This window comes from Dreissena polymorpha, chromosome 2 (genome assembly GCF_020536995.1).
Source record: "Dreissena polymorpha isolate Duluth1 chromosome 2, UMN_Dpol_1.0, whole genome shotgun sequence".
Taxonomy (NCBI): Eukaryota; Metazoa; Mollusca; class Bivalvia; order Myida; family Dreissenidae; genus Dreissena; species Dreissena polymorpha.
In genome coordinates, this window is record NC_068356.1 from 135900644 (window position 1) to 136030889 (window position 130246).

Genomic DNA, 130246 nt, shown 5'->3' on the forward strand with positions numbered 1-130246 from the left:
GACTGCAGAGGCTTATCTGGGACGGCACTTTACGCACATGCATTAAACTCGTTTTTCACAGAGCATGGCTCAAATATACAGCTCATACCTCTTTATAAGGTAGACTAGTGTGATTTAACCCTTTGCATGCTGGGTAATTTGTCATCTGCTAAAATGTCGTCTGCTGAATTTCTAAAATTAGCATTTTCTTCGATTTTTTTCAAAGAATACTATCAGAATAGCAAACAGTTTGGATCCAGATGAGACGCCACGTTCTGTGGCGTTTCATCTGGATCCAAACTGTTTGCAAAGGCCTTCAAAATTCGGTTCCAGCACTGTAAGGGTTAAGCACCATGTTATTTGGAATGATTGTTTAATACCATATTCTTAAAGCAACATTTCATAAATTTAAAGTGTTGGGTTGATGCAATGTATTTCTAGCCTGTATTATTATGGAAATCATTGTAAGTAGGACAAAAAGTGAATTATTAGAAGTTTGAATAAAGAATAAATTATTAAATGTTTGACAATACTATCTTTTATTTAAATTTCTATAAGTATTTAAAGAAACGTTTTTGCAACTCTTGCATTCTGTCTCTACATGGTGCCTCAGAATCCATATTGGTATGTCTGCTTAGCCTCAAAGATGAAGACTTTCCAAATTCTTGGTTTCTAACCCCAAACTACGTAGGAAACAAACTCAAGATTGTTTATATGAGTTGTGTTCTGAGAAAACTGGGCATAATGCATGTGCGTAAAGTGTCGTCACAGATCAGCCTGTGCAATGCGCACTGGCTAATCAGGGATACATTCCGCTTTTATGACATTTTTCGTTAAAATGAAGTCTCTTCTTAGCAAAAATCCAATTTAGGCAGAAAGTGTCGTCCCTGATTAGCCTGTGCAGACTGCACAGGCTAATCTGGGACGACACTTTACACACATGCATTATGCCCAGTTTTCTCAAAACAAGACTCATATGTTGAAACTAATTAGTCACTGCCGGTAGCACTGTGGTTTGTTGATGCGCTTTCTAATCCCCACTCTTGACTGTAATGACATACTTAGGTTTTCTTTGGACATGACACACCCACACCCAATCCACCACTACGAAAGCCAACAGCTAAATTGCCATTTTTATTCACTTTTGTTTAAAATGTGTTCCAAATTTCATAGGAAGGAGTGTCCATGCCCACACATATTGAAGCCTCAGGCATTGAAAGACTTAAAAACACATAATAGAATGACCTTATTTGCGTGTGGTTGAATTCATCAATTAAAGCTAAAAATTGATTATAAGTGCACCCCCTGTTAGCGCAACTTATCAATGACGAAAGAACATCCTCCAGGGGACCATTCTCTGTCAATGGCACCTGAGGCTATATAGAATATTATTTATTTCCAGCACTAAGCTACATTACGTCTGTGTTGATAAGAGTAGATGGCACATTTACTTTAAGCTTTTGCGGAAAGGCTACTTGCAAAATGACATTGGGCTCGCTGCGCCCTCGGCTAAGGTTCTGACGGCTAAGCAGCATTTTCATCACATATCCTTTGATGTGTGAGCATTATTATAAGTATGCTGTAATGGATATGTGTATATATTTAAAAGTATTTGTTATAGCTGAAGGCTGCAGTATGTGAGAGAAGTAATAGTCAATTAAGCATAAGTACAACAGTTTCACAAATACAAATTTGGTGATAGAAAATTACCAACAAATACTGTCCTTTCAGCTATAATTATTATATGTATAATGGTAAAACCAGTTATAGCGCTACAATTCAAATGTATCATGGTTAAACCAGTTATAGCGCTTCAATTCAAATGTATCTTAGTTAAACCAGTTATAGCGCTACAATTCAGATGTATCATGGTTAAACCAGTTATAGCGCTACAATTCAAATGTATCATGGTTAAACCAGTTATAGCGCTACATATCAAATGTATCATGGTTAAACCAGTTATAGCGCTACAATTCAGATGTATCATGGTTAAACCAGTTATAGCGCTACAATTCAAATGTATCATGGTTAAACCAGTTATAGCGCTACAATTCAAATGTATCATGGTTAAACCAGTTATAGCGCTACAATTCAAATGTATCTTAGTTAAACCAGTTATAGCGCTACAATTCAAATGTATCTTAGTTAAACCAGTTATAGCGCTACAATTCAGATGTATCATGGTTAAACCAGTTATATATATATATAGCGCTACAATTCAAATGTATCATGGTTAAACCAGTTATAGCGCTACAATTCAAATGTATCATGGTTAAACAAGTTATAGCGCTACAATTCAAATGTATCATGGTTAAACCAGTTATAGCGCTACAATTCAAATGTATCTTAGTTAAACCAGTTATAGCGCTACAATTCAAATGTATCTTAGTTAAACCAGTTATAGCGCTACAATTCAAATGTATCATGGTAAAACCAGTTATAGCGCTACAATTCAAATGTATCATGGTAAAACCAGTTATAGCGCTACAATTCAAATGTATCATGGTAAAACCAGTTATAGCGCTACAATTCAAATGTATCTTAGTTAAACCAGTTATAGCGCTACAATTCAAATGTATCTTAGTTAAAACAGTTATAGCGCTACAATTCAAATGTATCTTAGTTAAACCAGTTATAGCGCTACAATTCAAATGTATCTTAGTTAAACCAGTTATAGCGCTACAATTTAAATGTATCATGGTTAAACCAGTTATAGCGCTACAATTCAATTATCTGTATCACTTTCAGTCACACAATTAAAATGGTCTTTGATGTAAATTGGTAGAAGGTAATTTCATTGTCCATGAGCAGAATAGTCGATCTAGAAGTTGGTCATTGGGTTTTATTTTGGTGCAACATATTCTCTTAAATTCTGCTGTCTGTTGGCTTATTTTTAAGAACAGACACTATGGCACTCAAGGGTTCTTTAAACTGTAAAAACTAAGATAAACAAGCTTGAAGGCTTAATTTAGTATTGACCGGGTAATGTAATTCATATGTCCAACTGCACAAATTCTTCGTTATATGTTACAAGATCAGCAAAATTATGGTCAATGAACGTAGTGTAGTGATTATGTTTTGATTTTGTCTACTTAGTACTTGAACAAGTTTTGTTTAACATTCAAAAGGCAAATGATTTTTAAAAACAAATTGGTTTTAATGTTTTACATTTTTTAGCTCATCTATTTTTTGAAAAAAAATTATGAGCTATTGTCATCACCTTGGCGTCGGCGTCGGCGTCTGCGTCGGCGTCGGCGTCGGCGTCGGCGTCCGGTTAAGTTTTGCGTTTAGGTCCACTTTTCTCAGAAAGTATCAATGCTATTGCATTCAAACTTGGTACACTTACTTACTATCATGAGGGGACTGGGCAGGCAAAGTTCGATTACTCTGGCGTGCATTTTGACTGAATTATGTGCCCTTTTTATACTTAGAAAATTGAAAATTTTGGTTAAGTTTTGCGTTTAGGTCCACTTTTTTCAGAAAGTATCAATGCTATTGCATTCAAACTTGGTACACTTTCTTACTATCATGAGGGGACTGGGCACGCAAAGTTAGATAACTCTGGCGTGCATTTTGACAGAATTATGTGCCCTTTTTATACTTAGAAAATTGAAAATTTTGGTTAAGTTTTGTGTTAAGGTCCATTTTTAGCTCATCTATTTTTTGAAAAAAAATTATGAGCTATTGTCATCACCTTGGCGTCGGCGTCGGCGTCGGCGTTGGCGTTGGCGTCGGCGTCCGGTTAAGTTTTGCGTTTAGGTCCACTTTTCTCAGAAAGTATCAATGCTATTGCATTCAAACTTGGTACACTTACTTACTATCATGAGGGGACTGGGCAGGCAAAGTTAGATAACTCTGGCGTGCATTTTGACAGAATTATGTGCCCTTTTTATACTTAAAAAATTGAAAATTTTGGTTAAGTTTTGCGTTTAGTTCCACTTTTCTCAGTAAGTATCAATGCTATTGCATTCAAACTTGGTACACTTACTTACTATCATGAGGGGACTGGGCAGGCAAAGTTAGATAACTCTGGCATGCATTTTGACAGAATTATGTGCCCTTTTTATACTTAGAAAATTGACAATTTTGGTTAAGTTTTGTGTTTAGGTCCATTTTATTCCTTGAGCATCAAAGCTATTGCTTTCATACTTGCAACACTTACTAACTATCATAAGGGGACTGTGCAGGCAAAGTAATGTAACTCTGACTGGCATTTTGACAGAATTATGTGCCCTTTTTATACTTAAAAATTGAAAATTTGATTAAGTTTTGTGTTTAGGTCCACTTTATTCCAACAGTATCAAAGCTATTGCTTTCATACTTGCAAGATTTATGAACTATCATAAGGGGACCGTGCAGGCAAAGTTATGTAACTCTAACTGGCATTTGGACGGAATTATGGGCCCTTTATACTTAGAAAATTGAAAATTTGGTTAAGATTTTTGTTTTGGTCCACTTTACCCCTAAAGTGTCATAGATATTGCTTTCATACTTGGAACACTCACAAACTATCATAAGGGTACAGTAAAAGGACAAGTTGCATAACTCTGGTTGTCATTGTTACGGAATTATGGCCCTTTTTTGACTTAGTAACTTTTAATATATGGTTAAATTTTGTGTTTCGATCCACTTTACTTCTTAAGTATCAAGGCTATTGCTTTCAAACTTCAAATACTTACATGCTATCATGAGGTTACTGTACCTGGCAACTTGAATTTTACTTTGACCTTTGAATGACCTTGACTCTCAAGGTCAAATTATTAAAGTTTGCTAAAATTGCCATAACTTCTTTATTTATGATTAGATTTGATTGATACTTTGATGAAACTACTCTTACCTGACATACCACAATAGACTCCACCCAAACCATCCCCCGTGCCCTCCCCCCCTCCCCCCCCTCCCCCCTCCCCCCTCCCCCCCTCTCCCCCCTCCCCCCTCCCCCCCCTATTTTTTTTTTTTTTTTTTTTTTTTTTTTTTTTAAGATCATCTCACAAATGACCACCACACCCTCACACTATACCCCCCCCCCACCCCCCCCACCCCCCCCCCAATTTTTTTTTTTTTTTTTTTATTTTTTTTAAGATCATCTCACAAATTACCACCACACCCTCACACTATACCCCCCCCCCCTCCCATTTTTTTTTTAAAACTGTTATGTTTGAAATACCGTCCAACCATCGCATCCAAACCCCCCCCCCCATCGCACCCCCAACCACCCCCCCCCCCCCCCCCCCCCCCCCCCCGATTTTTTTTTTTTTTTTTTTTTTCGCTTTTTTGGAAGATAATGTAATAAATGTCCACAACCCCACACTATACACCCCTCTTCACTCCACTCCTCCCTCCTTTGTGATTGAAAATGAGAGTCCCTTCACCTTTAAAAAGAAAATAGATGAGCGGTCTGCACCCGCAAGGCGGTGCTCTTGTTTTAAATAAGTTATTAATGTGAGTAATGTTATTTAACCCATTTATGCCTAGTGGACTCTCCCATCCTTCTTAATTGGATCAATTTATTTCCAAACTTAGGGATGTCTGGTATATTTATTTCTATATTTAGAATATTTCTAACAGAATTTCCTTTAAGCAAAGAGCGCAGACCCAGATGAGACACCACATCATGCGCAGCGTTATAGATAATTTTTGACCCATGGGGGTAAATACCCCCACTTTTCAAAGCATGGGGGTAAATGGTCAAATTGTGCCTTGCTTGAAGGGTAATTTGCTACAATTTAAACCATTGCCGACTTTTGAATGTTGATTGCTCCGTCAGTATCAGCCTTGTATTGTTGGCAGATTTTACATTTAAGACGAACTTTGTCCTAACCGTCCACCACCGTGAGCCACGGAAAACTGTTTTGCCAACTTTCAACAGTTGTTTTATAAGCGTTTTAGTGTGTTCTTTTTTATTTGAAAATAGGGGAAATTAAATCATTCAGTATTGGCAGTACAATGTTTTTACTGGAAACGCCTTTTGCCATATAAAAAGAATCAATTTTACTTTAAGAAGTAATTTGTTTTGGTTTCGAAGAAGCCATGCTGACCTTTTCGTGTAACTTAATCAACACATAAGCGCTTGAGTGTCTGTTACGAAAATCGATACTAAATTTACCATGCGTCTAGATGATACAGAGTATACATACCGACTGACTGACTATTTCTACAATCCAGCGCACACATTACCTCTAATTTTGATTATAACCAGTCTCATATTCTGGCGAAAGACAATCAGCTGTTTATATTTTTTGTTAACGTTGTACGCAGAGAATGTACATCATTTGCGTTAGTCCAGATTGGCTTGCTTAAATGTACGCACGGAAATGATAAATTGAGCGTATCTTGATATTTCTAATGCGTATATTATGCTGATACGCAGCTTATCTAGAAAGCTGCATGCGGCGTCTCATCTGAGTCTACGCTGTTTGCCAAGATCTTTTTTCTAGACGCTAGGTATAAATGGGTTAAGCAAAAGATAGCAATGAATTTAAAAATGTATGAAAAGAGTTTTTAAAAACTGACACACTCAATCAAATATTGTAAAGTCTGGTCTTTCTTATGGTAGCCTGGTAAACTTTTGATGAAGATATAAATTGTTAGACCTCTTATACTTGAGTTGGAGGTCTACTGAGGCAGCCAAACATTTGTGGTAGAGCAAAGCATAGCATGAATAGGTTAGATTCATGTATGCTTTGAAAGAGATTACTTGAGTTGTGTAAAATAAAGATAAGTTTATTTAAAGTGCGCTCTTAGGAGTTGTTCAGGTGCTTGTGCAATCAGCAAATAAGCGTATCTACATTGAACACTTGAAAAGGACATCAGCCGGTGATTGCTAATGATTGGTTTATCTGCAGGGTTCAATGAGTCTTCTTCAGAATATACAAATAGTAGTGTGCAGTGCTAGGTCCATATGTATAAATCATGAAATAAAGTGTGCAGTATTGATGATTAAAATTCAATTGGAGTGCTTAACCCTTTACCACTAAGGCCACAACAAATTGATTAAATGTTTGACGGATTTGCCGCACCTAAAAATCTTAAAACGAAATAAAAATATTTTATTTTTCGCCGCAGCAACAAATTTGCTGCACACCTATTTATTAAATAATTTAGTTTAATTTAGCCTACGTATTTTACAATATAGACTGTTATAGTGCTTTGCGTTATTAAATTGGTAAAAAAATAGCAGCGTTTGTCTGTATTGTCATGTCGGCCAAAGACACAAATGGAAATGTTGTTGTTTTCCAGGGCAATGAGTCATTGCATCACAGATGATTTTAGTAATTTTATTTTTCAACCGCATCTACATCAGGATGTGAAATGTGGCCGGTATGCGTACGATTGGTAAAAATCTGCAATAAACTTGTTGGTATTGATTAAGTTAAAATATGAAAAATTAAAATGCAAATGAGTGTAGCCGTTGAACTGGACAAACAAATGTCGAGTATAATATAAATTGTACGAGCCTGTAACCTGTCTACTAGTTCAAACTGTTGATGGCTAAGTCCAAAGTGTAAATTATTCCTTTGCACTTTATCTCCAATCAAAAAGGCACAGTCTGTAAAGTATGACGCAAAGAAAAATCACTGCTTATATGCTTTATACTTATTGTATTATTTATTGTATAATGACATTTAACCATCATTGACAGAAAGCTGAGCTTCTAATATAACTTTCATAATAAAAACTACATGCAGTGTACCATGTTAAATGTAACCTGGTGTGAGTAAGCAGAACAGCTATTGGAGATTTTTTATTTAATTTTGGATAAGACATTGGATAAGAGCTTAAACTCAATTATTACTACTAAATGATCTTGTTCTGGTATTTTGCAGATATCGTGCATTTATTTGGCAAAATATATCAATTTACATAGACAATATATGTATTTTTATTTTTCGCTTTTCGCTTGCCTGTGATTAAACAAAAAATATAATAAAAATAAATTTATTTTTATTTCGCTCGCTCGCTCCATTTTCGGGGGGCAAAAACCCGTAGAACAAATCTTCGATTTGTTGTGGTCTATTTAGATAGGTATTTTGACGCATTTGTCGTCCCATAGAAAGTTAAATTTTATTAGAGACCTTTCTTACTAAATTCTAGGCTTCATTTCCCAACCTGAGATAAAGATGAGCAGCAAACAGCATAAAACCTGAACAGACTGCGAGTGACTCGCAGGCTGTTCTGGTTTTATGCTATTTGCACATTATCTATTTTCACTTTGCTTCTGAGTGGGAAAGGGTTGATTGGTGTAGTATTTTGTCTGAAAAGAATTTACGCTTCTTATATACCTTGTTTGGCGCATTATTATACAAAATACAAATTCACACATTTTATCAATAAATACCTTGGTACTGCTAAAAAGATTCACATTTTAAGTAATGCAACAAGTTCATTCAATAGCCATACTTGTAACATGTTGAAACCTTTATTAAGTCCTGAATTCTTTTCTATATTGCAAGAATAAGAATTTGTACAATCCTGAAATACTTTGTCACACGTACAGCAGGTTAATTTGGTAAAAGCATGTAAAATGGTTAATTTGTGTTGTTAATTTGTGTTAGAACTACATTAGTCCTGTATATCAACGAGCATTCCATCATGTCATCCGCATCATCTCTGCTGTTTTAGTTGGCGCAACAAAATCGGACGACCAATAACTTTCCGCAATTTGGAATCTGAACGGTACAATGTTGTTTTTTTTAGTGATCAGAGATTTCACCTTGACCTTTTGACCTCTTAGTGTGCCTAGATTCTTGGAGAGTAGTGAATGTTCTTTCCATGTGCACACCCCTCTATTTGACCTGGAAGCTTGGTATATAGTCGTATCACACACCTCTGTTCACAAAAGGACTTTGTCTTTTCCTTGCTTCGCATTTTAGTAATAGAAGAATTTGTCTTTTACCTTCATTGTGTTCGTGCTGGAATAAGGACGGTGTCCATATTTTCCATAACTTGTGTTATTTGCTGGAAGAATTTTTTCTTATTTCAATGACATCTTGATTCGAAAGGCACATAGAGAATGTCCTGTCCGTCAGTACTTTTGTATATTTGTGAGTCACAGTTTATAGAGAATACTAGGTTAGCGTTGAATAGAGAGAAGTTTATATTGCGTGGCTTAGAACGCCGGGAGCGCGAGCCTTGGCGAGCGCTTTCGGTATTTGAGCCGATCAACATAAACTTCTCTTTATTCAACGCTAATACTAGTATTCTATTCATCTCATTGATTTTTTTACTAAACAAGAAAAATAGCAAACAAACGTGGCATGTTTGGAAACCTCAGAATCAATAAAACACAGCAAAAAATTGTTTGTTTATTAATGACGTCATTTGTCCGTGCATGCGACAGGTTTATTCAACAAGGGGGGATAGAGGCTAGTCTGTTCCATGGGGTGTTATACCGTCAATGTCGCGGTGAAGATGGGATAAAAGTAGAGTTCACCATCTCATCGAGGACCATCATCCTTTTCTACAATATAATTCCTTGATAATTGCACAGATGTGGATCACCACTCCACCATATCCACCCATCAGAGCCTTGTGTTTGGACAACCTGGCTTAATGCATGTGCGCAAAGTGTTGTCCCAGATTAGCCTGTGCAGTCCGCACAAGTTAATCAGGGACGACGCTTTCAGTCTTAACTGGATTTTGTTTACAAGAGACTTCCTTTAAACAAAAATACCATACAAGCGTAAAGTGTCGTTTCTGCACAGGCTAATCTGGGATGACACTTGACGCACATGCATTAAGCCCAATGTTCCCAGAATGAGGCCTTACTTTGACCTTGATCTTGTATTAGAGATAGGCTATTCAGCACCAAACAGGTGCACGAACATATGCTAGTAAAACACAATTTCCTGTTAACTTAAAATTAGTTCTAAACAGAATTGTTCATTTTTATTTGATAGTGACTATGATATTTGATTGGGACTAGGATATTTGATTGGGACTAGGATATATTCCCTGATTATCCAGATTTATTTCCCAAATAATGGAATTTCATCATAATAACCCTTTTTACGTCATCTTTTTTATTCGCCATATTTTACCCATTTATCACCACTTGCATCTTAATATGGTACATGTATCCCTTAAATATCCTTCAACGTTCATAAGGTCTTTCTTTGGATGTGCAAAAAAGAGTGTTTGTTCCAATTTAATGTTTAATGAAGACGTTAGCCAAAACATTGTAAAAACAAATTCGAGTCTGCCATGGTCTCCTTTGTAAACATAATGTGAAAAATAATATTCCAACCCGAGTTTCGGATTACAAATTTAAGTACTCGTGTCAATTTGTTGTTATTAATCATTTCATTTAATAGTAAGTGTTATGAAAATGTAAACATGTACATTGATCTAAATCCTCTGCCCATACACATACGAAGTGCTTACTAGGTAATTTAAATAGATGTCTAACCTAAATACAATACACAAGAAATTATTTTAATGCGACCGCAGAGAATAAAATCACAACAAATAATTATTTTTCTTGTTGGCAAGCAATGGACACAGAATGAGCCATAATAGTTCCTTGATTTTTCTCTTGAATGGCAACATTGTGTCTCAGAAATTTAGGTATGCACGTTGAATAGGACATGTGTGTCAAATAGTATCAATGCAGTATTTCAGCACATTTAACTTTGGGTTTGTTTTAGCACCATTTTCAAGCACCACTTCAGGATAAGCCAATTTTTATGAAAGTGTGTGCATTCTGTGAGAGAGTGTGGACAAAAAGTGTGTGCATTCTGTGAGAGGGTGTGGACAGTGTGTGCATTCTGTGAGAGGATGTGGACAGTGTGTGCATTCTGTGAAAGTGTGTGGACAGTGTGTGCATTCTGTGAAAGGGTGTGGACAGTGTGTGCATTCTGTGAAAGGGTGCGGACAGTGTGTGCATTCTGTGAAAGGGTGTGGACAGTGTGTGCATTCTGTGAAAGGGTGTGGACAGTGTGTGCATTCTGTGAAAGGGTGTGGACAGTGTGTGCATTCTGTGAAAGGGTGTGGACAGAGTGTGCATTCTGTGAAAGGGTGTGGACAGAGTGTGCATTCTGTGAAAGGGTGTGGACAGTGTGTGCATTCTGTGAGAGGGTGTGGACAGTGTGTGCATTCTGTGAAAGAGTGTGGACAGTGTGTGCATTCTGTGAAAGGGTGTGGACAGTGTGTGCATTCTGTGAAAGGGTGTGGACAAAACCAGCTTGTTAAACTACTTAATTGAAGTTAATAAAGTAACACAAAATTATAACTTCTAATTACTTATTAATTACTTATTAATAAGAAAAGAAGTTGGGTTTCAATTCAAATGACAATTATTTTTTGTGTTCCTATAATCAACATCTTTGGTTATGAAAAAGAAATGACAGTCACTGTGCTGTTTATTTTGGGACATTTTGTGCTTTTGTTACACTGAAGTACAAACATGTAGCACTTGAACAACACTTTCAAGTCTGGTTTTGAAGATACCCTAAATAAGGACATTGATAAAGGTAATGGCATGTATACTTACAAATTTCTAGTAAGAACTGCTTATAAATTAAAGGTCTTAGTTCTTCAATATGTTCACAAACTTTAAAATCTTTATAGTTTAAGAGTGATTAATAAGTGTATAAATGGGAGAAAGCTTGTAACATGTAAGCTTCCCTCTGGGAAAACGGGGCTCAACCCATGTGCGTAAAGTGTCGTCCCATATTAGCCTTCGCAGTATGAACAGGTTATCTGTGTGTAAAGTGTCGATCCATATTAGCCAGTGCAGTTTAGACAGGTTATCTGTGTGTAAAGTGTCGTCCCATATTATCCAGTGCAGTGTGAACAGGTTATCTGGTAAAGTGTCATCCCATATTAGCCAGTGCAGTCTGAACAGGTTATCTGGTAAAGTGTCGTCCCATATTAGCCAGTGCAGTGTGAACAGGTTATCTGGTAAAGTGTCGTCCCATATTAGCCAGTGCACTGTGAACAGGTTATCTGGTAAAGTGTCGTCCCATATTAGCCAGTGCAGTGTGAACAGGTTATCTGGTAAAGTGTCGTCCCATATTAGCCAGTGCAGTGTGAACAGGTTATCTAGTAAAGTGTCGTCCCATATTAGCCAGTGCAGTGTGAACAGGTTATCTGGTAAAGTGTCGTCCCATATTAGCCAGTGCAGTGTGAACAGGTTATCTGGTAAAGTGTCGTCCCATATTAGCCAGTGCAGTGTGAACAGGTTATCTGGTAAAGTGTCGTCCCATATTAGCCAGTGCAGTGTGAACAGGTTATCTGGTAAAGTGTCGTCCCATATTATCCAGTGCAGTGTAAACAGGTTATCTGGTAAAGTGTCGTCCCATATAAGCCAGTGCAGTGTGAACATGTTATCTGGTAAAGTGTCGTCCCATATTATCCAGTGCAGTGTGAACAGGTTATCTGGTAAAGTGTCGTCCCATATTATCCAGTGCAGTGTGAACAGGTTATCTAGTAAAGTGTCGTCCTATTTTAGCTAGTGCAGTGTGAACAGGTTATCTAGTAAAGTGTCGTCCCATATTAGCCAGTGCAGTGTGAACAGGTTATCTAGTAAAGTGTCGTCCCATTTTAGCTAGTGCAGTGTGAACAGGTTATCTAGTAAAGTGTCGTCCCATATTAGCCAGTGCAGTGTGAACAGGTTATCTAGTAAAGTGTCGTCCCATATTAGCCAGTGCAGTGTGAACAGGTTATCTGGTAAAGTGCAGTCCCATATTAGCCAGTGCAGTGTGAACAGGTTATCTGGTAAAGTGTCGTCCCATATTATCCATTGCAGTGTGAACAGGTTATCTGGTAAAGTGTCGTCCCATATTAGCAAGTGCACTGTGAACAGGTTATCTGGTAAAGTGCAGTCCCATATTAGCCAGTGCAGTGTGAACAGGTTATCTGGTAAAGTGCAGTCCCATATTAGCCAGTGCAGTGTGAACAGGTTATCTAGTAAAGTGTCGTCCCATATTAGCCAGTGCAGTGTGAACAGGTTATCTGGTAAAGTGCAGTCCCATATTAGCCAGTGCAGTGTGAACAGGTTATCTGGTAAAGTGTCGTCCCATATTATCCAGTGCAGTGTGAACAGGTTATCTGGTAAAGTGTCGTCCCATATTAGCAAGTGCACTGTGAACAGGTTATCTGGGACAAGATTCTCTGCTTTTATGGAATTTGTCATTTGAAGGAAGTCTTTTCTAAACAAATACACTGCTTGGTGAACAGTGTAGTCCCATATTAGCCTGTGCAGACTGCTTGGTGAACAGTGTAGTCCCTGATTAGCCTGTGCAGACTCCACTGCTTGGTGAACAGTGTAGTCCCATATTAGCCTGTGCAGACTCCACTGCTTGGTGAACAGTGTAGTCCCTGATTAGCCTGTGCAGACTCCACTGCTTGGTGAACAGTGTAGTCCCATATTAGCCTGTGCAGACTCCACTGCTTGGTGAACAGTGTAGTCCCTGATTAGCCTGTGCAGACTGCTTGGTGAACAGTGTAGTCCCATATTAGCCTGTGCAGACTCCACTGGATAATATATTTCAACACTACACACATGCTTTAAGCCCCATTTTCCCAGTATGAGTGGTTTGTTTCATAAAGGAGTCAACATTCAAGTACAAGAAGCTATATTTCTTCTACTGATTGTTTTTTTCTGTTTCATACTTGTAAGTATGTCAGACTTCTGCAATTATTATTATTTCATTTACAACTTGGACTAAAATAGTTTGTGATTTGTTTTGGTTTTAAATGAATTATAGGCAAAAAATAGATACATAATGGATTATTACACTAGTATGGTTTTCTTAAAACATGTGTAAGTCTTGTTGGTTGGGTCACATAGCAACCCCCTTGGCCTTGTGCAATATATCATGCTGGATAAATACAAGTTGTCAAAAAAACATATTCTAGAATAGCATTCTATACAAACCTTGTCAAAAACAAATTATATAGAATATTTGAGCTATACATTAGCAAATTTTATCCAAAAAAATCTTGATTTATTTTACCGTAAGTTATATAGAATTTTACTGTATTTGCTATTTTGTGAAACGATAGGTAAAATACTGGGTAACTTATGATGGTATTGATCTGTTTTCATTCTTTTACTCAGGAGAAAACGATTAAGGTAACTGTATAGCAACAGAAAGTGTACTCCATGTAACTTAATGGCTGACATTTCAACAAAAAATGAGTGTTGTTTTTGCAAATATTTCTGGCAACTAATGCTGGATGGTTTGGGGCGTTTTTGTCTTGGGGGCTTCACGTCGTGTCCTCTATAGCACAATATGAGCCATGTTCTGGGGAAACTGGGCTAATGCGTGTGTGGAAAGTGTTGTCCCAGATTAGCCTGTGCAGTCTACACAGGCTAATCAGGGACAACACTTTCCTCCTAGACTGGATGTTTGTTTCAACGAGACCTTTTAAACAAAAAATTATGTAAGTGCGCAAAGTGTTGTCCCTGATTACCCTGTGTAGGCTGCACAGGCTAATCTGGGAGACACTTTACCCACCAGGCTGCACAGGCTAATCCGGGAGACACTTTACCCACCAGGCTGCACAGGCTAATCTGGGAGACACTTTACCCACCAGGCTGCACAGGCTAATCTGGGAGACACTTTACCCACCAGACTGCACAGGCTAATCTGGGAGACACTTTACCCACCAGACTGCACAGGCTAATCTGGGAGACACTTTACCCACCAGACTGCACAGGCTAATCCGGGAGACACTTTACCCACCAGGCTGCACAGGCTAATCTGGGAGACACTTTACCCACCAGGCTGCACAGGCTAATCTGGGAGACACTTTACCCACCAGGCTGCACAGGCTAATCTGGGAGACACTTTACCCACCAGGCTGCACAGGCTAATCTGGGAGACACTTTACCCACCAGGCTGCACAGGCTAATCTGGGAGACACTTTACCCACCAGGCTGCACAGGCTAATCTGGGAGACACTTTACCCACCAGACTGCACAGGCTAATCTGGGAGACACTTTACCCACCAGGCTGCACAGGCTAATCTGGGAGACACTTTACCCACATGCATGAGATCAGTTTTCCCAGAGAACGGCTCATATAGTAGAAATGCACCAGTTTGTCTCTACATAATTTGCAGTGTGATTTTGGTGTAAGTTTGTGCTTTCTTTTCTCTCAATGGACTCCTAAACATTGTTTTAGATTCAGTCTTGTCTGTTTTTTTGTGCTTGTTGGATGTATTTTTATTCAATTCAAAACAAAATAAAATTCTTATAATATTTATAGATAATATAATTAAGGCTGTGTTTATATATCAAAATATTGGTGTGTTTTTTTTGTCTAGATGCATTTGAATATTTCTTCATTCTCCATTCTTCACCATCTTTGATCAGCAGATGTATTGCATAATTGCTCACATTCTTTTCTGTCAAAGGTCAAGGTCATGATTCAAGGTCACTTATTATCCAGGAAGACACTGCATTATCTGTTTTTGGTGGGGTATTTTAAGACCTGGCAGAGATAATTGATACCACACTTTTTTTATGCAAAAAAACAATCAATAATGAACCCAAATGTGAAGGTCAATGTCACACTAAATGGTCTGAGTCACATTGTCTGAGGGGTAAAGGTCAAGGTCACACTAAATGGTCTGAGTCACATTGTCTGAGGGGTAAAGGTCAAGGTCACACTTAATGGTCTGAGTCACACTGTCTGAGGGGTAAAGGTCAAGGTCACACTTAATGGTCTGAGTCACACTGTCTGATGGGCAAATATAAAAACCATAAGTTTTAGATTTCATGGTGTCCATATGAATCAGTTTTCTCAGTCAAAGGTTCAAGGTCAAGGCCAATCTTTGAAGACAGAAAAAGGTCACAATTTGCTCTTCTGCCTGTTCTGACTATAACATGGGCATACATAAATAGATTTGAATACATGCGTTGCACTGAGTGTATGTTTTGGATACATATTATGTGTCATCTTTTGATGAATCTTAATTGACAACATGCATTTTTGATCTTTTTTTTACCATGTTAGATTAATTAACTGTGTATGATACTATCTGTAGTCAGTATATAGACATTGCATATACATTTAATTTTTTTACTGGCGCATATTCTGTAATCACATAAAGTACGTACATAGCTATACAATTTATATCAATAGAACATGTAACATATTGGTACTATGGATAATATATTGCCTTATTAGTTAACCTCATTTATAAGACATTAGTGCTTCCTCTTCTAAATATTAAACATGCCACTAGAGGCATGACATGCTTTGTATCAATCTATAGCACTCTCTTCTTCTGAAAAGGAGTATCGCGCAGTAAAAAGGGGGTTTCATGCATGTGCGTAAAGTTTCGTCCCAGATTAGCCTGTGCAGTCCGCACAGGCTAATCAGTGACCACACTTAAGCCTAAACTGGATTTTCGTCAAGAACAGTCTTCTTTTAAATGAAAAATTCAATAGAGGCGGAAAGCGTCATTCCTGATTAGCCTGTGCAGACTGCAAAGGCTAATATGGGACGACATTTTACGCACATGCATTAAACCCACTTTTCACAGAGCAGGGCCCAAACATAACATTTGTCAAAATGACTTCGAAAACCCACTTTCTTTGTTTCAATGTGAGTAATGTGGTGTCCAGAATCCATTTAAGATATTTATGTTATTTCTTTAAAAAATTGAAAATTGATTAACATTTCTGAATAACAAAAGAAATTTAAAAATTAAAAGATATGATACCAAAATAACAACAAAATGCAAGCTTTAGACATTATAAATAATTTCTTTTTGTACAGTACAAAACCAATTCATGAATCATAGACATGTTCTTTGTTGGAAAATCCCCTCTATTCCCAGCATCTTCGTTCAAACAACTCCATACAATTTGTTGCTCTGCTGCCAATACATTATAGACCTGTCTGATCAGCATAGCATCAATAGTTACTTGGTTGTTAAAATTGTTATGCTCCCCATATATACATATATATATATAGGGAGCATAATAAGTTGCCAGTTTGGGGTTTCTTACTTACTTCCGTCACACTTTTGTTACCGTTTCTCATAGCGCCTTCAGTATTTTACCGATCTCTTACATATTTGGCACTTAGGTACCTTGCATGGACCTCTACCTTTTGTTATGTTTGAGGTCATGGGATCAAGGTCACTGAGGCTAATAATAGATTTTTCTGTCACAATTTTGTTACACTTTCTCATAGCACCTTCAATATTTTTCCGATCACTTACATATTTGGCATGTAGGTACCTTTCATGGACCTCTACCTTTTGATGAGGTTTGAGGTCACTGGGTTCAAGGTCACTAAGGCTAATAATAGATTTTTCTGTCACAATTTTGTTACAGTTTCTCATAGCGCCTTCCATATTTTACCATTCTCTTACATATTTGGCATGTAGGTACCTTGCATGGACCTCTACCTTTTGATGAGGTTTGAGATGACTGGGGTCAAGGTGAATCTCACCGAGGCTAAAAATAGATTGTTCCGTCACAATTTTGTTACAGTTTCTCATAGCGCCTTCAATATTTTACCAATCCCTTACATATTTGGCATGTAGGTACCTTACATGGACCTCTACCTTTTGATGAGGTTTGAGGTCACTGGGGTCAAGGTCACCGAGGCTAATAATAGATTTTCTCAAGGTCACACTTTGGTTACAGTTTCTCATAGCACCTTCAATATTTGATCAATCTCTTATATATTTGGGATGTTAGGTACCTTGCATGAACCTCTACCTTTTTGATGAGGTTTGAGGTCACTGGAGTCAAGGTCAAGGTCTCTGAGGCTAACAATAGATTTTCTCAAGGTCACACTTTTTCCACACAATTAAACCATATATATTGACAAAGCATCATTGGGGAGCATCCATCAGTTTTACTGATATCCTTGTTATTAAAGTTTCAAACATTTAATGTATGTTACCATTAAAAAAAAAAATACATGTTATCCAACTTAACTCTTCATTTTCATGAGTAGGTTCATGATTGAGAAATATACGGCAGGGGTTTTTCTAGCCGTTTTTGGAGAAGGAGTGTGGTCAGAGTGGGACTTTTTAGATCGCAAATTGGGGAAAAATTTTATCGGCAAAATGGACCAAATTGCAAATTTTTTATCAACAAAAATTGACACATCAGGCCTTTTCCTGATCATTTTGGGGAAAAAATGCTATTCGGACGAGAAGTTTTAGTTATATACTTTCTTAGATGTTTATGAAATAAAATTGAGATACATGTATCATAATCATTAGACACTTCTTAAAAAAAAAAAAAAAAAATTGGGAATTTTTTGTTCAATTTCGGTTCAGGATCAGGTCTGTTTGCTTTGGGATCAGGTAAGTTGTTTTAAATAGCAGAAAAACCCTGTATTGTTCACTTTTAAATTGTCTGTTCATGTAATCACCGTGAGCCTTGAACATTGCCATCATGAATGAAAATTTAATTTAAATAGTTTATCATTTTGATTTAAGAAAACGTAATGCCTATTTGCATTTTATTTTTGGTTTGTCTGAAAAATGCATCAGGCCCTTTTAAAATACTGAACACAACATTAGAGATATGTTAGAAAGTTAGATATCAGTTTTAGTAACAAACACCAGAGTTCTTTACAGTATTTAGTTTGGATTAAGGTGTTTTACTTTTTGCCTTAACATGTTTTAAAATTGAGAGAATTTGTATACCAGTACACAGTGTGATGTCAGTAACAATATATTATGTAAGGGGGCAGGGGTGCATTTGTTTACCCCTTTTCCAAGATGACAGCATTATAGTTTACCTGCCATAACTTTAAAAAATATTGATGGATTTTAAATAACTTTCTATAAATGTCCAACATCATAAGACAAAATGTTGTGTGTTACACCCACCTCCCTACCTCAAAGGTGAAGGTCAAACTTAGAGGTCAAAGGTGAAAGCGTGTTCAACAGGTTTAAAATTTCTGTCTAAACCATAGCTTTGCTGTATATCAATGGATTTTGAAATAATTTGGCACAAATTTAAACCATAAGACACTATCTTGAATCTAACCCCCTACCTTTATGGTCAATGTCAAACTTTTAAAACTAAGGTCAATTTTGGCCAGAAAAGAGCTTGAAAAATCCTGTCTCATCCATAACTTTTACGTATATTGATGGATTTTTAATAACTTGGCACAAATTACATTTATCTCTCTACTTCAAATGTCTAGGTCACTCTTCAAAGATCAAATTTGTTGTTTTGTAATCATTGTCTCCCTACAGAAATGTCAAGGTCACACTTAAATTTTAGAGGTCAAAGTTGGCTTAAAAAACAGTAAATTTTGTCATTCATCAGCTTTAAAAAAATGAGGTATCTCTTATGAGGAGACAGAATCTATAATTATGTTCAACTTGTCTCCCCAGGTAAGAGGTCAAGGTAACACTTAGAGGTCATGCAATTTAAAAGTAACGTACCACAAATGACGACATGAGGAGACTGAGTGTGGTGTGTATGGAACATCATGAGGAGACTGAGTGTGGTGTGTATGGAACATCTCATTACCTCAAAGGTCCAGACTTCACACTTTGAGATGAAAAGTCACATTTAGCAATGAACAGCTTGTCTGTGACAAAAGGGGAGTTTTGAGGGGAAAAAAAAGATATGCGGGGGCATCCCTGCCTTTAGGAGACGTCTTGTTTTCAACGTATATTGATGTATGCTCTATCCTCTTGAAAAGATGAAATGAAATGTGTGTGATTTGTCTGTGTTTACATTATGCGCATTCAAAGCTTTTTTTACAGCACTGCGAGGCTTTGTTTGATCTGCAGCCACAGCTTTCAATTGTTTTGTCAAACCTCCACTGTAATTTGTAAAACAATGACACAAACCTTTGACAAGTAATTTAAGTTTAAAATAATCAAAGAAAGAAACATTTTCCTTGATCATTTATATATCGTAGGACAAGATTCGGGTATTAATTATTCAATTAATATTTAATCATATCTTATTTCGGAGTACAAGATTAGAAAATAAATGATTAACTAAAAGGATTTCCATGAATTACACATTTTGGTAATATGTTTCATTGTAATTTGTCCAGGTCATAGCTATTCCTCGTTACCATAGCCATCAACTTGTCCATTAACGATGAGTGTATTATTTATATGCAAAGTTAATATTTAACTTTATTTTATTTAGGAGTACACTATTAGGTTAAACAATTTAAAATAAAGATTTTTGTTTCCAGGCAAAAAAGACGAAGGCTACGCCATGAACAAAAGCGTCAAAAGCACGAAGAAGAGACCAAAATTCACGCACAAGAGGAAGAAAAACATGGCCCCGCACAAATCGAGCGTGATGGTGTGATTCACGTTGAAACTCGCCACCCGCGCAGCAGCATTGTGATAATTAGGTCTAGTCAGGATGACTTGCCTAAGCGAATGTCGAAAGAAAGCTCTTTTGTTATTCCCGAGTCACTGAACCGTATCGGAAGACGATCCCAGGACAACGAGAATGATTTCAATCCGAGTATGATTGAAAATCTGAACTTAGAGTATGGAGAGAGGAGAAATTATGAGGACCGCCTGGAGAAAATGGAGGAAGGGTTCACTGAACATGAAAATGATACAGGTGTGTCCAGAATAAAATCAAGTCATGAAAACAGCAAAATGCTGAGCACTTTTGTAAGTGGAGAGGGGAATTATGTTAAAAGTGATGACTCTAAAAGGGAACAGAATACAAACAACAACAACAATAACAGCTTTATTCACCCCGAGAACAATTCTGATGAGGATAAAATGGATGACAGTGAACATAGTGGTGACGAGAGTGAATTGAACTTAGACTCATATGAAAGCTGCTTGAAACAAATTTATCCATCACCTTATGCAGACAGATTTGAAAAGTATGTATCATTCATGTTGCTATTTTTAGCTCGGCTGGTTTCGGACAAAACCCGAGGTATTGTCATAGCCAGCTCGTCATCCGGCGTCCACCGTGCTGAAACCTTTACATTTTGCTCTAAAATCAAAGTGATTCCATATACAACTTTGAAACTTCATATGTAGATGCACCTTGATGAGTTCTACACGCCACACCCTTTTTCGGGTCACACGGTCAGAGGTCAAGGTCAATGTGACCTCTAAAAAAAAAAAAATCTAACAAGCTTTCATTAATTCAAAACTGCGCCCGCAGCTAAGTGTTGGCACCTGTCATGCTGTGCTCTTGTTAAATTCTAGTTTTCATTTATATATTATAAGAATTTTATTTAGTATGCTGATGCAACCCAAGAACATTTCATATGTTATTCAAGCAAAAAACTTGCTGTCAAATAGCATTGTTCCCTGTAACGACTAAATTGTTATTCGAGGAAAGATATCAAGCAGCAGTATTGAATTCTTCCTCTGTACAAAAGTACATTTTTTGAATATTTATGTAAACTATTAATTATAACATATTAATTTTCAAATGTTGAATTTAATCATTAATGCTAAAAATGATATAATGTAAGCCCTCGTTAATAATTTTTTTGTTTTGGGCGCAGCAAACTTTTTGCCTGATTTACACAATCTTGTAAAAATTATAACCCTTCAAATATGAACAATAATCTTTAACAGCTTTATTGCCAGATTCTAGATAGTTGGGTAGAGTTAAATCATTATTATGTGTGGGACAATAGTTTTTGTTGATTTGGTGGGTTGACTGATCCACGAATGATGTTATAAATGATATGAGCTGTGCTCTGTGAAAAGGGGGTTTAACGCATGTGCATAAAGCGTCGTCCAATTAGGGATGACACTTTACGCTTAAACTGGATGTTTGCCAAGAAGAGACTTTCTTTTAACAGAAAATATCATAAAAGCAGAAAATGTCATCCCTGATCAGCCTGTGCAGACTGCACAGGCTAATCTGGGATGACACTTTATGCACATGCATTGAACCCCCTTTTCACAGATCATGTCTCATATCTAGATCATTATAATGTCAAAAATCAAGGGTCCACAAAATAAATCTTGAAAGAGAAGAACAAATTCACCTTCTGTACATCCACAAATTAACACAAATACACCAGAAAATGACCAGAAAATGACTAACGCAAATTCTGTAGTTTTTTTCCAAAATCAGAAATCTACAAATTATTCTGTCCATGTTTAGAAAAAACGTAAAATTTCTTGCAGATGAAAATAAATGATTTTACAGTAATGACAAAAAGTAAAAACTTGATCCCCTACATTTGTTAGGTATGTCACCCTCAACTCTGTTTTTATTTTTGTCTCAATATTATTTAGATTTTGATCAAGTTCGACTCATTTTAAGTTTTAATTATTTGTTGACATTTTTTTGCTCCAGACTGCGACTTTATGAGAAGTTAGCGGAGGTTTTCACGATCTGTCTGGGCGTACGTGCCACACAGAGGCTCGGGCCAACAGGGTTCCGTACATTCTCAAGGTACTGACAAGTATTTGTTTGTCTCAGGAACGTTAGCTGAGTCGAAGGAGCACTTAAGTTGTATTCTGAAGATTACAAGTTCAATTTCTGGATGGCCACATGGTCATTAACCCTTTACCACATAGATACGTATTTTCATGCATTTGTAGTCACTTAGATTTAAGTTAAATTTAATAAAAGACCTTTCTTACTATATTCAAGTTTTTAAGGCTTCATTTTCAACCCTTAGATACTGATGAGCAGCAAACAGCATAAAACCTGAACAGACTGGAGGTTACTTGCAGGCTGTTCTGGTTTTATACTGTTTGCACATAGTCATTTTCACTTTGCTTCTGAGTTGAATGAGCTGCGTTCTAGGAAAACTGGGCTTAATGCATGTGTGTAAAGTTCCATCCCTCATAATCGGGTGCAATCTACGCAGGCTATTCAGGGATAACACTTTCCGCCTTGACTGGATTTTTGTTTAGAATATACTTTTTTAACGACATTCCATAAAAGTGGAAAACATCACTTATTATTGTATGTCATAATAATTCATGGGCTGCATGGGCTAATCTGGGACAACTCTTCATGCTCATGTATTAAGCTTGGTTTTCCCAGAACACGACACAAATCATTCCAGAAAAGCAGTTGTCAGTTACTTACATTCCTTTACCCTTTGCATGCTGGGAAATTTTTCGTCTGCTAAAATGTCATCTGCTGAATTTCTAAAATTAACATTTTTTTCAAATTTTTTCAAAGAATACTATCAGAATAGCAAACAGTTTGGATCCTGATGAGACGCCATGTTCTGTGGCGTCTCATCTGGATCCAAACTGTTTGCAAAGGCCTTCAAAATTCGGTTCCAGCACTGAAAGGGTTAAACAATTATTTGCTTAGGGTAATTTGACCCATAGCAGGGCATGTGGGGTGGTAGACCTGTATGTAGATGAATGTTTTTTTAAAATATATTTGTTCACGTGTAGATCTATTTACCGGTATGATGAGTATAGTAAATGATTCTGTAGAATGAAACCCATTCATAGAACAACTATAACAACGACCCATATAATTGTATAACTCTATTGAGATGAAAACACTTTTTTTGATAGCTGGTTGAAGATCAGATGTCCATGAAATAGTATGTTGCAAAACAAAAGACAGATGAGTGCTAGCAATAGAATGCCTTTCTTGTGAGGTTGGAAAAAAGGAAACTTGATTCCATGCATTAAAAAAAAATTTGGTAGGGACAATTTTATTGGGTTTGTCTGATAATCCCAAACAAATATTTTAAATATAATGGAAAATGAGACACAGAAATATGTTACATATATAATACAATCAGGTTTAGAATACATCTTGTTGGCAATTTGATGGGCTATGGTCAAAGTGGTATAATAACACAAGTCAAATGAAACATATACTGACACATTTCTGCGAGTGACACCATTTTTAATATTAATTAATTTACATTTAAAGCATGGGTATTGTTGACAAGGTCACAGAGATATGCAATATCATGTTTTGTTTTATGTTTCAGAAAGTGTCGGTTGAACAAAAAAGGTCTAACGAATGCAACTATTGATATTCTCTTCATAGATATGCAGAGAAAATGGGAACATGTGAATCCTGAACGCACAACAGGTACAGGTCCAACCCTTGATTGATAATTATATAAGGATAAGAATATCCTTGATTAAAATTACTAAAGGAAAACATCATGGAATTACTTTAATTCATGAAATTATTTGAGGCGCCATCAATTTTGTGTATAGGCATTTTTAGTGTGAACACACACTGTCCGACTTCTGGGGTTGTGTTGTGCCTTGCCGTTCCGAGGCGGTAACCCCAGCTTTATTCTTCTATGTGTGTATGTTGTTTTGTATTGTGCTGTTTCATATTGTTTTAGCAATTGGTCGCTTGCCTTAAATGAAGGACCAACTAATTGTATATAAAATGAATGCAATACTGCTCCAGCAGCTGGAGTTTCACTTCTTTATACTGTCCGTCATCCACTTTTAGAATTTTTTCCCACTCTATTTTTTATCAAATATCAGGTATCGGTAAATTCTGTAGGTTGCAATGAGTAAATTTATCATTTCTATGTGTTATACTGCTGCCACATTTCACTTCGTTTAGACAATAGTTTACACATACTTTAAAAATTATTATTCATGAATTTATGAACTCATATTTTGCAGGAAACAAACTCCACAAAACTGGCTTAACCCTTTATTTTCAACACTAGCTTCAAATATAAAAAAATCACACTAGCCCCTGGCTTTGGGCTTGCTGCCAATTGCAAAGACTGTTTCCAGTAGGTGAAATAGATGCCCCTCAATTTAAAGCAATCACAAGTTTTTTCCGTATATGTTATACATATAGGATCTGGCACGAGTTGTCATATCATACCATATTTTATTAAACGAGTTCAGGAATTTTGTTAGTAAGCAAGCCTTTGGCGAGCTTACTGACGAATTTCCTGGACAAGTTTAATAAGATATGGTATGATATGACTTTGAGTGTCAGATATTTTTTATCACATGCTTTTAAATGAGTAAATTAAATAAATATTTACGCAAACAGAATGATACATCCCGAATGTTGTTTACATTTTGTGACGTCATTCAACGTTGCAACGTCATTTCAGCAAAATAACAAAATGCGATTGGTCAAGAAACGAAAACTAAGCCAATGAAAACACTTGAAAATGTTGTATTACACATGTTTAATATACAAAAATATGTAATTGTTGTTTTACATGAGAAACAGGGTATAGCATGTGATAAAATATTATAGTTGAAGATAATTGTAGAAGAAACAGGTTCATAGCTTTAAATTTCATAATAACAAGGCTGTGTTTGTAGAAAGCGATGATAGTATTGTTCAATAAGGCAGTTAAAAGCCCTGTGTTGCAAAAAGTTGTCAGATTTGAAAAAAACAACAGTCCTAGAAGTACAAACCTAGCAGACCCATTTAATCTCTTATCAAAATCATATCAGCAAACCTTATCAGCTATGATTATTTGAAAGAATCTACCATTGGAGCAAAACATCCATCATCATTGTTTTTACTTGCGTATAACATCATGACGAATGATGTAGATCGAGGTAATTAATACCAAGTTTGACTCAAAATTAAATCAATCCTTCAATATTCAAATTTAAAGAATTTGTTTTATTCTTAGACTAAAATCTATGAATTGTTTGGTTGAAAACAGACCCAGGTTTTTCCAAAATAATGCATATCTAGGTTGCAACTTCCCTCTTACAGGTTTAGGCTTCCGAGGGTTTCTGGACGCGTGTCACGAAATCGCCAAGAGAAAGTTCCAGAACGGCAGTGTGCTACAGACGATGCAAGACTTCATTGACTATTGTCTGGAGAACCTAGAAGAGGAACAGATGTTTCAGTCCCGCAGTAATCCAAGGTTGCTACCCCGCCGGGCCCGTCCCCATGGTTACCCCCAGTTGGAACCCATGGTTACGCACCTTCAGAGTCCAGTTTCGGAGGACATGAGTGGGATCCTGTTAGACAGTCGCATGCAAAGCGGCAAATACGTGAAGCCGAGTTCCACAGAGGACGTTGACCTGTTTTTGCGGCGCCATAACAGACTTGATGCCATCAAGGTCAAAAGATCAAGGTCTAGGACAAAGGATCCTGATGAGAGATAAAAAAATATTTGTTTCTCTGGACTAGTTTTGTTTTTATGTGTAACCATGGTAATTTTATTAAATAAATGTCAAATGGTCAAAAAGGTCAAGTGGCCTTAATGAATGCTAAAAATGTACTTTTTTTGCATGGCGGTGTTAATTTGTTAATATGTCACTATGGTAATTTTGATTGTTTTCTGTTGGCTTGGAATTTTGATGCAATCAAGGTTCAAAAGTCATGGACAATATATGCAGACGTAGGTTGTAGTTGTTTTGCCTTTAATTTAACATCAAATTAAACAAAATTGCCAAGAAACATCCCTTGGCAAATCTTAACAAGACTGTTTGTTAATTTCAGCAGACTTAATATAAAATTGTATGGATAGATTAGGACCAGTCTTATCGAGTGTTGGGCAGATTTTTGATGCCACTGCCAAAACATGGTGCAGATGTCATATAATTTGTTGCATGTTTCTCTCAATTGTTCAATTACATTGAATTATTTATTCTATATTACAATATACTCTTAGATTGTTAAGACATTTGATGCTGTTGTTTATTGTTTATTCTATTTACACCATTTTCAATTTTATACTTTATTTTACAATTTCAGCTTTTGATACTTGGCAAGGGTCGGGGAATCATATATTGTGTGAAGTGCTGTCTGTTGACACTTTTATTGTTGCATGTTCTTGTTATCGTTATTTATAGGTAAGAAGTGTGTTGATAGGCATAAAATGGAAGTGAATGTTTGCTTCTCTGCAAAATTGCTGAAACTATTGCCAGACTTGACTTATGCCCCTTAAAATAGAATATGGCTTGTGCAGTAAATGAAATGGAAGTGCTGTAAGAATCATTGGGAAACAAAAGGTAACTACTGTACAATTATTTACATTCCTCAGCATGAATTGTGACTGTGATTTTTTTTCAAAATTCTTAGATTTTTAATTTTAGAAATAGAAAAGAGGAATTTGGTTTGGTCATTTTCCAATGTGTTTGTGTAATATTTGAGGATTGGCCAACCACTAAATCAACAAAAATTCCTATCAGAGGAATAATAATCAACAAAAATTCCTATCAGAGGAATAATAATGATTAAATAGTTAAACCCTTTACCACATAGATACATATTTTGACGCATTTGTAGTCCTTTAAAAATTTAAATTTAATTGAAGACCTTTATTACTCTAATTTTAAGGCTTTATCTCCAAACCTTAGATACTGATGAGCAGCAAACAGCATAAAATCTGAACAGACTGTGAGTAATACTCCAAGGTTGTTCTGGTTTTATGCCGTTTGCACATAGCCTTTTTCACCTTGCCTTTGAGTGAGAACAGGTTAAGTAGCAGGGATTTCAAATGAAGCAGAATCCTGCATTTTGATGCAAGAATTTTGAAAAAAATTCACTTTTGACTCCTGCAAAAAAAACTGCCTTTCATCTTATGATGCAAATGTTACTGGAAAGCTGTATCAATAATATATTTTATTTCATAAACATGTGTTTTTTTGCATAGTATTTCTATCAAATTTATACTAAAAAAACATTTTCACTGCATTTAACAAACATGCAGAATGACAATAAATATGGACATCAGTATTTTAACCCATAAATATTTAATTTGACCACTGCACATTTAAAGGACAGCATCATTAAACTCTTGGTTTTCAAAATCTCTTGAAATCCCTGAGTAGGCATGTAATGTTTATGTGGGAATATGGTTTCGCTTTCTTTCAATTGTAAAAAGTTGTCTTCTGATTAACATTTTGCCTTAGAGTCAAGAGAATATCTCAAATGTAGTTTGTCAGCTTGTGTTTTGTGTAATCCAATTTGTTTTATAGATATCTATGGATTTAAATTCCTTTTATCACATTCAACAACCATTTATTTGAAATAATCATTTAACATGGGAGGCATTTAGAGCACTCAGAAATGTATGTTATTTCAATACGCGAGTGTTCAGTAATGTAATAATGCAAACTGAGAATACAGCTAGAACAGTTACCCCATTTGAAGAGTAAATCAAAGCTGAAATACCTATATTTGAGTACTGGTCAGCTTTGTTGAAATATTCCAATTAATTAAGAGGATTTGTGTCCTTACGATAATTTGACAATTTGCCCGTGATGTAACTTTTTAGTGATCAGACTGTCCGTACGTCTGTCCGTCTTTCCGTCACACTTTGTGTTCAGGTTTCGAAAAATGCTCATAACTTCTATGTCCCTTGAGCTATAACCTTCATGTTTGGTATGCATGTGTATATGGAAAAGGCCTTTCCATACGCACAAAAATTTTGACCCCTTGACCTTGAACTTAGGGTCCGCGTTTAGGTTTCGAAATCTGCGTTTAGGTTTCGAAAAATGCTCATTACTTCTATGTCCCTTGAGCTATAACCTCATATTTGGTATGCATGTGTATATGGACAAGGCCTTTCCAAACGCTAAAAAATTTTGACCCCTGTGACCTTGACCTTGAACTTAGGGTCCACGTTTAGGTTTCGAAATCTGCATTTAGGATTCGAAAAATGCTCATAACTTCTATGTCCCTTGAGCTGTAACCTTCATATTTGGTATGAATGTGTTTATGGACAAGGCCTTTTCATACGCACAAAAAATTTGACCCCTGTGACCTTGACCTTGAACTTAGGGTCCGCGTTTTGGTTTCGAAATCTGCGTTTAGGTTTCGAAAAATGCTAATTTCTTCTATGTCCCTTGAGCTATAATCTTCATATTTTGTATGCATGTGTAAATGGACAAGGCCTTTCCATACCCACACAAATTTTGACCCCTGTGACCTTGACCTTGAACTTGGGGTCCGCATTTAGGTTTCAAAATCTGTGTTTAGGTTTTGAAAAATGCTCATAACTTCTTTGTCCCTTGATATATAACCTTCATATTTGGTATGCATGTGTATATGAACAAGGCCTTACCATACGCACACAAATTTTGACCCCTGTTACCTTGACCTTGAAGTTAGGGTCCGCGTTTAGGTTTCAAAATCTGTGTTAAGGTTTCGAAAAAAGCTCATAACTTCTATCAATTTCAAGGTTTATAGGGGGCATAAGTCATCCTATGGTGACATCTCTTGTTTTTTTGAAATTTTAAGTTTTGATTTTATTTTTTTTATAGTTAAAAAAAATGATCACTGTGTTATTGTATTAATTATTATGACAAATTTCATGCTGCCTTGCTTTTTTGTGTGCAGCTTTACTGTTCAATACCACATGGTAACAGCAACTTCATGATATGCTCTTTTAAGATCAAATATAATAAGTCTGTCCATCAGTCTGTTCATCAGTCTGTATGTAAAACTTTTCTGTCTTATCCATCTTTTGATGGATTTTCAAGAATCCGGCCTCATATATAAGGGCATTTAGACAATATTGGCTTACGGCGTAAGTCAATCTGGACCTTTATTCACCAACCAATTCTTAAACTTTAGAAAAATATGCTCAGTATTTGACTCTATACAGTCTACCATTGGTGATTTTGCCATAAACGCTCTTCAAGAAGAATGATAAATAATTATATAAAGGTTGTTAATGTTAAGTTTGACTCAGAATTAAAGCAGTATTTGAATATTTCAATTTAAAGAATATTTTTTATTGTTAGACTTAAGTCTAAGAATTGTTTGGTTGAATGCGGGCCCAGGTCTGCTCAAGGTGAAGATTTACTCAAATGTTTAAGCACCCAAGTATCTCCTATACCTTTAAAGGATATTCAGAAAACTTGTTTACAGTGGTAAGGTCCTTAAGACAATGTGCAGAAAAAATTAGTCAGTCATGCTTACTCATCTCAAGGTCAGACTTCAAGGTCAACGCTTAAGCCTCCATTTTCATATCCTGTCTAGATCTGCTAAACCCATTGAATGATTTTCATGAAACTTGGCTACTATATTTAGGTAATTGTGTCAGTCGTGCAGGCTCAAGGTCAAAGTTGTTCTTCAAGGTCAAATGTATATTGGCTCCATATCATTTTGACCTTTAAAAGGATTTTATTGAAATATTGCTTGAATGTTACGGTCATCATGACAAAATCCATAAGGCATGAGTCAGTAAAGCCAGATCAAGGTCAAGATCACCTGTTGTTTTTAGATAATTATCTTATATGCCCTTAAAAGGATTTTGTTGACAATGTGCAAAATACATTAGTAAGTCATGTCTGCTCAATGTCAAACAGAAAAGTTAAACTGTTGAGCCTCTATTATTGTGTATGCTTTTCGTAATCTTTGCTCAATTTTTTTTAGTTTTTGAGATGATGGCAAAGGTCACACTTAAAGATGACCATGATTATGTCTTAAGATGCGTTTTGGACAGCCTTGTTTCACCTCAATGGTTATCAGATATCACCCAAACAGGATAATTTAAACATAGCTTTAAACATGGAAATGGCATAACTGTTTTGCAAACAGTTTTTGTTTTACTGTGATATGTTTTAGGTTATCTAAAGCTGTGGTTAAGTTTTTATGTGTCATGCTTTTGTGTTTTGCTCAAATATTTTCATTAGTGGCATATTGTATTTGTTGTTTTTTGTATTTAATTTTGTTGTTTATTATACTTCAGTGCTCAATGTTAAAGTTACACTTTGTTGCGTGTGAGTTTTCATTTATGAATGTTTGTCGAGCATTCGGTGATGAATTTGTATTATGAACATTACTTTCACACTTGCCAAGAGTATAACCATACACATAAGTGCCTCATATAAAGTCATATTGGCATGCCATCATAGTTACTCTCATTTTCAGTCATATTATATATTCATGCTTGCACTATAATAGTTATCCTAACTAAGAGTCATTATCAATTGAACACAATGGCGCTATCAAATGTATACTCATCAAAAGTCATATTAAAATTTGCATGCTTGATTTATCATTTACTTCTTTATTGGGTTTTCGTTACAATGTCTTGTGCTTTGTTTTTTCCTTGTGCTTAGTTTTCATTTTAACACGAGTGTAAAATGATTGAAGTTCATCATTCGAATATAAATTATGTCAAAACTGTACAATGTCTCTTCTTATTGGTGAACAACTGCGTGCATTATACGGTTTTAACCAATTGACATCAAGGATATTCAGCGCAAATGTTTAAAAATTATGTTCAGACTATTGCAACCAAACGTATTGGGTCATTATAAGTTCATTTCGATTTATGTGTATGTATTTGTTTTAGGTCATTGAAATACATAATATTGCCCTTTTTACATAGAGCCATATTCATAGACACTGCTTTGAAAACCATATAGCATTTTTTTTCTTGAAATAATGTTTACATTGTATTGCAGCAATAGTTAAAAAAATAGTTTAACTGGCTTGCAATAAGAAGTGCTTTTCTTTACCTGTGTATATGCATTAATTTAATGGGATGATACTGTAGCTATTATAAAAAGTTCTACATGTGTTGTGTATGAATTGGGTGCACTACGAAAGGGCCATCCTTGCGTGGGACACAGCTCAGTTGCAAGTGCATGTGGGCAGTGATTAGTACAACCAACACATGATTCACCAATATATTAGGCTTGTTCTGGGAAAACTGGGCTTAATGCATGTGCGTAAAATATCGTCCCAGATGAGCATGTGCAATCTGCACAATCAAATTAGGGTCGGTACTTTCCGACTAGACTCTGTTTTTGTTTAGAAGAAACTTTCTGCAAACGAAAACTTCCATAGAACCCGAAAATGTCATCCTTTATTAGCTTGTGCGGACTTTACAGGCAAATCTGGGACGACACTTTACTCACATGCATTTAACACAGTGGTCTCAGATCGCGGCATATATGATCACCATTGACCAGAAGCAATGTCTCAATGAAAAACAGAGTTAACCAAATTAGTTGAAACATCGATGCTTCAAATCCTTTGGCTAGCGATCTGAGATAATCAGATAGACAACGCCCATCATTCAAGAAACTGTTCAGTTATGAAGTCATTCTCATGACCCGTACTTTGAAACCAAGTACCTGATGTTCTTCTCAAGAAACAGGTACCAAAGTGTTTAAATACTTGAAAGGCTAAATGTACAATCATAAACAAGAGTTCTGAAGTCGGAGAAATATGCCCCCCTAACAGGGTTTTGAACTAGTGACACCCAATTTCAATAGGGGTCATCTACTATCCAAGGCCAATGCACATGTGAAATATAAAGCCAATTGTTCAATTTGTTGATGACTTATTGATCAGAAACAATTTTCACACTGTTTGTGACAGTGACCTTGACCGTTGACCAAGTGAACCCAATTTCAATAGGGTCATCTACGTCAAAGGCCAATTCACATCTTAAGTATCAAGCCAATCGGTCAAAGACTATAGGTCTTGAATCGGTTGATGAGTTATTGATCAGAAACGATTTTCACACTTATTGTGACAGTGACCATGAACAAGGAAATAGTGATCCCAATTTCAATAGCGGTAATCTACTACGTCCAAGGCCAATGCACATAGGAAGTATCAAGCCAATCGGTCAATTTGTTGAGGAGTTATTGATCGGAAACGATTATTACACTTATTGTGACAGTCACTTTGACCTTTGACCTAGTGACCCCAAATTCAATAGGGTTCATCTACTGTTCAAGGCCAATGTACATGCAAAGTATCAAGCCAATCGGTCAATTCTTTGATGAGTTATTGATCGGAAATCATTTTCAGACTTATTGTATCAGTGACATTGACCTTTGACCAAGGGAAACAGGGGCCATCTACTGTCCAAGGCCAATGCACATATGAAGTATCAAGCTAATAAGTAAATTCCTATGATGATTTATTGATCGGAAACGATTTTCACACTTATTTTGAAAGTGACCTTGACCTTTGACATAGTGACTTCAATTTCAGTAGAAATCATCTACTGTCCAAGGCCAATGCACATGTGAAGTATCAAGCCAATCGGTCAATTCGTTGACGAGTTATTGATTGGAAACGATCTGGTCTACCGACAGACCGACCAACATCTAGCAAAACAATATACCCCCTCTTCTTCGAAGGGGCATACTAAGTATGATGGAACTAAGGGCATTTTGATGTAGAAGATGCCATGCATGTAAAACTGGCGTAATTTACTTTGAATAACGCTTAAACTGGCATTAGCAAGCTTATCTTAGCTCATCCGTGCATATCGTACAGTTACCGGTAATCCTACAATTGTTCCGATGGTCTATATATTTCCAACATATGTTGCCAATAACCATAAAGGTTAACGCAATACCTTAATTATGATGTTAATGTACAAACCAGTTTCAGTTATATAATAAACTGCATGCACAATAGATACATCAACATACATGATATGGAATTATGCATGCATGATTTATTGTTACAATTGTTTAGAACACAAACACTGATATCGAAATTATATAACAGCACTAATTAATTTATTCCAGGCAAATGCCCGTTCTTCTTCGTGTCTATCTCATCATCTACGTGTTCCTTGTATGTTTTCTTTCGTTTCTTTTCCTTTTTAGTTTTTGTAACTTTGGGTTCTTCTTCAATCTCTTCCGGTTGAGTTTCTTTACCGCCACCAAACATGTGCAACGTTTCGCGAAGTCTTCTGATTTTTTCCTCGTGTGCCGTTCTCCAGTCGTTGTAACCTGAAAACTCCAGCATGGTTTTGACTATATTTACGAAAACGTAATATGTTACAAAATTGTGTTATTGTTTTGAATTGCGATGCTATTAGGTTTAGTTTTATTTCAATTTTGATAAATTTACTTCACTGATGAATCAACGATGCATGATGTATATTGGAATTTCTGTGTGCGGAAACTAGCGATTAAGTTGAGTTAAAAACCCTCAAGATTCTTAAAATTCTTATTCGTTCACTTGTAAAGTTCGATTTACAGTTGTAGGATTAATAGTTGAAACAAAGATCATATATTAGTATGTTTTGACCAGTTCTCATTTCCAGCACAATGTTCATGCACGCCATTTAATTGTTACACTGGCATGAATATTGATATTTGGTATTATTATACAGTTTGCACAGCTAACATGAAGAGGCAATTTAAAAGATAAACTGCAACGTATGCCTTAACTTGTTTCAAAGTCATTTTCGATCGCTTGGAATATACAGTGTTATCATGTATTTGAAATTGATCTGGTCAGTTAAAGCTATGGATATAACAAGTATTATACTTGAACCGTGGAAACCACATACCTCCATCACGTTTGTTGTACTGGAAATGCGGGAATCGTTTGGAAGGCTTCATGGTCAGTCTGTCCACTATATGATCCACCTCCTCCGATGCAACCACCCGGAACGCCGGAGCCTTGGGCAGGTCGACACCGTGTTTTGCCACGAACTCCATGAAGGGCTTGTTCCTCATCTTATCCCGCCGCCTTCGGTCGATGTCTTCTATGAATTCTGGCTGGAGTGGAATTATATTCTTATATTCAAAGGGCTTAAATATTTATATATATAACTCATGATTTTTTTAGGAACATCAGGTCGAAAGGTATGTAATATAAACGGCCATAAAGGTCGTGTTTTTATATATACTATCTGATACATCAAACGGAAGTAAAATTAGTAATATATAAATGGATACAAATATATACAACTCTATAGACGAGTTAACGCGTGACGTCACACGCACCTGCAAAGTTTAGACTCAGCCCACTGGTTGGCAAAAGAGGTGCAATTTATATAAGCGCATATAGAGAAGGTTGACGAAATCTTCGTTTTTAATGATAATCATGCACAATATCGAATATAATTTTACTAATTATGTCTGAATAAAACATTAGCATGCAAGGAAATGCATCTTTGGAACGATTTTATTGTTTTTATTATTATTTGTTTTTACTGACAACGAACTCGGGAGTGGAACACAATCTAAGAGCTCGGTATGTGGTTAAACAAAAAATCTCTCTACTTGGCACTTCATCGCGACCATTTTTAGTTAAAAACTTCTCAGAAAATGAAATTCTTTTAGAATGAATTAAATTTAATGAACGAAAACAAATAAGGATAAAAACAAACAACGAATAGGTCAATTGTATGTACGCGACATAGGGTAACTGATATGAACCTTTATGTGTCTGGAAAAACTTACCTTCTTACACATTCAATAAATTCTTTTATTTAATGTAATTGTTTTATTTTATTGTTCACACTAATTTTGGCACTCTTTGTTGCAGCATTTATATCCCGGTGTATAATTGCACCTTTGTTATCACAAACCGATTATCTCGTTATGATCGGATACTGTCCAGACAATTACAAAGAAAACATGGTGTCATAAACCCAGGGACCTACACTTGGACCCCTGCATAAACCACATGTTGCAGACGAGTGTCTGGTCAGTAAACATAAGTCACGATACCTCTATGTCATCTCTTGGCATATTGAGCAATCATTTAAGCCACATTTTAAAGCTAAAAATACTGATAAGTTAATTATTTATGAAATATTTTAACAAAAATGAAGACATTTGTCGGAAATGTATTAACGGGAACGAGTGTATATATTTATTAGCCAGTTAAACTTAATAATACATTGTTTAATAACTATACATTTAAATATTGTGCAATTTAACTGCTATGCAATTAAGGTATTTAACGGGTACCGGCAAAAGTTAACTCCGCTATTATGTGTAAAGATTGTACATTACTGCAGGGTCCGAAACACGATCATGAACATAAGCAGTCACAAAAGGGGCCGTTAGATAAATTAAATATATGCATCTATCATAAAATGCTATATTTTTATCACTCCTTATTACTAATAGAGATTTCAATATACATGCAAAGACAGTTACATTTGGGTAATTAATATGCAGGGTTTTTCCGTTTGTATGGTAAATTGAATTTATATTCATTCAATGTAAACGAAACGTAAATTCATTCAATGTAAAAGAAAATTACCACAATATTTAAAAATAGTACTGTATTCCGCTTTTTAGGGCTTTTTTATAATTGATTAAATGCACCTCTGACTCTATTGATCGCTGATGAAATAAAACACTATCCACACCACTTAAAATTATAATACAATTAAAATATGTTTTATTAGTGTTTAAATATAATTTATTCAAGTCTTATTATTAGAAAGAATACGGCTAATTTATTGTTTTGTTTTGTGGAATTGTCAGTATTAAGTCTTCCGATCACGTTTACTCTATGCTAATAACTACTTCGTATTTTTATGAAGAGGAAATTTTACATTTTACATGAATATACATTTATTTGGTACTAAATATGCTATATTTGCACTTTTTTAAAGAGTTTTAATGTTTATTTCGTATTTATTATCAATTTATTGACTATACAAAAGCCCTTTATACATGTTTTACGTTACTGTAACCAGTGTTTTTGCCAACCAGTCAGTGCGCATGCGCGGAAAATCCCGAATGTAAACAATAACAATTAACTCGTCTATATCAGTGTTACCGGTATATCACACACTGCTGGTCTTGAGGGCCATAATATTGAAGACCATTAAGGTTGTGCTTTTACATTTTATATGTGATACATAAAACGACAGTAAAATGGGTTACATGTAAAGGGTTTTAAATATAGAAACATATAAATCATCAACTTTAACATACAGACTTTAGCTCGGGACAATGGTATTTCCAAAGAGGAGATTTACATGGAAATAAATACAGAAATGTACAACATAGCTTTTTGTATGATTTAAAAGCAATTATTTTGTCATATTTTCAATGACATTGTTTGTCCCCAAATCGACTCTCAAAATTCCCAACACATGGTTTACTTTCAGATATTTGGAAGTAGATTCGCTCCGTGCAAAAATAAAAAAATGATAAAATTGTATGAAATCTTTACTGATGTGTTTATGTTCCGGACTTTTTTGTAAGTTTTATTTAAAGTATATATTCAAACATTGATATTGAAACAGCCATATTTTTCGGAAATTTAAGAAAAATATATGTAAAAATATCAAAAATTTTACAGACAGGATACACATTAAAGTGCATAAATGGTGATAAAGTACCCAGCGTAACACTTACTGTAAACTTGAGGCGACTTACGTAAAATTTCAACATAAGAAAATTACAATCGTACACCAGTAAACCTTACCTAAGGATAGTGATTCTAAGTGAAATGGAAACAAGGTACCTTGTACTCCCTTGGCTTTCGTCGAGCAGGAGGTTTCAACGATCTAATGGTATATATCCGCTGAATGTTTTTGTCACATAGGGATGTGTATCCAAGACTGAATGCCATCTGGCAATAGCGTCTACGTCACGTCCGGAAACGTTTGTGGCGCCGTAACGTTGAAAAATAAGACGAGGTGATGCAGAGACAGTCGTCCACGTGCCTGTATTGATGTACCTTTCAGATAAGCCTTCCGAAATAATTAATTCTTACCAAATAACATCAATTTGAAGAATATAGAGATTCTCTAAATTCATTTTCCTTGAGGTTTTACATCGACATTAAACACCTTTCATATACGTCTAGCTGGTACGATACAAATATGCGTTCTGTTAAGTATTTTCGTTCATGCATTTGAAACACGTCATCTTTTACTAGCATGTGAATGTTTTGTATTTATTAGTTTAATGCAACTATTATACTTATAAACAAAACAATCTATTAAACCAGTGGTACTTGTTGTCAGTAACGTTTTAAAGTCCCATTAAATGTTACTGAATCCAAGTTCCGCGGCTAACAATGGAGTCTTGAATACAAATGGAGGCATTTAATGGTATCTTCATATTGCATCTGTTTAACAACTCCACAGTTGCCTATAGATATGTGATCATACACATGATTTGCCTAAAGGCCACGCTTAATGCTTTGTCATATCTGCCATTGAATCATTAAAACCCTTGTCATCCATTTATAGTGATTTATCATTTTATTTAAACTCATTGTTAAAACTGTTAGTACTAAACAAACACACATATCGTTGATTTTCAAGTTGTTTGTTAATTTGGAAGCTTCGCTCTCTAAAGTACCCATTTTTTGTAGTTTACTTTTCACAGTCTTGCGTGATGAAATTTATCACGGTAAAGGACTCGGACATCCCTTTGTCGTTAAGAAATTTCAACGTCGTTTCGTCTTGTAACTTGTAATGAATAATATGAATGTGTTGGGGCAACCGAAATTCTCTATTACATCAGTCATATTGTCACTTCAGATTGTGTCAAGTCCTTGTTCGCCGCGGCATAGTGGTATGGTGTCCGCCTAGTGACAGAGGGGTCAATGGTTCAATCCCTACTGTGGGATCCTCATTTAAATCTCTCCAAAGACACCAAGTACTCGTTCTAAACGGGAAAAGCGTTTCAATAAGCCTCCGTCTTTCCAGGGCTTTTTTTCCTGTCTTTGTGAAGCGGCATTGGCCCTCAAATTTTGTGAAAAAATAAGTCGCGAACTGTTCAAAATTGTGAAAGAATTAGTAACAAACTAACTAAATTTGTGAAAATTTGTGTCGCGAACTTCTTGAAATTGTGAACATTTGAGTCGCGAACTTCTTGACATTGTGAAAATTTGAGTCTCGAATGTCCCGTAATTGTTAAAAACGGCCATTCTCACAGATGGAAAAAAGCCCTGCTTTCGATGCAATCGAGCTAAAATAAATAGGTTTAAACTAAACTAAGTCCTTGGTCAGGGCGATAAAAAAATCTCATTAATGTACATTTTGTTTAACGATAGAATGTCATACTTTAACAAGATTTATTTAGGGTGAAACATTAATTTCTAAAATAAGCCACTTTGGGTTATCATAAATACGCAACTCTTGGTTATCGTTCACTTTCGGTCAGTTCCAATGACTGAATGCTAGCGAGCTTACACCATTGGGATTCGCCCATCTGGAATGAGTGTGTGCGTCCGTAAACTGTTTAAAGCATAAGGGGGTTCTTTCGCTTTTTCATTCCTACTTAATATGTGACAGAGCGATACAGGCATCCGCACCGCTTTCCCGCGGGACTGTTCTTTACGAAAAGTGTGAGAATCATTTGAAGTTGAATATATTTTTGAAAATATTTAAACCCCATGATTTTGTATAAATGGACGTCGGTGGGGAGTGGGCCTATTGTCCAATGGTGGCTGTTGTTTATGCAACGTGTTGCATTATGGCACATTTAACTGAAATTAACCGATAATAAAATTCATTACAACATTTCAAAGTTCCACAGCTTAATGAACTTGCATGCAGTAAATAATGGTTATTGTATATTGTATCTTCAACACATAATTACATCATTATAATATTGTACGATTTGCAATACCCAAAACAATGTGGAAGATACAAATTGAACGTGGACTAACTATTGACCCTTGTCGTGTGACTAGTCGAGTGTTTATATATGTCAGAAAGCATGCAGTTTTCAACTGCTCTCCACTTTTTTTTTATATCTGGACCACTGATTCTTGCTACGCTTGTTAACTCTTTGAGTGCCGGAACCGAATTGTGAAGGCCTTTGCAAACAGTTTGGATCCAGATGAGACGCCACATAACGTGGCGACTCATCAGGATCCAAACTGTTTGCTATTCTGATAGTATTCTTTGGAAAAAATCGAAGAAAATGCTAATTTTAGAAATTCAGCAGATAACATTTTAGCAGACGACAAATTTCCCAGCATGCAAAGGGTTAAATCAGCTGTGCTACACCTGCGCTAGTAGTAGTGTTAACATTAAAATAGTTAACAGTTGAACAGATAAACCCATCCTATTAGTATGACGGCAGGTCCTACCGCACGCTCAGGTTTACTAGCAAATGAAAAGATTAATTATTATGATTGAAATGCATTCCATACAAAGTGTTTGTATAGAAATACATTGGAATAAGCAAATTATTACAAAACCGGTCCGGCTTTCCACCTTGAACCTTTCTAGCAGCACCCTGAACCTATTGTGATCTATTAATATTTCTTTAGCATCTGGAATATTATAAATACGTGCAATGCTTTATAAAAAATGATATAATATTAATGTGTTTAAAGTTATATTAAGACAGACGTTAAACTTTATGCGTATATATGCGCGGTTTAAATGAAATCAGTTATGTATCATGAATAGATACTCAAACAAAACGTCTTTTGTTTCTTGAAACTTTAAACCCGAAAACAATTACACTCATTGTTAAAGTGTTATATTGTACGTACTACTTGCATTAACCATTTTATTGAAATAAATAATCAAAGTGAGCATTTTTGACAGAAATAATATTTGACATTATCGAGAAATAATGTGTTTTCTCTTGGTTCACTATTTATTTGCTTATCTGTAAACCCATAACGTGAATAATGTCTGCAGGATTTTGTACTTCTTTCGGGGACATAATCAACCGCGATATACGTCATATCTACAGCGACAAGTCCCCGTCTGACATCCGGTTACGTCATCAGTTATACCATGAAGGTATCGACCCCCTGGATCGCATTCGGGAGCAGTTCCGTCGACAACGGACGTACCACCTGCCGGCGAAATGCTACGAGTATCTCAAAGATTACGATATCGTTGTGCAAAAGGCGACCGGTTTTCAACGTCTACCGAAATCAGAGATCAATAAATGCGTCGAACGGCTTCATAGTCCGAAGCGTTCCAACGTTAGACAACGCGATAGCTCGGAGGTTAAGAATGAGACTGAACGCACGAGTCCCTCGAAGGTTACTCGAAGCGCGCCGGCCAAGGCGCGTAGAATAGCGTCTTCTGGAAAACCGAACCAGGATGGTGGGCAGCCGGATACAGTAAAGGAGGCAGGCAAAGCACATGACATGACAGCTAGTCAAGTGCAGGACATAGTGGACAGAGTATACACTGAAGCCGTAAAAAAGCGACGTAACGTAAGAACAAAAGCCGAGGTGCCAAAACCGGCCATTGATGTTCGTCCGAACAGAAACAAACTATTGAGTACAGCAGTTCAAATGAAGACTGGTAAACCATCCAGCCAGTAAAAAGACGTTTTTATTATGCGGATATATAATTGAAATGTGCCTACTACTTAATTAACTCGTTTCAATCGTTTCAAATTTGTATATGACCCGCATCATGCGAAAATGGGTCTTAAAGCATAAGCCACCAAGTTTGCTCCAGACCAGTCATCGCATCCTTGTAGTCTGGTTATGAGCTGCACTGTCCGCCTATGAGACCACGAAAACTTGCTCGACTGTATAGTGGATATGGATATGGTTAAACCTGACCAGACTGCCTGACTGCGCAGGCTGTTCTAGAGCTACGCTGGCCGCGTATGGTATAAGACCCGTTTTCGCACGACGCGGCTCATGTGATTGAATACTTTCAACAGTATGGAAAATACCATTAACTCAACCGTTAAGCTCATATAAGTACATGTTTATATAAATTTACGTGGGTTCGTGGGATAAAAAACAATACTGAAATCGGATTTTTATTTTGTATTTATACATGGCGAGTGGATAAAGGAAATAGTTTTGTTGTAGTTGTTGTTTCTACTTCTACTTCTTCTTCTTCTTCGTACTTCCTACAGTCAATTACTGACTTTTACAGGAAGGCCTATTATAGGCAGATATGGACACTGTCGAGTCCGTTTCCTGGGAAGAACCAGTACTTGGTGTCTATGGAGGAGATCATGAGAACGCTCCCCGAGTAGGGAGCGAACCCACGAACTCTCGATCGCTAGGTTGACACCTTATCCACTACACCACCGCTTTAATCACGTTATTTTCTTGGTGGGCTTTTCAGTTACATAAGTTTTTAATATAATATAAATAAATTTGTGTGGATTTTACTTTGATATCAAAACGGAAACTATTTGTATACATGTCATCAGAATATTCAAGCTCAAATCAGTTTGTAAAGTGTTTTGTTCTTACTTTGTTTTATTATTGTTATCTTATATAAATGTTTAAAAAGAATATCTTCTCTTTTTTGTTCATTTAAAGACATATTTTCTATATTAAGTTGGTTGTTACTAGTATACTTATATACAAAGTCGTGTCATTTTAGCACACATACTTTATTTCACTTTGAAATATAAAACCATTCGTTCTTGTCCACGCATTGTTTCACTCAATGCCTTCAATTAAGACTTTTGTTTGTCGTTAGTGCTAATGTTTGCATGGGTTATAAGCAATCTTAATAGAAATGACTTTCTCCCTTGACATTCACTGATATAACGATAATAATTATATTTCAATGGCATAACAATATTGATAATATTGTATATAACTAAATATAGAGCCGTGGACACTGAAATCGCTAAAAAGCATTGACACTGTGGTTTCTATGTCTGATATTAGAGACCAATAAAAGAAACAAGATTTTAAAATCGACGTATTTCGGTTTATTAAAAAGGGAACTTAGAAATAAAACGGCATCTTACGTGTATGATATACTGTTAACATAAATACAGAACTTAGTTGGAGCAGAATTTGCGCAGACGGGACTTACAAACAGAATTCGATTCAGTCAGACATCAGATGTCTTACGGCTATCTCATCGACAGGGATGTTAGACACATGTACAAAGGGGATCCTCACCAGCTCAGGCTGCTGTGGAAACTGTATCGGGAATCTGCTGACCCTATGGACAGAGTTCGAGAACAGTTCGACCGAACACGGTCGGCGCATATGCCCACGAAATGCTACCAGTACCTCCGCGGCTATGACATCGTCGTGCAAAGAGCAGCTGGATTCCAGCAGCTATCAAGGTCAGACATCAATCACTGTGTGGATCGACTGCATAGCTCGAAAAGACCGGCAGTAATTAGACACGACTGTGTAAGCGCTCTGTCCGGACAGTTATCGCCTGAGTCGGCGACGCAAAGTACGCGGCTTTCAAAAAGCGCTCCCGCTGGAGGTCGAGGAAGAAGCGCTGCGCCATCTTCAAGATTGGCATCTGCTAAAGCTCCTTCGGATAGGAGCTCACATAGTCCCGCTGCACTGAACGGGCACATCCAAGCTATCGTTGACCGGGTCTATACAGATGCTCTGACAAATACTAGTAGGCGGCGCGTGAGGTCAAAGGTTGTGGTGCCACGACACGGATCGGCAACGAACAGAAACAAACACTTGGACAACGCAATGCAGATGATGATGATGGCCAACAAGGGCTAGGTGGTGTGACAAGAATAAACATAGCTGATTGGCTTCCCATTTTCACGATCGGTTTTGTATTTAGATACACATATATTTCCGGAAGCGAAAATGGCCGTTCAGTATTTCAAGACCGGTATCTGTAGACAGATAGAAGCGACATATTAACATGATATGAACTTTATGTGTAGAAATACGTATCGGAAATGTTGCGACAATTATTTTCGTAAATATTTGTTATATAAGCTATACATTTGCACTCTGCTGTCAACAGTCTAATCAAGATTGTGTTATGTTATGCATATTTTTTGTAATAAATATTAAATGGACTTGTTCACAGTTCGGCAAAATAACAATTTGCAAAAATGTCTTATATTCAAAAAGAATGTATGCATGTTATCTTATCATGTACGAAAAACCCATGTTTAAGAAACATATTTAAAATATTGGTTCATTTACGGATGATAATCATTCGAAATTGGACAAACAAGTGTTTGTTCAACTTTTCATGGGTAATTAATCAAAACTTGTATTCCAAACAAAGCGTTTAAATTACATTTCCAGTTCAAAAAGTAAATGTGGTGTAGTGATAGAACCATAGTCTTGCTTCCAAAGGTCCCTGGTTCGAGCCCCGGGGGGGCATTTTTCCTTGTTATTTTAATTATTGCAAACCATTACATCTTTAACAGTTTAAATAGTAAATTAACTATATATCATTTGCCAAGTATACGAACATCTTTGAACAACTCCCTTTACAGTTGTCCACTCAAATACAAGTGGTATGGTGTCAATAAACGAGAAAAAAATATTTTTCCTGCTTAATCTATTAATTCATAGATATAACTGGTAATTTTTAAATAATATAATATTGTATTACGATGTTGTTCTCACCATTTTTGGAATATGACCTTTACCAATGAAATTGTTTATTCAAGCAGCACATTTGTCAATTTCTGTTGTGCATTCGTTGATATATTTAACACGTATTTTGTTTTCTTAACATGTCAAACTCAACTGTCTTTTCTTTCTAAAGGTTCAGTTGAAACTTAGATTTGTTGTACAATAATTGGTAAATTAGAGTAAAAGATTAAAGATTGGAAAACATTGTGCGTGCTGTTGATATTTTTCTCGCTTCATACAATTAATACTGCCCCAAAAGAGTTGTATTGTTCGAAGGATCATTATTTTAACATTTTGAGATGCACACATTACAACACATATACAACATAACGCATGGTTTGTAGATACAACTAAATATAATATGTATCCAAAATGTGAGTATGAATACGTTGCGGTTCAATTATTTATAATTTAAAATAAAGCTCACAATATTGAGGGTGTCAAACGTTTCTGTGGCTACGTTTGCCGCATAATGCATGCATAAGATCCATTTTGCATGATGCAGTTAGTATTTTCTAGACACAAGTCTATACAATTATCTGCTTGACTAATGAACCAATTGTGTACTGGTCAACACCCATTAACCATCATTCTATCAAGTTTTGCAAACCCATGCCTACGGGTTGAGCAGTTTATATCGTTTGGATAAGTATTTGTGTACTGACAAATACAACACAAAATGTAAACACAGCTATTATTGAATAAAAAAGCAATACTTGTTATAGTGGTAACTGGTAACTAATACTTTTCATCAGCGAACATTATCTTGCTTAGTTAACACAATGTTGTATTTCTGCAGTAAAAGTGAAGTAATAAGCTAATACTAACTACTAGGCAATTATTAATAGAACTATTTAATTGAAGTAGACACAATAGGAGAATTTGGATTGTTGGAACGGCCACATGTTTGCAATAAAATGAAAGTTGACTTCACAAAACATTTCGTTGTGTGATATTAAATTTGATTCATTTAAAAGGTTCTGGACCTTTGCAGAAGATGTCCACGTGTCCGGGACATCTTCTGCAAAGACAATTCTCTAAACTCTTTTTAAGTCATATTGTTCATTCAGCCACCGAAATATCATTGAATTCTAGAGGCTAAAAAAGCACACAATTATAAAAATATTAAATCTAAAAGCTTAGCAGATGTAAAACGCTTCATACAGCAAAAAAAGGATTTTATTGTATGAATGCATTATTTTCGTAATGAACCAATTATTATGTGTTTTTTTACACAATAATGCCCTAATTTGTATTACATTCCATGGATATCAAATAAACGTTTGCCCGTAAATTAGGTAGCACCTAGTATCATATTGTTTAGTTAAGTTAGGAGTTTATGTATACATCTCCTATTTTATCCGTTTATGTATACATCTCCTATTCTATCCTAAGTATGCTGTAAATTATGCGACCGCTGGTGACTCCTGTAGTGGACACTTGATGCTTAGCCAACTCATCGCAGCGAATATCTCTGCATGGAGCTAACTACCTCTACAAGGAGGTTGAAAACTTAGTGCATTGTAGCCTTCCATAACTTGAAGTAAGATGGCAACAGCCGCCGAGTCGGCGAATTCTTCAGGGCAATATAACTCTAATGTATGTATAGAAGCACAATTCGTCCGTCAGAAAATAAACTCTCATCTAAAGTTTTTTTATATTTTTTAACAACTTATGAAAACTCACGCGTACAGTAATAAATCACATATATTCGCGATAAGCGGATACACTACATTATAATTTATAGAAAGTTTACGTTTAATAATTATTGTTAGATAAATTAATACATCCTTCATTTGAACTTCGCTCGAGTAGTGTGGTTCTCGGTGTTGCTAATCATAAATTTGCATTTGCTTTCTTTAAATGTCATGGGTTTTCCTCGCTTCATTGGGACGAGACCCTAGCCTATGGATTTTGGGAAGAAATTGCTCATTTTGGGAAGAATTCTTGCTAAAATTACTGCTTTGGGAAATGAAAAAGGCATTTTCCCCTTTTTTGGTCCGCGGACCATGTATAATTTTGTATAGAACAGAACTATATAATATGATTATAGGTGCTACCTAATTTACGGGCAAAAGCTTTTTAAGTTTTTTTGATAACTATGTATTTTTAATAAATATATTGACATGATTGTGTTCAAAATATTATAATTGTTGCAATAATTAAGTAATGCATAAAAAAATCAATCTTAAAACAAGTTACATGTTCCAAGCTTAAAGATCTAGCATCTTATATTTTTTTGTTTTCTAGCCACAGGAATTTATAGCTGGTTCGGTGTCTGTGGTATAGTGGATGGGGTGTCTGCTAACTGGCTTAGTCACTGGGAGGTCTCTGTATTGATCTCTTAATTGGGAGCATTCTTAAGATAACCCTAAAGACATACTATGGCGTACCATTTGGGTTGAAAGTCAAGAAGACCTACAAGTTAAAAAGAGAAATGTACATCGAAGTACAATAATTGTACGTCGACATAAATATAAAATACACTTCGAAGTATATATTTGTACGTCAAAGTACAATTTGTACTTCTACATACATGTTTGTACTTCGACGTACACATTTTTTTAACAGCCAATCAAAACACTAGTCTTTTGAGCCGCTTTTCCTTCAGATTTATTCATAATAAATGTTTAAAATCTCTTTTTTAATTGAGGACAAAATGAATAAAAATATCAGAATGGCAAAAAAACAACACATAGAAGTTTCAAGTATTTAATGCATTGAAATAGATTATATACAAATTTGAAGAAGATTCAATTGTAACCTTTTTAAAATTAAAATTATTCAGCATATTGTGAGTATTTATTGATCATGCGGGGCGGAGTATCACGACTGTCCAGTGCATTACTGTGTAGGAAATTCCCAACGGTAACCAAACAGTTACCAAGCATTAACGGGATAAATAATGTATTATAACCTCCCCGTTGGTCGTATTTTGTGATAACCATAACTTGCATAAGTCAGAGGTTAATTCCGCCACGCCAGGTCAATAAATACGCACAATATCTATGAGTTAGCGGTCGATAGTCGCATAATTTGGTATAAATTATAATAATAATAATGTTTAATAAATACGCACAATATCTATGAGTAAGCGGTTGATAGTCGCATAATTTGGTATAAATAATAATAATACTTATGTTCAATGTCAAATATCTCTAAAAGCAACAGATGTAAGGTGTCTTCTGATTGGCTAACACTCAAGGGTCGGTGAAAACTGTACGTCGAAGTACATTTATCGTTCTACCTAGTAGGTCTTGTAGACTTTCGACGTCGTGGTATGTCATATAGACACTAAGTACTGGTCCTACCCAGGAACCAGTTTGTTTCATCAAATGCCTCAATTCAACTTGACAGCTTGCTAAAGCAGTTGCATTTAGCATACAGTACATGTGATGTGTCAAATCAATTTTGATTGACAAATTTGACAGGATTTTTTTTTAATCCAATAAGTTTTAGACTGCCAAATAACACACACTACGTATTGAAAGCCATACCTGGAGCTTTCGTCTGTATACCACTGACTTCATCAGAAGAATGATTTCTACTGTTCTACTTGTTAATTAAAATATTTAATAAATACAGGTATCTTGCAGGTTTCTAATTTTCTTTCGCAAACTTATAATTGTTGAATAGTTTAAATTGTGTCGCCACTAAAAAACTAGCCATTTTGTAGCAGTTCTAAAATCACAGTCTAAACTGCATACACTTAGCTCTATAGTTACAATTTGAATGCAAATATTAGAATGCATCATTTTATATCATCCATATTTTTTTTATTTAAACATTCAAATAACACATAATACAGTACATATATAAAAAGATATGTGGTATTGTGTGGATATACAAAACACTTCACATCATTTATTTGCACATAAAATAATAGTTACAAAATAAGTAAAACTCCTCAACCTACATTTCAAGAATATTTACGTATATGAAATTACAAAGTGGTGTTATTGTATTACCTTTTACAAAATTAACATTGCTGGTTTTGCACTAGCCATAAAACATTTATCATGGATTAGCAAGTAACAACCAATTTATTAATTACACAATAGATAGGAAATAATATTAATTGCATTATGCATTTACTAAACAAGCTATTTGCTACTGTTTAGAATTACACTATCTTACTAAAAATGATCACAGGTACTTAGTGCTTTTACATACTTGTGGTAAGTTTTGTATTACTAGTTTGACAATAATCGGCAGACACTTGTCGATATACAGACAAAATTTGCATGGAAACTTTTCATATTTTTTCAGCATAATTGCCTTCAAATTGTTAATTTAACAACCCTTTGACATTGTTTGCACATCTGATCTTATTATACCATAGCTGATTTTTGTTTATAGATAGACATACATGTATATAGACTTTTCAAAGTTCTACAAAAGTTTACATATGTTCCATCCAAGTAAACAAACAGAACCAATAAAGATCACCACAGATAATAACTGTGTGTTAAGCTTGGAAATTTTGATAGTTAGGGAATCCCTCCTTTGTTGATTTCTGTAAACCAAAACTGTCAGTTTTGCTGGATAGAATGGCTTGTATAATGCCCAGCTCTTGCCTTGGCAGAACAGCTTCTAAAAACGGAAAACCAACAAATATCTTAAAATTTGATCAATAATGCAGACAATTTATAAATGTCTTGTTTTTTGTTGCTTTTGAATCTGGAAGATTTTTTACGTAAGATTGTGGTACGAAAATTCCAACGGTATCGTATTTTGTGGTTTTAGGCCTAAACTAATTATAGTGATATGTAACCTTTCGGGATATCGGTAAAGTGCGAGCAGACGAGGTGTAAATACTTTAAAAATTAAAGCTAAAAGACTAAAAAGTTAGATCTGAATATCTTAAAAATTTGTGAATAAATGTGTTTCTGGTGGATAACAACGACAACTTGCCAGAATATTGCTCATGATCACACGTAAAACTTCTTTCTGAGAGCGAATGGAAAATGCGTCACAAATTCTGATACATAAACAGTAGGGTGTCGTTATTGAAATACCGCGAGAATACTGGAAGAATAGAGATGCCAACTATAGTGTTTAAAACAAATAATTTTTTAACAAGCGTTTGTGATTTGTCAGGATAATAATAACAATAAGATATCGAAAAGATCAAAGCAAATGAATTCGACAGAAATCTGAGATTCGGCAATATATTAAAGACGGGTTATGTTCCCCTAAATTGTTTTCGGTGAAGACTGTTACTATATGTAGTGAACCAGTCTTCGGCTTATACCCACTGAAGAAGAGCATTCAGGGGAGATATTTGAGTAATGACCTAATTCTAGAACGGTTGCGAAGAAAAACAAATAATGCGAGAATATTTAGTGCGATTCGCTACACAATTATGATGTTATTGATATAACTTTTCCTGAGGTATGTATTTACATGTGTTTTAGCATATGTCAAAGTGTTTATGATTTGTTCAAGTTCATAAATAGCATCGCGAAAATATATGTCGCGTGGCAATTTTTTTTTAGACGTATCCATATGTGGTATTCTTATGTAATTTTATGTCTAAATTCCCATATGTATGAACGGTCAACGCCCGCTTCGCGGGCTTTTGCCCGTAATATCTTAAAATTTGATCAATAATGCAGACAATTTGTAAATGTCTTGTTTTTTGTTGATTTCGAATCTGGAAGATTTTTTACGTAAGATTGTGGTACGAAAATTCCAACGGTATCGGATTTTGTGGTTTTAGGCCTAAACTAATTATAGTGATATGTAACCTTTCGGGATATCGGTAAAGTGCGAGTAGACGAGATGTAAATACTTTAAAAATTAAAGCTAAAAGACTAAAAAGTTAGATCTGAATATCTTAAAAATTTGTGAATAAATGTGTTTCTGGTGGATAACAACGACAACTTACCAGAATATTGCTCATGATCACACGTAAAACTTCTTTCTGAGAGCGAATGGAAAATGCGTCACAAATTCTGATACATAAACAGTAGGGTGTCGTTATTGAAATACCGCGAGAATACTGGAAGAATAGAGATGCCAACTATAGTGTTTGAAACAAATAATTTTTTAACAAGCGTTTGTGATTTGTCAGGATAATAATAACAATAAGATATCGAAAAGATCAAAGCAAACGAATTCGACAGAAATCTGAGATTCGGCAATATATTAAAGACGGGTTATGTTCCCCTAAATTGTGTTCGGTGAAGACTGTTACTATATGTAGTGAACCAGTCTTCGGCTTATACCCACTTAAGGAGAGCATTCAGGGGAGATAATTGAGTAATGACCTAATTCTGGAACGGTTGCGAACAAATACAAATAATGCGAGAATATTTAGTGCGATTCGCTACACAATTATGATGTCATTGATATAACTTTTCCTGAGGTATGTATTTACATGTGATTTAGCATATGTCAAAGTGTTTTTGATTTGTTCAAGTTCATAAATAGCATCGCGAAAATATATGCAGGGGACAAAAATATTCATAAACTGCACTCGTCCTGCAGGACGAGTGCATTAAAATGTTCACTCGTCCTGCAAACACACGCACTCGTCCTTCAAATATGTGTGAAATAAAGATTGCAAAGGGCTGATATGACTTATAAAATTTCCTAAAGTATATCACTGCTAAGCAGTGAAATAAGTTACTTTATTTATGAGGAACACAAAATAAATAATTTTTTCTAATGCTCGCGTGCTTTCCGTTTCGGACGTTTAAAAAAATAGCCCTCGCCCCTTTTTAAGAACGCTCGTATGTCAGACATTTTTCAAACGAAATTCAGACTGGTTTAAATCTGGTTTAAAACCGTACTTCGCGCTTAAATAATTCTTTAAAAGTCAATACTAACAGTGACTGCAGTCGCATGGTTCCCTGTCAACATGTACGCGCAAAGCTTACACCAAAAAGTCAATATTTACTCGGGACACAAGTCTCGTATAACAACGTGCACCTGCTGTATGAAATTTACAATTACAATTTCCGGTTCATTCGCATTCTACTTTCGGAATAGATATGCTTTTAGAAAATGATTTTATTAAATGAAAAATAGTCTTACTGGTCAGAAAATTCATTTTTTAACATCAGCTTGTTTTCATTCGTCCTGTAGGACGAGAGCTTTAGGGAAATTCACTCGTCCTTTCAAGATTTCACTCGTCAATACGAGCGGACGAGTGGAATTTTTGTCCCCTGATATGTCGCTTGGCAAATTTTTTTGAGACGTATCCATATGTGGTATTCTTATGTAATTTTATGTCTAAATTCCCATATGTATGAACGGTCAACGCCCGCTTCGCGGGCTTTTGCCCGTAATATCTTAAAATTTGATCAATAATGCAGACAATTTATAAATGTCTTGTTTTTTGTTGATTTCGAATCTGGAAGATTTTTTACGTAAGATTGTGCAATTTGTGGTACGAAAATTCCAACGGTATCGGATTTTGTGGTTTTTAGGCCTAAACTAATTATAGTGATATGTAACCTTTGGGGATATCGGTAAAGTGCGAGCAGACGAGGTGTAAATACTTTAAAAATTAAAGCTAAAAGACTAAAAAGTTAGATCTGAATATCTTAAAAATTTGTGAATAAATGTGTTTCTGGTGGATAACAACGACAACTTACCAGAATATTGCTCATGATCACATGTAAAACTTCTTTCTGAGAGCGAATGGAAAATGCGTCACAAATTCTGATACATAAACACAGTGCTTTCCACAGGATTTTTGTCAGGCGCCCCGGGGCTGCTAGGGGTGGTTTGGGAGGGGTGTCCCCTCCAGACGTAGATTTTTTAAAAAATTTAACGTGTCAATTCACGTTCTGTGGTGCGTTATAACTCAAAGAAAAACAGCGTCAAAAGACGTCATTTGGTGCGCTATGACTCTTCAAAAAATCCCCCAGTCATTTAAAAATATATTTTTTTATATTGTTTAATTGTTTTAAAACTTTCCCGCACAGATAGTAAAATCCCGACTCGAAAGATTCCCCAATACATCCGTTTTAACCCGACTCTATTACTGTATACTTACTACTTTTCAAGTTTCTATTTATTACCTGATAATTCCGTTTATTCTGTTTTTATCAATCACTTTCTGGTAAATATTTACAATTAAAGCTCTCAATTATTTCTTTAACACAAACCTTGCCATTTTTTAATTGACTATTTATAGATTTGATGAAATATTGCCTCTGAATATGCGTCAATCCCCTGACCTGTTGTGTGCTTGTTAAAACGCTCAATACACGCACGCCTTTGCATGCAAATGACGCGACATTGTACATGCTGCATAATTTTTGCACACTTATTAATTGAGAAAAAGATTCGACACAAAATAAATTTTTACTGATAATTTGAAGCAAAAATATTTAACGTTGCGGTAACATTTACATTCGGAAGTGTGTTTCGATTAAAAACGCGTTAGCATCGACTTACGGGAATGGGTTTCGGATTACAAATTTAATTATTCCCATTTGAGATTTCAACAAATATTAACTGTTGCGTTATAAATTCAACCATAATTTGTTTAAACACTTTACGAGTCGAATAAATGTTTTGACGGAATTATGCATGAAATTCACGTTGTCCACGAGGATCACGGCCGGTTGCCATCATCAGTCTTCTAACTATCCATTATCGGACGAAACATTTACAAGTGTGCGTAATTAATTCAACTAAAATTTGTTAAAGCGCATTATGTGTCGAATAAATGTCAGAAAAACGAGGTGAATCAGTTCTATAAATGGACATGATGAAATATACATGTACTGGAATGAAATTGTTATCACATAATTGTAACCGGGAGTCATTTGCACAACTTACTCGCTATAATAAGCAATTGTTTACCACTTGCAATTAATTTCTCGTATTAATAATGAGTCATAGGTAATACTTGTTTGCAGTAAAAAGGTGTGATGATGAAGCCTGAAACCGTCTTTAATGTACTGTACTGTACTAATTACCTGTTTTATATTACGTGAATGGTACAACTTCTTGGTTAATCAAGCTGCGATAAACTCTTACTTCATGCCCGAAGTCAATCAAAAATAATGGTCGATAGTTAACCTCGCCCTCATAAGCATTCGCGTAACCGATTGGACGATGAACTTCACAGTTTGACGACTGGAAAGTTACCAGATACATCCTTGTCAGCATTTAAATGACTGTGTAATAAGGCTAGAATAATCGATACGCGTGTCATGCTATTCTCTTATCAGTGGATTATCCATTACCCCATGTGGTGTTTATGGCGATTACTTGTGAAAGTAGGTACCGAGTGCTCTTTTAAAACAGGGAATATTGATACACTGATAGAGAAACCTTGATTTGTTTGGACAATCTCCACTTTCTTTTACTGAAAAATACACTGATCGGAAAATTTCAAGCGCCCCGGGGACTCTGATTTCGAAATTCAAGCGCCCCGGCAAGGGGCGCTTAAATGGCCTGGGGAAAACCCTTAAACAGTAGGGTGTCTTTATTGAAATACCGCGAGAATACTGGAAGAATAGAGATGCCAACTATAGTGTTTAAAACAAATAATTTTTTAACAAGCGTTTGTGATTTGTCAGGATAATAATAACAATAAGATATCGAAAAGATCAAACCAAATGAATTTGACAGAAATCTGAGATTCGGCAATATATTAAAGACGGGTTATGTTCCCCTAAATTGTGTTCGGTGAAGACTGTTACTATGTGTAGTGAACCAGTCTTCGGCTTATACCCACTGAAGAAGAGCATTCAGGGGAGATAATTGAGTAATGACCTAATTCTGGAACGGTTGCGAAGAAATACAAATAATGCGAGAATATTTAGTACGATTCGCTACACAATTATGATGTCATTGATATAACTTTTCCTGAGGTATGTATTTACATGTGATTTAGCATATGTCAAAGTGTTTTTGATTTGTTCAAGTTCATAAATAGCATCGCGAAAATATATGTCGCGTGGCAAATTTTTTTGAGACGTATCCATATGTGGTATTCTTATGTAATTTTATGTCTAAATTCCCATATGTATGAACGGTCAACGCCGGCTTCGCGGGCTTTTGCCCGTATTATTGAAATTATATTAACAAATTTGCATTAGTCCTGGTCCTTTACAGTCAAAAAAAAAAAATTTGAAGAAAGAAATCCGGATGTAAATAAATATCAACTTCGGCTTATTCCGTCTGTTTCTGGAAACTAGGAAAGAGTAAACATGATCTATAGTCTGCTTTTAGAAAAACTACAGTTTATTCCGTCATTATTTGAAATAAACTTACCTTATTTGCCTTTCCAATTAATTCCTATAAAAGCATCCATTGTTTATAAACCTCCCGCCAATGTTGTCGTGTTTCCATCTCAAATACAACTGCATGTCAGTGAAAATAATATGATCTTATCTAAACATGAAACCCCATTATACCTTGACCGAAAACAGTTTACTGTGAACTGCAGTTTACACCCATAACGCAGTGTGGTGTATTGACGGCATGCTCACTTTTTATTGAAATTTTTAACCAGGTTTTCCGAAGGAAAAAACTGGTTATTAGATTGGCGAATGCGGGCGGGCTGGCTGGCTGGCTGGCGGGCTGGCTGGCTGGCGGGCTGGCGGAACAAGCTTGTCCGGGCCATAACTATGTCGTTCATTGTCAGATTTTAAAATCATTTGGCACATTTGTTCACCATCATTGGACGGTGTGTCGCGCGAAATAATTACGTCGATATCTCCAAGGTCAAGGTCACACTTTGAGTTCAAAGGTCAAAAATTGCCATAAATTAGCTTGTCCTGGCCATAACTATGTCATTCATTGTGAGATTTTAAAATCATTTGGCACATTTGTTCACCATCATGGGACGGTGTGTCGCACGAAAGAATCACGTCAATATCTCCAATGTCAAGTTCGCCACGACTAAAAATAGATTTAAAAAAAAAAAATACAAAGGGGGTTAATTTTTTTTGTTCATTTCAAAAGTTTAGTTTGAGTTTTCTCCCTTTATCAGATTTTTTTTTCACAATGAAAACCTGGTTTTGTGACAATTTTGTCCCTTGTTACAATATGTTTTAATAAAACAGGTTTAAATTTAGTTGTTATTTTATGGTTTTTAGAATTATTAAACATTGTGAACAGCATAATAATAAAAATAAACTATGTAAAAGGTATTTTCTATTGTTTGGTTAAAGAAGAAAAAGGTCCAATAAAATCTGGTGAAGTCCTGTAAATTAAAAAAGTCATCGGACCTCATGTCGGGTAATTTTTTGTGTCTTTTGCATGGGTTGCAAACTTTTTTGTCATTTTGGTCTTACATTATAATTTCTGTTCTGCTTGTCACCCATCATGGACAATGATGTAAAAACAGGTGTGCTCAATAGTGATACATGTACATGGACTCTATCCTGTGTGCTCCGCGATATAGAGAGTTGTGAATAGCAATGTACAATCGCATATATCCGGCTACATTCATTAACAATGGTTAAGTCAGTTATTCTTTAATGAGCACTCGACACACTCTGTAAGCCATCATTCTATGGAATAATCGCTGTTTAACCTTTACAATCTTATTGAGTTTATTGGGAAAATGTGGCAATTTGGGTCCGATTTAAAAAAAGTTGCTTTTTGTACCGGTAATTGGGAAACAGCCGAATATACTCTGTAATTTTTGGCAAAAAAAAATCACTGGATGGTTTCCAAAAAGCAAACATATATATATTATTTTAAAATAAATGTTATCATTGAGTTCATCTCCCATCAAGCTCTATTAGTATTAGTCCTTAGTGACTTAGTGAACACACTTTTTATTCTCAATACAATATTAAAGTATTTTTTAGCAAAAAACACTGACACTCATTTCCCAATTTAAGTCAAAACAACATGAATGTTTCCCAATCCAAAGAGACCAGGCCCCATTCCCAAACCAGTGAAAAAAAAACACTGGGTAACAAATGAAAGGTCAACACAAAGGCCCTTGTTTAGGAAATTCTATCAATTGATTAAAGGGCTATAGGCCCACATTGGAAAGTGCATAGTGGCAAACCAAAAAATGGATGCGGCACTGCGCTAATTGGGCTTTGATTAAACACCAGCCTAGTTTTCTTTTTATCTCACATGTTCATGTACCATTTTCAGGACATTCTTAAGGAAGTGAGGCACTTCATTCACGGAGCCAGCCATAAAGTGCTTAGCCTTCGACAGAGAGAAACTTTATCACAGTCAGCTCTAGTGCTATTGCGCAATCTGCCTACAGCGCGCTACGCTGTGCTAGAGTACATTGCAAATGTGTTTGACGAAGCTGTCAATAATTACCTGGTGGAAATAGACGTGGGCCAAGGTGTCAGTGGTAAGAATTGTATTCGAGCCTTGCTTTGTGAAAATGGGGTTAACCCTTTACCACTTAGATACGTATATTGACGTATTTGTAGTCCCTTAGAAAGTAAAATTTAATTACAGACCTTTTTACTAGATTAATGTTTTAAGGGCTTCATTTTCAACCCTTAGAAACTGATAAGCAGCAAACAGCATAAAACCCGAACAGACTGCAAGTTACTCGCAAGCTGTTCTGGTTTTATGCTGTTTGCACATGGCCATTTTCACTTGGTTTCTGAGTGGGAAAGGGTTGATAGTGTCAATAAGCTGGTTGCTATCTCGAAGTCGTATGTTTTATGTCATTAATTAATGCTGCCTGGATGGCTGGTCACATCTTGTGGGGTCATTTGAAGTGTTGGTGGTCATTTGAGCCTCATTTTGGGAAAACAGGGTTTAATGCATGGGGTCTGCACAGGCTTATTAGGTATCGACACTTTCTGCATTTGTGGAATTTTTCAACGAAAGTCTCTTCTTTATGAAAATCCAGTTAAGGCCGAAATAGAGAATACTAGGTTAGCGTTGAATAGAGAGAAGTTTATGTTGCGAGGCTTAGAACGCCGGGAGCGCAAACCTTGGCGAGCACTTTCGGTGTTCAAGCCGAGCAGTATAAACTTCTCTCTATTCAACGCTAATTCTAGTATTCTATTTATCCCATTGCATTTTTACTAAACAAGAAAAATAACAAACAAATGTGTCATGTTTGGAAACTTCAAAAACAGTGAAACACAGCGAACAATTGTTTATTTATTAATGACGTCATTTGTCTGTGCACGCGACAGGTTTATTCAACAAGGTGGGATAGAGGCTAGTCTATTCCATGGGGTGTTATACCGTCAATGTTGCGGTGAAGATGGGGTAAATCATTGTCCCTGATAAGCCTGTGCTGACTGAACAGACTTATCTGGGATGACATTTAACACACATGCATTAAATCTAGATTTCCTTGAACAAGGCTCATTTCAGTCTGAAAGAAGAAAAAGTGCTATTTATATGGAATAGCAGGTAGTCTTAATAGTTTATAATGATCATTGAAATATATAAGGACAAAATTGGGTCTTTTTAAAAGTGTCTGCATTAGCGGGATGATAATAAAATCAAGGTGGTTTTTATCCCTATCAATTTTAAAGTTGAATTGATGCCGCAAAAGTAGTTTGCTATCTCAAAGTTGTTTGTTGTTTTAACAATAACATACAGAGGAGCTGGGCCGGAGGTCTATGATGGGCCGGAGGTCTATGATGGGCCCACCGATGGCCATATGTGCTGTATGTTATTGTTTTCATTACATACCACCCTATTCATGACAATTAATGGCCAAACCAGCTTTTATTTTCATTTAAATGATTACGCAATTTATGACGTTTCTTGTTTGATTTAATTTTTATGACAAAAGCTATATTAATTTTGGGACAACAATTTGAACTTAAGGATTTGTGTTTTTTTTTTTTTTATAGAAAAATATTATAACAAAAAGATATCATGGAACGAAACCGAAACATATTATGGATTGTGTGTTGGTCATGCAGGCTTGGAAACTTTATTACGAAAAAATAATCGCTTTGACCAGTGATTATGTAAATAATGTTTTTGATTAGAATATTTAGCAAACTGTTGCCAGCTAGCAGGGTGTTTAAATTAAATTAACATTAATGGACGGAAGAACAGAAATTGGAAGTTAATTTCTAATTGAATAGTTTATGAAAATTGTAGTCTCAAAAAAGGGTTCATATTACCGAATTGTGGGCGGTCTTATAATTGGATACAATGATCATATTCATAGAAAAAATCTGGTCTTATAAGTAGTGTCCTCATTTATTTGGGTGGTCATAAAGTGGGATTTGGTAATTAACAAAATAATTTATTTCTGTATTGCAATATTACTGTTTTGCTGTTGGGCCTGTCTTAAGTTCAAACGCACTCCGTGAAAAGGGGGTTAAATGCATGTGAGTAAAGTGTTGTCATAAATTAGACTGTGCAGTCCTCACAGGCTAATCAGGGACAACACTTTCCACTTGTTAAAATTCTTTTGTTTAAAGAAAGGCTATACTTGATGAAAATCCAGTTCAGGCAGAAAGTGTCTTCCCTTATTAGCCTGTGCAGACTGCATAGGCTAATCTGGGATGACACTTTACTCACATGTATTAAACCCCATTTTCACAGAGCAACTTCAATAAGAGTGTTTATGTTTCAGATGGAAGCAGCCAGGCTATGGAGAGTTTCCTACATGATGCCTGCGGTATACTGCATGGTTTCTTGCAGACCAACTATAGCGCCTGGGCGCCCATTATTTCAACTGTGGGTATTACTTCAATTTTTAGCTCGCCTGTTTTGGGAGAAAACCTAAGGTATTGTCATAGCCAGCTTGCCGTCCTCGTGCTAAAACCTGAACATTTTGTTAAGGTTTTGAACATTGGCGCTTAAATCAAAGTGCTTCCACCTACAACTTTGAAACTTCATATGTATAAGTTCTACATGCCACACCCATTTTTGGGTCACTAGGTCAAAGGTCAAGGTCACTGTGACCTCTAAAAAAAAAATTCTGACAAACTTTCATTTATTCAAAACTGCACCCTCAGCCGAGCGTTGGCACCCGTTATGCGGTGCTCTTGTTTTTAAGTATGGTAATATGTTAGCCTTGCTCTGGGAAAACAGGGCTTAATGCATGTGCTTAGTGTCATCCCAGATTAGCCTGCGCAGTCCAGACAGGCAAATCAGGGACAACACTTTCTGTCTACACTGGATTGCCTACACTGATGTCCTGAAGAAGTCCCCCTGCTCTCTGTTGAGAAGTACTGCGCTGCTGGCGTTTTCTTAGAGTTCTTGAATGACTAGACTGATTTCCCTGTGCAGAATTGGGCTTAATGTTTATAACACTTCCTGTTTAGTTGAGACCTATTTATTTTAGCCGATTACATTGAAAGCCTAAGGTTTATTTAAACAACCTTGAGTCCATTTCCAGGGTAGACCCCGTGCTTTCCACTTCAGTGGTCCCTGGAGTTATTGGCAGCAAGTACTGGTTCTACCCAGGACATAGCCTCTATAGTGTTTCTAATAAGCCTTTGGCTTTTTTAATGCAATCGAGCTAAAATAAATAAGTTTAAACTCATCTTACAGTGGTCCCTGGAGTAACTGGGTTTAATTTGAATTGAAACACTCCGTCTGTTTCCTGGGTAGAACCAATACTGTCTCAATTGCAGTGGTCCCTGGAGTTACTTGGTCACATTAGCAGCAAGTATTGGTTCTACCTTTGCAACAGACTCGAGAGCGTTTCTAATATGCCTTTGGCTTTTTTTATGCAATCGAGCTAAAATAAATAGGTGTAAACTTAACTTACAGTGATCCCTGGAGTTACTGGGTTTAATTTTTATTGAAACACTCAAATCCGTTTCCTTGGTAGAACCAATACTGTCTCATTTGCAGTGGTCCCTGGAGTTACTGGGTCACATCAGCAGCAAGTACTCTGACAGACGATGTGTACCGCAGCGGGGCAGTCTGATGGAGCTACTGCAGTTATGGTTGACGTGCAAACCCACCAAACTTCTCATAGAGGTGGCTACGCAGTGCTTCTCCGGCATGTACGGCTGTTGTTTTTTTTTCATAATTTTGGGAAGGGAACTTTGTCCCTTTGGATTTGGAAAATTTGCATTGTTTTGACACATATTGGAAAATTAGTGTTGTGTTATTTTTTTCCAAACAAATACTTAAAACAGTATATTATATTAAACATGTTTTCAACATAATATTTACTGAGGTTCAACTTATAGAGCTGGATGGGAGATGAGGAAACCTTCAATTGGGCATTATTAGGTCCCTCATGTAATTCCTTAAGACTCTGTCTATCTTTTTATTAGGTATTTAAATATATTTTTTTCTTAAACAAGTAAATATTCTTACAGTGATTCATATTGTAACCTTTTGTAAGCAGGAAACATCAGATTTCTTACAGAAAACTAAATCTGAAATTTTCCTACATCTTACATTAGGATCCTTAGGGCTCTGTTTTGTTTTCACCATTTTTATGCCCCCTTTCGAAGAAAACGGGGTATATAGTTTTCGCACTGTCCGTCTGTAAGTCTGTCAGTCTGTCTGTCACACTTTTTGTGTCCGCTCTCTATTTCAAATACTTTTCATCCGATCTTTACCAAACTTGGTCAGAAGTTGTATCTAGACAATATCTAGGTCAAGTTCGAATATGGGTCATGCCGGGTCAAAAACTAGGTCATGGGGTCACTTTGTGCATTTTAAGGATTTAGCATGGTAAAATGCTCATAACTTCTATCAAAGCGTTTATAGGGGGCATGTGTCATTCTATGGTGACAGCTCTTGTTTATGGTGCCTTTTGGATTGGGGAAAATGCATTTTGACTAAAATTGGGAAATTGTTGTTGATGTTTGTGTGAACAAAAACTTAAAAATTGAGAATAAGTGTTTTAAATAGTATAAAATTATGCACTTAGGTTTTAGCCATGAAGTTGGAAAGGGAAATGAAGTAAATGTTGCAATTTATTTATAAAGATTTTTGTTTTAAGCTTTCAATGGGGAATTTTAGGCAGTCTTTTTGGAAATCTATGAGTCACGTTCTGAGAAAACTGGGCATAATGCTTGTGCGTAAAGTGTCATCCCAGATTAGCCTGTGCAGTCCGCCTAAATTGGATATTTGCTAAGAAGAGACTTCATTTAAACGAAAAATGTCATAAAAACGGAAAGTGTCGTCCCAGATTAGCGGACTGCACAGGCTAATCTGGGACGACACTTTACGCACATGCATTATGCCCATTTTTCTCAGAACACGACTCATGCATACCTTTTGACATTAGGAATGGGGCCGAATACCAGCACTCAAATTAATAAAAACACACACTCCAAGAGCTTTGTGATACCAGCCAAGGTGGTCATGCTGTAGTGGATATGGTGTCCCCCTAGCGACTGGGAGGTGGCAGATTTGATTCCCACTGTGGAAGCATTCTTATGATCTCCTTCAAAGACACCAAGTACTGGTTTTACCCAGGAAATGGGCTAGAGAGCGTTTCAATAAGCCTTATGCTTTTGATAAAATGGAGCTAAAATAAATAGGTTTATCAGGTGTTTTTTTCCACTTTTTGGGAAGATAGCCCATGGCTTTGGAATTGGGAATTTTACCGGCATTTTCATGAAATTGGGAAAATAAATTCATTAGCCTTTTTTTCCACACGAAAAGTCCACTGATTAGGGAAATACCAAATTTGATAAAACCCTTTATAATCATTCAAATTAAAAGAACAAAATCATATAATACTTTGTTAGATGTAATTGAATTAAAATTGAGATAAAATACACATTAGACATCTTTAAAAAAAAAAAAAAAAAAATATTTTTTTTTTTTTTTTTTGGGAAATTGGGAATTTTTTGCCACATTTTGGGAAAAAAGTATACTTTTTGGGATTGGGAACATAGCCGAATTTCGGCTATAAAATCGGGCCAAAAAAACCCCTGGGTTTATGCTTATTAATACCAGCCTTAATAGGCAGTATACATATACAATGTTTTTTCTACAGAAAATTTAATGATCAGAGTCACAATTTTTTTTTCTCCATATTTTAAGAGTCACAATATAGAATATCCATATTTTAAGAGTTATCTCTCTTTTCCATCAAATAGTTATTTCTCTTTTTCATCGAAGAATTATCTTTCTTTTTCATCAAAGAGTTATCTCTTTTTCATCAGATTCATCTTTCTTTTTCACCAGAGTCTCGGCCGAGGCAGCCACCTATGTCGATGCGCTGCTAGAGGCCTCCGTGAAATTCAGCCCTCACTTTGACTGGGTCGTGGCACATATTGGGTGAGTTAACCCTTAACTACTCAGAAGCATATTGGAAATGGTTACAGGCAACCAGCATAAAGCCAGAAAAGCCTGCGAGTAACTTGCAGTCTGTTCAGGTTTTATGCTGTTTGCTGGGCATAAGTACTTAAAAGATTGGATATGACACACATTGGATGAGTTAACCCGTTACCACACTTTTACGCACTTTGACGCGTCTGTAGTCCCTTAGAAAATCAAATTAAATTCAATACCTTTCTTACAAGGTTCGATTTTTAAAGGCTTCAATTCCAAAGCTAAGGTATAGGAATTTAGTGTTTCATTCGCATACTACCAGTATTTTGCAGTGATATTCAGTATATACAAATACTGTAGGTATGATTTCAGACGAAACAAATTTTTTGTATGAAAGAACAAAATCAATCTCTATCTGTGGCTCAGGTCAGCATTCCCCAAGGTGATCATCACACGAGTGTTGTTGTGTGGAATCAAGGACTACAGCCAACACGGAATGTCTGCGCCGGTAGAGAGCAGGGACACGAAGATCCCCAAGATGGGCTCTGTAGTGGGCATCCTGGGTCATCTAGCCAACAAACATGGCCACTATATCCGTGATGCCCTCATCAAACTGTTCCAGGTAATTTAGGAATCCTGGGTCACGTAGCCAACAAACATGGCCACTATATCCGTGATGCCCTCATCAAACTTTTACAGGTACTTCTATATATTAGCCTCATTCTACAAAAACTGGGCTTAATGCTTGTACATAAAGTGTCATCCGAGATTAGTCTGTGCAGTCATCACAGGCTTATCAGGGACGACACCTTCCACTTATATTAAGTGTTTCGTTTAAAGCATGTCTCTTTTAAAGGAAAATCCATTTTGGGGGAAAGTGTCTTCAGACTGCACAGGCTTATCTGGGACAACACTTTACACACATGCATTAAGCCCAGTTTTACCCCAGAATGATGCCCATATTTGGATTGTATTGTACATAATCAGATACTGATTATTGGCAAAATGTGGCAATCCTAGGTCACTTGACCAATAAACATGGCCACTATATGCGGAGGTCCTCATCTTCCAGGTAATGCTGCCTCTTGAATAAAAGAAACAATTCAATCAATTGCTGTTGCTTCAGACTTTAGTCTAGGGCAATGTCTCAAAAGCACTAATATATCCATTTTATTTATGATAATGGTTGTTGTGCTGAAGTTATAGCATTAAAGTCACAGTGGTGTAGTGGATATGGTGTCCGCCTAGCGACCAGGAAGTCATGTGTTCGATCCCCACTGTGGGAGCGCTCTTTAGATCTCCCCAAAAGACCCCAAGCACTGATTCTACACAGGAAACGCACCGAACAGTGCTTCAATAAGCTTAAGGCTTTCGATGCAATCAAGCTAAAATAAATAGGTTTAAACTTACTGACAACTGAAATGATGTTGAAAATGCTGAAAACAAAAAAACAAAATGTAACTTTAATGACTGCTATGCTCATTGTGTTCAGCCCCCATCCAGTATGAAGTCCATAATGTTACCCTTCTGCTGAGTGTTTCAATAAGACTTAGACTTTCAATGCAATTGAGCTAAAATAAATATGTTTAACCTTAAACTATTGTGTTGCCTACAGGAAGGCCTGGAGGAGCCCCCGTCTAGTATGAAGCCCCCGATGTTACCGTTCCTGCTGCAGCTTGCCTCCATGTCAACCTTGCTGCTACAGATCCTGGCTGCGTACCTCGTGCAGAAATGTACGATTAGTTCAGTTTTATCATACATATGAGCCCCGCTCTAGGAAAATGGGGAATAATGCTTGTGTGTAATGGGGAATAATGCTTGTGTGTAATGGGGAATAATGCTTGTGTGTAATGGGGAATAATGCTTGTGTGTAATGGGGAATAATGCTTGTGTGTAATGGGGAATAATGCTTGTGTGTAATGGGGAATAATGCTTGTATGTAATGGGGAATAATGCTTGTGTGTAATGGGGAATAATGCTTGTGTGTAAAGTGTTGTCTATCAGGGAGGACACTTTCTGCCTAGACTGGATTCTTGTTTAGACAAGACTTCCTTTAAACGAACAATTCCATTAAAGCGGACATTATTGTCCCTGATTAGCCTGTGCAGTCTGCATAGTCTAATCAGGGATAACACTTTCTGCCTAGACTGGATTTTCGTTCTTTCAAACAAACAATTCCATTAAAGCAGAAAGTATCACCCTGATTAGCCTGTGCCAACTGTACAGTTTTCTCATTTATGTGTACATATCTAGTGCAGAAACGTACAAATACTTCAGTTTTCTCATACATGTATACATATCTAGTGCAGAAATGTACAAATAGTTCTGTGCTTATACATACGAGCCTCATTCTGGGATAACGGGGCTTAATGCATGTGCGTAAAGTGTCAAACTATATAGGCCTGTACAGTCCACACAGGATAAATTTTTGTTTAGAAGAGTCTGCACAGGCTAAACTGGGACAACACTTTACGCACATGCATTAAGCCCAGTTTTCTTAGAAAGAGGCTTGTGTATACATATCTAGCAAAAATGTCAGAAATACCAGATTTTCTTGCCTTCAGGTATAATGTAGAGAAGAAATGTTAAAAAAACAATTTAAATGCAGCCCAATATTTCTAAATGCTGCAGGTAGGCCTTAACCCTTACAGTGCGGAAACCGAGTTGTGAAGGCCTTTGCAAACAGTTTGGATCCAGATGAGACGCCACAGAACGTGGCGTCTCATCTGGATCCAAACTGTTTGCTATTCTGATAGTATTCTTTGAAAAAAAATCGAAGAAAATGCTAATTTTAGAAATTCAGCAGACGACATTTTTGCAGACGACAAATTTCCCAGCATGCAAAGGGTTAATGACAGTTGCAGCATAATGAGTTCTAGTTTGCTTTTATACTGTTTGTTATTGTCAAAGTAAAATTTGACTTCCCATAATTCTTGGGATTTCTTAAAAAAACTACTGTTTCAAAACGTGTGCATTCACAAATCCTAGAAATTTCAATGCTGTTCATTTGTTTGCTCTTTCCGCTGTTTAAGGGAAAAGTTCAAGTATTTAGCTAGATATAGAAGCATTTAGCTAGTTATACAAGCATTTAGCTAGTTTTACAAGCATTTACCTACCTGTGCAATCATTTAGCTGGTTATACAAGTATTTAGCTAGTTATACAAGCATTTACCTAGCTATTCAAGCATTTACCTAGCTGTACAATCATTTAGCTAGTTATACAAGTATTTAGCTGGTAATACAAACATTAAGCTAGTTATGCAATCATTTTGCTAGTTATACAAGCATTTAGCTAGTTATACAAGCATTTAAAGAGCGATACAATCATTTAGCTAATTATACAAGCATTAAGCTACTTATGAAAGCATTTAGCTTGTTATTCAAGCTGTGAGTTTCTGCTTCAAAGATGTACAAGCTTAAAATCCTCCCAATTCATTATATGCTTTTTAGTGGATTATAGATTTTTTTTGGTGAAAAAAAAATGATTTCAGTGGAAAATATAAAACCGAAAATATAAGAAAATTCGCAATATTTTTCCATTAGTTACATCATTCCAGTGTAAGTTACTTTTCCTGACAAAAAAATGCGTGTGGAAAACTTAAACTTTTACTATAAATGCACACAAACATTGACAAGACTGTAAGTTGCAATGACACACAGATTAAGACTCTGTCTGTCCATCTGTCCGTCCGTCTGTCCATCCATCCGACTGTCCGGCATTTCATTTTCTGGAAGGTTTTTACGCAAAGCTTTCAGATATTGAGCTGATTTTTGGTATGTGAGTCTTCCTACATGACTTACAGATGAAGTGTGATATTCATTACCGTCTATTGATTCTTTGCGAAGTTATGTGCTTTGGATTAGAAATTTTTGCTATATTAACCGTTTTCCAAAGTTTTTTCACGATACACTTTCAGATATTTTCCCAATTTTTGGTATTTTAGTTTACCTACATGACCTACAGATGAATTGTGAAATTCATTCCGGTCAATCAATTTTGTGCGTAATTATGAGCCTTGAACTTAACATTTTCTTCTCAAATAGCTGCGGTGCTGCTTCAAAGTGCAGTATGGAGCATTGTTTTCTATTCCTTTCATTTAATCATAAAATAAACAAAGTTTTTATTACCGGTTAGCGACAGAATCTATATTTATTTGTAGTGACATGTTTAGCAATGGTATATTGTCACGTGTTTGCTATGTCACTGGTGAGATTTTTTTTCCATAACCACTTATAAAATAAAATAGGATAATACACCGTGATCAACAAATATCCTCTATGTGTTTGCAGTGTCAGCATCTGTATTGAACCAGCTTCACAATCAGTTGAAGCCATGGGTGAAGAACTACCCAGGGGAATTTAAAAGGTAGTCTAATTGTGAGAGCTGTTTATGCAGGGTCCATTTCTATAAAGCCTCTGAGTCCGATCTTAATTTGAAATATGCTTAATTTATAAATCAAAGTAAGAAATATGTTACAACATGAAGCGTCTTTTGATTTTTTATAACTATGAAAACAATGATCAAACAATGAATTAAAATGATCCAAGAGGTTAAGGGATTGCATTATGAATTAAGTACAATGTATTTAGTTTTCCCTAAGTTAAAAATGGTGACAATGTAATATTGTTTTTGTGCCTCTAATGTTTCCTTCACCTGTAATTAAGGAATATTTGTATGTTTTGTTTGTTACATTGATTCTTGTAAAATAAATACAGTCATCTAGTCAAGAAATGTCCAGCTTTCTTATTTTTATGAAAAGCGTTGCCATTTTATGCCTTGTGAACAGCATCATTAAGTAATAACTTTAAATATGTATTGCAGTAAAGAACCGTCAATATCCTGCAATGTTTGTTCACAATATGTAATGTATTATTACCTCCCCAGTATGATGTCATTAGTGGTACACCTGGTCATACAGAATGATACGGGAGCCGACAAAGTACTCGACTTCTTGTTCCACAACGCAACCTTAGAACAAGGTATGTACCTCTTGGAGTTCCTAGACTTTTGTTGATGTTTGAAGTTTATTCTTACATAATCATAGCTGTGACAAATATGTTGTGGCTAAGGTACATTTAAAAAAAAGAGTTGTTAAGTAAATAATAATATGCTTGAAATTTGAAAATGCAGATATTTGTGTGGGTGATATCTCACAATATATTGAAGAACATTTCAGTTTGATTGTGAGGAAAAAAAACTTCAACGACAATTTAGAAGACTTTGATTTTTCTATACGAAATTGCGATGTAAAACTTATTTTTGAGAGTTGAACATATGTTTCTTGCACAAATTCCCTTTGGCAAATTAGTTTGAAAATCTTCAGTTTATTCTCGTTTTATTTTATATTTCATTAATCAACACGCATTAGCACTAACTGGGCTTGTGTTTTTTAGTTGGTGCTTCTGAGAATACAGAGCTGCCACTGCCAGAGATCCAGAACACCTGTGCCATGTTAATTGTAAGTCAGGCCATCCTTAAAAATTCTTTTGTTTGGCATAACCCGACCGACCCACTAAAATCAACCCGACTGAATTTTTTTTTTGTTACTTTCCAAAAAATTTTTTTTTTTCCTCGCCGAAACTTCTTTCCGCTAAATTTGTCCTTTCCTCTTTTTATCCTTTCCGATTATTTGCGTCATTTAATTGAATGCTCTTTCAAGGATATCTAGAATAGCAATGAACAAAACGCGTACCGGTATTTATTTGAGTAGCCTATTTATTTGAAATATGCATATGCGATTAATAAGACTTTAAAAACAATTAAACCGCTCCTGTTTTTCTGGTATCCCTTTAATTAAAATACGCTGCTGTCGTTCAGCATAGTTTGGGAGTAAAAAAACAAATTAAATAATTATCACCGTTCAATTCAATTCGGCAATCGGCAGAGATGTGTAATATTATCACACCATAACTAATATTTAATTATCACTCTTTAATTCAGATCGGTAAATATTCGGTAGAAAGATAAAAAGTGGTCAGCTTAGAAATATTTATTGACGGGTATTGTCACGTTTTTGTTTCATTTGCTCATCTCTTTATACGACTTTCCGACCGGTCGCTATTTTGGAGGCAAACGGCGATATTAAATGTGTATTCAAATATGCAACATCTGCGCATGAATGACCCAATATTATCCGATAGCTCCACCTCACGTTTCATTCGACAACGTCATGTCATGTATAAGCGCGCTCAATGCTGATTGGACAGCTACCATGTGCACTTCATTAACAATAAGGTCAAGCAATGTCTAATCGGGTACTGACCGGGTTTCGTTAACTGTTCGAATTGCGAACACTTTCCTTGAAACAAAGAGACAAATATAGAAAACCAGTCCGGATTAAAAAGGGGGGATGTTTTCAACGAAATTTTACTAGATTTTCGCATTTTCGAAATTTAGATTTTTCTTGAGCCAAATTCTCAATAGTTTCGCAAATGACTCAAATGGCGAAGGACAGCGCGAGCATTGCGAACGTGTTATTATTGGAATAAATGCTCACTACTACAGGGCTCGCGATGTCGTTCACCATTTGCGAAAGTATAGCGAATTTGGCTCTAGAAAAATATCATTTGCGAATATGCTTAAATCTCGTTAAATTTCATTGAAAACATCCGCCATTTTAATCCGGAATGTTTTTAAAAAACTATTTTTCTCTTTGTTTCCATGAACAATTTGAAGGGCATATGGTAGCGGGCCAATCAACATTGACTTCGCTATGGGGTAATATTGGGTCATTCATGCGCAGATAATGGAATACACAGTTGATATTGTCGTCTTCCTACAATATAACGGCTAATGGCAAAAGTCATATAAAAAATAAGCAAATGAAAAGAAGCTCTTTATAGAAAAAATAGACTTACGAATACACGCGCGGTGATACGGACGGTGCAGAAAAATCTTTACCAATTTCCTTTCTTGAGGCAGAAGACTTGGAGCTTTATTTGATAATTACCTTTCAGTTTGGTATATGTCGGAGTTCAATGTCAGAAAAAAAAAAAAAAAAAAAAAAAAAAAAAAATCCCTACCTACCGACCCACCCAAATTTACCTGGGTCAGGTTATGCCAAACAAACAATTTTTTAAGGATGGCCTCATTACATTGAGATCCAGAACACCTGTGTCATGCTTATTGCAAGTCATATCATTGAGATCCAGAACACATGCACCATGTTAATTGTAAGTCATTACATTGAGATCCAGAACACCTGTGCCATGCTAATTATAAGTCATTACATTGAGATCTACAACACATGTGCCATGTTAATTGTAAGTCATTACATTGAGATCCAGAACATCAGTGCAATGTTAATTGTTAGTCATAACATTGAGATCCAGAACACCTGTGCCAGACTAATTGTTAGTCATAACATTGAGATCCAGAACACCTGTGCCAGACTAATTGTTAGTCATAACATTGAGATCCAGAACACCTGTGCCAGACTAATTGTTAGTCATAACATTGAGATCCAGAACACCTGTGCCAGACTAATTGTTAGTCATTACATTGAGATCCAGAACACCTGTACCATGCTAATTGTATGTCAGTGCTTTTGAGCATAATCTATTGAAGTGATGTTATATCAACTTAACATCAGTACTTGCACAATTTGGACAATGATGTTTGCTGCCTAAGAGATGTGGTTTTCTGTTGGAAATTTTAACAATGATTCACTTTTTGTGTAGCCCCACTTATTTATGAAATTCTACAAAAACACATACAAACGAAAGGATGATTTTTGACACTACATCAATGCAATATTTATAGTTGTTACCTTTGTTGTTTTTTGTTATTTATTCGTTTATATCCTGTGTAGCCTTGTTTCATGACCGAGTTGCTAGACAAAATGAGAGACCCTGTGAACAATTCTTTTGAAAATAAAAACGTTTTGTGCAATTCTTCTTTAACCAGCTGTTTACTTTGCATAAAAATCTTAGCTAAGCAACCACAATGTTATGTTACTTAAAATGTTATGATAAGAAGATGCAAGGAATTGAATTGATTCGTCTGTGTCGAAAAATGTGTTGCAAGGGCATCAGTGTCTGTGAAACTTGTAATTTTTAGCTTGGCTGTTTTCGGAGAAAAACCCGAGGTATTGTCATAGCCAGCTCGTTGTCCGCCGTCTGACATCTGCCGTCCGCGTCGTGCTGAAACCTTAACATTGGCTCTAAAATCAAAGTGCTTCGACCTACAACTTTGAAACTTCACATGTAGATGCACCTTGATGAGTTCTACACACCACACCCATTTTTGGGTCACTAGGTCAAAGGTCAAGGTCACTGTGACCTCTTTAAAATAAAAATTCTGACAAGCTTTCATTTATTCAAAACTGCACTCGTAGCCGAGCGTGGCACCTGTTATGCGGTGCTCTTGTTATTTTAGAATTGTAGCTTAGGTTTGAGTCTGTGTATTGTTGTTTCAGGACCAAGTGTTTTGGGGACAAGAATTGAAGCCAAACGTTGAGACAGTACTGTTGTTCAAGGACAAAATTAATGTCGCTGTTGTTGAGTGGATATGGTGTCCACCAAGCGACTTGCATGTCATGGATTTGATCCCCATTGTGAGAGTACTCATTAAATCTCCCCAAAAGACACCAAGTACTGTTTCTACCCAGGAAATAACCTCAAGAGCATGTCTATAAGTCTTAAGCTTTCAATACCATCGAGCTTATATGTTTTTAACTTTCAGGACCAAGTTTTAGATGAGACACAGATGCAGGTGTACCGGCGGGCAGGACAGGAAGTGTCGGCAGAGCTACCTTACCTCGGCGCTTTGAGCACCAGTTTACCCACCTTGACCAAACAGCTGCTAATGAGCTCAGGGAAGAGGTAATAATCAACGATTTTGCTTGATCAATTTGGGAAAGAACCCGTAGCGCACAAAATTAGTGGGGAAAACCCTGACATTGGGAAAGTTCTCAGAGTGAAATCTTCAAAATGGGAATTTTTAGTATTCTTCAATTGCTTGGTACTAAATTACACAACCCAATCTAATTATTTTTTACAGTCCTTTCGCTGAAATGTTCACTTTCAGTGCTTATAGTATTTGTTCATCTGCTGATAATACACTTTTGGAACAAAATTGACAACTCTCTTTCCTTTTGGGATGTTTTTGTCCCATACAGTACTGGTTTGCGCTCTGTGTGTCCGTGAGTCTGTCACACTTTTCTGGATCCTGTGATAACTTGAAAAGTTCTTCAGATTTTTTAATGAAACTTGAAACATGGCAATATGGAGATTATGCACGTCATTTCATTTTGTTCCTACATCAAGACTTCTGGTTGCTATGGCAACAAATAGACTAGAAATATTGCTGAAAATGGTGGATCCTGCGATCCACAGGAGTTTCACCAGTAGGGGACTTATATTGCTTGGCAATAGTCTTATTAGACATGTTTTTAGTCTTTGTCATGTTTCATATATTGTTTAAGTGCCTTTTACGGATAATTCATAAATAAGAAAAAAATTATTGCTGATATTTAAGTGTGTTCAGTTAAGACAAACCATCAGAACAGTTTGCGAAAGTTTGCTAACTCAATGGTCTGTCCGCTGCAAAGTTCGGTATTGATAGAGAAATCTGGGGAGTTAGTTTGCTTACCAAACCAAAATGGCAGACAGGTTAATTGTTGCACAATAAAATTACAATAAACAATGTAATTTTTAACTGCAACAACATTGTTCAAAATTGCTGTTTTCAATAACCACTCCAATATTTGCTAAAAATTGCCCCAAAAATACAAGTTAGCACAATTTCTCAATCATATTAGATTTTGATTCTATTGAGGCCACCATCTTTAAACGTTTGCAGCTATTTATCGTGCAATATGAAACTGACTGTAATGGAAGAACATTAGCTGTAACTAAACACCTTACTGGATGGTTTCCTGGGGCTTGTACCCTTTATTTTCTTGTACTGGATGGTTTCCTGGGGGCTTGTACCCTTTATTTTCTTGTACTGGATGGTTTCCTGGGGCTTGTACCCTTTATTTTCTTGTACTGGATGGTTTCCTGGGGCTTGTACCCTTTATTTTCTTGTACTGGATGGTTTCCTGGAGCTTGTACCCTTTAATTTCTTGTACTGGATGGTTTCCTGAGGCTTGTACCCTTTATTTTTTTAAGTCTAGTATAATCATAGCTGACTTAAGTAGCTTTTTCATCATTAATCAATATTTCAATTTCAATCTTGATAATGTTAAAAAAAATAGTATTTCGGTTGTTCATAGGAATAAAAGATCTATTGGATAAGAAAACAATTGTAAATGAACCAGTGGACAACACAGAACCATTGTTAGAGGTCTTTATGCAGGTCAAAATGGCAGCAGAGACTGATTTGTTACATCATCCTGTACAAAGGTCCGAAGGTCGGCGCAGAAATTCTCGCCTACATCCTCTCCCACGCTGAGACGCAAGACCAGGTGAGTATTTGTGGCCAATAAGGCTCTTACAAGATTTAAGGGCCAGTGGGGTCAAGGTCACTGTGAATGAAAATAGAAAATACAAAAAGTGTTTTGGTTATAGTACTTTAGTTTAGATAGAGGTATTATGTGTTCATTTTGTTGGTAGGTTGCTTTCATTGCAACCTTGGATGGGGTTGCATTTAGGGCAATTTTGGTCAAGTTCATTGTTATTAAACATTGAAACAGGCCTCGACACTAAGGCATGTCAGAACGACATTCACTGCCTGTACCTAGGACCGGGCTAGCCAATGTCCCAGGAACATGCCCGACTGGTTGTGTGTATTCTGGGCGGGATTATGTATTCTATATCAATAAACTGCATTTTAAATAAGCTTTTCAAAGATGTAAAAATCTGAATACAGTACGATCAGATGACAATTATATCCTAGAGTGAAGTCGGAGACAACAAACGCTTTTAAAACCGATCATATCTCGAAATAGATTTGGAATGTATTTTTATCAAGAAAACACGTCAGTCCCTATTTTTAAACCTAATTCTGCTATATACGGTTTTTGATTGGTTTCCTCGAAGTGACGTGTTTTCTCGATAAAAATACATTTTAAACTAAAAGCCAGGATCGCCCAGGATCCTCAGGGATCGATGAAGGTATCAAACTCGACATTAACACAAAGTTACATAAAAATAAATATAAGTCATTTATCAATTTTAAATGACTTTTATTTGTTTGATCGATAAGAAGTGTTTTGACAATCTTTTTTACGCAATTCAATTAGCAAAACTAATATTAAAGGTCGATCCCGGCTTTTAGTTAACCCTCTACAATTTTACGACTACTGTAACTCGTTATTTTGCGACATTTAAGATTCACTTACGATTTTTTGTCAGACGGCAACCACTGTTTATTATAGCTATCTATGTAAAAAAGGTTATTATAATACTTGGGTCACAGGGCCCTCAATCTATCAAATCTGCGGCCGAATTTCGGCCGCAGTCCCCCACATGAAAAGTATACTTTTATTCTCCTTTTGGGTAGAAAAATTCCCCCTGAAAAAAAAAAAAAAACATTTTTTTTTACAAAGATGTGTCTCATGAATATTATATCTCAATTCTATTTAAATTTAATCTTGTCAAACATGCTAAATTATGAAAAAAGAAATTAATATAGTGCAAACATGTACAAATGTAATAATGAGAGAGTAAGTAAAAAAATCCCCCTAAAAGCGAAAAGCCGCGAAAATTCCCCCCTCATGAGGGTAGCGACCCGCTTCCCCTAAAATGGATTGAGGGCCATGGGTCAGGGCACATGAAAGATTGGTCAGGTTAGATTCTGCATTGACTAGCCCGAATGGGCTAGTCGAAAAAAAAGTTAGTGTCGAGGCCTGTGAAAGATGGTTTTTGCTAAATACTTTGAATTTTGATGGAGGTATTGTGATGTAATTTTGTGTGAAATTAGCTTGGATGCAGACCTTGCTTTAAAAGTTAATTATATTCAACTAATTAAACTGGTAAGAGGTTGAAAGTCTACTTTCCTGGCATGGTCATATTTCTTGTTTTATTTTTTTTTCAGCATTTAGTTTACATAAACTATATAACTAATGCAGACATTCAAAATCTAACATGTCTTTGTGGTGACTGAGAGAAAATGTACATCACTTTCAAATATGTGTTCTTAAAATGAACAAATCATAGATTTTTATCATGACTGCATAAATACCATTTAACTTTTGTAAATATATTATTTACTTTCTATGTTATTTACATACATAGGGAATCTTTATTAAATGAAGTTAGACCTCGTGTGAGAACACATTTGTACACATTTTAAAGAAAATAAATTGGACAATAAATTTTGCAAGATGCATTGCAATATGTATTGTACATTATTATTAATTAATTATATCCAGTAATCAATTCTTGTCTAAATGCATATCAAATCATAACAATCATAGCTATCTTTAATTAATCAAAATGAATAAAATGGCTCAAGTATCAAATGCATAAGGTAATGCATTTATCATTTAATTTATCTCAATTTTATTTCTGTTACAGATTTAAAATAAGAAATAGTAAGTCAAAAAAGCACTTCATACACATAAACATACAACTATTGGATTCAATTTTCAATGAGCATACCTTTATTATTGGCATGGATTCAATTACTAAGTATTTGTGTATGATTTTATAACACATAAATAAGGCATCATGCAAATGTTCATACGAAGCAATATCAACTACCATACATGTTTCTTGTGAGAATTTGCAAGTTAGAGAAAAAATATATTACTGTGAAACCATTAAATTGCGTGTGGTACGAATTTTTGTGGATTCTGTTGGTCCGCTGAACCACGAATTCAAGTACCAACGGTTATTTATACATTTTTAATCCAAAATCGGTCATTTCCGAATGTCATTTCCGACATTTTCTTTTGTTGTCGGTTATCCGAGAGTTTTGTTTTTTGTAATAGCTACTTCACTTCAGTAGGTCCGAATTGAAACTGTTGTTGTTATTTTCCACCCATTTGACGTAAATTGTATATGTTTGAACTAGATATGCTAGTTAATACAATATGTTGTTTTCATTATAAGTGTTTGGGTAATAATACTTTTAAAATCAAGCACGGTATTTAAACTGTACATCAACAATTGTTCTCCTTTACGTGATGTTGTCAAATTAACAGTTTGCAGATTTATCACATACGTCAATAAGTGCCAATTGAAGTTAAAAGAGACATAACGGTTTTCACATGTGTATTTTGAGGACCTTATTACTCAATTGTTACTACTAGGGGACGGATTGTGCTGAGAGTTGCAAATATTGTCAAAACAACATTGATGGCAATTAGCAAGCGGGACCCACAAGTGCGCCGCTTTATAGCTCTTATCGACAATTATCGGCAACACTTTCATGCTTTAGTGCACATTAAACTCAAGTCTTGCTGTCAACACAGATTAGTAGATTATGCTTTGTTTTAATAAAAGTTTAATTATTATGACGGTCAGTCTTCCCCGAAAATTTGAAATACACAAAATTACGTATCAACAAATTAGTTGTTTTTTATTTGAAATCCACAAAATTAAGTGTCAACAAATTAGTTGTTTTTTAAGAGCTGCAATGCCTATTAAACAAACAGATGTTTTGTAGAAAAAAGACAGAAACTTTGACTTTAAGTCTTTAAGAATAAGAATCTTCTCTGTGCTGTCTCTTGACATTTCTTGTTCAATCACTCATAGTATTAGCTTACAATCCTTAAAAACCATGATATTGTCATTTGGAGACATTCCCACAATTAGTAAATGCTCAATTTTTCTGGTGTAGTTTTTTCTTATGTAGACACATGTTGGTCTATACACACCATCGTTTTTTTCGATCACATCTGCCAGTACCTGTCTTCCATCTCTGTCCACTTGGAGGATTGTTCCTTCTTGCACTACAGATATATGTACTTCACCCGAGTCTGTTACGTGGAGACCCGGTGGAACGCAGACATCCCAATCGGGGGGGTGTTTTAGCCTGGATAGTACTGTTCTGTTTATGGCCAGAGTGAGCAGTGAGAATCTATAATGGTCTACAACATACAGACGGTCTCCATCTGGACTGACTGCACAGGGGCCAACTGTGAATGACGATAACAAAGTATTTGACCCTGGTTTGCACAGACCTTGGAAATGCTTGATTGTGATTACTGAATTTTGTTTCCAAATATCTTCTTTAAAAGAACTTGAATTTCTAAATAGATTGAACTGTAGTTGAGTTTTGAAAAGAAATCTTGATGTTCGTAATAAAGTCATATGAACCCTTTTTGAGGGTAAAACATACCAACAAGTAAATTATACACAGCGCATCAGCTATATTATTTAGTAATGTCCAATAGAACAAGAATAGGCCATTGGCGAAATTTTGTTCACACACTCATTTAACTGTTTAGTTACAGTTACAATTACTGATATTGCAATATTATATCAGAAAACATATAATATTTACCAATACCTGTTATTTTAAGGACCCATCAATGATTTACCTGGAAACTTCTGTACTCTTGAGTTCTAAAGTCAATTGATATAGCTAATGGTTTACCATTTAAGCTTCCTGAAGTATCTTCATACACCTTTCTCACCAGTCTGCCCTCGACAGTGTAGTTATACAGTGCATCACCTGATGTAATGTACAGGTTTTCCTGGTGATGGGTAATACCTCTGCAGGAATGTTGGGGATTCAGTGTCCTGTTGTGTACCAACTTACCATTGGTCACTCTGATGAAGTGGATGTTATATTTGCCCAGGTAATTATCTACAGCAGCAACAGCAAAATTATTGGAGTAGGTGTTGCAAATTGAGATGGGATTAGTGGTTAATTTAAGATGGTTCAACACATTGAAGCTCTGATCAAGCAGCTTTACAGTATTGTTGAACCTGTCTGTTATGAGGAGTTCACCATTAGGTGTCTCACAGATGCCTGCAATCCAGCAATCATGCGAATCCCTGCATGTTTTTACGTTATACATAAAATAGTCCTTTTTTTGTTTTTCTTCCATTCTTATGTTTTCTAAAATTGCATCGTTTTTTGTTTTTGCAAATGTTGTCTCCAATATTCCCAATGCTGTCTGTTTTAAAAGAAACTGTTCAATGTTTTTGTGAACAGTGAATTCTATTGCTAATGTTTTGATTGGTGCAAGCAGAGCAGCTGTCTCTTTTGACTGATCTAGGCATTTTAAATACATAATGTATGACCGAGCTTTACTCTTGTTACCTAACATAATGCCCATATTGTCTTGGACATATTGAGTATTTTCGCTTACCTTGGAAGCCTTGTCAATCTCAGACTGAAGTGATGACTTCCAAATCTCAAGGAGTGTCTTTACTTCCTTAATTGTATTCATCTGTAGTTTATGGAGTGCAGTTACGAGTTGTCTGTGTACAGTATTGATTTCTTGAATGATATTAGTGTAGGATACCTGCAAGGAGTCTATGTTGTCCTTCATGTCTTGTATTTTCTTGTTCAGTTGCTCTTGATTGGTTTGAATAGTCTTTGATATTGTCTTGAAGACACCTTTTTGATGGAGATCCTGAACTTTGTCTGCAATAAGTGTGACCTCTGTGCATTTTCTGTGAATCAGAAAATATAATGGTTACTATGATATATTTGATAAGATTAATTATGCCCCCCTTCGAAGAAGAGGGGGTATATTGCTTTGCTCATGTCGGTCGGTCGGTCGGTCTGTCGGTCCGTCCACCAGGTGGTTGTCAGACGATAACTCAAGAACGCTTGGGCCTAGGATCATGAAACTTCATAGGTACATTGATCATGACTCGCAGATGACCCCTATTGATTTTGAGGTCACTAGGTCAAAGGTCAAGGTCACGGTGACCTGAAATAGTAAAATGGTTTTTGAATGATAACTCAAGAACACATACGCCTAGGATCATGAAATTTCATGGGTAGATTGATCATGACTTGCCGATGACCCCTATTGATTTTGAGGTCACTAGGTCAAAGGTCAAGGTCACGGTGATCCGAAATAGTAAAATGGTTTCGGGATGATAACTCAAGAACGCATAAGCCTAGGATCATGAAACTTCATGGGTAGATTGATCATGACTTGAAGATGACCCCTATTGATTTTGAGGTCACTAGGACAAAGGTCAAGGTCACAGTGACCCGAAATAGTAAAATGGTTTTTGGATGATAACTCAAGAACGCATACGCCTAGGATCATGAAACTTCATAGGTAGATTGATCATGACTTGCAGATGACCCCTATTGATTTTGAGGTCACAAGGTCAAAGGTCAAGGTCACGGTGACCCGAAATAGTAAAATGATTTTCGGATGATAACTCAAGAACGCTTTTGCCTAGGATAATGACACTTCATAGGTACATTGATCGTGACCCGCAGATGACCCCTATTGATTTTCAGGTCACTAGGTCAAAGGTCAAGGTCACAGTGACAAAAATCGTATTCACACAATGGCTGCCACTACAACGGACAGCCCATATGGGGGGGGCATGCATGTTTTACAAACAGCCCTTGTTGAACCTGTCATGTGTGGTGTGTTGTGTGTCATCATTTTTTGGCTCGATACCAATCTTGAGGTCACATTTTTCATCATATCTTGATGAAACTTGGTGAGAAAATTTATCTTGACAATATCTAAAATGATTACAAAACTGGGTCACTTGGGTTGAAACTCTAGGTCACCAAGTCAAATCTATTGCTTAAAAAAAAGAAAAACAGTTTTCTGTTAAATAACCTTTTTTTAACCCATGAACATTTAAGGGCCCGATCGTTGCTTTTTAGTTCAATGTAAAAATATCACCATTTCTGATTAATGTTTATTCATTAATTAATAAATATATATGCAAGCCTTTCCCAAAATTATATCTTTGTCACTGGAGCATTTGAGCAGGGAACATTGCAGATTTGTTGCCCTGTTGTGTTTTTTATTTATCTTAATGCTTCTATCAAAATCAAATGTATTTAAGAGTTATTGAAAACACAAAAATAAATCCCTGTTTAGTTTCCCCCTTCTGTACTCTGTTGGTATATATTTATAGAGTGTACAAATAATATCGATCCTCAATGGCAAGATTATAACACCAACAACAATACCAACATTTACTAGCTTTTAAGCATACACATGCTTTTAACCATATAAAAAGTTAAGTATAATACATAGATTATAAGAGAATGTGATATTAGTTCATGATAGAAGGCACATATTATACATTTTTGCAAACTGTATTTGGGTTGTTAACTAGGTTGTTTTTCAACATTATTCTTGTTATAAGTCTATAGATTTTGGTCAATGTCATATTAGAATTTATTAATAATATGTCACTGTATAATTGTACCGTTGTAACATCAAGTGCTGGTTCCACCATAGAAAATTAATTCCAGTCAGTGTTTTTTTTTTTAATGCAATGTAGCTAAAACAAATACATTTTAAAGAAACTTACTGGTGGTTGTACACATGACACTTCTGGCACAACATCTTGCTGTGGTCCTCACAGTAGACAGTAAATGTCTCAGTAGGGTGCTCCTCACATTGTTCTAGCCTTACCCAGTTCCATTTATCCATCTTCTCTCTTCCAGTCACTGAATGCTTTTTATAAAGTTGGTTGTGCAGTGCGAGGCAGTTGCCGCAGTAACGCTTGGAACATTGTTCACAGTGGAACTCAGCCTCTGTGCTTAAATCGTTTTCCTCACAGATGATGCAAGAATAGTCAAACATTAAATCTGAACTTGTTGCTAGGACTGGACATTTTTCAGCCATTTTTTTAAGAACTTTTGGAAATACTTTTTTGACAGAACACTGTATATCAAAAGTTTTAATTGTTATACGATTAAGAAATACTAAAGTCACTCTTATTGTCGTTAGATATATGTCTGTAATCAACTCATATCACTATTTAGTTAATGGTGTGACATGTATCACTCGTGTGATTTGATAAAGTTTCTGATAAAATATTGTGTTGCATGTGATAACCAGTTGTTTCATGTGATACATCCTTGTATGCTTTAGTACATGTATAACCTATTACAATGTTATCAGTAAAATTTAATCTTGGCAACAAAAGGTGATTTCTTTAATGACACTATGTGGACTTTTTGCTGTAGCTTCAATTTCAAATAAAGTAACTCAATCATAAAACTCTAAAGCTTCATTTATGGTTAAATGATTGTTAAAAAAAGGATAAAACAATTAAAATACTTTTTTAATGTCTAGTAAAATTGTATTTGCTCTATGGAATGTTGAGGCTTCTGTTTTACAGTTAAAAACTAGCTCTTTTTTATTGTTGAGTACGAGGGCTGGTATTCACCAACTGCTTCTTACACTTAAGTCTTAAAATGAAGAATATCCTTAAAACTGTAAATTAATTAAACTATTTGAAAGTAATGTCTAGCATGGCAGTTAACACCTTTAGTTAAATAATTCTTCTTTAACAATATGTTAGTGATATAAGCACCAGTTTTAAGCATGTATATATATGGAATGAGTGATGTATTGGACGTCATCATTGATGACGTTCATTCGAACGAATGATAAAGGGGGCTAAGTTTCATTAAGTTGGTGCATATAGTCGCGATTTGGGCGCCTTGAAAACTGGTCGGTTAATTTTGCTGAAATTTGACATGTATATGGACAAGAATGCGATCTACCTGTTGGCGTAGGCGTTATACCTGGCAAAAATCTAGTTTTTGATTAAATCACGAAAAAGTGGTGTGTTTTTATGGCGCACGCGCTATAAAATGAGTTCTCGCCGGAAGCCGATTCACCCCAGGAGATAATTCACGCGCTAGGCTATTCAAATTTGATTTTAAATAATACATATTGCGATTGTATTCTCAAATTAATTAATAATTTCATCTTGCGTTTAACATACGTTTTAGAAAATATTAACAAAACAAACAAAAACAAACAACCGTTAAATTTTATTGTTGTAAATATGGTAACCTGATTACATATCCACTAGCGTCTATGCATATTTACACATAAAAAATAGTTCGCAAGTAAGCAACAAACAATCAAATTTAAACGCAAATTATTTAACAAAATATATAAATTTGAGCTAGAAATCGAAACTTAAATACAATTTCTGCACTAAAAACACAATACCAATAGTTTTTACAATAACACATTCGACATGTACATGTACTTCCAACAACACGCCAACCGCTATTTTGAAAGCGAATGTGTAGAGTAACATTTCAAACAATAAAGACAAAATGGAACTGGAGTTTAACGTAGTGCGCAAATGGGAAGTGATTAGAGTAAATTATTTTTCAACTTGTCAATCTCCGTAGTATACGTTTAGTTGTGAGATGTTAACGGTTTCCCCCAAAAAACATGCCTTCGCTGCGAAGTCAAAGTGGGTGGGGAACGAGACTGCTTGTGGATTTCGAGTTGCTGGAAGTTTGTAACGAAGCTGCTTTTGTGCAATATTCATCGATTTTGCAAGCTGTGTGTTTGAAGTCGGAGATATATATTGCTGACATTAATGATGTTGTGTACGTTCTTGTGACCACTGATCTGCATATGAAATTATGATACCAGTGGGAGAGCATCCCGAATCCCACATACTATGTGACATAGTCTGTTTCCTGGTCGAGTGGTTGGTAAGTTTAATCGTTATACATGCATATTACACATTTTACATTATTTGTGCTATTTTTGACACCCATTTTTCATGCTGATGAACCAACGGTCAGTGCCAGTAGTCCTACTGTCATTGGTCTGTGTGCTTGTTGAAAGTACATGTAGAAAGGGTTGTTTAGCTCCAATAAGCCATGTTGCTATTTTTTGGATAAAATTTCAGTGGGCTTTTTTATCTTTGTGCAGCAACCTCTGCCGCCTCATTTTGTGAAAACATTAGGCGCACACTGTTCATATTGTGGTAAAAGGAGTCGCGCAATGTTCAAAGTGAGAAAAATTGTTGGTGACTATTCAACATTGTGAAAAATTTGTTGCACATTGTTTAAAATTCCTAAAATATCAGTAGCATACTTTTAAAAATTGTGAAAACAAGTGTCTCGCAATGTTGAAAATTGTGAAATATGAGTCGTGCAATGTTGAAGATTAAAAAAATGAGCCTCGCAATCTTGACAATTATGGAAAAATAAGTTGCACACTTTTCAAAATTGTGAACAAATGAGTTGTGACTGTTGAACATTGTGAAAATAATTAATTGAGCATTGTTCAAATTTGTGAAAATATGAGTCTCAGTAACGACATCAGCAACCATATGCCACTTAGCGTAACAACATCAGCATTAGTCGCTAACTGTTGAGAAATGTGAAAAAATAAGTTGCACGTTTTTTAAAACATTGACCATTTGCATTGCCAATTCCTTTAATTTGTGCAAAAACAGCTATCACTATTAATAATTTAGGAAAAAAAACAAGTCTATTATAAAAAAGGTTTTCAGTTTAAAGAAATTCATAATTATATTTTATTTAAAGTTGTTAACGGCCATTTCATATGACTATCATATTTTTTTATTATGATATTGTGTGCCTGTCTAATTTGTAATTTGTTCAAGTTGTGCTATAAAAATGTTATTTTAATAATCTTTATTTGACATTTTGTCTCATGTTGGATTATTTGTTATATTTTATTATTATATAAAAATGGCATCGCATGAACCAGTAGTCATAGTATAAGCAACATTGAAGCCTAATATGCATTCATCTATTATTATTTTGGGCACAAATAATTTTACCGTGTGAAGACCCTACATAAAAATGCTGATTTTTTTCTTACTTGGTAACTTTCGACACACATTTTCAAGTCTATTTCATTAAATTTGGCATAGATATTTATAAAATTGGCATCATATGAACCAGTAGTCATAGTATAAGCAACATTGAAGCCTGATATGCATTCATCTATTATTATTTGGGAACAAATAATTTTACCGTGTGAAGACCCTACATAAAAATGCTGATTTTTTTCTTACTTGGTACCTGGCGACACACATTTTCAAGTCTATTTCATTAAATTTGGCATAGATATTTATAAAAATGGTATCCTATGAACCATTAGTCATAGTATAAGCAACATTGAAGCCTAATATGCATTCATCTATTATTATTTGGGCACAAATAATTTTACTGTGTGAAGACCCTACATAAAAATGCAGATTTTTTTCTTACTTGGTACCTGTCGACACACATTTTCAAGTCTATTTCATTAAATTTGGCATAGATATTTATAAGATTGGCATCGTATGAACCAGTAGTCATAGTATAAGCAACATTGAAGCCTAATATGCATTCATCTATTATTATTTGGGCACAAATAATTTTACTGTGTGAAGACCCTACATAAAAATGCTGATTTTTTTCTTACTTGGTACCTGGCAACACACATTTTCAAGTCTATTTCATTAAATTTGGCATAGATATTTATAAGATTGGCATCGTATGAACCAGTAGTCATAGTATAATCAACATTGAAGCCAAATATGCATTCATCTATTATTACTTGGGCACAAATAATTTTACTGTGTGAAGACCCTACATAAAAATGCTGATTTGTTTCTTACTTGGTACCTGGCGACACACATTTTCAAGTCTTTTTCATTAAATTTGGCATAGATATTTTAAAAAATGGCATCGTATGAACCAGTAGTCATAGTATAAGCAACATTGAAGCCTAATATGCATTCATCTATTATTATTTGGGCACAAACAATTTTACAGTGTGAAGATCCTACATAAAAATGCAGATTTTTTCTTACTTGGTACCTGGCGACACACATTTTCAAGTCTATTTCATTAAATTTGGCATAGATATTTATAAAATTGGCATCGTATGAACCAGTAGTCATAGTATAAGCAACATTGAAGCCTAATATGCATTCATCTATTATTACTTGGGCACAAATAATTTTACTGTGTGAAGACCCTACATAAAAATGCTGATTTTTTTCTTACTTGGTACCTGGCGACACACATTTTCAAGTCTATTTCATTAAATTTGGCATAGATATTTATAAGATTGGCATCGTATGAACCAGTAGTCATATAATAAGCAACATTGAAGCCTAATATGCATTCATCTATTATACTTTGGGCACAAATAATTTTACTGTGTGAAGACCCTACATAAAAATGCTGACTTTTTTCTTACTTGGTACCGGGCGACACACATTTTCAAGTCTATTTCATTAAATTTGGCATAGATATTTATAAAATTGGCATCGTATGAACCAGTAGTCATAGTATAAGCAACATTGAAGCCTAATATGCATTCATCTATTATTATTTGGCAACAAATAATTTTACCGTGTGAAGACCCTACATAAAAATGCTGATTTTTTTCTTACTTGGTACCTGGCGACACACATTTTCAAGTCTATTTCATTAAATTTGGCATAGATATTTATAAAAATGGTATCGTATGAACCATTAGTCATAGTATAAGCAACATTGAAGCCTAGTATGCATTCATCTATTATTATTTGGGCACAAATAATTTTACTGTGTGAAGACCCTACATAAAAATGTTGATTTGTTTCTTACTTGGTACCTGTCGACACACATTTTCAAGTCTTTTTCATTAAATTTGGCATAGATATTTTAAAAAATGGCATCGTATGAACCAGTAGTCATAGTTTAAGCAACATTGAAGCCTAATATGCATTCATCTATTATTACTTGGGCACAAATAATTTTACTGTGTGAAGACCCTACATAAAAATGCTGATTTGTTTCTTACTTGGTACCTGGCGACACACATTTTCAAGTCTTTTTCATTAAATTTGGCATAGATATTTTAAAAAATGGCATCGTATGAACCAGTAGTCATAGTATAAGCAACATTGAAGCCTAATATGCATTCATCTATTATTATTTGGGCACAAACAATTTTACCGTGTGAAGATCCTACATAAAAATGCAGATTTTTTCTTACTTGGTACCTGGCGACACACATTTTCAAGTCTATTTCATTAAATTTGGCATAGATATTTATAAAATTGGCATCGTATGAACCAGTAGTCATAGTATAAGCATCATTGAAGCCTAATATGCATTCATCTATTATTACTTGGGCACAAATAATTTTACTGTGTGAAGACCCTACATAAAAATGCTGATTTTTTTCTTACTTGGTACCTGGCGACACACATTTTCAAGTCTATTACATTAAATTTGGCATAGATATTTATAAGATTGGCATCATATGAACCAGTAGTCATAGTATAAGCAACATTGAAGCCTAATATGCATTCATCTATTATACTTTGGGCACAAATAATTTTACCGTGTGAAGACCCTACATAAAAATGCTGACTTTTTTCTTACTTGGTACCGGGCGACACACATTTTCAAGTCTATTTCATTAAATTTGGCATAGATATTTATAAAAATGGCATCGTATGAACCAGTAGTCATAGTATAAGCAACATTGAAGCCTAATATGCATTCATCTATTATTATTTGTGCACAAATAATTTAGCCGTGTGAAGACCCTAGATAAAAATGCTGATTTTTTTCTTACTTGGTACCTGGCGACACACATTTTCAAGTCTATTTCATTAAATTTGGCATAGATATTTATAAAAATTGCATCGTATGAACCAGTAGTCATAGTATAAGCAACATTGAAGCCTAATATGCATTCATCTATTATTATTTTGGGCACAAATAATTTTACCGTGTGAAGACCCTACATAAAAATGCTGATTTATTTCTTACTTGGTATCTTGCGACACACATTTTCAAGTCTTTTTCATTAAATTTGGCATATACATGTATATTAATAAAAATGGCATTGTATGAACATGTCGTCATAGTATAAGCAGAGAAGCATAATACGCATTCATCTATTATAATTTGGGCTCATACAATTTTACCGTGTTAGCACCATATATCAAGTTGATTTTTTAAATATTCGCCACATACCCACAGGCATTTTCATTAATATCTCAGAAAAATAGACCTATATATTAATACACATGGCATCTAAAGAACATTTTATCATAGTTAAACATGGTTCCCAGCCAACCTGGAAATCAGGGAAAACCTGGAAAAAGACTTTCACTTTCACTAACGCCCAGTACAAATATATGGACAGAATGATTTTTTCATTTACCGGTATGTGGGTGTATGTTGGCTCCACTTCACAAGATACAGTCATTGTAGTTTAATTGAAAAACGCATCTTACAATGTGAGATGAGTTCTGGGTTTAAGCCCCAGCAGTGCCCTATCATGTGTGATATACAGAGCCATTATGATTTAATATACAGTAACACAGTTATCTTTTTAAACAATTCAATTAAATATAAGGAATAATGTTAACTAAAAGGGGCATTGCTGCTTAGCCATTTTTGGGATTGTATTGTGATTTTTGGCCAAATTTGACACTGAATAACAGGGTTTATACATCCCAAGCATAGATGCTTCTAAATTTGTAAAAAAAAAACAAGTCGAAGTGTGCAGAATATTAAAAATTTGCAACTTTCTGATGTCTAAAGGTCATTAAATGCCACTCAAAGTTTACATTTTTTGTACAAAATTACCCATTTTGTGCTGTCCATTATTGGTTGATGTTTTACGCTGTCTGGTCCAAAAACGCTCATTCTGTAGCTTGTTAATTTGGACTATAATCTATAATGTGGCCAAGTTTCAGCATATTCGACCCAGTGGTTCTGATTTTATACGCCGTGCGTAGCTTTTATTAGTCCACATCCGGTTTCACCGGAGGGGATTTATGGTTTGTGCTCTGTGTCCGTCAGTCAGTCAGTCTGTCACACTTTTCTGAATCCTGCGATAACTTTTAAAGTTCTTAATATTTTTTCATGAAACTTGAAACATGGATAGATGGCAATAAGGACATTATGCACGTGATTTCATTTTGTTCCTACGTCAAAAATTCTGGTTTCTATGGCAATAAATAAAAAAATAAAATAAATTCTGACAATGGTGGAGCCGGTAGGGGACAAATTTGCTTGACAATAGTCTTGTTGAGTATTACTCACTGACTTATGCATATGCGCTCGGCTGTTTTCGGAGAATACCTGAGGTATTGTCATAGCCAGCTCATCGTGTCGTGTCGTGCCTTTTCGTTCCCACATTTTCTTTCCCAAAATTTTCGAACCCACATTTTTTTAGTTCCCACTCATTCCATCCCGCGAAACCCTTAAGGTGTCGCAACTCTAGTAAAGTATAAGACTACATATTTTCTATATTCTCAAGTCCAAGAATGGTTTGATGGATACGGTTCCTAAGTCTGTTTACTATTTAACAGAGAAAACACTTGTCTTCATGGTTAACTGTTTGATAACACTTTTTTTATTGGCAAATCATGTGTGACTTTAAGCTTTCATATTGATCGCACAGTTAGCACTACAGAGCGATCACTGTAAAATCATAATTATTTGTGGGCCATTCATTTTTCATTGATTTTGTGGATTAAACAATCCATGAATTGAAGATCCAACAATAGTTTCTGTGTTTTTATTACAAAAAAAACTCACAACATATTCATTTGTATCTGGTTGTTTGTGTTAAACTATATATTTTTGTATCTAGATTTTATTGCTTCAGTTTGTTAATCAAGCTCATCCGCTGATCGTGGTAGTGTACTACTTAATTTGCATGGAATTTAAAGGACTAATACATATAATCTCACTGTAATGGAGTATTTAAATAACCTCTCGCCAACTGTCAATCAGATTCTTACCTAAATATCAGTCGACCAATCAATATTTCAATCAATATTTCTCAACTTCGCTTTCGCTTTATTTTGATAATTTAATCCAAAGTTTAATGTTAGCAATTCCGAAAATTTGCACTCTATGTGAATTAACAGTTTGACGTCATCAAAGGAAAGCCGCTTCCTGTCTGCAGCAATAAAGCGACAAGTTTCTCGCCGACAAAATTGGCTTCCTTTGTCTAGCAATCAACATGCCGAACCAATCGTGTTTTTGTTCCTCAATGGCAATCGTCCAATTAAATAATAGCACGTGCAAAGCTCCGCCTTCGAACCTTTTGCAGAGAACGGAGGTGGATTTCAACGGTTAATTGAGCAAGTGTTTTACGTAAGTTGAGTTCCGATTTTCCGAAATTACTCTGCCCTAAGCATTGAAACGACGAATACATTTATCAATGATTTTCCGATCTCTGCATTAATATGCTACTGTGCGGGTATACTACGTAGGTTACAAACCAACAATAGAGATATAGACTAGTTTTATTTTCTTTCAATAGTGACAAACAAATGATATTTGTCAAATGGCTTTACGCCGATAACACCAACTGTATGGAATTGAGCGTTCGGGTGTATTGTTTGTCTCACTATAAATACTTATTAACTAGACGCAGTGAAGGCGCGAAATACTGGGTCAAACTGGAATTAATGGGGAGCATCTCTTAATGGGGAAATATTAAAGGCGATGAAAAATAAAATGGGATCCACGGACGATTTGTGTAAAATTGGACATTGCAATGTTGCGGGTCTGCAGAAGAAGATGTCATACGATGTTGTGAGCGGCAGGTAATGAAAATGTTACACTGTTAAAATGTGAGGAATAGGTAATAGTGGTTCGAATTTAATGCGCAGGGGTCTTGAAAAAACACGTGCAGTGGGCGGCAATAAGGACATATCAGTGTTCTCGAGAGAATAATCTTAAAAATTGTCGAAAATAAAGTGCTATGCAACCAACCCTCCTGATCGTATAAACGCTCCCTACTTTAAAACAAAAAAATAAGCCCCCGAAAAACTCAGATTAAATGATTGCGCAATATAAGAATGGCGGCCATTTTCGGCCAAATTTCAGGTTTTTGGTCTTGAATTCTTTTTTTTCCTCCATTTTGGCTTTAAAAAATCGCATGCGCGTTATACATGGTAGCGCGCTATACATGGTAAAATACGGTAAATCGTGAGCGCTGGTTGCTAACTACTTCTCCACAATTTTCTAGACAAGCATAATACCTAGTTCTCATTTATTCGTTTCGTTTATTTATTTTGTTTGAGTTTCGATTATTTTGTTCAGAAAAATATGAAAAGAAATATATATAAAAGGTGTTTATAAGGTTTATGTAACTCGGACAGATGGTATCCAGATAGAAAAGTAAAATCATAAGTTAGAGGAATTTAATTTATACAATTTCCAAAGCGAAAATGTGGTCTTGACAAGTGCCGAGCATGGCACCGGTTATGCGGTGCTCTTGTTTAATGATGTGCCACAGCCTTCCCAATGAGTAGCCACTGTGTGATGAACAACACCTCTAAGCCCACCTCAAAGGTCAAGGGCATGCTTAAATGTCAGTGCTCAAAATATGAACAATTTACAGCTTTTGTAGACTGTAACTTCATCATTACAATGTCAAGTTTTTAATAACGTTCCCCACCCTATTGAGAGGACATGTAGCATGTAATACCCCATGTAATGTCTCAACCTCAAAGGTTAAGGTCACACTTATTGGCCAGTTATTATAGGCAGATTGCATTCTTGAAAACAGGCATGTTGCTGAGGATAGAGATGACCTAGACCTTGATTTAGTTTTCAAGCTTCTGATTGTGTTTTTATGACCCAGGTAGGAGGGCATATAGTGATCGGACTGTCCGTCTGTCCCTCCGTCTGTCCGTCTTTCCGTCACACTTTGCCTTAAGGTTTTGAAAAATGCTCAAACTTTCCCTTAAGATGTAACCTTCATATTTGGTATGCATGTGTATATGTACAAGGCCTGTCATACGCACACAAATTTTGACCTTGACGTTGAACTTAGGGTCTGCTTTTAGGTTTCGAAAAATGCTCATAACTTCTATGTCCCTTGAGATATAACCTTCATTTGGTATGCATGTGTATATGGACAAGGCCTTTCCATACGCACACAAATTTTGACCCCTATGACCTTGACGTTGAACTAAGGGTCTGCGTTTAGGTTTTGAAATCTGCGTTTAGGTTTCGAAAAATGCTCATTACTCCTATGTCCCTTGAGATATAACCTTCATATTTGGTATGCATGTTTATATGAACAAGGCCTTTCCATACGCACACATATTTTGACCCCTGTGACCTTGACCTTGAACTTGGGGTCCGTGTTTAGGTTTTGAAATCTGCATTTAGGTTTCGAAGAAAGCTCATAACTTCTATCAAGCGTTTATAGGGGGCATAAGTCATCCTATCGTGACAGTTCTTGTTATTACATACCTTACACTAAAATTGGGCCAATTATTGCTTTCTTGTAATTCCTTTAATTTATGTATAAGAATATCATTTCAGCTGGGACAGTTCATGAATATTCAGCAGAACATAGAGCTTGGGATTGGCACAGTACTTGAATTTATGTATAGGTATTTCATTTCAGCTGGGACAGTTCATACATATTCAGCAGAACATAGAGATGGGGATGGGCTCAGTACTATCTGGGTGTGTCCAGTGTGTGATGGACCTCCTACATAATCAGAAGGATGTTAACAAGCCCCGCCTCCTCTCTAATTTGTATACGCTGACACAGTGGGAGAGAACTGTGGGGTCTGCAATAGTCAGGTTAATTCACTGTACAATAAGTTAAGAAACGTTTTAGTTGTGTTTTTGGAAAATTGGGCTTATGAATGAATGTTTTTAAAGTGTTGTCACAGATTTGCAGTCCACATAGAAAGTTAGGTTAATCAGGGACAATAATTTTCACCGAAACATGATTTTTGCTATAAAAAAACCTTCATTTAAACGAAACAGACCCATAAGACTAGAAAGGGTTATCCGTGATAAGCATGTGCGGACTGTATAGGCTAATCTAGGAAAACACTTAATGCACAAACATAAAGCCCCATTTTCCCAGAACATGTAGCAATTGAATCTAAGAGATTTTTTCTGTTTGATGAATATTTATGTGCCTGGCAATATAACCAAATTAAAAACCCTTTTCAATAAAAAAAAATACGTCTACTATCTATTTCTATTGTTTTCAGATGCACATTCAAACACTGTCTTCAAAGTCACTGGGCCAGTCTTACCCCTCTGTTACTTCACACTGACCTTGACCTTGCAGTGATGACCTTGAATATACTTAACTATGTGACCCTTCCATCCACCCTGAGTAGTGCCGTAGGGCTGCAGGCAGCTGGGTCTTTAGTGGCGTTGTTCTTCAGTTTGTTGGAAATTGAAGGTAATTTGAGATTGACATTGCAGTATTTACCTTTAATCTTGACCTAGCAGTAAGGACTTTTACTACATTCCTTAACCAATTTTAAGGCCTCTCAAAAACCTGCTTTATGTCTTAATTAATTACTTCTAGTGCCGGGTTTTGTTATTGCTATTTACATGAGGTTTGCTGAAATATGAAGTCAAGTTTTCATCTTGTAACAGTGACCTTGACTTGAATTTCAGTATTGTGCTTGAGAACACAGCCTTTTACTTAAGTGCCCTTTGGAGTGTTTTTTAACCAGGTTTTCCGAAGGAAAAAACTGGTTATTAGATTGGCGAATGCGGGCGGGCTGGCTGGCGGGCTGGCGGGCGGGCGGAACAAGCTTGTCTGGGCCATAACTTTGTCGTTCATTGTGAGATTTTAAAATCATTTGGCACATTTGTTAACCATCATTAGACGGTGTGTTGCGCGAAAAAATTACGTCAATATCTCCAAGGTCAAGGTCACACTTTGAGTTCAAAGGTAAAAAATAGCCATAAATGAGCTTGTCTGGGCTATAACTATGTCATTCATTATGAGATTTTAAAATCATTTGGCACATTTGTTCACCATCATGGGACGGTGTGTCGCACGAAAGAATCACGTCAATATCTCTAATATCAAGGTCGCCACGACTAGAAATAGATTTATTTGAAAAACAAACTTACAAAGGGGGTTAATTAACCAGGTTTTCCGAAGGAAAAAACTGGTTATTAGATTGGCGAATGCGGGCGGGCTGGCTGGCTGGCTGGCTGGCTGGCTGGCTGGCGGGCGGGCGGAACAAGCTTGTCCGGGCCATAACTATGTCGTTCATTGTCAGATTTTAAAATCATTTGGCACATTTGTTCACCATCATTGGACGGTGTGTCGCGCGAAATAATTACGTCGATATCTCCAAGGTCAAGGTCACACTTTGAGTTCAAAGGTCAAAAATGGCCATAAATGAGCTTGTCCTGGCCATAACTATGTCATTCATTGTGAGATTTTAAAATCATTTGGCACATTTGTTCACCATCATGGGACGGTGTGTCGCGCGAAATAATTACATCGATATCTCCAAGGTCAAGGTCACACTTTGAGTTCAAAGGTCAAAAATGGCCATAAATGAGCTTGTCCTGGCCATAACTATGTCATTCATTGTGAGATTTTAAAATCATTTGGCACATTTGTTCACCATCATGGGACGGTGTGTCGCACGAAAGAATCACGTCAATATCTCCAATGTCAAGGTCGCCACGACTAAAAATAGATTTTTTTTAAAAACAAACTTACAAAGGGGGTTAATTTTGTTTGTTCATTTCAAAAGTTCAGTTTGAGTTTTCTCCCTTTATCAGATTTTTTTTCACAATGAAAACCTGGTTTTGTGACAATTTTGTCCCTTGTTTTGTTTGTTCATTTCAAAAGTTCAGTTTGAGTTGTCTCCCTTTATTAGATTTTTTTTCACAATGAAAACCTGGTTTTGTGACAATTTTGTCCCTTGTTTAAATATAAAATTCAAGTTCAAATTCTTACTGCTCCCTTTCAACAACAATCTTTATCTATGGATACACTGTCTGTGGCACATTTGATGACGGATACACTGTCTAAAAGGGTCTTATTGATGTTTGAGTAAAAAGTTGTCATTTCCTATTTAAATATAAATAATATCGCTATGAAAAATACATACAATAAATGTATTTACACCTCCTAAAGGTTTTGGAGTCATCGATGCGTGTTCCCTTTCAACAACAATCTTTATGTACGGATACACCGTCTGTGGCACATTTTATTACGGATACACTGCCTAAAAGGGTCTTATTGATGTTTGAGTTAAAAGTTGTCATTTCCTATTTAAATATAAATAATTTCGCTATGAAAAATTCATACAATACATGTATTTTACACCAACTAAAGGTTTTGGAGTCATCGATGCGTGTGTTTAAAAAATTACACTGTTGAATTTGTTTGAATGTTTCTCTTGCAGACACGAGGCGGGTAGACAGCATGGTACAGGCGTGTGGGAAATGTGCGAGCCTGTTGTCACGGAAACCCTACCTGCAGACCATGCTGGTGCGATACCTGATTGAGGGAGCAATGGAAAACGTAAGCATTCACCAACCAGTATCACAATATGTCATACACATTATTTGCATTATAAAGTGATTTATGATACACATTCTGAAGATGTATGCTTTGAAAATATTTTCTATATTTTATTCAGGAAAATAAGCCCCTTCTGGGCGGGAAACATGACCTGGAAGTGAGTAAATCTGGATCCCGAGACTCCACTGTGTCACTGCGGCAGGAAAACAAGAAGCACGGCCTCTCTCTCACCATGCTGAGGTCGCACTCCACTGTATTCCATGCCGGGGTCATAGGTCAAGGTCTGAGGGAGAAGTCAAACGTGGAGGTTCTGCACAAGGTTTGTTATTTATACTTAACTAATATATGAATACTTATTAATATGAACATTTGTAGGAATATCCAATAACAAAATTAAAATGTTTTTTTTCTATAAATAATAGATAGAGAAATTAAAAATCTTTTTGTCAACATGAGGTTTTATTCTCAGCCTCAAGAAAGAACAATATTTTTTATGTTTAAATGTCTGGCACGTTTCAATACTAGACAACCTATTTATTCAAAACAAAAGAAGATAAGGGCTAGCAATCCATGGAAGTATCATCACTGTTGACACAGTCATATGCTTTGAAAATTATTGTTGTTTTCAGGAAATCTTGTCCAGAAATCAGCTGTATTTTGAAGAGTTCCTGTGGAGGTGCTGTAATGAGCCGCGAGAGGTACCAAACTCACCTCCTTCCACTGAAGAGTCCACGGAGCAACCAATGAAATCGTATAGGTTACACAACACTGTATCATAATTAGAAGTTTTAAAGGTTTCAAAATTTAATTTACCTGGTGATATGTAGTTCATCACAATTATTTTAATTTTATGTAATGAGTTTAATTGGACTTACATTAGACCTATAAGTGGGATATATTATTTTATGTTTACTTAACAATTTTGGTGTGGCTATAGATAACTTAGTTTGGGCTCTACTACTGCCAACAGGAGGTGTCGGCATAATGCTATTGATAAGGTGTGCGTTTGACAACTCATATCTCTGTATGTATCCCTGAATTTAATGAAGAATCTGATATTGTGTTGAAACCCTGCACGATCAAGTTTTCAGGATCATTGTATTATAAGGTCTCATTTGCTTATACCTGTGGCCAGCATTTTAATTGACTTTTGTACTTTTATCTTCTGAGAATTTTTATGCCCCTGGTAGGGTGGCGTATAGCAGTCGGACTGTCTATTCCGTTGTCCGTAGGTGTTTTACGCAACACTTTCAGATATTGAGCTGATTGTTGGTATGTAAGTCTACCTACTTGATCTACAGATGATGTGTGAGTTTCATTCCAGTCCATTGATTTTTAGCGAAGTTCTGGGCCTTGGATGTAACAATTTTGTTTAAAATAGCTGCTTTTCGGCTTAAAAGCGCAGTAGTGGGCATTGTGTTTCACAAACACAGGTCTTGTTAATGTTGCAGCTAGCGTACTTTTAACGTCTGCAGATATATGTTTGAAATTTTAAGTGTCTTCTGGGTCCTTATATTTTGACATTTACTGAAAATTTACATTTTACTATGAACACAGAAGAATATTTGAGCACACTTGCACTGTCTTGGACAGCTGTTGTGGTATTATATACTGTTAATATCACTTCAATAAAGAAAACACTGTTAAAGCCTTTGAATGGTGTCCATGGTTTTTGCAGATTACACATCAATGCAGACCTGTGCAGGACGCTAGGAAGTCTCATCACAGAGCTTGCCACACCGGACGTGCTGTATAATAACAGATTTTGGCCCGAGGAGGAATCACTGAAAATGACCGTGGAAAGGTAGAGCATCTGCAAAGTGCCTATAGCATATCAGTGAAATACATTAATTGTAATTTTAAGAAATGTGATATCAAACATACAAAAAGTTAACCTTCATCTGCACCAGCAGGGCAGACACTTGTTATATCTTGCAGTCCATTATTTTTGGCAACGAACCAAGTTCCAAACTCAATATGATTGTTTCTAAGTACTTTTATTGACGCATTGATTTTACCCAGATGGCCCAACAGTGCTTAATAGGATGCAGCTTCAGTCTGTTCATTGCTTTAATTCTAGAAGTGTCAACTTTATTTTAGGGACCTTCATGTGTGGAAACACTTTGATGACAACCCAGTTCTGTATGGGATACTGCTGTTACTTGCAGGAAGTAAGTAACATGGGCCGGTACAGTGTGTTTTTTTTTCATTCAAATTAGGGTAAAAGGCCCCATTCCCCATGGAAAAGTATATCTTTGTCACAAATAGGATCTTAAAATTCCCCAATTGAAGGTTTTCAAACAAAACACATTTTTTGGAGATCTCAACATTTAGTTCATCTCTCATCCAGCTCTATAAGTTGAACTTTAGTAAATATTATATTGAAAACAGTCTTATTCTCAATTTTAAAGCATTGGTAAGTAAGTAAAACAACAAACCAAATTTCCCACCAAAGCCAAAAGGATCCGGCCCAATTCCCAAAATGGTGAAAACAATACTCGTGTAAAAAACATGTTAAAAGCTTTTTAATTATGCCCCCCTTAAAAGAAGAGGGGGTATATTGTTTTGCTGGATGTCGGTGGGTCTGTCGGTAGAGCAGTTCGTTTCCGATTAATAACTCGTCAACGAATTGACTGATTAGCTTAATACTTCACATGTGCATTGGCGTTGAACAGATGATGACCTCTTATGAAATTGGGGTCACCAGGTCAATGGTCAAGGTCACTGTCACAATAAGTGAGAAAATCGTTTCCAATCACTAACTCATCAACGTTTTGACTTATTGGCTTGATTCTTCACGTGTGCATTGGCCTTGGACAGTAGATGACCCTTATTGAAATTGGGGTCACTTGGCCAAAGGTGAAGGTCACTGTCACAAGTGTGAAAATTGTTTCCTTTACATAACTCATCAACAAATTGACTGATTGGCTTGATACTTACCATGTTCATTGGCATTTTACAGTAGATGACCCCTATTGACATTGAATTCACTAGGTCAAAGGTGAAGATCACTGTAAGAGTGAAAATTGTTTCAGATCAATAACTGGTCAATAAATTGACCGATTGGCTTGATTAAGTTTAGTTTAGGTCCACGTTTCTCAGAAAGTATCAATGCTATTGCATTCAAACTTGGTACACTTACTTACTATCATGAGGGGACTGGGCAGGCAAAGTAAGATAACTCTGGCGTGCATTTTGACAGCATTATGTGCCCTTTTTATACTTAGAAAATTGAACATTTTGGTTAAGTTTTGTGTTTAGGTCCATTTTATTCCTTAAGTATCAAAGCTATTGCTTTCATACTTGCAACACTTACTAACTATCATAAGGGGACTGTGCAGGCAAAGTTATGTAACTCTGACTGGCATTTTGACAGAATTATATGCCCTTTTTATACTTAGAAAATTGAAAATTTGGTTAAGTTTTGTGTTTAGGTCCACTTTATTCCTACAGTATCAAAGCTATTGCTTTCATACTTGCAACACTTATTAACTATCATAAGGGGAATGTGCAGGCAAAGTTATGTAACTCTGACTGGCATTTGGACGGAATTATGGGCCCTTTATACTTAGAAAATTGAAAATTTGGTTAAGTTTTGTGTTTTGGTCCACTTTACCCCTAAAGTATCATAGATATTGCTTTCATACTTGGAACACTCGCAATTATCATAAGGGTACAGTAAAAGGACAAGTTGCATAACTCTGGTTGTCATTTTTACGGAATTATGGCCCTTTTTTGACTTAGTAACTTTGAATGTATGGTTAAATTTTGTGTTTTGATCCACTTTACTTCTAAAGTATCAAGGCTATTGCTTTCAAACTTCAAATACTTTCATGCTATCATGAGGTTACTGTACCTGGCAAGTTGATTTTTACCTTGACCTTTGAATGACCTTGACTCTCAAGGTCAAATTATTAAATTTTGCTAAAATTGCCATAACTTCTTTATTTATGATTAGATTTAATTGATACTTTGACAAAACTACTCTCTCCTGACATACCACAATAGATTTTTTTTGAAACAGTTAAAAAACACAAATATTTATTTTTATTTTTGAAATACCGTCCAACCATCGCACCCAAGAATCCCCCCCCCCACTCCCCCCCCACCCCCGATTTTTTTTTTTGTTGTTTTGCATTTTTTTTTTCCGCATTTTTGGAAGATAATGTAATAAATGTCCACACTCCCACACTATACACCCCTTTTCACTCCACCACTCCATCCTTTGTGATTGAAATTGAGAGTCCCTTCACCTTTAAAAAGAAAATAGATGAGCGGTCTGCACCCGCAAGGCGGTGCTCTTGTTAAACATGTGAAATACTGCAAATGATAAATGGTAAAATATGTTTTATCATAGAGTTACACTCTTCAAAAATGTGTCACAATCTTCCATAAATGCATTTAATTTGTCAGAAAATCATGTGCAACATTTGTAGTTGTACTAACAATGCTTTAATAAAAAATCTTCACATTATTGCTGATTTTTGCCAATACACAACTCTTTGTCTTTCTGATACATGTTAATGGTTTCATGCATCTGAAGTCTTACATTATCATTTATTAGAAGATAAATAATGATAATGAAGGAATTTTTTTTATTAGCGAGGCTGTTTTCGGAGAAAACCCGATGTATTGTCATAGCCTGCTTGTCGTCCGCCGGTGTCGTGCTAAAACCTTAACATTGGCTCTAAATCAAAGTGCTTCCACCTACAACTTTGAAACTTAATATGTAGATGCACCTTGATGAGTTCTACACGCCACACCCATTTTGGTTCACTACATCAAAGGTCAAGGTCACTGACCTGTAAAAAAAACAACAACAAATTCTGCCAAGCTTTCGCAGCCGAGCGTGGCACCCATTATGTGGTGCTCTTGTTTTATTATCATGTTAATTTATTTTTACTTTTAACACCATGTGTTTGTTTCAGACACCTTAGTGATGTCCCGTTGCTCAGCTGTGCTCAAGTCGCTGACGGCTACCATGATGCACCACTTTGAGGTTTCACGAGAGAAAATGTCCTCCAGCTCACCCAAACAGCTCCAGTGTGCCCAATGTGTAATCAGGTGTCTGGGAAAGGTTTGTATCCAGTGTCGAAAATTGTGTTAATATGCCCCCATGTGTGCCCAATATGTCATCAGGTGTCTGGGAAAAGTTCGTATCCACTGTCTAAAATTGTGTTAATATGCCCCCATATGTGCCCAATGTGTCATCAGGTGTCTGGGAAAGATTCATATGCAGTGTTGAAAATTGTGTTAATATGCCCCTATGTGTGCCCAATTCGTCATCAGGTGTTTGGTAAAGGTTCAAATCCACTTTCTTAAATTGTGTTAATATGCCCCCATGCAGTGTGAGGCATGAACATGAAGCATTACAATTGTCCTTCCGTCTGTGTGTAGTATTGTAATGTATAATCCCAATTTCGATACTAAGCATACTTGTGTGAAGATTTCCGGATATACTGTCAATCCCAAAGGCTGAAATGTCATTTCTTGTTAAAACTCCTTGCTTAATTTGCTGAACTCTTCTTGTTTATTTTGAGCATATTACCTACACCGTCTAGTGTTTCATGGGTATTGAACTATTCACATTTGGTATAAAGAGTGTCAGTACATGCCAGACAGCAAGAGATATAATGATTAACAATTTCTTGTTGTTGCAAGGCCTGTAGGGTTTCGCATGTATCTTGTTGATGAGAATATTTTTTGGACTTGGAAAGGGTAATGTTGAAAAGCAATTAAATCTCAATAAAAAGTAGGTCGAGTGTGTGGGTCATTAACAGACCAAACTATGCAACACCTCTTTTTTATGCCCCCGGTAGGGTGGCATTTAGCAGTTGAACTGTCTGTCAGTCAGTCGGAAAACTTTAAAATTGCCCATAACTTTTGCAATATTGAAGATAGCAACTTGATATTTGGCATGCATGTGTATCTCATGGATGGAGCTGCACATTTCGAGTGATGAAAGGTCAAGGTCATCCTTCAAGGTCAAAGGTCAAATATATGGCTTCAAAGCGACGCAGTAGGGGGGCATTGTGTTTTTGACAAACACATCTCTTGTTTCATCATCCTTGCACCTTTGTGTGAGGCACGCGCCAATACACTTATCGCGCTCGTTAGTGGAACGTATGTTTTACCTGCTTTTGTGAGTATAATTTGTTGTATTGACAACAAACAAAACATGTATCCTTTATGTACGCTTCTTATTTTATGTTTTCATTGTTTACTTCTAGTAATATTTCATGAATTTTCATCGACTGAATTTATAGTATTTAGCTCGGCTGTTTTGGGAGAAAACCTGAGGTATTGTCATAGCCAGCTCTTGTCGTCCACTGTCCGCCATCCGATGTCTGTGTCGTGCTAAAATCTTGACATTTTGCTCTAAAATCAAAGTGCTTCCACCTACAACTTTGAAACTTCATATGTAGATGCACCTTTAGGAGTTCTACAGGCCACACCCATTTTGGGGTCACTAGGTCACAGGTCAAGGTCACTGTGACCCCTTAAAGTGCCGGTTTGTGTCTTAATATATTGTTAGTACGTTTGCTAATCAGGAAATTAATCTACTTGTTGTAATGATACAAGAATTTGGACTACCACAAAAAGCAATATTAAATGTCGTCATATTACATCTCCCCTCATGGAGCCCCTTAGACAACAGTATCCTACTTTTTCTATGTTCATGCATCGTCTAGTTTGAGTTTATTCTCTACTGAATTGTCCAACTTTGCCACACTTCCAAACATAAATTTTATCTTTCTAGTTTTTGTCTAACCCTGACTTGTTTTTTATGCCCCCCTTCGAAGAAGAGAGGGTATATTGTTTTGCACATGTCGGTCGGTCGGTCAGTCGGTCCGTCCACCAGATGGTTTCCGGATGATAACTCAAGAATGCTTAGGCCTAGGATCATGAAACTTCATAGGTACATTGATCATGACTGGCAGATGACCCCTATTGATTTTCAGGTCACTAGGTCAAAGGTCAAGGTCACAGTGACTCGAAACAGTAAAATGGTTTCCAGATGATAACTCAAGAATGCGTATGCCTAGGATCATGAAACTTCATAGGTTTATTGATCATGACTGGCAGATGACCCCTATTGATAATCAGATCACTAGGTCAAAGGTCAAGGTTACAGTGACTCGAAACAGTAAAATGGTTTCCGGATGATAACTCAAGAATGCAGACGCCTAGGATTCATAGGTGCATTGATCATGACTGGCAGTTGACCCCTATTGATTTTCAGGTCACTAGGTCAAAGGTCAAGGTCACAGTGACTCGAAACATTAAAATGGTTTCCGGATGATAACTCAAGAATGCTTACGCCTAAGATCATGAAACGTCATAGGAACACTGGTCATGACTGGCAGTTGACCCCTATTGATTTTCAGGTCACTAGGTCAAAGGTCAAGGTCACAGTGACTCAAAATAGTAAAATGGTTTCCGGATTAAAACTCAAGAATGCTTACGCCTAGGATCATGAAACTTCATTTTATATCGAGTTTACCCACTGTGTATGTATTTATCTCTAGTTTTCTATGGCAACATTCTTCAATAAAACGACCCAGTTTCTTACAATATGTGCAAGCGTCAGATAGTCTGTTTTATCGATTTCCATCAGAATTTGTTTGATATGGATCTTAGTATTGAGCATTCAAATTACTTTCAATCTTTATTATGCCCCCCTTCGAAGAAGAGGGGGTATATTGTTTTGCACATGCCGGTCGGTCCGTCCACCAGATGGTTTCCGGATGATAACTCAAGAACGCTTAGGCCTAGGATCATGAAACTTCATAGGTACATTGATCATGACTGGCATATGACCCCTATTGATTTTCAGGTCACTAGGTCAAAGGTCAAGGTCACAGTGACTAGAAATAGTAAAATGGTTTCCGGATGATAACTCAAGAATGCTTAGGCCTTGGATCATGAAACTTCATAGGTACATTGATCATGACTGGCAGATGACCCCTATTGATTTTCAGGTCAAAGGTCAAGGTCACAGTGACTTGAAATAGTAAAATGGTTTCCGGATGATAACTCAACAATACTTACGCCTAGGTACAATGATCATGACTTGCAGATGACCCCTATTGATTTTCAGGTCACTAGGTACAAGGTCACGGTGACCTGAAATATTGAAATGGTTTCTGGATGATAACTCAAGAACGCTTATGCCTAGGTTCATGAAACTTTATAGGTATATTGATCATGACTCGCAGATGACCCCTATTGATTATCAGGTCACTAGGTCAAAGGTCTAGGTCACAGTGCCAAATAATGTATTCACACAATGGCTGTCAAGGTCACGGTGACTCAACTTAGAAAAATGGTTTCTGGATGATAACTCAAGAATGCTTACGCCTAGGATCATGAAACTTCATAGGTATATTGATCATGACTCGCAGATGAAATAATGATGAAACTTGACCAGGATGTTTGTCTGGACAATATCTAGGTCAAGTTCGACATTTGGTAAAGATTGAATGAACCGACTCCTCTCAGGTGAGCGAACTAGGGCCATCTTGGCCCTCTTGTTTAGATATAATTGCCTGGTAGTAAATTTACTACTCCGGTTAAGAGCTGAAATAACATCTATCTAGAATATTTGTTTTTAAACAGATGACTTGTAGAATCTATTGAGCTGTTCAGCTGTTTTATTTGCTCAACAAATGTCAATTGCATGATTGCATGCATATTTGCATTGAGTATGATCTGTGTTTCCTTTTCAGAGCGGGTTACTTCCCCTGCCTCTCTCCTTCCTGTCAGAGTTACTGCCCTTGCTGAGTTCCTACGAGGTTTATTTGCTACTGCTTGTCGTCTGGAGATTTATGAAGGTGCAACATACGCATTTGAAATAGCGAATATAGACTATGGCTACTCATGTCATCAATACTATTTGAAAATGTGGTATTATTTCTCAGCTTTTTAGCTCACCTGAGCACAACGTGCTCATGGTGAGCTATCGTGATCGTCTTTTGTCCGTTGTGCGTCGTGCGTCGTCAACATTTACCTTGTTAACACTCTAAAGGTCACATTTATTGTCCAATCTTCATGTAACTTGGTTAAAACATGTGTCTCAATAATATCTTGGTAGAGTTCGAAAATGATTCCGGTTGGTTGAAAAACATGGCTACCAGGGGGCGTGGCAGTTTTCCTTATACGGCTTTAGTAAAACCTTGTTAACACTCTAGAAGTCTCATTTTTAGTCCAATCTTCATAAAACTTTGTCAGAACATATGTCCCAATAATATCTTGGACGAGTTCGAAAATGGTTCCGGTTGGTTGAAAAACATGGCCGCCAGGGGGCATGGCAGTTTTCCTTATATGGCTATAGTAAAACCTTGTTAACACTCTAGAAGTCACATTTTTAGTCCAATCTTCATGAAACTTGGTCAAAACATGTGTCCCAATAATATCTTGGACGAGTTCGAAAATGGTTCCAGTTGAATGAAAAACATGGCTGCAGTTTTCCTTATATGGCTTTACTGTATGGTAAAACCTTGTTAACACTCTAGAAGTCACATTTTTGGTCCAATGCTCATGAAACTTGGTCAGAATATTTGAACTAATAATATCTGGGCTAAGTTAAAAATGGTTGAGATCCGTTAAAAAACATGGCCGCAAGGGGGCGTGGCATTTTTCCTTAAATGGCTATTTACTACAAAACCTTGTTAACACTCTAGAAGTCACATTTATTATCCAATCTTTATGAAACTTGATCAGAACATTTGTTCTAACAATAGCTCGAGTGAGTTTGAAAATGGTTATGGTTTGTTGAAAAACATGGCCGCCAGGGGGGGGGGGGGGGCAGTTGTCCTTATATGGCTTTAGTTAAAACTTGTTGACACTATATTAGCCACATTTATTGGCCAATCTTCATGAGACTTGGTCAGAACATTTGTCCCAATGAAATTTGGCCAGAGATTGAAGCTGGGTCATATGAGCTCAAAAACTGGATCACAAGGTCAAATATATAAAAAAACATGTTAAGAGTCACTTTTTTGATTCATGAATCAGCTTGCATTTTTTTCAGAATTGTCTAGTTCCTTTGGCTTTCAGGTGAGCGCCTTAGGGCCTGATGGCCCTCTTGTAGTTAATTATTACAAAATGACAGGTATATGCCATATAAAAAAAGCTACTTGTGTTTAATATTTGCTTAACATAAGAAGAAAAATTTAGCGGTCTTGTGTATTTTTATTGTTGCTGATTAGGACAGGTCATTTAGGGGGATTTGAAAGAATCCTGATTTGAAGCTATTTAAAAGCAGTTCAAAATTATTTTTTTTAATATTTATTCACATTAAAACTCATGGAAGAAATTTAATAAATGTTCTGATAGGACTAAAAGTAAGTTACATTTTTAAACAAATGGATTGTGTTGGTTTTATTTTTATTTTGTCACTATTTTCAGGAAAACCCTCCTACGGAAGATCCAAATGATGTTTCAAAAAGAGGTATGACGTTACGTTTAAACTTGTTATGTATGTGTAATATGTGTTTTCAAAATCATTGTATGTGGTGTAAACAATCATGTTATGTAAACAACTGTATTGCAGACAATAATGTTATGTAAACAACTGTATTGCAGACAATCATCTTATGTAAACAACTGTATTGCAGACAATCATGTGATGTAAACAACTGTATAGCAGACAATCATCTTATGTAAACAACTGTTTTGCAGACAATCATGTTATGTAAACAACTGTATTGCAGGCAATCATGTCATGAAAACAGCTGTATTGCAGACAATCATGTCATGTAAACAACTGAATTGCAGACAATCATGTCATGTAAACAACTGTATTGCAGACAATCATGTCATGAAAACAGCTGTATTGCAGACAATCATATTATGTAAACAGCTGTATTGCAGACAATCATGTAATGTAAACAACTGTACTGCAGACAATCATGTCATGAAAACAACTATATTACAGACAATAATGTCATGAAAACAGCTGTATTGAAGACAATCATGGTATGTTAACAGCTGTATTGCAGGAAATCATGTCATGTAAACAGCTGTATTGCAGACAATCATGTTATGTAAACAGCTGTATTGCAGACAATAATGTCATGTAAACAGCTGTATTACATTAAATCATGCCATGTAAACATCTGTATTGCAGACTATCAGGTCATGTAAACAGCTGTATTGCAGACAATAATGTCATGTAAACAGCTGAATTACAGACAATCATGTTATGTAAACAACTGTATTGCAGACAATCATGTCATGTAAACAACTGTATTGCAGACAATCATGTCATGAAAACAGCTGTATTGCAGACAATCATATTATGTAAACAGCTGTATTGCAGACAATCATGTTATGTAAACAACTGTACTGCAGACAATCGTGTCATGTAAACAACTATAATGCAGACAATAATGTCATGAAAACAGCTGTATTGCAGACAATCATGGTATGTTAACAAATGTATTGCAGGAAATCATGTCATGTAAACAGCTGTATTGCAGACAATCATGTTATGTAAACAGCTGTATTGCAGACAATAATGTCATGTAAACAGCTGTATTACAGTCAATCATGTCATGTAAACAACTGTATTGCAGACTATAAGGTCATGTATACAGCTGTGTTGCAGACAATAATGTCATGTAAACAGCTGTATTACAGACAATCATGTTATGTAAACAGCTGTATTGCAGGCAATCAGGTCATGTAAACAGCTGTATTGCAGACAATCAGGTGAGCTTTGCCAACAAACATCAACATGACGTCCATGATTCTAATTTCAGCTTGTGAGTCGAAACATCTGGAAGTTCTTAGATCCATTCTTCACAGCAACATTGACGTGACGGGCGAAATCTACGCAAGATTCTTCCTTGATAAATCTGGTACAGACACGAAGAGTGAATCAGAAATTATGGAATAGCCAGTGACACTATGTTTAGGAGTAATATATTATCCTTGACCTGTATTCACAAAGTTAAGGATTACCTAAAGAAAGTTCATTTGTAATATTCCTCATGTCTGGTCATGTTTATGGTACTTTTGCATTTCACTGTTTTAAACCAGTAAATATTTCTAAAATGTTCTCCCTCTTTTGTAAACTGATAAAATGTGTTAACTCTGTGTACTTTTAATGCATTTAATTATTGTTTTGATTAAAAAATGACAATTGTAAACTTGTCTTCTTATACTTGTTATACAAATTGGGTTGTTGAAAGCTGTTGTGAAATGAGTTGTTGCGAGATTGAAACTATTAATATACTTCCCAGAATAACACATGATTCCATTTGCAGTTCTGTGAAAATATTTTAACTTAAACACTCTTCTGGTCATTTGCTATAAACAAATATAGAAAAAGATCAAAATAAAATCTTAATAACCTATATTAACCCATTTAAGCCTAGTGGACTCTCCCATCCTTCTAAATAATTGTTATTCGGAACTCTCCAATCTGGGTTTTTCCGATATTTTAGCATGCACGGTAGGTACAAACAAAATCTGACTATCATATTTTAAAAGAGAGTGAATCAATAATTTTTCTTATCGCTGAATACTAAACACCACTTTTTCTGCTCAAACGTTCGATATAGTTGATAAAAATACCATGATTTAATCATTTTTCTTTATATGAACTAATCTTGATCGTGTTTAATTGGTAAGTATACTATTTAATACCATAGAATACTGCATGTACGTGTAAACAGCTTCTGTCACGTAACTATGTCATTGCATATACTGTGTGTAGGCCTGGGCATACAGTTTTAATGAAAGTTTGTAAATGAAACTACCAATACATTGACTCCATCGTATATATATTATACTATTCAAATATATCTAAAAATCATGCAGACAAGTGCCAAACAACAAAAACCTTTCTATCCTCAGTCCATTCGTAGTAATAGAACTAATATATCGTTCCATATCAGTTGGATATTTATATGTCTATTGATATAGCTCTATTCTTATGCTTTTCTTTAATCTTTTTCTTTGCGTGTCTCTAAATTCCACTCATGTCCAAAGAAAGTTAAACCAAAATATGCGCTGTGCATATTTGCATTTAGGTTTTATGAGTACCTGTTTTTTAGCCGTTCGTCTTTGGGGCGACAGTACGGGCCTTACAATTAGGCACTTTGTATTGGAACAACATACTAATCCAGTTTTACTTGGTAACTTGAATCAACAAATTACAGTGGTCTGCTAATCAACAGAATTTATTTAACTCTTTCAGTGCTGAACCGAATTTTGAAGGCCTTTGCAAACAGTTTGGATCCAGATGAGACACCACAAAACGTGGCGTCTCATCAGGATCTAAACTGTTTGCTATTCTGATAGTATTCTTTGGAAAAAAAATCGAAGAAAAATGCTAATTTTAGAAATCCAGCAGACGACATATTTCCCAGCATGCAAAGGGTTAAATTGAACCTGTATCAAAGTATGCAGTACTTGGACAAACATGGTTGAATCTTGTGTTCTCTAATTGACAGTCTATTTCAGGACATGATTAATTGATTCACAATTATAATTTGTCAAATTTAATTTGACTTTGCCATTCCTGGCGGGCTTGTTGACCTTTTCTTGCAGATGATGTTTTAATCTTTGTTTCTAAAGTAAGCTAAAACTCTTGCACTTTCAAAGAAAATGAAATCTTTAGCTGTACTTATTACATCGCTTCTGAAGATGATGTTGAGCAGTGTTTTCCTTTAACTTGCAGTTGCTGCGTCATCTGTAAATATTTGTATTGCATATTGCTGTAGATGCCTTGTGCCTAATCTGCAGCGTAGTTCATTTGATTGATAACGCCATGCATAATTCGGAGTATTGATGCAATCATATTCACCATATTTCAACCAACTCATTAAATAAGTTGACTTCACTTTAATATTGTTATATAATCGAATTATATTGTTTTATTAAATTTAATACCAAGTCATTACAATTCAAAAGTTGGTAATAATATTTTTCTTTTAAAACAATTTCAAGTTGATGAGTTCAACAATAAATATAACAAGAGGGCTATGTGCCCTTATGCGCTCACCTGAGACCTGAAGGAACTAAACTATTCTGGGAAGGTGGAGTACAAAATAAAAAAATTAATTCATGAAACATAAAGATTATCATAAGGTTCACAAGAAGAAATTTGCTCGCCCCTTGAAACCATGCTCTTCACTGGAACCATTTTCAAACTAAATCAAGATATTATAGGAACATATGTCCTCAGCATGTTTCATTAAGATTGAACTAAAATGTGACTTAAAGAGAGTTCAAAATGTTTCACTATAGCAATACAAAGAAATCTGCCACCCACCACAAGCATACATGCCATACGTCCCGATCTCGGCGGGACAGTCCCGCTTTTGGGCCCTTTGTCCCGCCGTCCCGCCATGAGACGATTTGTCCCGACATTCGTAAAAAACGATGTAAGGTGTATAGGTTCCCAATAAAATTCGCTATTCAAGCTCTGTTTCGCTAACACTTAACACCGCTAATCCCTTTATTGCCCCCCAATTAACAATCCGATTCTACTTATCGTGTGTACCAGTGTTGTTTATGACACCTTATCAGCGATTTATCGGCTAATTATTGATTTCATCAGGCATTCACACCATGGTGGTCTTCAAGATAGTGGTCGCTTATTGCTATCGATAGTTTTATTATAATAAAATAAATGTTGAAAATGTGTTTATTTTGTATTTGTTTGAAACGGTTTAAAAAACAATTGTTTTGTAAAATTAACGCTACGTCATAAATGAGTCTTTTACATTCAATGTTTAGTTCCAATATAGCGGGATATTCCGAATGTGCAATATACCAAAATCGCAACAAACATCCTGTCTAGTGTAATTGTAATAAAAACAACGAGGTGCTATGCATGACAGTTTGACCCTACTCCAATTAAGCTAAAAACAACGAGGTGCTATGCATGACAGTTTGACCCTACTCCAATTAAGCCGTGACAATTGACAAGTAACAAACTGCGCATGGACACATGCTTAAAAAAACATCGCAACAAACAGTAAAAGAGTTACCCATCTTGTCTTGTGTTATTGTAATAAAAACAACGTGTTGTTATTAATGACAGTTTGACAATACCCCATTACAGCGCCTGACAATTCACAATTCAGTTTAATCTGTGTATATAGGAAGAAAACAAAATACGGAAATGTGTACGGCCGTGCATTCCGTGTGTAACTGATGTAACTGTTCGGTAGATAGTGTACTGTAACCCGTACTTTCAGTCAACTGGATAGCCTCCCCTGCGTTAAAGTTTGCCATTGAAATTAATATAATGAGTATTGTTGTCGTAATGTTCTAGATTTTGTACTCTTAAACAGATGAATATTATCTTCGTTGTTTGCTATTGTCTTATTTAATAAAACTGTTATTGTTATGTTTTAGATTTCATGCTTCATATCAGATGTTTTATGTCTTGAATAAAAGTATCAAGAGTTTTTGTTAGTACTATACTCAATCCTGACTATAGTAAAGGTGGAATGATAGATCGTTTTAGGTGTCCTGCTTTTTGGTCAAATGTCCCGAAATTTTTTATGGAATGTCCCGCTTTGGACCTAAAAAATTATGGCATGTATGACCACAAGGCCTTGCTTTTAAACAAACTGGAACTATTTTCAGACTCACCTTACAGTGATATTTCCAATTAAAACAACAATCAACCCTATTTAAAACACAAATCTTTAAACTGTGTGCCGTAACAATTTGTATTCCACTCTTATGAGTCTGAAGGTCTTTGATGTGAGTTCTCAGCTGTGGCCTATTTCTAGGGACTAAGGGCATTTAAGCTGCAGGCCTGTTACATCACATTACCACTTGAAAAGGCATCAATGAATACTACTGTACCAGAACTTATAATAGCCTGACCGTATTCCATTTCGTAAAACGCTAATTTTATATCAGACAATGTCCAAACTTACTGTGTTGTTTTTGCGTTTAAATTATAGTGATTGATAAATGTCCCATTAGCAATGTTTAATATGATAAATATCACTTTTATACGCAATAACATGTGGGATTGAGGTACCCACCCGGCGTCAGAAAGCGCGTAAAACTTCACCGAATTCCCAGTTATAAAGCGCTATTTCGTGTCAAATACACGGGTATGGGGGATGTTTCGGTAATAATTTTGTTACTAACACGGGTAAATACCGGTGAAGTGTTATTTATTGCAAATACCACCAATACACGTAATAACGGGTTCGATTTCGGTAAGCGCGCAAGCGTTTGAGAGCGTGTTTAATGTACCGATTTACACGTTATAAATAGCTGATGTTCTCTTTAATCGTATATTTTTTGCATTTGCAGAATAACTAAATGGCATCAACCCCTTTACAAGTCTAATATGGTGTGAAACGAGTCCATAAAATAATTCGGAATATCGCGTAAATCTATGTGCAGTCTATAGGCAAAAAAGCCATTTTGGTGTTTGCTTGTCTAGGCTTTCTTCCCGCTGAGCCACGTGATTAAGTGGGCGGAGCGATCACTGATAAGGCGTCATGTCAATTCAGGCACAGTCAATAGAAAATTAATTAGTTGCTGATAAGCAGGTGGCTGAATGGGTTCAATTGGAGAGATAAGAGTGCATTCCTGACAAGCCATGCATTCATGATTGGAGGTCAAACACAATTCAAGTTATATACAGTTGTTTCTCCCATAAGTGATTTTCTGTGAAATAAATATTACTTCTTGAAATTTTGAGAATATTTAATCAAGGGTTTTCAAATGGCATAAATATGTTTGTTGCACTTCATCCCCAACCAATCATCATCATAATAATCCTCTTCAGAAAGGAACAAAAATAAATAAAAAATATTTAGGCAATTTAACTGTATATCTTATAGGCAGAATTAAAACTCATATCACTGCATTGAGATCATAAATACCATAGTATGCATGAATTTCATTCACAGTGTACATTGGTAATTTCTCAGTAGAGTGTAAACAAGGTTACACTATAAAGCCATTTTAGGAAAACGACCACGTACCGTGGCAGCCATGTTTTTCAACAGACCATAACCATAAGATGATGATGATGATGATGATGATGATGATGATGATGATGATGATGATGATGATGATGATGATGAGATGATGATGTTGATGATGATGATGATGATAACGATGAAAACGATGATTATGATGAAAATAACGATACTGTAAGTGGTAAATTAACTCATTAATTGTTATTATAATACACAAGCACATGCTAATGAATCTGTATCCGCAAGGCGGTCAAATGAAAACTCACTTGGTATAAATGTGAAAAACTGAATCAAAATATCATAATGCGGAGTGTTAAAATGTGTTCAAATCTAGCGAAATTGTTGCAGTGCCTTTCTACCGAAACCAATGCTTAGCCCAGTTATTTTAAAAATAATTTCAAAATACCACGATACACGTCAATTGGCTAACACATACATTTGTAAGTTAAACCTCACTCAAAAACAGTATTTATTGAAGACAGGGCGTCAACAATGTCCGAGTTTCATCAACGTAGCTTAAGTACCTTGAGTACCTTTCCGTTTGATTTATCGCAGGATCCTGGGTCCGCACCCACAGTCTTTTAAAGTGTCTGCATTAAAAAGATAATAATTGTTGTTTGTAATAATCTTTTACAGCTCATAAAAACATGTAAATCCTCAATTCGTAGAGTTTCAGTATGATTTCATTTATTTAAAAAAATAAAGACGGTTAACATATTTTATACACACATATATTAGCAGCTATACGCCATATAACATAGGACATAATGTATATTATAAATCAAAGCGCTGAAGGCACTGAAGTTGTTCGCTATTGTCGTCCTTGATTAGCTTGTTCGAATTGCATATGCTTATCATTGTGCACAGGTTAATCTTATTTGGCGTGCATTAAGCCCCGTTTTCCATGAAAGCAGCCAATATGTACATATTTTAATGATAAACACTAGACTGGCCAATGGCGTTTACAAGCTGGTATATACATTCACTAGAGCAGAATAATTTGTCGTTTGCTGCATACAGGCAGCGGTAATCGTTCCTAGCAGAGTGAGTTGTGGTTCTTGCCGTAAGCACCTACTGATTTGCATTTATAACCCATTCTCTTGAAACGCCGACCAATAAAGTGTGATAAGCCGCCTTAAAGCACTTGGCACATTAACAAATAAGAACATTCCACACCTAACTCCTAACCGAGAACCGCCGTCTTTAATCGCGAAACTATTACCAGAAATTGAATATTGCCAGAAACAACAATGAGCTCACTTCGATTAAATATACAACCACTAGATTCATTGTGTCCTAAGCAATCTAACATATTAACCGAAAATACTAGTGAATACAGTATTAAATATGACATCGGTCTTACATATCGCCTCAGACATGCGAGAGCGCCACGATAAGTGTGTGTATCAGAGTTTGTTTACAGGTCCTACTTTTTTCTTTTTCTTAAAGTCCTACTGGCCTCTTCACGAGATTTGTGTGGACCGACCTGAATGAAGAATGATATGGATGTAGTAACAATTATATGAACACGATATGTCCGTACCAATATCCATGTGAGCACATACTAATAATAATTAATTTTTTAATCGCCATTAGCTTGAAAATAAACGTAAATAGATACAACAAAGACCAATTCGGAGACTTTAACATTTTATAATTACCTCCCCTGCACTAGAAAATATATAAAGAAACTCGCATTCTATGTAATATCAAAATCTCAATATATCTTTCTCCGATTTTTTTTTCTGGTAAAATTCATCTTAAATTTAGCTGTATATCCGTATGTAATTAATTAAATAAGAGTTATAAAAAGGCATCGCAAAAAAATCTCGCGTTTTACTTGAATAAATTACCTCCCTTAAGCCTATCGGAATATCAAAAAATACGTATATAAACAAAACGCGTTCCTTGCATAAGTGATAATAAAGCGCGTGCCCGTGCCACTCGTCCTCCAAATACTTACTAAATATAGTACAACCAAAGACCTATCAATATATGTATATTGATAGGTCTTTGGTACAACGTATCTACAATCATTGCGACTTACTCAAACCTCAGTAAATAACTAACCAGGATAAATATACATTTAGGTAATTAAGGTATAAAACATACATATAAAAATTGATATGTTCCCTGTCTGCCGAACCCGATCCATGGACTATAGCCACAAGAGGTTCCTATGTACCTATGTAGCCGGATTGCGCCCTCAGAGCGCCCAACACCGACACAGATCACGCTACTCTCCGGTCAAACACAATACTACATAGGACTGCTGCCTTTGTCACCATATTATCAGAATAATTAACGTGCAAAATGGAAACTTTCAACTGTCCTTTCACTTCGTATATAAGCCTAATTATGATCATTTTTCGGAGTAACGGTGATTTCGATATCCGAGCCTCAAAAAGGTAGAATTACCACAATTCCCGTTCTTACACGTTGTAGCATGGATCGGGTATTGGACACGATACACGTGTTTATTAGCACCCTACTGTAATCCCGGCGGGGTGCTAGTTATCAACTGCATCAAAACACCGGTAAGCAACCAGGGGGATATCATATGAAAAAAGAACTATCATGCATGTTTGATGTGTTAAAGTGTGTCACAAAATTTCCCTAGCTGCCGATGTCGGCTATAATTTCGGTATAAACATGCAAAGAAATTAACCTATATATAATGTTATTTCCGGTATGTTATTGGGCATTTTGTATGTCAAATGTTCATTATTTGTATTAAAATTAAGACGATGCTTATTTGCCAGAAAGCGTTTATTTCAAATTCAAAACAAGCAATAATCATACATAATACAAAAATATAAAACTAACAAAATGACAACACTCTCGCTTAACGCTACGTTCAGTGGCACGCGCACTTAACAAATTTATTGCAACTAATGCAAGCTGTAATTAATATGTGACTACTTGCTATACAACCAGTATCATGCGAACATTGATCTTATATAATTGTGGTTCCCTCTTTGAATTTATGTTGCCTGTCGACTTTCAGAATAATGTGTCAGTAAGAAATGTATTGCTTGCTCTACAACCAGCATCATGCGAAAATGGATCTTATTTAATTGTAAGTCCCTCTTTGAACTTATGTTGTCAGTCGACTTTTAGAATAATGTGTCAGTAATAAATGTTTTTCTGCAGTTTCACATGCTTTTTAAAGAAAATTTAGTGAAAGATGCAAATGTGTCTTTTTTTTCTGTGTCTTCAATGTATCTTATTTATATGTGACTGCGTGCTTAATTTTTTTTTCAAGAAATGAAAGATGCAAATGTGTCTTATTTTAATTATATCCATGTCTTAAATGTGGCTTATTTAGATGTATATAAGATTTCATGATATACTGCCAGTGTCATGCAAAAAGGATCTTATTTCTTAATATCCACATTCACGCTTTGTTCTTTATTAGCACCGTCTTTAATAAGGCTATCTCTATTTAAAGTACAGATTACTGTGAACTTAATAATTGTGCAACGGTGATGTTGATCCATTATCGTTGTTAATTTTAAATGTAGACAACAAGTGAGCAATTAATGAAATCAGTTATTTTGGAAGTAAATCCAATTTTTCCTGTACAGAAGCCAGGTGGATGTGTATTGAGCGGATAAGATAGGGATCACCACAGCAGGTAGACTTCCCCTATTATTGTATTTGTTATTTACCGGATTGGAATAAATAAAGTGTTAAAGATCATTTCATGTGAAAAGCAGGATTTCTGACATAATTTCAATCGTTTTGCTTTTATACACAATTTCATGGAACAATGAATATATTGGCGCGATGGAACACAATTTATAAATCAAGCTGACAGTATAGTTTCAGTTTTTAATTATATGTAATTTAATTCGCATCTCTCGCTTAACTCGTTCAATGACACGTGCACTTATAACAATTATAAAACATCACGTGCATCATAATATTGTTTTTAATTATGAAAACATATTACCGCGGTATATGTTGTACATGGTTTTGTTTAGTTTTTTTTACTCAACCAGAGAGACATAATAAAACATTGTTATATATAAAGCGCTTTACTTTTGCAAAATTCTACATTACATAAAGATATATCGATGTTTTTGTGAAGTGTACGTGCTTGACATAGTTATAAAATAGCAGTGTTTTTTGTAATAAAATCGAAAATTGACATTTAATTTGATGCAATCCACCTTGTTTAGCGGCCAAGCGCAGTATTCCGCTTTCGGCGGCCGATGGTGTATTGCAATATATACAATGTGTCACGTAATTACACATTGTTCGTTGATAACACACAGTGACCACCAAAGTTCATTTCTGATTTCATCGAGGTTTATTTCTGTCGAATATTTCTTTTAACACAACGCTCGCTAATGTACACGAAATACAATTTTACAGCGCGGCAGCCAACATGGCCGCCACGTCAAGAAGACGTGACAACTCTCCAAGTTCTTTTCAAATCTAACCGCGGAGTCCCCTTTCCTTCTAAACATCCCCATTTTGTCTCTAAATTAATTTGCATATATTTTCCTCTAAGATTTTGATTGGTCCTCAGCTAGTATGGTTATTATTCATTGGTTGATTCGTCAGAATATTCTAGAAGGAACGATTTTCCATGTATTTACTTGCTTGGCGAATATACCAAAATCTGATCAATTTATATTGGTACTAATCAATTTATATTGGTATAGAGTAATTCTGTTACATTCGTCAGTACCATAACTTTTGTATCCCAGACAATAGGTGACCCTTTCATCTGTGCTGTTTGTTGACCATGCGTGTTACTTATAATCTCGTATCTATATGCTGGCTCTGGACTCATTGTTAAGTATATGACCTTTGATTGTTTTGTCTGATTGACTTTCCAATTTATTAATCCCAATTATCCCACCCTGGTTGTAAACGTATTTGTGTTCTTATGGGTTTAATCTTAAATCAGGTCTGACTTTCCATTTTATTGATTCCAATTATACCCCACCCTGGGTGTAAACGTATTTGTGTTCTTAATTGAAATAAATCTTAAATCAAGTCTTAGTTTATGCAAATATCTCCCATAAATGTATTATTAAATTCTCAAACTTCATCTTAACATTGCATATACATATTACTGAAATATCCCCTTATTAATTTCCATCATAAGAATAAACTCATAAGAATAAACGATATGTTATAAGCTGTTACATGACAAATGAAAAGCTGGGTTTCTGACATAATGTCAATTGTTTTGTTGACGCGGAAGTGCTTTTCGGTGGCCAAAAATGCTATTGAGCCATTTATTTAAACCTAAATCAGTATTTTTTTTTACACTTGAAGGTTTGTACAGCGGGGATTTCGGTACCGGCTTGGTTTATGTGCTTGTTAAGAATTACCGAAATCCCCGCTAAGAGGCAACATATGCTGATTTATGCTTTGATTTAACATTGATAACTAAATTGCAAAAGTGTATAGCATATTGTAAATAAGGTAGTACGATATCATTTGTTTCATCTGATTTGTTTGGAAAATACTTTCTGAAGACTTATTATTACTATGTCATGTTGTATTTACATAGACTTTTGTGTAACCACTGTTTTAAATATACATTTTACCTTTTTTTACATTCGTTTACACATTTATCACATTAATAAACTATTTAATAATGGAAAAAATATTCTGATAAGAGTGGTTTAATGATTAACACTAATATGATTGTGTGCAAATAAACATTAATGCAAAGCCGAAACCCAAACATAATGACATATAGACCCTTAAAGGCGTAAATATGGGGGATTGGCGTAAATATGGGTGATTTCGGCTCTGGGCGTACGAATGTAGCAGTACCGAAATCCCCGCTAATTATTTTCCAAAAGAAGTAACCGAATGGGAAATAATACATGTCACTGGTTGCTAATTAAAAAACACTATAATAATTTTGTTGACACTTGAAGGTTTGTACCGCAGGATTTCGGTACCAGCGCGCGTTTAAGTTCTTGTGTAGAATTACCGAAATCCCCACTGAGAGGCAACTTAATGCTGTCAAGAGTGCTTAATAATTAACATAAATATCTTTTTTTTTCACCTTAACATTCATGTGAAGTCACAAACCATTCATACCGATGACATATTGACCCTTTAAGGCGTGAATATGGGGATTTCGGTACTAGGCGGGCATATGTAGAATTACCGAAATCCCCGCTATAAGTTTAGCAGCACTTTTAGTTTTAGTGTTTTTTTTTTGTAAGTAAGCTTTATGCAATATATACAATCTACATAACATCCAATAGCATATAACAGGCACCATATGTATATGAGAAACAACAACAAAATATTTCTTAAACATTAACGTCAAGTATTACTGAACTTTTTGAAAGAACTTTTTTATTTACCACGGCCGGAGTTCATAAAAGCTCATTGGGATAGTCTTAACCGTAGTTCATCTGCAATTTGCCGATGCTGGTATTTTGCAAAGAAACACTTAACAGCTGAGCAATACGAAAAAAACATGAAAAAATAAACATACTCAAAATTAAATATTATTTCACGCTTTGAAATTACTATTTTTTCAAGATATTCAATATACATGTACACGGTAGCGGTAAAGTGTATTTATCTACGTCCGGCCGCTCCCGATGTCAGTCGCTGAAATCACGAATAAGACTTAATTATTTTATAAAATGACAACGTTTAACTATTTTAAACTGTTAGTCTATTGTAACAATATAGCGTGTCTTTTTTATTCGAAAGATCATTTTTATAATTACAGGGGTGTCAATAGACAAAATTATTCCGGAAATCGTATTTGAGCCGTCAAGGATCGATTTTGAGATCAATGTAAATGTTAAAGGGGGTTGGGGCGTAGTGACAAATTCGTTTGAGTGCGCGATCATTTGAGAAGAAATGATGTTGACACCGATTTTTCCTGGTCTTTTATTATTGATTTCTGATAAATTAGCTGCCGTCACGGACATGAACATTAACTGACGAAACCTCTTCGCTACTTTTCGAAAATCTTACAATTGCAAATATCCGCCATCTTGAAAATTAAAATGATCGATTAGCAAATTAAATCACTGCAGTAGAGCATTGTAAACGCTACGTTTACCATATTATATATATATATATATATATATATATATATATATATATATATATATATATATATATATATATATATATTGCTCATTTGCTAGATTACTGGTGACTGGAATAGCAACCAGAAGACTACAATAAAACAATTAGCCACGGCTCGGGCGGCTGATCTCCCTTTTATTCCTGTAAGGAACCTACTTTCTCAGACTCCCGGTTTTATTTTACAGATTGTAAACTTGATACAATTGACATCCCTGAATAAAAATTAATATCCTCAATTTTGATCTCTAGTGTGCTGACTGAAGTATTGTCCTTGACTGGAACTACTGTCGATAATGTGTATTTGAGATTGAAACACGCCTTTGAAGAACTTTGTGTTTTCTTGTTTTATGCTTTTTTTTTTTTTCAAAATATTTTGTCCGCCAAGGACGCAACAATTGATAAAATGAACCAGATTGTGGTCTCTCTAAAGTCCTATGTTTCTACTGTCGTAATTTCTTTCACGAACAACACATTACTGATCGTGGACTTTATTTGATTGTTTAGACTTTGGTACGATGCGATGTCAGTCCATCCGTGAAGATAAATTGCTTTGCGCCCGTTTGTGATCTATTCCCGATACAAAAGTCCATGCGTCACCCGTTTACGATTACATAGGTCCGTTAAGAGCGTTCCAATTAAGAAAAATGGGTTTTTAGATATGCCTTTTCTATGTCCTCGCTGTTTTGCAACCGCAAACGAACACATGTCAATGCGGTCAATGAAATTCAATGATCAACACGATCACCAAGATCAAAGCTCTTCGTAACGATACGATACAATTGTGGTACATTGTATACCTATTATATTATAATTTTCGCAAGGTAAAAAATGAGGATGATTTCATATCACGTAGGTTTTATCGTCTTTTTTTCTGTGAATATGCTCTCCGATAGGCCATCAAAACGAAAAACCAAAAGTAATTGTACGCACAATTTGATCATTAGTCCATCGGGTCTTAGCTGGGCGCCTTAGGGCTGTATACCTTCTTGTTAAGATTTGTAACAAGTTATCCAATTTTATAATATGTTATTTCTATAACCGAACATCATTTTTATATGCAATTTAATGTATGTGTCTTTATTTATTAAAAGTTCCCGTGTCATTCAAATCGTTATGATTTGGTAAATGATACAAATTATATCATGCTTTATTTAGTTTAATATATGAACATACACCATCATAATCGGATCCTTTGGTGTATTATTTGTTTGTTTTTCACGTGATTCAATTATTGTTCACCCCAGCCATCTTTGCAAAAGAAGATTCAGTGACAAGTAATGTGTAAAAAGTACTTACAAGTTGTATGCATGCAAATGATTCAAATGACCACACGTATTTTGAATCTGGGATACATAATGAATAATGGAATTTGTAAAATACTTTTATTTTACCTTCCTGCCAATGAACACACGCAAACGAAAATGTTTTGAGTCATATATTTTGAAGCTGGTGTGCAGAAGTTTTTTTTCTGTTTTGTTCCTGCTTGTTTGTGAATGGCCTACACTGACATGGTTAAATTTGAGTATGTTTGAGTATGTTTAAACGAACTACTCTAAAAAAGAGCGCATATGAAACAGTAAGAAAACAAGATTTACTAATGTGATCAGATCGGTAACACTGCTCTTTGCAGTGCCAGAATAAGTACATTTGCAAATCTTTTCAGATTTTAACGTTGTCCGTTGGTAACTTTGTCTTAATAAATACTAAGCTGTTTTATATAGCATATACATATTCACATGTTCAATACATATATAAATATCTATTAAATGCACAACGCGTTATAATTACTCGGTGCGATACCTATTCATTTATTGAATTATTTTTGAGGATTGAACATTATCTCAATGAGTGACCATAACAAGTTCGTATTGCGTCCATTTCTTTAATTACCACCCACAGAGGTATATCGACACATTATTTTGTTTATTATTTTATTGTTATGCCAAAAGTATCACTTCTATGAACATTTTACATGCTGCGTTGAAATAAGGTCAAAATGATAGTTAAATATGAACGTTTTGTTTTGGGTCGAACATTATTGTAACACGCATCCAAGTCTGATATCATTACTTTAAAACCACTGTACAACGATAATGATACTTAACAATTGGGCAGAAAAAGGCTTCAGTTAAAATGTATACAGTCACTTCTTGACATTTATCGCTTCAACGTTTTACTTTTCAGGGCAAATTTTAATCGATCTCGAAGCTCCGTTCTTCGACTACCTTTTAAAAACTCTTAAATGCAGAGTGTGAACGGCTTGCTATACATGTCTTCGTCCAAAGGATTGCACTATAATGCAAAATAGATATTGAACATTAGTTTATATAGGCATGTGTGAAGATGCAACTTGTGTTTATGTTGGTTGTATTGTGCTGTATTGTGCTGTTTTGTATTGTTTGGGCAATCGGTCACTTGACTTAAATATAGGACCAACTAATTGTTTTTATAAGAATTCAATACTGCTCCAGCAGCTGGAGTTTCACTTCTTTATATTGATACATGAAGGTATGTGTTCTTCATGAAAAACTCAACGATCATGTGCATGCACAATTTAGGAATAAAAGAGAACTTGTACTAAAAATACAGTTACCATAAATGTTTCTGTTGTAAATATGAATTTGTTTATTATTTAACATCACTGTAAAAACACATATCAATAATTATATAACATGTAGTAAATGTTTTTTAATTTAACGTCACTGTACAAAAACATATCAATAGTTATCTTAGTTGTGACAGCAGTATATGAATTAAAATCATTTAGTAAGTAAATTTAATCTTAAAATATAAACACAATTAAATTGGAGCTGCGTAGCAGTCAATATATATTTTTATAATACGCGTTTTTTTATTAACGGCAAGATACCAATTGCCAAACCGCCTGACACAGTACAACCGCATCAGACACTGAATAAGCACATGCTTCAAACGTAGATTAATTAAACTTGAGTCAACGGCTTGGAATGATCAATTTTAATCATATAGACGTACGACCTACCACATAAAGCTTGAAATAGAATGCTTAACCTAGCATGGCTTACAATATGGTATGTATGTCCACATTCGAAAACAAGAAAACATCAAACAGATAGAATCATGCACAATTTCTTAATTTAAGCTACCATATAGGAATTGATAATCCAAACACACATTTGATGCAAAAAACTATTGTCTGGACCTTTAACCCCTTCAATTTGCTCATGTTAATTCACAAAATGTTCATAACATATACAAATTATACTGAAAATTATTCGCGAGTGTTGGATACCGATACATGTATGTATCGAGGCTTTCAAAACATATAACTTAACCACAACGCAATTTATAAGACGATTTTATGAGTGTTACATAACAAACACAAATTACAAAGTATTAATGACATTTTTTTTTCTTTTTTTTTTAAATAAATCGTATACTTAGTCAATTGTCGTCGATTGGAAGGAAATATTTGAAAACGTTAAACGCAAAGCAGCATTTTACCCTGTTAAATTTTTAGCGAGATTTACAATAATGCCCTTTTGTCAAGAGGAGCGAAACCCTAAAGCATTCGTGATTTTCTCTCTGCTACAAAGAAGGTGTAAGAAATACTAAAAAGGAAACGGAATTGTGTTCAACGCGAATTTCAGGATCACAAGCATATAAGTAAATATTAAATGTTCTCATCGGGCAGTTTTAATTTGTTATTATTGGAATAGTACGCTTTCTGATAAAAGGGATGTTGAAGCGAGTATATACGATTTTGTCAAATATTAATGAATTTATATAACACGTGTAAAAAATTTATTATATACATATTTCGATATAAAATCAAATCAAAGTTCAGAAGAACAATTGCAATTAGTACCGATCATCGTTTCTTTATATAATTTATCCTCTTGTATGCAAACTTATCTAAACGCCAATGCACGATGCCGAAGGTGTATTTTGCTTATTTTGTTTCGAGTCTGCCACTTATAATTCAAACTTGAAAATATGCTGGTACAAATATACCACGACACGAACAATTACCTTTGTTGAAACGAATTAGATGTTTAGAATGAGTTTCATTTTGTTTGTAGATGTCCTTTACACGCTGATATGACAAGAAACTACATACAATAAATGTTATAATACTAGACACACTTTATAAATTAAACCAATTGCTGAATACAACGAATATAGTTGAACTTATTTCATTAACCAGATTGGGAAAAAAGAAACTCTGGTGTAAAGAAATAATATTTGTAATGTTGTTTCTTCACCTAAGATATTACTGTGCAAGTCTGAATGAATATTTGCCTTCTCTTGTCGTTTAAATGTTCAAAATAATTAATGGTATTTAAAAGCACAATACAACACAAATTAGAATATACCACATGTATAGGTTAACCGTATAGGTAAATTACAAAGCGCATTAAAAGCATGTAAGGTTTGAAACCTTTGTAGTGAAACTACCATACCGCAGATAATTGTTCTTAAACGTAGTAAAATCATGTGTGACTGGTTGTGGGGCATTTAAATAATCTGGAGAACAACAGGGTTGATATTTAGACCATATATTTAATAACAATTATATATAATCTGCATTATTCACATACCATAACTAATTATCTAGTATATATGGCTACTATAAATGGCTCATTACATTACATGTTAATCATGTAATAAAACAGATCAGATTTGCACAGTGTACCCTGTTTGTGCAATCAAGTAGAACAATTAAATATGACATGTAGCAGAAATACGTTTCACTTTGTAAAACACAATTTCTCTTCTGTAAACTTTTGTAAACTTAGACAAAATATTGAGGAAACATATTAATGAATGCAATCAATCAATATAGGTATCACTATAGAACTGCTGTCTTCCTTATCTTGCAATTAAAAAAACTTACGGAGAATTATGTTAAACTTTGCAAAGAAAATGGATATATCAATAAACAAAATTGCAGGCATATTCCTCGAGCAGATACCATAGATACATTGTAAAACATATTTACAAGAGTTAATCGTTCGGTTTCTGATTGAATTATCTACATCAATTCATTTTGTATGTGGTGTGTATTACAAAAAGCAAGCTACGTCTGTAGAGATACATTTCATTATTTATTAGTTATAACACCTAGATTTTCATTCTGTATAACACGATTTTTGAATTATAGTATAATTGTAGTCGCATTCATGGTATTTTGGATTGACAGTCAAAAAATAAGTGTGATTGTTATTGTAACGTTTAGGCAAGTACACTAAGATCATAAAGTAATTCATAGCATATCCCTTAGTATTACACTGTGGAATTTAAGTATTTCTCTCCTTGCGTTGTATGTCTCTATTCATCAATCAAATACTTTTAGAATACATTATTTGTATGGCAAAAATATTGTCATGATTAATGTTAATATGATGATATTCCACGATATTACTTCAGTAGATTCAATCGATCTGAATAAGCATAAGTTTCAATAAAAGTAATCAAAGCTCCAAATCAGTTCACAATTATAAATATAACACTTTTTGATGTCCCTCAAGAATGTTTACAGCTCATGTTTATGCAACTTTGCCTACATACCGGATAGTGTCTTTCATTTTCAAAAATACAGCTTGTTAAAACATCCTTTAGGAATGTGTGATCTCCTGATACTCTCCTTAACCGCTTGACTATTTGAAAGCGCGCATGCAATTGTATAGTTGAATTGAAACGTACTGCTTGTAATGAAAAATATAAAAGGTAATAACTGTTTTACTGCGTTGTAAACAGTTTAAAACGTTTCATGGGTAGCAAAGGAACTAATAACATGTAATATACAAACATGTACCTAAACTTAAATACTTCCTCTTGTACTTCAAATCAAAACAAAAGAGCTTTAATACACTGAGTCATCTTCAAATAATTGTATCAATCTAAATAAGTATATTCCATACTATAACATAAATCGCACATCTACTTTCTTCTGGAAAAGGCTGTTCCTGCATGGTTTATTATATTTTAAACGCAATCATGGAACTATTATTATACATTAAGTTCAAGTTATCATTTAGTGTGGGTTTCTTACATCAAGATAACATAAAACTTGATGTTATATGTATGGCTTATATGAATATTTAATTGCAGGTTACCAGCAGATATATTGGAGGCTTTTCTGACGCAACACTTTTCAAACTTTAATATCTCTCTTATAAGTAAAGATTTTCATTCAAAAGTGTAGATGTGATAATTTGACTAGACTTGGTGCAAGCTAACGATAATATCATTCATCCGTGATAATAGAACGCTTTATCACGTGGGGTGTGTAGCATGCAATTTTCCAAAATTCGCAGCTGCGCTTCTGAATACTCACATGAGCCATATATGTTTTTTTAATTGATTTAATGTTTTCCTGGAGGACGAATACACTAAGAATTATGAAATCGAAATTAATATATAATAATATTGCGTTTCACACCATTTCCACGTGCGAAAAGACGAAACTATACGCACCACACGTGCTTATGCGTTCAATCGTCACGAATGAATAATTTTATCATGAGCTTGCTCAGAAATTAGTCAAATAATCACATTATAGATTTTAAATCAACATCTTAACTCTTAACAGAGATATTTAAGTTTGAAAAGTGTTGCGTTAGAAAAGTCTCCAAGCGGTTAAGGCATGGACAATGTCGATCTTGAAAATGTGTGTATGTGTTGGTTATATAGGTTAAGCAAGTTCAAAGCCGTTGTAATTGTGCTATTTGTATGGTAAGTATTAACCCCAAGGAACAAGAATAGTTAATACTATCAGAGCCATGTACTGTATTGAATACTTGGGTTTTGTAGTATCGAACTTTAGTAATGTACATCGTGAACGTGTTTATCTTAGCTTTTTATGTTGTAATACACATAGAGGTCTTTCACTAAACAATTTTGTAATGCGATTTTATAAGAGGCTATATCTCGCAGGAATATAGCCATTTTATTTGTCAGGTTGTTATATTGCTTCCAGTCAAATTGTTAAAAGTCAGGCGTGAACAATTATCTGCCTGCAGCGAATATTTTTACACGGTTCCCGACACTTATCATAAAACCTTGATGAGCAAAGTTCATTACCCTAATATATTGCTAATGCGTACAGGAGTCCCTCATGTCTCATCCATAGCGAGATAAGTTCAGCGGTTGATTTCCCAGCGCTCTTCAAATATCTATATACTAAAAATGATATTCGTTAATAACATTAATGCACATATATAATGAAAAACAAAAATGGACCTGTGAGCTTGGTAATGAGTAATTGCATATGTAAATGCACACATACACAATTTGTGTAAAATATACAGAACAATACGTGTTGAATTATGAAATAATCCATTATATGATTAGACAACGTTTATGCCAAACAATGGATGTTTTCCTCGACAAGTTGAAGCAAAAAAAGTGAATAATACTTATCGTTAATGCGATTTTGTTTTATAAATATGAACAAAACAAGACACGCATTATTATTTTTCAGTAGACAGGTTGAAATCAAATATCGCATCTACACTTTAAGACGGTATAGACGATTAAATATTACATATCGTTACTATAAAGAAGCAACAAATTTTCATCGCGACCGTTATTTGCAATCTTGCGAACAAATATGATCATATTTGCAAATGGCCGTTTTTCTATATCTGAACAAAATTACGTCCACAGCAGGTCATAGTCAAAAGTGAAAAATAAAATTAAGCCACAAGCAACGAAATAATCGAAAATAAAGAAAATTAAATGTAACATACAATGGAAGTTAATATATCGATTGCAAATGGAACTGTTCTGTAAATGATATTGATTACACAGTGTTTTTTACCGAAAGGGAAATGGTGGCGGGACCCTTTCAAATGAGGAAAAACGTCTTTTTTCGAAAAAAAGAGAAATCTCCCCAGACTATCCATTGCTCCCTCCTTTAGTTCGATCCTGGATGGTGTGCAGAGATTGTTCATCAGGCTGAACAGTTTTTAATAACAGTTAATAAAAGTTATGATACTCTGAAAAAAACTTTAGCTTTCAACAAAAACAATGAAACTCAAACAAGGATAAAACATAAAAGAACAAATTAAGCCCTAGCTCATACTTCATCAAAGTACAACTGTTAAAGAAATTTATGAAATTGCTCAAGCTATGCTGATATCACTGACTCTTGGTAACGTTGTAGTCCTGTGCCGCTAAAACTCATGATTATATATGAATGACATTGCGATTTACGACAATCAAGCCTCAGGAATAGAACAATATGTTTAAATTCAATTAATTATCGTATGACTTTTTGAAAAGATGAGAGATTTGTTTTGTGTTCATTGAGGTTGGTCAATCAAACCAATCAAATTTCCAATATCCGCAACCCATCGAGTTCGTTAATTTCTTTCTTCCGGGACAAGCTAACATCCCATAAAAGTCAGCCGAATGTGTACTAACATAAAAAAGTAGTCCGGTTCTAGCATCATAACGAAAGAGGTAAAGCTAGTAGTGAAGTTTCTCGTATATCTATTCATTATTGAATACAATGGTTAATTGGTATTGTTAAAAATGGATTGGATACAAAAAAGGCCATATGAATAGCAAACATGTTATTATTACATGATCGGAAGGTGGAGCTCATAATTAAGAATCTATTGTTTGTGTTTATTAGCTTTTTAAAATACCTCAAGGTGAGATTCTCAGTGATTTAGAGTAAGTTAACAACAGAGTATTAAAACATCGGTTAACCTAAAGAACAGTTGTATTTAGAAATATCAAATTTAACTTATATTACAGTGCATCTATACAAGTTTTGAGTTTCTTTTCAAACAAATATCAATATAAGAGAACATTAATTTTTCTGAAACTGTTAATTCTGTTGGGAAAAAAAACGTTTACAAAATGAAAACACAACAACTCCCTCACCTTCGAGACGGCTATGACATCGCGCTATACGGGATATCCGACGGTACATTCTAGCGGGATCCACATTCCCGCAATAATATGCATCGTCCACGAGCTTCACGTGCGCAGTCGTAACCCTTGTTTCTGTCCTTCTGGAGCAAGAGTTACCGAACGTTTTTTCTCGAGTTGGTCAAAAAGTGACAGGTTTGTGGTCTACATGGCTATGTGTGATGGACTGTCAATATGTCCCACTTTTCTGACCACATGCACATATTGATTGCAAGAAGCCATGTTTACCCTAGAGGTCTGTGTAAATTCTATGGATTCATGTTAGTAGATTTACCTCTGGCACAGGTGCTGCTGTGAACATTATTGCAATAAATGCTTTTGTTTTAATAAGAACGGACAAAAAAATCAAGTTTGGAACGAGAGACTGGCGTCTCCTGTTGTGGACATTCGGCGCTCCGTTTGTCGGTGCAACAATAGCTGCAGGACTTGAAACAGTTTGGTCCAAACGGAACATCGTAAGTAGGAAATAATAAACATATTCCAAATTTTTCATATACGAAAAATTCGTCCTGCTTTTATTATTTATACTTTTCTTTTTCACAGCTGGTTACTTTGATGAAGTGAAAGGCAGTACAGCCCAGATGTGGTTCACCACTGTACCTATACTTCTCATCTTTTCTACTAACGCCGTTCTCTACTTTCTGACATGGCTCAGAATACGTCAGGAGACAGAAATAATAATGCAATCACTTGGAAAACCAGTGCACTTCTAGAAAGGCCAGTATACCGTGCGGCCCAGACCATGTTGCTGTTTGTGGTGGCCTTCTTCATCCAGTGGGGGGGCTTTGAGCCTCTTTGGACTATGGAACATAATCACGGCAAAGGTCCCACAGCCATTATATTTCATTGTTGTCATATACTTTCAAACATTGGAGGTAAACAATATATTTAGCTAATATTTAAATAAAGTATCAATCGTTTTATTTCTTACGGTTATTTCGTGAAATTTTGTACTATTAATGCCATGTTGCAACTACAGAGATCGAAATTTAATAAGTATCTACGTTGTATAATTGTTTTCTTATTGAATATAAGCGAAATGCTCATATACGAATATTGACTTCAAATGCTTGTTTGTTGTCATTTTAATTAACTTGATACGTTATTTATACCATATTTATTGTATCGTTGGGTTCTATTTGTAGGTGTCCTAAACCTCGTTGTTTTCTTGATTATACGACGCCGACAGCATGGGACTGGAAAGTCCGACAAAAAGATCAACACTCCTGACACCAATAAGTTCTACTCGACTCCTCGCGGTTGTAGACGAAGACCAAACTTATGACCAACCCTTTATCAGACGCACTTCTTTCAAAAGTTTGAATTAGAATAGGATTTGTTTTGTTTTTGCGTTCGACCAGAAGGAGTCCGTTGCTTGTTTGTCCATGGATAAATAGGTTACATAAACATTCTGAAAACTTGGCTTTGTAAGCAGAAACTGCAATTTAACTTGTCAAGTGAATCCCTATGTACAATTTAATACCGATCAAAACCGATACAGGTACTATGTTTGTTAAGGTATTAATTTGTGTTTGGGATTTCAAGTTATGTCATTTTCGATTAAAAAACAACACACATACATGATTGTAAATTTGTTTCAAATTATTCATTCAGGGATAAATTAACAAGATAGTTATTTAAACAACCAATTGATGTAATTTTCTCTCTGAAATGTACTATATTGAAATACAAATCCAATTAAAATTGTGATAATTTTACAGGATAAGTGCAATTGAAGTAACTTTGAAAAAGAAATATTGAATTGGCAAAAATTTAGATGTGTGAAGTTGGCTGTAAGATGTCAGATCTTCATCAGATGTTAAAATCAGGAAGCACAGCTATGCACAAGATATTCAACAGATGTTCAAAAAAGCATGGATATGCGCTAGATCTTCATCAGATTTTAAAAACAGAATGCATAAATATGAGCTAGTTCCTAATCATATGTTTAAAATAAGACATAAATATGCATCAGATCTTAACTAGATGGGCAAAACGAAGTGCATAGCGATGTGTTAGGTCTTGATCAGATGTTAAAGAGAATTCATCGATATGCACCAGATCTTCATCAGATGTGCATAGGAGAATGTACAGATATGCGCTAAAACTTTCATCAGACGTTCAAATCAGAATGCACAGCTAGGCGCTACATCTCATCATATGAGGCAATATTAATGCAGACACTTCATAATTTCAGATGTACTACAACGCGAACGACGTTCCGATGCTATTCGAAGCATGTTTTAATCTATTTCCAATTTAAATAAAATCGAATCCATCCAAATGTGCTGTTATCTGCATGTTAATTATTGTGTGGAGTTTTGATGATTGCTGTATTATTGTATGCAAGTTGATGACGTTTGCTGTTATTCGCTCTTATTCTTATAAAACGCAACACAGATGGTTAAGGTAAAGATGTAAATTTAATATGATCAGTGTCAGCTTAATGTGATATGAGGAATACTTTTCGAAAGTATTGCTCATAGTCAGGATATGCTGTGTGGCTATATGAGTACATGCACATCGCTTTAGTCGATTTTACTTTCACTGAACATTGATGTGAATGTTTGTGTTTGTTTGCAAAAGTTCGTGTTATCTGTAAATATACTCATACGGCTACTACTGCTACTTTATCTTCTTCATCTACTACTACTTCTATAGTTACTATTACTACTACTACTTCTACTACTACTACTACTTCTTCTACTTCTGCTACTACTTCTACTACTACTACAAAAACTTCTACTTCTAACTGCTACTGCTACTACTACTACTACTACTACTACGTACTACTACTACTACTACTACTACACTACTACTATAGAACTACTACTACTACTACGTACTACTACTATAGTAGTAGTATATATTAGTAGTAGTAGTAGTAGTAGTAGTAGTAGTAGTAGTAGTAGTAGTAGTAGTAGTAGTAGTAGTATATAATTTATAATACTAATAATTATAAATATAATATATATAATATAATTCAAACAATAGTTTTCAAGGTCATTTAACATTAGTTGGGCTGATTTGGTCGAAGTCGAAAATAGGACTTGATCATCGGGTTAAGACAATGAAAAAGATTTTATATCGTTGATCGAAATGATTCCTTCAATTAGAATTAATTTTCATTAATTTCATTGACGAACATTGCAATAGAAAGCTTGAGCACGGGTCGCCTTGTTTAACACCAGAGTATGAATTGATGTATTCGGATATGTTATTGTTTAGCCTGACGGCTGATTTTACTGATGAATACTGGCTTTGAGTGCAGAAACCATTTTAGAGCGTATGTGTGCGTTAATTAGCTTTTGCCATAGTAATGCACGATTTTATACTGTCCTAACATTTAGCAAATCAATAAAAACGCAATATATTTTTGACCAAAGCTTAAGACTTTGTTGTTATACTGTTCAATATAAAGATACGGTCGACTTGCTCTTTCCTTTTTGGTAACCAAATTGGAAGTCAGATATAATTTTATTTTCATCACACCATTTGGTCAGTCTGTTTAAAAGAATCTGAGAATATATCTTTGATAAGATATTATTTAGTGTTATTCCGCGATAATTTTTTGCATCGCTCGGGTCTCCGCCTTTAAATATTGGTGTGATGTAACCAATTCCCCAGCTCTCAGATATTGTGCAGTATCAAAAATGTTGTTGAAAATAGTTGTGAGGTACGGTTTAATAGAATTATATGCTGTTTTAATTTTTTTAGCTGAAATATTATCGGGTCCACTAGATTTGCCATTTTTTTGTTTGTTCTAATAACCTGCCTGATTCTGAATTTCGGGGCGATCCAGATTGTCATGTTCGGTTTATGGTCCATTTGAATTCTGTGCATTATTTCATTATCTATATTATCACATGGAACTTTTCCGATTAAGTCATTTAAATTATTAAACATTTCGTTCATGTGCGCTTGATCAATATTTATTATACGGTTTATTGCATTTTTTAGTGTTTTCCAAAAGTTTTTTGGTTGTGTTTTTGCAATGTTAGATAACCGCGTGCTTTCATTCATCTTATGTCTTTATTTTGCTTTTCTTCGAACAGCGTTATATTTTGTTCTATGATGTACAAATTTGTTTTGTCTGTTTCGAGTTTGGATTTTTCTATTAAAGTTATTTTTTGCGTTATGGAAGTTGCATTTTGCAG

At 35.5% G+C, this 130246-nt stretch overlaps 4 protein-coding genes across 4 annotated transcripts in view; 2 read left to right on the forward strand and 2 right to left on the reverse strand.

The window, feature by feature from the left end:
• The window catches only part of LOC127869099 (tubulin polyglutamylase TTLL11-like), a 50424-nt gene extending 19461 nt beyond the window's left edge, over positions 1-30963 (forward strand). Inside the window, exons 5-9 of the mRNA XM_052411412.1 lie at positions 8602-8655; positions 20130-20786; positions 22232-22330; positions 23850-23953; positions 25583-30963. Of these exons, the coding sequence (XP_052267372.1) occupies positions 8602-8655; positions 20130-20786; positions 22232-22330; positions 23850-23953; positions 25583-25980 (1312 nt within the window). The 3' untranslated portion in view covers positions 25981-30963. The remainder of the gene's footprint in view (positions 1-8601; positions 8656-20129; positions 20787-22231; positions 22331-23849; positions 23954-25582) is intronic.
• Positions 30964-32984: 2021 nt separating this feature from the next.
• LOC127870444 (uncharacterized) lies at positions 32985-37688 on the reverse strand. The gene is made up of 3 exons (XM_052413033.1): positions 37031-37688; positions 34104-34314; positions 32985-33537 (listed from the first exon to the last, which is right to left on the reverse strand). Exons 1-3 carry the CDS (start codon positions 37136-37138, stop codon positions 33317-33319), a joined length of 540 nt encoding a protein of 179 aa, XP_052268993.1. The 5' UTR covers positions 37139-37688; the 3' UTR covers positions 32985-33316.
• Positions 37689-45359: 7671 nt separating this feature from the next.
• LOC127869124 (integrator complex subunit 5-like) lies at positions 45360-105254 on the forward strand. The gene is made up of 23 exons (XM_052411454.1): positions 45360-45436; positions 55925-56135; positions 58350-58453; positions 59579-59733; positions 61883-61975; positions 62396-62591; positions 63585-63702; positions 66260-66335; positions 66855-66949; positions 67364-67428; positions 70653-70792; positions 72270-72378; positions 90199-90380; positions 90803-90999; positions 92981-93099; positions 93218-93418; positions 93729-93856; positions 94778-94903; positions 95200-95270; positions 98028-98176; positions 101829-101933; positions 103510-103552; positions 104865-105254. Exons 1-23 carry the CDS (start codon positions 45386-45388, stop codon positions 104999-105001), a joined length of 2871 nt encoding a protein of 956 aa, XP_052267414.1. The 5' UTR covers positions 45360-45385; the 3' UTR covers positions 105002-105254.
• LOC127869125 (uncharacterized) lies at positions 75464-79799 on the reverse strand. Its single transcript, XM_052411455.1, has 3 exons — positions 79337-79799; positions 76458-77485; positions 75464-75996 (listed from the first exon to the last, which is right to left on the reverse strand). Exons 1-3 carry the CDS (start codon positions 79651-79653, stop codon positions 75608-75610), a joined length of 1734 nt encoding a protein of 577 aa, XP_052267415.1. The 5' UTR covers positions 79654-79799; the 3' UTR covers positions 75464-75607.
• Positions 105255-130246: the final 24992 nt, after the last annotated feature.

What these genes read in the sequence shown, in the direction of transcription:
- LOC127869125 (XM_052411455.1), bottom strand. Translation starts at nt 79,653, where the DNA reads ATGGCTGAAAAATGTCCAGTCCTAGCAACAAGTTCAGATTTAATGTTT. An exon ending in TGTCATGTGTACAACCACCA is followed by an intron (nt 77,486 to 79,336) that starts GTAAGTTTCTTT and finishes TCTGATTCACAG; the next exon opens with AAAATGCACAGAGGTCACAC. An exon ending in TACTTCAGGAAGCTTAAATG is followed by an intron (nt 75,997 to 76,457) that starts GTAAACCATTAG and finishes CGTCATTCACAG; the next exon opens with TTGGCCCCTGTGCAGTCAGT.
- LOC127870444 (XM_052413033.1), bottom strand. Translation starts at nt 37,138, where the DNA reads ATGGCATTCAGTCTTGGATACACATCCCTATGTGACAAAAACATTCAG. An exon ending in GAAAGCCAAGGGAGTACAAG is followed by an intron (nt 34,315 to 37,030) that starts GTACCTTGTTTC and finishes ATTCCACTCCAG; the next exon opens with CCAGAATTCATAGAAGACAT. An exon ending in GTACAACAAACGTGATGGAG is followed by an intron (nt 33,538 to 34,103) that starts GTATGTGGTTTC and finishes TGGAGTTTTCAG; the next exon opens with GTTACAACGACTGGAGAACG.
- LOC127869124 (XM_052411454.1), top strand. Translation starts at nt 45,386, where the DNA reads ATGGCAACAGCCGCCGAGTCGGCGAATTCTTCAGGGCAATATAACTCT. An exon ending in TGCGTACCTCGTGCAGAAAT is followed by an intron (nt 63,703 to 66,259) that starts GTACGATTAGTT and finishes ATGTGTTTGCAG; the next exon opens with TGTCAGCATCTGTATTGAAC. An exon ending in CAACCAATGAAATCGTATAG is followed by an intron (nt 93,857 to 94,777) that starts GTTACACAACAC and finishes TGGTTTTTGCAG; the next exon opens with ATTACACATCAATGCAGACC.